The sequence below is a fragment of the Staurois parvus genome, unplaced genomic scaffold, assembly GCF_062004578.1.
Source record: "Staurois parvus isolate SC_StPar_1 unplaced genomic scaffold, SC_StPar_1.0 ptg000155l, whole genome shotgun sequence".
NCBI classification, from domain to species: domain Eukaryota; kingdom Metazoa; phylum Chordata; class Amphibia; order Anura; family Ranidae; genus Staurois; species Staurois parvus.
In genome coordinates this window covers 17,648,178-17,792,356 of record NW_028317951.1, presented here as the reverse complement: position 1 = coordinate 17,792,356, position 144,179 = coordinate 17,648,178, and the positions used below count along the sequence as shown (strand labels likewise).

Genomic DNA, 144,179 nt, shown 5'->3' with positions numbered 1-144,179 from the left:
ACATAAATGGTTTCCTTAACATGCAGCTAATCACTGCCCAGCAAATGTGCTGAAAAAAGAAAGAGCAAAATGATTGCACTGTTTTAGGCTGTTATGAATTATGGGAGGAGGAAGGTTTGCATTAATAATTAAACCACAAAAAGGATAGATGCAAAGGATTAAATAAAAGTGATGTGTCCATTAAAAAGTACACTGGGTAGTGATTGTTCATTCTTATAAAGCACTCCGGGATGTTCAGCTAATTGGATCGCTTGATTGGCTGAACATTGCAAAAATCTAGCGATGTGAAGAGAGCATTAGGCAAACCTTTTAACAACAGTTCTATTCATCTGCTGCTTGGCAGAAGGGTTTTCTGAATGATAACTTTGACAAAAAAGGATTAACAAACTACCTTGGGCTAAAACTGCTGGAAACAGTTTTGTGACAGTGCTGTGACCAAAAACTATGACCGTAGAGACTAGAGACAGCCATGAGCTCACTGAGGCAAGGATGAGTCATTTTATCTCAGCATGCCACATTTAGTCATCTGTAATTAGGTTAAAATAGCATTCTTCTTCATTTATCTCAGTTTTTAGAAGCACAGTATAGTTAAACATCTGATGACCACTTCTATTACATTTGATGTCATCAGCTCACTGCTTGGCATATAGATCCTTGGTGCCCAACAAGCAGCCTTTCAGCATTTTGCGTGCGGCCTGCTGTGTTCTAGACCTCTAATAATCAATATGGAGCACAGGAACCACTGGCTGTCACCAACAGCCACAGTCTACCACTAAACCTTGGAGCTGAACTAAGCAGTTCCTGGGCCTCTGCTCCCCAAGTATTCCATAGGAGTGCTGGTAACATGCAATGTAAAAACACAATACGGAACAATGCTTCTGCACTGATTTTACACCAGAAATTGCACCACAGTTCTTTCTGTTACAATGAGCTGAAGCAGCATTAGATCAGCAATCTATTGCAAAGTGATTACAGCCAACAGTAGATCACTATTAAAAGTAATCTGTTGTTGAAGAGCTGCTTGTTGGGCTGGATCAGGTCTCCAATTACCAGATTCAGCATCCGCATGAAGAAAAAATAAATATATATGGCAGAATCTATGTGTTCTCTACTGATGCACCATGCTGCACCTTGATCACAAGGCTGTTTGCTAGCAGGGACTATTAAATTAATCTCTTAGTGAATTACGAATCTCCCATTCACTGAGTAAGTGTCACTGTGAATGAAATAAAGGGGCCCCCGTGGGCAGGACTGAGAAATAAATATTTTTTCACTGGACAGAGACTATAGTTTTGGACCTTGGCAATGGGGCAAATATGTAGGCAGGTGATGGGCTGCAGTTGCTGACACTATTTAATTTCTACAGGCTGGAAGGAGAACATTGAGGATAAATTTGTCCCCTGCCATAGGTTGCGGTGAACAGAATATATTGAAACATCCCAACAAGGTACAACTAGGCCCAGTGAGTGAGCGCAGCCATCCAGTGCCACTTACGAGACTTGCAGTAATGATCTTGCAGCCTAAGCAATGCTGCCAGCATCTGCAGAGAGGAGTGGTAGTGTGGTAGTGTGGCCTGGCTGGTCCACAGCAATAGGGGAGCTACTTCAAGAAGAAGATGTAGTCCCTGAGCTTTCCCTATTCCTTTGGAAACCTTTCCCTAGCATTGATGTCACTCTCCCTGACAGATGGTGAACCTATCCCTATGCTAGCCACTTCTCAAGTGTGTACCATATCATGGGGCCAGGTGCTTAAATAAGCTCTGCCCTCACCCAAGATGGGTGTGGAGGTCACTAGGGGGTAGCATCCAAACAGCTTCTCCCAAGTGACCATAGGAAGTCATAGAGGAACGTCCTTCCCCTACTGTATTGCCGCTTTGGAAAAGTGCTACCTAGAGAAAGAGTAGAGACTGCACCTGTCTACAAGCTCTCTTAAAGCGATTCTAAAGGTTATTTTTTTTTTGAAATAACAAACATGTCTATACTTACCTGCTGTGTGTAGTGGTTTTGCACAGAGCAGCCCGAATCCTCCTCTTCTCGGGACCACAGCAGGCTCTCCTGGCTCCTCTGTCTGTTGGGAGTGAATCAGCTTGCTATGGGGGCACCCGCTACTCCATGTGTCCATTCACACACGGATCCATGGCTTGGTCCCACCCCCCCTCCTCCAATGGCTCCCACTTGCTGTCACAGCCAATGAGGAGGCAGAGACCTGGGAGAGCTGAGGCTGTTATTCACATCTCTAGATTGTGATGAGGTTCATGTAAGTATTGAGGGGGCTGGGGGAGCTGCTGCACACAGAAGGTTTTTTTACCTTCATGCATAGAATGCATGAAGGTAAAAAACGTTTAGCCTTTACAACCACTTTAAAAGAAACAGACTTAAACCACTGCAAACAGTAGGTCATGGTATTTAATAGGCTTCTCCCCACCCTTGCTAGGAGGAAAGTCCTTTCAGATGCAGTGTGATCTGTGAATGGTCGCACCCACACTCAAGATGGATGAAGTGCAAACTAGAACACAACTTCTGCAAAGCATCAGGGGAAAACTTGCCTGCTAGGCTTTGGTCCTACATCTCAAGCCTTCACTTCTTCATCTGGTAACTCAGATCCCTGCAGCAATCAATCAAAGCAGCACATGGACACTCTACCTCAACTCACATAGCTGAGCAACAGCCCAGTCTCTGGCTGGAAGGGATCTCCCATCATATGACGTCCTCCTCAAAACGCAGGCTCATCCCAACAGCTCTTTAAGTAGTAAGGTCCTGGTCAGCATTTGTTTTAAACAAGGCAGCGCAACTGCTTCCGGGTCCTGTTTGCATGTGTACCTATTCCTGACCTCTATCTCCTTGGGCTCACTGCACACCTTTGCCCCTGAGCCCTATACACAGGCTCCTGGGCTTACAGCGTCTCTCAAATGCACAGACAATGCACCCACCCTACAATTCAGAGAGCAGTGGACAAAGTTCTCCTGACTCTGTGGCAGCCAATAAAATTCATCCCCTCGCTTGTTTGCTAGGGGTGGCCATCATTTAGGCTGCAGTAGCAGCCAATGAAAGTCCTCTTCCTCCCTGTGCTGTTCATCAAAGCTCAAGAAGGGAAATGTCCTGCGGCTAGGTGAAACATTCTGATGGTTGCCTTAAAGGAGCTGTCTTCTCACTACTAATCCACTAGAGCCTCTTATTTCCTGCTGAACTAAAACCTCTAATGACAAGATACTAACCTGTTTTTCCCAAGGATTCATAGTATCCCAACATGTAAAAGTTATGCCATCAAAAGGTGTGTGTGCAATATTAAAGTTCACCTTTTAGAAAGAAATAATAAATGCAAATTTTTTTTGCCAGTAATGAAATGTGCATTTATTAATTTTGTCTGCAGGAGCCTGTAAACCATTGCACCAGCGATCGGCAGATCGCTGGAGCCATGCAGGTCTCTTGCAGATCTGTCAGTATACAGTATCTGCTTGCCATAAGGGAGGTACAAGCAAGCACATATACTGACAGGAAGAATGAATGAACTACCACGGCGCTTCACAGCGCCATGGTAGTTCATTGAGGACTACAAGCTGACGGAACTTGTAGTCTCTCATTCACAGATGACTGTGAATGAATGACGCGGCTGTGTGGGCGGAGCCATGTTTTTTTTTTAAATTTGACAGCTAGCGAGGGGGGAAAAGATCCCCTAGCTCCCCTAGCTGTCAAAGAGGGGATTGGGTGGGGGAGAGGGGGCCGGTCTGATCGTAACAGTTTACATGTTACACCCTAAATATAGATGTAACCTGTTACGAAAGGCGAACTTATCCTTTAAAAACATAGGTGCTATTTGGAATTACTATTTAAATACTTGTCAGTATTTACCCCCTCCTCCTTAATAAACTACTCTCCCTTGGCATCAGAGACACCGCTCTCTCCTGGTTCTCCTCGTACCTATCCCGACGCTCCTTCAGTGTCACCTACAATGGTGCCACCTCCCCCTCACTCCCCCTCTCTGTTGGGGTCCCCCAGGGCTCTGTCCTTGGACCCCTTCTCTTCTCCATCTACACCTCCTCCCTTGGCAAACTCATACACTCCCACGGCTTCAACTACCATCTCTATGCTGATGACACTCAAATTTACCTCTCCACCCCTCACCTCACCTCCACTTTCTCCGCCCGCATCACTCACCTCCTAAACGACATCTCTGACTGGATGTCGCTCCATTTCCTCAAACTCAACCTCTCCAAAACCGAGCTTCCCGTCTTCCCTCCTGCCCGCGCCCCCCCCCCCCCCATCCTATCCATCACTACTAACATCACCACCATCAATCCCGCCCCGCAAGCCAAAGTCCTTGGAGTCATTCTGGACTCTAACCTCTCCTTCCAACCTCATGTCAAATCACTCACAAACACATGCAGGCTCCACCTCCGCAATATCGCCAAAATACGCTCCTTCCTTACCCCAGACACCACTAAACTACTTGTGCACTCCCTGATTATCTCACGCCTTGACTACTGCAACTCCCTCCTCACCGGCCTACCCCAGTGCAGGCTCTCCCCACTCCAGACCATCCTGAACTCAGCGGCCAGACTCATCCACCTCACCACCCGCTCCACCTCTGCCACCCCCCTCTGCCTCTCCCTCCACTGGCTCCCTATCGCCCAACGCATCAAATTCAAACTACTCACTCTGACCTACAAAGCCATTCACAACACTGCCCCTAACTACCTCACCAACCTGATTCCCAAGTACCACCCTACCCGTACCCTTCGCTCTTCACAGGACCTCCTTCTATCTTGCTCCCTGGTCTCCTCCTCACACGCACGTCTGCAAGACTTCTCCAGGTCCTCCCCCCTCCTCTGGAACTCACTACCCCAATCCATCAGACTGTCACCTTCCCTCCTCACCTTCAGGCACTCCCTGAAAACCCACCTCTTCAGGGAAGCCTACCCCACCCTCACCTAACTGCTGCTCTCCTTCATTCCTCCTACCACTCCATCCCCCACAGCCACTTCCTCCTGTACCACTACCCCCTCCCTCCTAGATTGTAAGCTCGAAAGAGTAGGGCCCTATAACCCCTCGTGTGCTGTTTGTAGTTGCTGTAATGTTTCATGTATTGTCCCCCCCTCTATTGTACAGCGCTGAGCAAACCCTTTGGCGCTATATAAACTCAATGTAATGTAATGTAATGTAATGTCAGATATGGAAAGAAAACGTTTTGTTAAATATGTCACATGATCACATCTAACAAAAGAGTGACTGAGGTTTTTATCATACAAAGCTGCACACACAAACATATTGGATTGTGTCATATTTATAATGTTCCTGCGAAGTGGGTAAAATGTGTCTAAAAATCATTGCACTTCAATTTTGTTTCCTTTTAATTTTTATAGCTACAGAAGAAATGCTTCTCTTGTTCTTTCATGTCTGATTTGGTCCAGCATGAGAATTTCATGTACATGTTACACTAAAGCTTTCAAAACCATTTTCTCTTTGCAAATGATGGCTGAAGAAGTCTAAGCACGCTTTGGTATATCTAAAAGAAAATTCTCCCAAGTTGCGCTGGCTACTTTAGATTAATGACTTGAAGCCACCAATCAATAATAGCTGAAAAATAATGTAATTTTTAGAATTTTGACCTTGTTTTCTGCTCTGACTTGGGCTTTTCATCACTTGTCTATTTGAATCAGCTTGTTCCTCTAATGTAAGGCTTTTTAGGGAATAGAAAAAAAGTTTCAATGAATTATTCAGATGATATAATTCGTGAGACTTTCTTAGGGCCCCAGAAGGCATTGTGACAGTCTAAATAGGCTTTTTGACCTGGGCTTTAGGTGACCTTGTAATTGAGATCCTTTACATCCAGTAAATAATCAGTTTTAAAAAGTTGGATGGTATTTAGATATTCATTCATGTCTTACGAGTACAATTTAAAAATCAGGCACAAGAGGGTCTGACCTTGTAAGACCTCAAGCCATATAGTACTGTATACATTATCCTATAAATACATTCAGTGGTATTCCTCAAAACTAAAATATGGTGTGAGAAATGTGTTTCCGGTATCCTAGCAACTAACAGGAACATTTTCTGACAGTCTTCATAAATAAAGATGCATTCAATATTATTTTTCACTTTGGAGTTAGTGTTTTAACCACTTTGCCATTTCTTAGTAACACATATTTAAACAAATTTAGTAAACCTCAATATTTTACTTGCAATGAGTCCCAAAGCTTTGGATTTGAGCACAATGCAAGAACTCTGGAAGGCATCCGCCGACTGGTTAGATTTTGATTTTTTTTTTTTTAATTTAGACACTTCAGGGATAAAGTTCAAATAAAAAAACTGTTACAATTCCAGCAAATGCATGTCATGTTTCAGCAAGCATGCTCTAGCAGTGACATAGCAGGAGAGGTTTCACAGGTTGCAAAGGTGATTGCACTACATGGTAGCAGGAGTTCTGTGCTGTGAACCCTTTCTGTTGCTCATTCCCAATGTCACTTACCTAACTGACACCCATTTTGTACAGTTTCTTTTTGGCACTGTTAACTTCCCTAATCAATGTTATCATTCAGATATTCATAACACTAACATTGAGATTAAAAATAGGTGCACAATTTGTGCAAACCATGTAACTGCACAAGGGTCCTTGTGGCTTGTTTACATGTGAGGTGGTTAAGGTGAGTGCTGGAATCCACTTTTGCCATTATTTAGACCTTAATACTTGTTCACCCCACTCATACTCAAAATGTAATATGACAATAAATCAGTCCTCAGTCCTCAGTCCTCAAAAAAATCCATAAAGTGTGACTGTAATTTATATAACGCCCATATCCAGCGAAGAGAAGAAAAGAGGATTCTCCACCATCACCACTCATAGCCTCTTACCAAAGAATATGACCATAGGTCATGCGGTCAAAAGCATCAAGTATGGGGAATCAATGGGTATAATGGATCCTTAATGAATTTTCTCCACGAAAGACAAATCCACAGCTGGTAACTCGATGGTAAAGATCCAGTGTTATAGCTCAGAGATAATGGGATGTATGCAAAGAAAACAAAGACTCCTCACAGTGTGGTAGTTAAAATAATTCAGAATTTAATAAGAATATTGCACTTACAAACATAATCTTCTTATGTTTGTAAGTGCAATATTCTTATTAAATTCTGAATTTTTTTAGACAACGTCTTTTTATGATGAAACGCATAGGGTGGAGCTACAGCTTATGAAATCTTCACGCCACACATCATGGCCATTTTGTTGGTTGGAAACTCTACTGATTTTACATGCATTTTTTGAGGACTCTAATTTATTGCCATATTACATCTTGTGTATGAGTGGGGTGTATAAACGCTACATATTGGTTTTGTAATTATATCATATGCTGCCTGCATTTCCATGTTAGCTGCTTTTTCACCATACATGCCGCATTTAGCACAGGTTTATATCATTATTTAGACCTGGCCACTGCTCACTTTTAGAGCAGAAGCAAAGCAGAATACATTCATTAAGATTTCCTCTTTTTTCTTTGTAATATGTAGGTGGTGTTGGGCAAGGAGCATCTCCTATGATTTCTACTCATCAGGCAATAAAAATGAAGAATGCTTCTACTATTATCTCTTTAATGCTACTTTGAACAAGAAGTGAAGACAGTGTTCACTATCTTACTTACGTGAATAAGTTGGCACTGGCCAGACAGTTATATCTTGGTGTAGTTAATAATAGTTACGGTATATTCTGTTGGACTTGTTCTATAATGTTGAAGACATTTCACCACAAGAGGCCTGAGAACATGCCCCAGCATTTGCATCTACATGGGCAACTCACATCCAACCAAAATATTTTTTTTAAAAAACAAAAACATTATGCCACATACCTGAATCCAGCGCAATATAAACAAAAATAGTAGAATGGGACTTTTGAGGCACACCATTATGCAATAAAATTCATTTTTATGTTATCCATATATAAAAAGAGAAAATATTTGATCAAAATACATCATTAATTTCATCTAAAATTGTTGCAACAGCTTTACACAATAAAAGAACATTTCACTAAATATGATGCATCAAGTTCAAGAAATAATATGCAGAGAAATGGCCAAACGCATTTCTTGGACAAAGTTCACTACTTCAGGAGCCAATTCATACATCAATATTCTGTAACAATAACAATAATCAAAAGTACAATTAATATAAACTCACTAAACAATAATCAGCATGCCACCAAGAAAATAGTACTAATGAGGAGAAACCTAAGAGATACCCAAGGGGGAGAAAAAGCAGAAGGGGGTAAAGGGGCAGAGCAAAAACAGGGCACCTAGTGAAAGCCTACTGATCAGAGCACCCCCCCCCCTTTATTATGGGACCGATACGTTACAAATTAATGACTAGAAAAGCATCTTAAGCTACATAGTTGTAGCAATAGTTTCAACATATTCACATTGACAGGGAAGCTAATTAAAACTAAAATCACCTGAGAGAGAATCCATCAACCTGTCAGTGAAGTAGGAGCAGTGGCTATCATGAATATATATTCTCCAGAGGGATAAAAGGGGACAAATAGTAGAGTATCATCTTATCCTTATAAAAGTCTAAAATACAAAAAATACAATGAGCGTTATAATCTATTCTCCTCTTGGGTGTATTGAATTAAAATTTGTTTCAACCCAGCCTACCTTCAAGACTCAAGGAATCCACCTAAGGGTTCAGGACTTTATATACCATTATATCTTGATCCAAAACAGCTCATTTCAAAATAGAGTAATAATTCTCTCCTCGAAAGGGTCTATAATATAAACATATCAAAGTGGTTTCAGAGTATACCCATCTAATATAAACCAATAAGGAGTCATCACAATATAACCCACCTTTAATTATCCATGGTGCCCTATAATATAGGAATATGCAATGCACTTCTCTTTATTTTAATAGAAATATCCAATTTTACTAGGATGGATCTTCAGTAAAGACATTCCCATTGTCCTACAAACACACAAATCTAAAGAACTGTAGTCAATCTCAGAGCAAACACTCTTTCCTTCAGGCAGAGTATCTATCCCATAATCTAGTTTGTATGCTCGCCATGTATAAAATATAGCCAACAATCTGGGAATAAACCTGCCACCACCCTACCAACAAAGGGAGGAAGAGAAGAGAGTAGAGGGAGGGGGTCCCAAACTAAACAGGCACACTAATGAACAGCAGGTGACGCAGCTAATCACCCAGACCAAGGCAATGTCTGGGCAATTCCAAAATGGCCGCCGCTGCCTCAAGGGAAACCGCACATGCTCCTCTGCCTCTGCAGCAAGCAGGAATAAAGCCCGGAAGTTGGGCTGCCGTACCAGCCACCACGCATGCACGTACAGAACCCACACATGCCCAGAAGGCGGCACCAAACCAACAGGGAGATTGGAGCACCACAGCAACCCCTGGGTGCCAGAGGAGTGCATACTTCCGGCAAAACCGAGGCATACACTTAAACACCGCCTACTGAAGCCCCATAGGGGCATCTTGTGATGTCCCAACACCAGAAAAATTTGGACTGGCTCCAGCACTTGACATGCCCCAGCCAAAGCCACCCCTCACCAACTACCCCGCAAGCGTGTGCACCCAGCCTCCAGTGGGATGAAGATCTATATACCAACACAAAAAAAGACAAAAGAAAGAAAAATACTCCAATATACCTGCATGAATGCAAGGGGAAAAAAACTAAAAAAAACACAAAAAGCAAATTAATTTATTTATTGTGTAAAGTTGTTGCAACAATTTTAGATTAAATTAATGATGTATTTTGATAAAATATCTGATCTTTTTATGTATGGAATTAATAAAAATTAATTTTATTGTATAATGGTGTGCCTCAAAAGTCCCATTCTATTTTTTTTTTTTTATACTACATGGGCAACTCAGTTACCTGAATTCAGTCTCCAATCTCTTAATGAAATGTGTTGAAGCAGATATTGTTTGTCCAAGAACGTGATAGAAGAGGTGAAAGTTTGTGAAAACACCATGTTATATAGTCCAATTACCATGGTGGTGTAACACTGTGCATTATTACTATGATTGCAGATTTATATTTAACGACAAGATAGCAGTGTTTAGCATTACTGTTCATCACAGCCTTAACACAGATATTCAGAGACTGCAGGGAGTTGAATGCTGAAAGCAGAACTTTCTTCACTGTCAAGCTGCAAATAAACTACACAGTCCATGAACACTCACCAGAGGGTGGGAGCATAAAAAAGTAAAAGCCCAGGAAGACAGAGGACAGTCAGAGAGGGACTTTGTTGATGTATGAAAAATGTGTGTGAGCGCTATGTCGAGCTACATGGGCCTGGACTGGATCAGGATAGGCTGAGCAACCACAGAGAACACCATTTAAGCCAAGCATCAAGTGGAAGAAACAGACTTGTGGAGACCTGTCCGCTGCAGAAGGTCAAGAGTTGCCCCATCACAGCCACTTCTTCAAAAGAAAAAGGTGCCGCCCCCCCCATCACTGAATGCTTATCAATTTGCTTGTTACATAAGGACAAGGTGAGAGGGTCCCTGACCCATCTAATGTTATATATAGTTACAAACAGCTGCTGCCATTCAGGTTCTTGAAGTTCAAAGACATTCTTCAGCATAGGCCTCTACTAGTGATATATGTGCCAGTGCCCCTTACTGCTGCAGACTGCCATCCTTCAACTGCTATCACAGTCACTGCCTGCAGGATACTGAACTAAATTAATCCCTTGACTCCCTGCTAGGCAGAACCCTGTAGCTGCATCCACTTATGTTCAAGCTATCTAAGGAGGGAATTTTGCCAACTTCATTCTTCAGGGAAACACACCTGCCAATCCCCCCTTCTCTTAAAGTAACCACTACCCCCAATTCAACCACTAAAGAGACTCTTTTCTACAATTCAATATCTTAAAGTGACCCTCCCCACCAACTTCACATATATGAAAGAGAACTTTGTCTCTTAAAAGGAATCATCTTCTTCTTCACACCTAAAAGTGACTGCACCTTTTACCGTGCACCAACAAAGGGCCCCAACTAAGCCAACTGAAGAATAAACTTTTCAGTTTGACTGTGCTCAGGGACTATCTTTCTTGGAAATACCAGTGTGCAGGAAGTTTACCAGATTTCCTAGAGCCTAAACCTAGACTATCCTGACTGAGGGCCTACGAGTGAGCTAGCCCTAATTCCTTGTTAATAATACATGTCTCACTTGGGAATTAATCTCCCAGTCGGAGGGCTATAGTTTATATCCTCAGTCCTGCAGGACAGGTGGCCATGCTTTAAACGGTATTTGACTGTATTGTATTGTTCCTGTACGGATTCACCTCACTTACTGATAACCCTTTCTTAACTGTTGAATTGTCTGTCATCCTCTTTATTGTGATTAACACAACCTGATCATTTATTTTAAAACAGTTTGTGTATATTTTTCTTGTGTGGCTGCCAGGAGATTCCCAGGCCAAGGTAATTTGGTGGTGTCAGTAAGAGTAGGGCTTCATTTAGGGCAAGGTGAAGTACAGAGGACCCAAATATACCAGCAGCTCCTTCAGGGGTAGCGCTACAGTGGAACATGTGCTGATTGCTTGAATTACATGACTGAAAATATAAATTGTTAAATTGTAAATAATTAAAATTCTGACAGATGGTTGCTCCAGTTTAATTCAAATGGTCTCATAGCTCTTGCAAACGAGTTGTGAAATTCTGCACACACATATTTTAAGTGTGAACCCACATTAAATGTATGGACAGTGCAACAAAGGTATGTCATTAGCCTGTGCCTTATTGTACTGGCACTTTAAATTTCAGGCAGTGCTATATTATTTGTTTATCAGCTGGTCTGTAGTTTCATAGACATTGTTGTGCTAGTGTAGCCTTTTAAGTGTCTACAAATGTCACTTCCAGTGTCCCTTCAAGCCCTGACATATTCTGGTCTCCAGAGATCCTGCAAAGTCTTACTGTGTTGGTACAAACAGTCTTTCAGACAAGAAAATGGTATCAGACCACAAAAATGTAAAGTCTACTCAGTGGACCAGGATAGGGCCTATGTTGGCAGAGTCCACCTGTCCTTTGTAATTCTTTTGGGTTTTATCTGTAGAAAACATTTGTATTTTGATTCTCACCCCAGTCTGCTTTTTTTTGTTGTCTGTTTGATACATGAGAAAATGTTTGCCTGTTATTTATTTCTGGTTATTTGTCTTCACCTTCAACCTTTCAGTTCCTTGATTTTGCCTAAATGTTGCCTGCTCCATCGATTGCTATTTCTGTGGCCCTTGTTTAAGTCTGAAAATAAGGTACTTTGTTTCAGTCTGCTGCCTTCACATTAGCTGCCGACAATGAAGCAGGGTTAATAGCCATGATAGGTATGATCTGAAAGCATGCATGCCTGTGACATGAAAGCATAATAACTATGATCTGGAAGCATCATTCAGCAATGGTCAGTAAAAATGGCTCTAAATAGAGGGGAATGATTATTGACAGGACTGGATGAGAATGAGGAATAGAATCTCTGTAGGTGTCCTGAACACATTCCAATATTCCCTAGTAGAAAACTATATTGGCAGTGTTTTACTTTCCCAGCCAAAAAACAACAGTTCTCTCAAATTAACAATTGTCAATGGTGTGTGCTGAGTGCATACACATGTATACTCAGGAGATGTAAGCATGTCTGTTGTTCTAGCCATCTGAAAAAGAAACAAATCTTGTAGCATATCAGCATCTAGAAATGTAAAATTTCCATCTGGCCAGCCAGATAACCATTTGCAGTGCTGGGGCTTGTAACTCCTTTACTACCCAATTTCTATACAGTAGCTTTATAAAATTGAATTGGTTAATTGATAAGTAAAAAGGAAAGTGATCACCAAGGTGGAAATGATCTCCCAGGTGGCAAAAAACAATTTTCAGTCTGTTTACTGTGCAATGAAATCTGGGATTGATCCATTTGATTGCACCATGATATACACTATATTATTATTATTATTATACAGTATTTATATAGCGCCAAAGGGTATGCTCAGCACTGTACAGTAGCAAGGGGGACAGAACATGAGACAAGACAGTAACAATACAATACACGAGGGGTTCGAGGGCCCTGCTCTTTTGAGCTTACAATCTAGAAGGGAGGGGAAAGTGGTACAGGAGGAAATGGCTGTGGGGGATGGAGTGGTGGGTGGAGTGGAGGAGGTTAGTTGTTAGGTGAGGTCAGGTGTTGGGTGAGGTTGGGGTAGGCTTCACTGAAGAGGTGGGTTTTCAGGGTGCGCCTGAAGCTGAGGAGTGTAGGTGACAGTCTGATGGATTGGGGTAGGGAGTTCCAGAGGATGGGGGAAGTCCTAGGAAAGTCCTCCAATCGGGCGTAGGAGGAAGAGACCAGAGGGACTAGAGAGTAGGAGGTCCTGTGAGGAGCAGAGGGCACGGGTAGGGTAGTATTTGGGTATCAGGTCGGTTATGTAGTTTGGGGCAGCGTTGTGGATGGCTTTGTAGGTCAGAGTTAGCAGTTTGAATTTGATGCGTTGGGCAATCGGGAGCCAGTGAAGGGATTGGCAGAGGGGGGTGGCAAATGTGGAGCGGTTGGTGAGGTGGATGAGTCTAGCCGCTGAGTTCAGGATCGACTATATGATCAAACGTTTGTGGACACCTGACCATCACACCTACAATATACGAGTTTGTTAAATATGCCATTCAAAAATAAACCCAAAAATGTAAATATACAGATTAACAATCCATAAATGTTGCGGCTGCTTTAGATTTCTTTGTTTTAGGCATTTTTCCCTTATTATCAACCAAGTGATCTGGACAGCAACACACTTCTTGTCTTCAAGTGTCTCCTATATCTATAGAGGGACAACAGAGACACCCTTGGATATTAGCATTGTTTGGAGAAGGTGCTGAAAGATCAATGAGTAGATTTAGGGTGTATTCACACCTGCAAATGCACCCACATTCCAATTAGATGGGAGAACACCAGTGGGGGTTCCTGTGATTAGCTGCAGGAGGTATCCCCTCTGAAATCAGTGTGACACTGCCAGCTCCCACAGCTCATTACAGATAGTTGCATGTAATCTGTCATGCAGCGGCTGCATGCGATTGGCTGTGATTAGCTGCCGGAGCCAGCAGCCTACCAATGCTTTCACTGTTCACATATCAAATTGGGGTGTGGGTGAATTCACAGGTGAGTTTGTGATTTTCTTTCACTCTCAGTGATAATGGTCACTAGGAAAAATAGGGAGGTTTAAAATGGAAGTCCACTCAAAAAGCTAAGACATCTGGGTGTCCATTCTTATCAGCCATGGTCTGAGCCTCTCCAGGAGATCATCAAATGCAGGAATGTATGTGTGTGTAAAGTTGAACAATTTATCGGGATAACCGTGATTTTGCGTGTACATATTGGCATAGTATCCCGAAGAGAGATGCTGGGATATTAAGAGACGGGTCCAGAGGCAACAATGACTGCTTCTCTCCTCCTCCAGTTGTCCGTTACCTCAGCCTTCGCAACACAAGCAGCAGGATGACCTCATCAATTTTCAAGATGACGGGGTCCAAAATGGATGCTGGCAGTACCCAGATGCTCTCTCTCCTCTCAAAATGGTGCTGAAAAATGAAGATTATACTATTTGTTAATACATTGTGGTCAATTGGAAGTGAGAAATAGGCTAAATGTACATAAACGCATGTGCAAAATGCAGTTAAAAGCACAGTTTTTATGCCACGTTTTCCTAGCAGCAGCACTGGCATTAAAGCTGATTTTTTTTTTTAACATCCTGTGTGTATGAGGCTTAAACCTATCCCTACTCCCCACTCTACCATATTCTATCTAACCCCATAAAGAAAAGATCTTTATACTTACCTATTCTGAAGCCTCTCCAGCAGGGGCAGACTGATAACTCATGGGGCCCCCGGGCAATAGGGGATCATGGGGCCCCTGTGTCCTTGCCCAAACTCAAAAAAGCCTATGAAAAAGGTACCAGGGGCATCTCATGGGGCCCCCTACTGACCCCCAGGCCCTCGGGCAGTGCCCGGGTTTCCAAATGGTCAGTCCGCCCCTGCTCTTCAGTCCAGTCCCTGGATCATCTGTCAGCAGTGGCTTCAATGTAGAGGAGGGACAGCCGACAGCGGATGTCCCATAGTAAGCCTGTTGGTGATATAATCTCCCAGGCATTTGCAGCTGTTGTTGGCGATCTGTCCTGTACCCAGAAGCCACCACTGGAGAGATCATGTGATCGGACCAGAGGGGCTTCAGAATAGGTAGGTATATGGATATTTTCTTTACAGGGTAGAATAGGCTTAGCATGAGGGTGGGAGTACTTCCACTTTAATCTCCCAAACAATAACACAGGCTGCAATAAAAACCTTAACCCCTGGTTCACATCTGTGCGGCTGTGCGGGTCTCGATTTCTGTGGGCACGAGAGCCCATTCATTTGAATGGATTCCCGTGCCCCGGGACAGGCAGGGAAGAAGTCCCTGCACTACTTGGGAAATCGCAGCCGGCATGGGAACCGAGGTTCCGAGTATGATTGCGATTTCCAGTGCGGGTGGGCGTGCCATTAGAATTAATGGCACCAGCCTGCGGGTCCTGCATTCCTCTGTGTGGGTGGTGTGGCTGCAGGTATTTGTGCGGGTCCCACAGCGACACCACCCACACAAATGTCAACCGAGTGTAAGCTTCGGTTCACACTTTAGAAACGCAGTCCAGATGCGTTCCAAATGTGTTTGAGCATTCATGTTTTTTATGCGTTCCAGTACGTTTTTGATGTGTTCCGGTGTGTTTCTGATGCGTTTTAATGTGTTCCAGTACAATTCTGTGCAGGAAAAATGCAGCATGTTCTACTTTTTTTTCTGCATTCGGAATGCACTGGAAATGCAAGTACTGATGTGAACTATGACATTGGCAACCATATAACCTACGTTCTGTGCGGTTTGGATACAGAAAAAAAGCACACTGAAATGTATCTTGTGTGAACTGGCCCTAAAGGTTTTACCTTCCTAGCGGTAATCCTGAGTCTGGCTCGGAGTTAATTTACAGTACCAAAAGCAGTAACTCCGAGCCACACTCGGGATTACACTATAGTGCTTCTACTGCGATCGCCTGATCCTTACCTTATCCTGCAATCCCCCCGATGTCCTTCCGCTGTGTCCTCCAGCCATGTCCTCCGGCCAATGCTGGCATCCGTCTTCCGGGTTCCTTTCCCTGCGAGCATCGGTATGCAGGGGGGCGGAACCAGCGGGGGAAATTCAAAACAGTAAAAACATGACATTCACACAATACATTGTAATCTGTTAGGATTACATTACTGTAGCAAACCATTTCACCTAAATTTTATCCCTAGTGCTTTGTCCAGTGCCCTGCCTGCACTATTACCGTTCTTTCTGCCTGGAAACTTGAGAACGTTCATGGCATCCAAAAAGCGTCCCTTCAGGTCAAAAGAGGTTTTAGACCAGCTAGAAGACAACGATAGTGAATTAGAATCAGTTGCAAAATTGAGCAATAGTGATGGGAGGGGAAATTCGTCATCAGACACTGAAAGTGGCGACAGCGACGATTCTGAGACTGAGCTTAGTGATGTGCAAACTTAGTGCTCTACTTCAAATTCCTGTGTTTTTGGTTTGATTACATTATTAAATTAAATTTATTATTATTAGATTATTATTTTTATAATTATTTATTATATTATAATTTATGATTTCCTGTTTCAAACTTCATCATACCCGGGATATTTACTAGAATCTTGTTTGGACAGATTTAAGTGAGTTAAAGGTGTTTTAATCCCTCGCTACTCTACCTTAAAGCGGAATTCCACTCAAAAGTGGAGTTCCAGCTCAGTTCCCCATGGCAAAGGGAGTCGGACGTTCAGCCCCCTCCTCCCTCCTGCAGTCTCCTGGGAACATTCACAGGTCCCAGAAAACTGCTGGACCAAGCAGGAGGTGCAGCGCGACTCACGCATGCGCAGTGGGCACCAGGCTGTGAAGCCGCAAGCTGTCACAGCCTGGTGTCCACAGTTGAGATGCTGGAGCCATGGAGGAGAGAAGGGGAGAAGGGAAGGAGCGGGTGAGAACATTGCTGGACCCTGGAACAGGTAAGTGTGTGTTTAGTAACCATTGCCGACCTCAGATAGCCAAATGACGGCTACAGCCAGTTCTGGGAGGGTGTCATATGACGTCCTACCAGAACACGCTCTCCTGCGCGCCCCCTGGGGTGCACACCCGGCGATCTCCATGATCGCTGTGTTCTACGGACACAGCTGATCACGTGATGTGGTAAAGGCCAATCACAGCGGCTTTTTACCACGTGATCAGCCGTGTCCAATGACACACTGATCACAGGTAAATGCAATTACTGGTTCTCGGCTGCGCTTTCCTCACGCTGTCAGAACGTGGGGAAAATACTGCAGAGAACTGGCAGTTGTCAGAGCAGGGATCGGCACCAATCATCAGGGCACTGATGATCAATGCCCTGATGATCGGTGCCCAGCAGTGCTACCCACCAGTTCCACCCACCTGTGCCCAGCGGTGCTGCCCACCAGTGGCCAGCGGTGCCACCCACCAGTGCCCATCAGTGCCACCCACCTGTGCATATCAGTGCCACCCACCTGTATCACCCACCTGTGCCCATCAATTCCACCCACCTGTGTCACCCAACTCTGCCCATCAGTGCCACCCACCTGTGCCCATCAGTGCCACCCACCTCTGCCCATCAGTGCCACCCATCAGTGCAGCCCAGCAGTACTGCCAGTCAGTGCCCAGCAGTTGCGCTAGTCAGTGGCCAGCAGTGCCGCCAGTCAGTGCCGCCTATCAGTACCCATCATCAGTGCCGCCTATTAGTTCCACCTATCAGTGCCACCTCATTAGTGCTGCCTATCAGTGCCCTTCAGTGCTGCCTATCAGTGCCCATCAGTGCTGCCTCATCAACGCACATCAGTAAAGGAAAAAAAATACCCGTTTGCTAAATTTTATAATAGAAACAAATAAACCTTTTTTTTTCAAGTTTTTTGCTCTTTTTTTGTTTATAGTGCAAAAAATAAAACCCCCAGCGGCAAGTAAATACCACTAAAAGAAAGCTCAATTTGTGAGAAAAAAATAATAAAAATTTCATATGGGTACAATGTTGCATGACCACGCAATTGTCATTTAAAGTGCGACAGTGCTGAAAGCTGAAAATTGGCCTGGTAAGGAAGGGGGTAGAAGTGTCCGGTAGGCAAGTAGTTAAAAGTCAGCACATACAGTTTTTGTAGCTGCTGACTTTTAATAAACACATAAATGGCTGGAGCTCTGCTTTAAACTTAAAAAAAAAAAAAGCAGGCAACAGACTGTAAAGAATGAAGTTACAAATGCTATACAATATTTGCATCTATTGCATAAGGCATATCTTGGTACAAGACTGGGTAAGTTTGATTTCATTTGGTAAATATCAAAATGCAAATAAACACCAGTGAGTGTGAAATACAGCTTTAAACCAGTGTGTGAGAAATCTAGTTTTGTTTTCCCCACTCTCATGAATTAAATATACAGTTAATACTATGGTGTTTATACAACATATGTTTATACTGTTTATATATGCAATGCTGTACTCAGCTGAAACAAAAAATGAAGCCTGGGAAGGCTGGCTGGTGCACATGTTCATGAAGTCTATGAAAGCGATCATTTCCAGGAAGAATTGCATTAAATCAATCAGTAGTTTGGCTATAAAGCCTCAATCAGCAGATGACTCGAAAGTTTTCCTTGGACATTTTTATCGAAGTACTGATTAAAAGCAACACTAAATGTCATTGCCTGAAGTTAACCTTTTTCTGTGTAATGTTCGGAAGAAAAGAACGTGATGTCATAAATCTGTGTCAGAATAAATGCTTTACTACGTCTTATGTAAATTCCTGCTATACAGACTCCCTGCTACTGAAAACTGAGCAAAGTGACCAAACAAAAATCAGCTATGCTGAAACAGATCTTTGCGTGCCAGTTCACACGGATGCAGTGCGGAATTCGCACAGGTTTGTGTGCAACACACCGCATCAAAATCGTACTCTGTTAATGGGAACTGCTGTGGGTGTGTATGTTAACTTAACGACTTTGGATATGCATAATCGGATCACAGGAGTGTGAACCCATGTATGGCTCAAATTGCACCACACAGAAATTGCATGTGATTTGTACAGGAATGCGGTGCAATTCCTTTGCGAAACACATCCGATGTGCAGTGTGAACTGGCACTGATTGTTGCAACCAATTGTATGGAAAGTCCTTGCTGGCTGTACACATTGTACAGTCTCTTCTGGGTTTACCAAAACTATGTAATATGAACACCTACCTAATCATATTGATTCTCATCCAGTCAGGCAGGCCCTTGCACTGTATAGTTGTTGATAGTTTGCAGTTTGCGTTTGATCCGTTTCTGCAGTGCATTTTGCATTTTTGCACACACATTTTTGCTGTGTTTTTTTTACTTTTTTTTCTAGTTGTTAGGCAGATTTAAAATGCAAAAACATCAAAAATGCAGTACATGCTTTTCTGCAGCATTTCCCTTGATATCTATAGAACCAAAAATGCAATTATTTCCGTTTAAAAAAGTCCCTGACCCTTTCCAAAAAACACACTGGGTGAAAACGCAGAGATGTGAACGTGTCCCATAGGAAATCATGTTAAATGGATTGTAGTGTGTTTGTGCAAAAAGCAAAACACTGTGGAAAACACTTAGGTGCGAATCTGGGGTAAAGCAGATTGTGTAATCAGATAGCAACATTTATGTGTAGCACTTACCCCTGAAGGAGCCCCTGATGTATGGGTTCCCTGATTCCGGATGACAACAATCCTTCCAGTAATGCCACACCCTCTGACATAGCAAGGCTGGAAAAGGAGGATTTATTTGGGCTACACACGCTACAAAGTACCAATAACAAAAAAAACAGCAGCAGCAGTAAATAAAGAAATAAATCTGTACAATGCAACAAAAAATCAGAGGAGCAAGCATTTCTGTATCCCAAATCTCAGGGGGCCCTATAGCCAGCACAGGAAGCTAAAAGGTCCTTAAGTCTCTCCAAAACCCCACTTACTGGCCAGCATTGTATTACACGTCAGGGCCCAGAAACTATGTTCCAAGTTAGGGTGGCGCTGTCCCTTTAAGAGGAGTATAGGGAGGTTGTATCCAGTCTGTTAAGAAGCTTCCTTCTGCTATCTGATGAACAGAACCTGTGGCATCTGCAGCAACACTGGACTCTGTAACAGCAACTTCCCACCATGGGTGGACTGACCAATTGGAAACTCGGGCACTGCCAGAGGGCCCGGGGTCAGTAGGGGGCCCGATGAGATGCCCCTGGTACCTTTTTCATAGGCTTTTTTGATTTTGGGCAAGGACACAGGGGCCCCATGATCCCCTATTGCCCGGGGGCCCCATGAGTTGTCAGTCCGCCCCTGCCTCCCACAAAACCAGTAATGTCCCTCTCCTCCAGCTTGCTGGATCTCTGTGGCCTCTATGTGAATGCAGCAGCACAGTCTCCGATACCATGGAGAGAGCTCTGGCAACAGCAGTATCTGACTCAGCAGCACCCTCCAACAGTCGCCTCTCACTCCCCACTTGAGACTGCTCTAGCCCAGGCTTCTCCTTCCTTCTCTCCAGCACACCATCTCTCCTGGAACTTGTAGTCTCATACAGTACTTTGCCTAGTAGAGGCTGTCTTCTAAGGACTGGACATGTGCGTTCCAAATCGGAATTCGGACAAACTTTTTGTTATAGGGATGTATCCAAATTTCCTAACTACAATAGTAACGAATTTAAACGAATCCGAAATAGTGAAACCTAATTTTGTCCAAAATAATGAATTATTTGAATTCAAAACAAATTCAAAAACGAAATTAAGTTTGAAAACAAATTTGAAATGTAAACATGTTGCTGGCTATTGCTGTTTTCCTTCAAAGACTCTGGGGGAGATTTACTAAAGCTGGTGCAGCTGTGCATAGTATCCAATCCACTTCCATTTGTAATTGTCAAAGCTTAATTGAACAAGCTGAAGTTAGAAGATGATTGGTTACTATGTACAGCTCTACCAAATTCTGAGTGCTCCAGTTTTAGGAAATCTCCCCCTGTGTGTATTAGGATATAGCCGTCTTCTGAAACTGAAATTTCGAAAAGAATAGAATAGAAAATAAAAGCATAGAATAGAAAGTAAAGTAAAGAATAGAATAGAAAGTAAAAGAATAGAATAGAGAAGAACAGCATAGAAATAAATAGAATAGAATGCAATATAGCCGACTTCCAAAATTCCATTTTCAAAATTAAAATTTTGAATAGAATAGAATAAAATAGAAAGGATATAGCCATCTTTCAAAATTCAAATTTCAAAATTTGAAATTCAAATAAAATAGAAAAGAAAAGAATATAATGGAAAGAATATAGCCGTCTTCCGAAATTCAGATTGCAAAAATAGAATAGAGTAGGATAAAACAGAACAGAATTGAAAATAAAGGAATATAATACAATAGAACAGAATAAAATAGAAAAGAAAAGAATAGAAAAAAAATAGAATAGATTAGAATAGAATAGCATAAAATAGCATAAAATAGAAAGAATATAGCACTCTTTCAAAATTCAAATTTCGAATAGAATAGAACCAGCTATTCTTCACAATGAATTTGGATTGATTCAATATTTTCAATTCAAATACTTCTAATCCATTGGAAAAATTCAAACCTGGTCAAAAACGAATAAACAAAACAAAACTTTACAAACCCAATTTTGTTACGAATGCAACAAAACCACTGTGCACATACACCAGGGTACATATTGTTATCAATAGAAATACCTCCAAATGAATGTTGAAGTAAACATAATTATGTTGTGGCACTCGTCTTGGTGTCATAGACCTGAAGGTAAGATCTGCAGTGATGGGGAAACTGACCAGCCATTGTCCAACCAGCCTGGAACACAGATTTTTACCAGCAGATGTGGTGTGGCACTGGAACTCAGAGTCAGCCTATTTATTCTGTTTCTTAGTCCCCAGTAGCATTTAATCCAGGCGTGGGCACTCCAGCTGTTGTAGAACTACATTTCCCATGAGTCACTGCAAGGCTGACAGTTACAAGCATGACTCCCAGAGGCAGGGGCATGGTGGGACTTGTAGTTCTGAGACAGCTGGAAGACCACAGTTGCTCACCCCTGCTCTAATGTGTCATGTAACTGAACCTGTAACTATCAGAAGTGGATGTTGGATGCCTTACCTTGCTCTAACCTATGCTGGTTATTGAGCCCTGAGCTAAAGCTAGCTTTAGAATCACAGACTAGAAGCAGTTAACATTACAAATGGAGCTACATATAAACTCTATTACAATAAACAGGTTCCCCTACTAATATACTGGAAGGTGACCACTACACACATACAGTAGCACAGACCTAACTATCAGGCACTGTGCATGAGAGATGATAACAATAGAACATAGATAAGTCTGTCACAAGGGTTTAGAAACACACTCAAGAAGCTATGGCAGCTGTAGTTAAACTTTTAGAATATAGGAATACTTACCTAATAGTCTCTGCTTCTGCTCTGGGTGAAATACAGCATCTCCTGTGTGTGTAAGGTCATGTGGCTCAGTTCTCTGTCTCTTTCTCCACTTCCTCCTTCTGAGGTTCCTAACCCAGAAACACAGAGAAAGGAAGTGATATGCATAAAGAAATTTTGTGAGTATTAAGCAACAAAGCCACTTAGACAGTAGAGGGCAGCAGATCCCTACACATGCTACATACAGTACTTCTTCCAGGTCCTTGATTCAGAAAGTTCTGAAGCCAGAGTAATAGCCTGGCATCTACTGTTTACAGATAAAGGGTAATAAGATTCCTATCTTCAAAAGGAGACGTTTTTGTTGCTAAAAATCCAGTAAAAATGAGTCTAGGTGGGGAACTAATAAGGAATCATAAAAGCAAGAAAAGGTGAAAGAAAAAAATATATACTTTTTATGCAAGATATCTAGGTATGCCTGGCTTGATATGCTATCTTCATTAGCTAGAGAAATAAATTAGCATGAGCTGGAATCTGATAAGAAAACAATACTTTCCTATTCTGACTGCATATCTGGAGAAACATATCTATTGTCCTGTTAGACAGATTGCAAAGAAGCATTCCAATGTGCTACTGTTACAATTTTGAGCTACAAGAAGGCTGATATATGTTATTCTGATTTATATGTATTGCAATAACTACAGGCTGATTATGTTTAAGGCTTAAGTCAAAAAAATAGCATGTCCAAAAGGATAAAGGCGATATCAAATTACACAGATGCTATATGTTTACCACAAGCCATCTACAGCTGCTACTGTATAAACCAGCCTTAGGCTAATTTATGCAGGAAATGATTGATTGAGGGGGCATAAAAGGAACATAAACAATGAGTTTAAAGGAAGCCATTCAAAATATCAACAAAATATATCACGTGAATCTGTTAAGCTCCTCTAAAGATCCTTTAAAAATACTTGCAATGAAAAACAAAATATGGGGCTGCCATTACTGAATTCTCTTATAAAGGACTTGTTGCGAGTGTAGGCAGGTGCCGGCGTCTGTTAATATTGCTACTATTTCTTTAACTGCTGGCTGATGAGTGCAGGGGTTAATATGATTGCATGACACATCTTCCTCTGCTTTTTCAAGAGGCTTAATGGTAGGACCCAGATGTTGTAGAGTTCCCCTTTAAACTCTAACATTTCTATCAGTGTGTGTGTAGAAGCAAGGTTTTTGGCTCATTTTCCCCCCTCACTTATTTCCTGTGTATGGGTTTGCAGCTGGTATTTCTTATCTCTAGCTGCTGGCCAAGGTTATTCTGTAGAGTTTAGGAAGCCTTTTGAGTGCATAGAAAGTAGGAAAGGAATGTATGCCTTGTGACATAATCATTGGTATATACGCTTGTAAGAAGTTTTCTACAACTCACTTAGCAGATGAGAGCGTCTGCTGGGTCACTACAGCACTGTTTTTAATAAATTAGTTGCTTCCTTCAGAAGTCTGAGTCTGGAGTTTTATCTGATTTTGTGGAAATTGCTACTACAGCTTTATGTCACGTACCCGGTCTGAGGCCAACTTGATGAGAAGGCTTCCCTTGCAGCTGCACGCTAAGCATCCTTGGAGGTGAGAACAGGAAGTGCAAGGCTCCAAGAAGCATGAGTACCTTTTAAGTAGCTCTGCTGGAGGTCCACCAGATAGCTGTCAGTACTGATGGCAGGACCCCTGTTGCTGTTGGAGATGCAGCAGGACCAAGGCAGCGGCCACAAGCAATGGTGCAGTCCGGAGTGTTAGCAGTACCGTGAGGACCTGTTATACTCTATGGTCTGTTCTTTCAGCAGCAAGAGCCTTAAATGAGACCTGCTTTTGGGCAACCTTGTGGATGAACTTGTGTAAGGACTTTCTTAACTATCAGGTATGGACAGTACCACTAGGGAAACAGCACAGCCAAATCAAAGCACAGCAATTGCAATGTAATGTACAGTCATGTAAATCTAGAGAAATGTTCTAACTTCATTGTACTCCCTAAATAATTCAGTAAACTGAATTCTTGTTCAGTGGATAAGTTGCCTTGTGCTGTTTACTGTGATTGAAGTAATCAAGTGTATTACAGTGATGTGTATCCAAAAGAGCAGGGAACTAGTGAGGTATAGTTAAACCTCAGAGTTCCAGTGGTAGTTAACTTGAGTTTACTAAAAATAATCTTCTCCCTGAAAGGTAATGTCATATTGTGCTAGTATGCATTGGCTTAGACTCGCCTTAGAACAAAGCCCTCCACCGGCGTGCTGCCACCGCTGAAGGGGCTTCCATCTTCACTGTTCTTCCTTCTCGGTTTGTGGGCTCTGGCCACTTGATTAGATGAGCCGTGATGATGTCACATGCACGGGAGTCTCAGCCACATCACAGAGCTCTGAAGGAACGGCACGGGTATGTCGTTCCTTCAGAGTGCATGCGCCGGTGACATCACCGGCTGCAGGGACACTGAATATCTCCTAAACGGTGCTCCTAAACATGTTTAGAACATATTCCCTGTACCTACAGGTAAGCTTTTTTGTAAGCTCACCTGTAGGTACAAGTGCCCAGTGGGAGTTTACTCCCACTTTTGGAAGCTAAAATGCGGACACTACAGTTAATCTTTATGGTTGGGAAGAGTGTACAGAGAGAAGGAGAAGCAGCTGGCTGTAGAGGAAGCAGTCACAGTGGCAGATGATAGGGGTCCTGGTAGTGAGAGGTAGCTTAACACTTCCTACACTTTACTTAGTGGCAGGGTCTCCATGTGGGTGTGCACTATGGTACAGGCCTCTCCTAGGAACCAAGCCTGTCTGTCACAATGTACAAGGCCTTGCAAACTGAAGTATGGTGGCTTCCCTCTGTGCCTATGGGTGAAATACAATTAAAGAAACAATGTGCAGAGACAAGATGGTGGAATTAAACATGTGCTTAGTGCCACTTCCTCAAAATGATTAGCCTTGAAGATTTCAATAGAGCATGTTGCCAGCTGGGGAGAAGACGTGGTCCTTCTACAGATACACGGAGTTCTTAAGTGTAATATGGCCTCTGGCCTAAAAGTGTCATTAACCCTCACTGAAGCTAAATCAAAGGTAAACTACATGGCTTGTAATACTCCTAGAGGGTGATCTGTCTGAACCTCCCTTCACATGACTATCTTTAAGTTCAGTACTTTGTTTTGTTGACCAGGTAAAAAGCAAGCAGAGCAAAAAAGTGAGGTGAAGCCAAACCTATTTTCTTTGCATTCATACTGGTGCTGGGATCTTTGATACTTAGGTACATGTCTTCTGCAGTCCAACTATCTATTCTAGCTGCTAAATGTTTGAAAAGGAGGGAGTGGCAACTAACTTGACCCCCATGGTGGTGGGCAGGTTGCACATACACCCATGCAAAGCCAACATTCTCTGCTGGGCACCAGAGGTGCTGAGGAAACCAGTGCTTTTGGAAGGGTAACCTTTTTTTTTGGACCCATATTGAAGTAGCCCCTCCACTGGAGCTGAAGAGATATTTGGGCTGCGATCAACATGCTTGCTCCTTGCCCCATGAAAAGTATAAAAATGTAGAAAAAGTGCTGACTATGCAAAAATGGAATCAAGATTATGAGAATGTCTCAATAGACAATCATTGCTTTTTCATTTTAAAACACAATTAGTTGTTTCTTCAGGCTGCCATGATGTTTGCAGAAAATTATTTCCAGCAAATGTGCCATTTGCCAGGTTATAAATAGGGTGAATAGAACATTAAAGCAGAACTAAAGTATTTTTTATGCAAACGCTCTGAAATTAAAAGTTAGAGATTGCAAATCTTTGTTACTTTTTGCATTATCCATATTTCCCATTATCCATATGCTAGCTTGAGGGGGGAGATGGGCTTTAACTATTCAGACCAACAAACAAGAGAAAGGGGAGATAGTTTCATGTTTTGTGAATTACAGTGAGTCTCCTGGCTTTCCTCATTTTCCTTTCTCACAGTTTTGATTATTTGCTGAATATATGTTCAGAGATGACCAGAAAAAGGAAACCAAATTAGAACAAAAAATATATCACTTTTTGTATATTTTAAAGCTTAGTGCTGCCCCTCTTACCCTGCTGCCCTAGGCACAAGCCCACAGCTGCCTATATAGTAAATAAAGCCCAGGTCATGTATTAACTTAATATGAACAGTGTCATAAAAACTAGGGCAAATACACAAAATATACTTTTACTCATCTTTACATTGTGAATTGACAAAACCTCATTATGCTATTCTGTTTTAAATCATTTCTAGTACATTTCCAGTCTCTGTTCATTGAGTAATGGTAGAGATTAATTTCCTCATCACCAATTCCTTTTAAAGTATCTACTTTTCAATGCCATTTAGAAACAGTGGTGCACTACCCTTCAATTCCCACTTTCTAGACCTCAAAGCTCTGCAGTTTTTCTGTTCCATAAATGCAAAGTAATTGAATCCCAAAGGAGAAAGCTAGGAATATATATATATATATATATATATATATATATATATATATATATTTCTTCTTTACCAAAACAGTTTTGTAGTTCACTTCTTTCTGCAACACTGTTCTGTACAATTTCTTCATCCCTGCAGAATAGAATTGTTTGTTGTAAACGGTGAAGCATAACTCTCCATTTTTTCAGCAACTATGTTGTTTTGCTGTTTTGTTGTAGATTAACCAAAACTGAGGCCTTTTTGCACAAGTTAGAAGACAGCTGTTTAAAGGAGAGAAAAAAAATGCAGACGGTCAGAAGGGAGCAGTATAAAGGGAAGCGGCTTGGAATTGCAATGCTTAGTCAGTCTGCAGGGACAGCTGCATTCGCTGTAAGACCCCTAGAAGAAGGCAACAAGGACATTAACACCACAAAGGATGACAGCACTGAAAACAGGCCTATCTTCAAATTAATGAGGTTTACCATTGCTAGAACTATCCTTTAGTGCGGCATTTGTGTACGCCATTTGTCTTAGATGGCAGATGTCAACACTCCTTAGGATTGCAGTATGATTTGTAGCACTTTATGTAAATGTAAGTATGGAAAAAAACGTTTTTTTTCCTACATATCACAATGACACATTTAACAATAGACTCACTGAGAGGAATAACATTCCAGGAATCATCCATAAACTAAATTTTTTTTCCCTCTGCAACCCCTCCTATGTTACAATGAAACCCTTGATTAACCAACGAAATATCATACACTGTGCAATTTTCATAAATGATAGCAACTTAGTGGAAAATTTAAATAACATGACATTAAAAAGGAAGTTGGGAATGGCAGTCATGACATGATCTGCTTATCTTTGTCTTGGCAATAATTTTGATAACACCCCATTTTTTGATCTGATCAAGACGCTTATACCTGTTTCTTCTATATGCAGATGTTCAGAGTACTAGTCCTGGAAGCCTTCCATTCACATCTGCTCTGTAATATCTGGGAGTGACAGAAGATTCCCAATACATTGCTATGGGTCTAATAGCAGGTACAGTTAAACGTATGTCTTTGAGACTGATTATTTGTGGATCAGGAGCTTACATATAAGCCTTGACTCCCCCTAGGGCATTAGCTGTATTTTTTCTAGTGTTTTTGTGGGTGCTGTTTTAAAAAAATTGTGTTAGCAAATCTGTCTTGCATCACTAGGGTCCTTCATTTAAATCCCAGCCTCCACACTGCCTGCATAGAGTTTGCATGTTCTCCCTGTGTTTGCATGAGTTTCCTCCAACATTCTAAGATATACTGGTATATTACGTATCTTCTGTGTGAGGACTCAATTTTCTTTCCTTCCACCATGGGATATAGCCGCTGGCAGTAATTGTATGTAAAAAAACAGACAGGCTGGTTGTATCCAAGTCAATCGATGGATTGACTTCATTACAATCAGCCTACCCATACATTGTTATTATTATTTTTATACAGTATTTATATAGCGCCAAAGGGTTTGCTCAGCGCTGTACAGTAGCAAGGGGGACAGAACATGAGACATGACAGTAACAATACAATACACGAGGGGTTCGAGGGCCCTGCTCTTTCGAGCTTACAATCTAGGAGGGAGGGGAAAGTGGTACAGGAGGAAATGGCTGTGGGGGATGGAGTGGTGGGAGGAGTAGAGGAGGTTAGTTGTTAGGTGAGGTTGGGGTAGGCTTCCCTGAAGAGGAGGGTTTTCAGGGTGTGTCTGAAGGTGGAGGGTAGGTGACAGTCTGATGGATTGGGGTAGGGAGTTCCAGAGGATGGGGGAAGTCCTAGAGAAGTCCTGCAATCGGGCGTGAGAGGAGGAGACCAGGGAGCTAGAGAGTAGGAGGTCCTGTGAGGAGCGGAGGGCACAGGTAGGGTAGTAGTACATGGATCAAATCTAAGCCGGTCCCTATTGAACTGACTGAATTTCGATCCATGTATGGCCGGCTTAAATTGGCCCTCTTATGTGTGCACAAACTGGCTATGTACACACTATCACATTCTGTATGCTGGTCCCAAGTCCATGCAATTGGGGATGATTTATTTCTTTAATAAAGGTGCTTATATAGCACAATCAATTTATGCAGCGCTTTACATATATACATATATAGTACATTCACTTCAGTCCTTAACCCCCAAGGAGCTTACAATCTAAGGTCCCTTACTCACATTAGTGTATATACATACCAATTAGACAGGATCCAATTAACCTACCAGCATGTCTTCGGAGTGTGGGCGGAAACCGGAGTAGCCAGAGGAAACTCACGCAGGCACAGGGAAAACATACAAACTCCAGGCAGGTAGTGCCTTGGTTGGGATTCGAACCGACGACCCTAGTGCTGCTAGATGGAAGTGCTAATCACTTAACCACTGTGATTGAGGAAAGACATTGTGACCTACTGTATATCATAAAAAAATTACAAAGAAATTCTATGGAAAAGACTCTCAAGTGTATCTGACATGGTCCCCAGAGAGTCTGACCCAAAGAATCGCAGAGAGTTGGATAGGACTGAACAGATATCACAAACACACACATCCCAAGAGAATGCTACTCTACTCTAATGCTACATTGATGTGTTCAAAGCACCAAGGAAGTTTTATCTTAACTTAAAAGAACCACTTGCTAAATGAATAGTTAATGTGTGTACTAGGACATTGCAAGCTGAATGTTGTTGACTAGTTATCAAGCTCAGCATCTGCATCATATGGTAGCATCAAAGGTGTCCCAATAAGTGGAAAATGCAATATAAACAGTCTTCGAGGACACTTAAACTTGGCTAGCATTTGCTGATATAATTAGATCTCATGCAGAGCATACAATAATAAAATACAGATGTTGGCTGTAATAGAGCAAAGGAGAAGTGGCATGTATTGGTGAATGATGAGATGAATACTCAGTGTGCTTAAGGTGTTCACAGAATCTAGTTATGGACTTGAACTGTGCCTCCCACCATGCTGCTGAACATTTGCCAAAGTGCAGAATATTAGAACCCACAGCTCTCAGCTGGACCCAAGCACAGCACTACATTGGTTTTGACAGACTTTGTAAATAACAAAGAATTACTGAATGCAAGGGAAGGCAATAGCAAATAAAGCAACTTTTGTGAAGATAGGAAAAACTATAAGTTTAGGAGGAAACAAAGAGAACATTGTCATTAAGCAAAATATTCTGCTCAGGCTTTTTTTCCTGCTAAAGAGTGAAAACTAGTTTTGGAGAAAATGTTTTGTTCTAGTAAGTGTTATACCAAACGTTAACCATGTTTTCCCATGTGACAGTCTTCTATAACGTCATAAGATCATATTGTCCCTTACACCCTAATAAAACCATTGATATATCAGACCTCACCAGGGAATGTCAGCGTTTAATGCCCTTGCCACTCTCAGAATGTATCAAGAGTTACAAGGCCTCTCACAGTATTGGTTCATAAGAAACAAAAATGTCCATATTGCTTTCCTTAAGTTTAATGAATGCTTTTCATGTATATACTGTAAGCAGGTCATTTGTTTATATGGTTGTGTTAAGTGCTAGTCTCAAACTGGTTTCTTAACAGTTCCACAATTCTTCTTATTTATTGGAGAGCACTTTGATTTCTTGGTAATGTTGAATAAAATCCACATACTGTCACTCATCCCCTATCATCCCCTCTGCTTACCTGAACTTTTCAATGGTTTATATGGTGGTGTTGTATCATCAAACACAGGCTTTGCAGGAACAGAAGTCCATTTTATAATACTTCCTTTCCTTTCAGTCCTGCTTGGCGTCCCTATCTATCAGAATAACAGTTCAATGAGCATTGACTTTTGGCTACATTCACATGTGTGGTTGGTGCAGCAGACTGTTCAATACCTATGTTGTATTATCCTCCATCAGGCTTCAGTCCTGTCTCTCTGCCATACTAGCAGAAGCCAAAAAAAGCAAATGGCTATACATGTCCTGACTAGTGATGGGCTGAACACCTCCTTTTTGGTTTGCGGTCAAAAATTTGAACCTACTAACCGTGAACTTTGAACAGGGACAATTTACTGGGTGGTATCTTACCACATCTGAGTATGCAGTAAGATACCGCTCAATTACTAAAATACCACATGAGTTATATTATTAAGTCATGTGGTATTTTAGTAGTGAAACATTAATTCATGTTTCAGCTGTCAGTGGGATTCCCCACTGACAGCTGAATGTCAAAAGAATTATCTGCATTGCCACACAATTACATTTTTTTTTTAAATGGCAAGGGGTCCCCCCCTTCCATCCATACCAGACCCTTACGGTCTGGTATGGATTTTGAGGGGAAACCCACATGCCAATATTTTATTTTTAAAATCCGTACCAGACCCTTATCCGAGCTTGCAGCCCGGCAGGTCAGAAAAGGGGAGGCATGAGCAAGCGCCCCCTCCTAAACCATACCAGGCCACATGCCCTCAACATGGAGGAGTGATTTGGGGAAGGTGAGCTCCCCCCCAAAAGCACCTTGTCCTCTTCCCCACAGCCCTGGCCAGTGGTTGCGGGGGTCTGCAGGTGGGGGGATTATCGGAATCTGAAAGCCCCCTTTAGCAAGAGGGCCTCCAGATCCCGCCCCCCATGTGAATGAGTATATGGTACATGGTACAGCTACCCATTCACAAAAAAAAGTGTAGTGTACAAAAGACTGGAGACAGCCTTTGACAAGTCCTTTATTAAAAATTTAAAAATGTCCCCCAAAGTAGATCCAACGTCAATCATGATGCCCCTTACCTCCGCCGACCCAAAAAAGAAAAAAAATCCACTCTTTGCCCTTGATGCTGGCTCCCACCATCTAACAGATGACAGTACTTGTGATGTCATTATGCTCTGTGATTGGCCAAAGCATTGCACCTGACCTGTGGTCAGGTGCAATGCTTTGGTCAATCACAATGCACTATCAGGTCCTTCGAATGCCCGTATCGGTCGTGTACTATACTCGACTGGAACATGCAGCCATCATTAGTACTGACAATTTCATAAAACATTTGGGTCAGTACAGGGTGGCTGGCATACAGAAATATGTAGTGAGCTCACATCATGAGTTCCATCAGCGCTGTTTGAGCAACATTGGAAACAAAAAGAGCAGAGCAGGAACCACCACGAGGAAACCTCTGGAGCGCTGCGGAGTAACTGGAGAGTCATAGGGGAATCCTTGGGGCTGCCAGATTCAGGAGTGACAGGTACATGGGAGAGGCCAAGATCCACATTCGCTGTAGCAACCGGAAGTGTGTGAGGAGCACTGTGAGTATTGAAGGAATTCCATGAGCACTGTGATTACTGAGAAGTACTGATAGTACTGAGGGCACTGTGAATACCTGGGGCACTGTGAGTACTGAGGAGCACTGGAGACACTGTGTACAGTGAGTGTGAGTGTTGTGGGTCCTGGGGGCATTGAGTTCTGTGAGTATGGGAGCACTGTGAGTAATAAGCAGCACTGTGGGTACTGGGGGCAATGTGAGTACTGAGGGGCACAGGAGTATAGAGGACAATGTATTTATTGAGGTGTGCTGTGAGTACTGAGAGGCACTCCCTTCCACAGTTGGTGATGCCAGCAGGAGTTTGGATAATTCCAAAAATGTTTAGATGCGTTTCCTAGTGAACACAATGTACAGGGATATTGAGAATGGTAGTGACATAAGCACACACTCAGGTTAAACTAGATGGACTGGTGTCTTTATTCAGCCTTACCAACTACAGTATGTAACATCATGATCAGATTTTATAAATAGCTGCAAAGACACATGGTTGTGGCCAGTTTACACCATTTGTCATGTGTCCAGGCATGACTTGCACACCCCTCTAGATCAAGTCCTAACATTGTTTTTCTTTTAACTTGTTACTGTTGCAAGAAACCGTATTTATTACTTCTTGTGACATCATTACCAGAATAGTAAAATTTTTGATGTAGGCACACCTTCGGAACTACAGTATATGTCCTAAAAGCTTACTCTCTATACACAGCAGAAATCAATGTATGCATGTGGAGTGGGACAGAGGGGTGGGGGATAAGCAGGAGTCTGTAGTCCAGCAGTCATGGTTGACAATGCTAGTAAGGATTTCAGTACAGCAGAGGCACTGTGCTGTCAACCCAAACAGAAACAAACTGGATTTCTGGCAGATTAACAGGTATTTGCACTGTTTTTAAAAAATAAAATATTAGGGAACTGTGTATTTATTGGGGAATTGCAGTGAACATGTATTTTTTTCTGACATTTAAAGAAGTGAAGCAGAAGTGTATAGACACAGGAGCTAGGATATTAAGGACAAGTTTGTGGTTTGCCCTGTGTATGTGATACAATAAATCAGAGCAGTGAAGAAAACAACATCCTAAGATATTTACAAACGGTGAACATTCTAGTGCAGTTCTGTGTTCCTCACTCCTTGAGGACTGACAAAAACAGATCATGCTTTCGAGATCTCTGCATAGAATCACAGATGAGATAATTCAAGTACCAACCTGCTATCTGCCCCACACACCCCCTACCCATACAACCCTCTAATCGAGGCCATTAAAAATAAAAAAAAATCACTTAAAAGCTCTTTTTCCTCACACAAATTTGCAGTCATGTAATATTCTGGTCCAGGGTCTTCTCTCTAATCAGGCTATTAAAAATAAAGAAAATCCACCTAAAAGCTCTTTTTCCTCACATAAATTCACAGTCATGTAACATTCTTGTCCAGGATCTTCTCTCTTCTTCCATGTGAAGGAGCAGCACCCGCAGCCTTCAGGTGTCCATTTCACTGGCTGCATGACATCAACGCTTCCTTCTGGTTATCCTGGACTGGGGTCCACTCAAGAGCCAGAAGAGGAATCTCAGCCGTAATGTAAGCAGAAAGGAGACCAGCTAGTTTGGACACATCTACAGCTCTGTTCCAGATGTGTCCAAACCAGAACTAGGAAGCAATACCAAGAGGGACACGGATGGCAGATTTAGGTGAGTAAAGGTTTACTTCAATGGATATTTAAAAGGAAAAAAAATCGGAGGGGTGAAGAGAAGGATTTGAGTTTTGCCTGGAGATTTGCTTTAATTAACACAAGTGTAAATTTTGTTTTACTATATCCTTTATGTTCTTATACTTTGGTGTTTTCTATGTCTTTCCTTGTGTAGTCTGGACTGCAGCGCCACAAGGACTGCAGTTGCACAGACTGGGCCGTTGCAGACACAACTGCCAGGTTTGCAGCTTTTTTCCTTCCCAGCTGCAAGGGAAGACTAAGAATACATCTGACCTCAGGAATCAGTTCAAACATACTTAATAGAGGGAGAGGTTGTCTGAATTAATACAGAGCCTCAGCAAGATATTGCATCCACTATTGCTGAAGAAAGGCATAGACTTCAGAACCGTGGATGAAATTTAGCCACAACAGGTTTTAAAGGGAAAAATATGTGACAGACCTCCTGCGTTCCTAACTAGGTCCCTATATACTAATCACCGAGGTAAAGCTGGCAACATTCAGTCACACACTTAATGACAAACGTGAAATAACAAAGAAACATATCAAAGAAAAATAATGTGGCGCTACTACCCTATAACACCCCACCAAAAAATACCATAAATATTAAATAAACATATACATATGGAATATCAGAAATTATAACAAGTGTCTAAAGGTGTAAAAATGCACTTATACACATATAATAAATCAATATACAATATTGAACAAAAACAACATATATAAACAGTGATACACATAAGTGTCCTTTATCACTCATACAATAAACGTGTGACAAATTGCCACCTAGCAGGTCCAAATTGGGACCAACAAATAACAGTAGTGCCCCAAATGATCCTAACCGGATTTGATAGTGATAAACACAAAGCAAACAAGAAGTCCAAAATGGGACTATACCCAAAAGTTTGTGCTCCAACCTCCCCACGGAAAACAACAGAAGTGCTCCAGGCACACAAACCATAAATAACAATCACTGTGTCGCTAACAAACACAGTACATCCAACAGTGCATAAATATAGTGGTTAATTATAAACGTGTAAACAAAATATATTTTCAAAAAGTCCCGTGAGGTGAAAAACACCTAATTGTAATAAGCAGTACAGTCCTCCTAAAATTGCATACCAAAGGTGATGACAGGTATACGAAAAATATCCAAAAGTGGCTGCAATGCCCGCTCACCTCCCTGTTTTGACCCAAAATGGGCCAAAACGCTTTTTAGATCACTAAACCTGGATCCTTTGTGCTTGGGACTCCTCCTAAGCTCTCCACACTGATCTCCCCTCAAGTATAGGCTCATAAGGTAGCAGATCTCCTCTCCAGGCAATAAAGAAGTAAGTGTCCACTCATTTCCTCAGAAAATACAAGCGAATACTTCCATAATACCTCCATCCAGGGCTCTGATGAAATCACGTGTTAAGTGTGACGATACACGTCGGCAGTGACGCACTTCCGGTTGGACGCCATCTTGAGACACCCAGGACACCCATGCAACTACATCTGATCTGAGATATTTTCAAATGCAATGGGAAAGATGATGTAAAATGTGAGTGCATTATACACTAGTTTGGTGCTGTATTCATTAGTGAATAAACAGTATTACACTATGGAAGTATTCACTTGTATTAGCATAAGTTGTTTTAGCATCTCTTTAGATTAGATGTCCGCCATATCCCACAGAGGGTATGTGGATCATCTTAGAAAAAACTTTAAAACAACTTATGAAAAGGACCAGACTGCATCTGATGTCTGGGGTCTGTGGTACAAAAGAAACTTTCACCTGAGACCAGGACTTTCAGTCAGGAGATAGGGTGCTTCTGAGAAATGTAGGTGTCCCAAGGAGGCATAAATTGGCTTATACATAGTTTTCAAGCAAATGTTTGGTCTGCTGGTGTTACAGATCTGCTCTGAGAGGAGATCAGGGCTATTGACAGTCTGGCAGCAGAATCACCGCTTACCCTGTAGATGTCTCAGCAGGATGAACTATCCCCTACAGGGGCAATATCTTCAAGACAAGGTTTGTTAACCCATTCACAGGCTCCTCCACCTGTCAAAGAAGAGGATGACAGTGAAGAGGAAGAGGTTTGCACTGACTGACTGTTTGTGGCCAACAGTCAATGGATGCCACTCAATTTACCTTTACTACTGAGACTTATTTAGGTACTTTCAGATCTGAAGTCCCTTAACTCGTGCTTCAGATCCATGAAGTCTTCTGAGACAATGGTACAGATTCCAAAGGAACAGAGATAAAGAGACTTAGGCTTATGGTTGTAATAACCCCACAGTATACTCCAATCACAGATATAAATTTATCCAATAAAAGAGCAGTATAGTCATCCAATAAATCAGTAAATGGCCAATACGTGGCCATGATGGAATATCCGCTCACCTAGGCAGCGTAAGCCCTCGAGCAGGAGTGGATGGTAGAGAGCTCCCCTTATATAAGATCTCTGGTTGCCACTGGTATTCATGACTTGATAAAGCACATGTGTGTGAAACGCGTTGTCGTGGCAACCAGCTCAGTTTGCGGTTCAGCCTAATTCTCGGTGGCCGACTTCTGCTTCTTCCCGGGACCCGTGATATCAGTTCCAGTGAGCCATGGTCCCCGGTCTGGCCAGCTTGCTTCCAGTGATCACCTTTGCACTACCATCCACTCTGGCTCAGGGGCTTATGTTGCTTAGGTGAGCGGATATTCCATCACAGCCACATATTGGGCACTTACAGCTGATATTGGATGACTATACTGCTCTTTTATTGGAATAAATGTATATCTTTTATTGGAGTACATTGTGGAGTTATTACAACCATAAGCCTAAATTTCTTTAGCGCTGTTCCTTTGGAATCTATTCATCACTTTTTTGGTGTGGCATCAGCAGCTGAGGACTAATTGGCTTCCAACAATTTGGGATTTCAGTGCTTGGATCTTTTGGTGTTATTGAGACAATGGTACAGTCTACCCTGGCTATAGTAAACAGAGATCCTAATTTGCCTTCTGATATACCTTGGTAAGTCCCATGTCTTCCTCTTTTGCAATGCGATGTCATTAAATTAGCTAGACCTCCAGGGTCAAAGGTGGTTGGATGCAAAAGCAAAATTTTTAATGTTACTTTTATGTGAAGTTACTGTTATGTAATATCTGCTGTGTCCCTATTGCTTCTTTGAGGACCAAAGACTTTTGCTAGGAGGACTATGTAGCCCTGGTCTGCGATGCCACATAGGAGCACCTGTAAAGGGAGAGGAAAGAGAGAGCTTACAAGAGCATACAGGCACTTTGACAGGGCAGCCTCTTCAAACTGTGGGGGATGTAGTCCTGGAACAACCTTTGCAAAGTAGAGAACTGTATGGGACTACAAGTCTCAGGAGGGTGGTGTGCTACAGAAAGGAGAAAATGAAAGGAGAAGCCAGTGCTTGGGGCAGTCTTACGTGGGGAGTGAGAGGTGACTGTTAGGAGGGTTCTGCTGAGTCAGAGACGCTGCTGTTGCCAGAGGAATGGGACTGTGCTGCTGCATTTGCACTGAGGCCACAGTTGTTGGAGAGATCCAGAGAGCTGTAGGAGATGGGTGTCAATTGTTTTGTAAGAGATCTCTGCTACAGCATCCAGTGTCACCACTAATGCCACAGGTTCTAATCATCAGAATGGGAAGAAACTTCATAACATGCTGCATAGTGGTGAGAGGCTGTTAGCCATAACTTCCTTACCCTCCTACTATATGGACAGTGCTACCCTAACCAGGGATTTAGTTTGGGGATTTACACCTTTTACTGTGGCATGCAAATATACCTGAGCGTGAAGTAAGCTTCTGTGCCCAAGCCTTTTTTTTACAACACTGGCCAGTGACTTTCCCCTTAAATTTAGGATTCAGGTACAGAAATACTTGACTGGCTCACTGTTTTTGGTATTGTACAAATCTGTTTTACCTTGTAATTGTTCATTGCTATTGTTGCCTTGTTGAGTGTCTAGCCTACATAAATTCACCTTTTTCTGACTTGATGTGGCATTGCCGAAAGAGTTGTTGTCATCTGAAATATAGGGACCCATACACATCAGTGGCTCCTTCAGGGGTAAGTGCTATAATTGCTGCTTTTTTTTTTTTTAATCACAATTGTACATTTAAATAAACCTCAATAAGCACACAATGGGATAGATTTACTAAAAGCAAATAGGCTGTGCACTACAAGAACACTCCAAGAGCACTTGTTCTAAATCTGAGGGGAACATGCAAGTCAAATAAATATACAGAATTTTTGCTTGCACATGATTGGATGAAAGAAATCAGCAGAGCTTTGACTCATTTCAGAGTTTCCCCTCGGACATTGCAGTGCACAGACTATTTGCCTTTAGCAAATCAACCCCAATGTATTTTAGAGGAACAAAAATATGCAATTGCCTGGAGGTCTTTTAAACAAACAATTTATGATCCTGAAGATTGGGTTATGAAACACTGGTTCAGTTTACTGATATATAGAGATTATAGTGTTTTTTCCATAGGGTTTACACTCTTGAGTAGTGTGTAACACTTATGTACAGTATACAGAATAAATGAGTACACCCCTTTTAAAAAGTAAGGTTTTAATCAATATCTCAATGAACAATTTCTAAAATTGACAAAATTGAGTTTTATAGAACATTTGTTTAGCTCATTACATGAAACATCTTTTTCCATTCTTCAAGAACGACCTCTTTTAGAGCCTGGATGCTGGATGGAGAGTGATGATCAACTTGTCTCTTCAGAATTCCCCATAGGTGGTTGATTGGGTTCATATCAGGAGACATACTTGGCCACTGAATCACTTTCACCCTGTTATTCTTCAGAAAGGCAACAGTGGCCTTAGATGTGTGTTTTGGATCATTGTCATGTTGGAAAAGTGCACAACGACCAAGGACACAGAGTGATGGTAGCATCTTCTCTCTCAATATAGAGCAGTACATCTGTGAATTCATGATGCCATCAATGAAATGCAGTTCCCAGACACCAGCAGCACGCATGCTGCCCCACAGGAGGACACTGCCACCACCATGTTTCACTGTATGCACCATGCATTTTTCTTTGTACTCCTCACCTTTGCAATGCTATAAATTTTGAAGCCATCAGTTCCAAAAACATTTATCTTGGTCTCATCTCTCCAGAGTACAGATTCTCAGTAGTCTTTTTCTTTTTTGGCATGGGCCCTGGCTCATTCTAGGAAGGCTTTTTTGTGTACGGGCTTTAGGAGAGGCTTCCTTTGTGGACGACATCCATGCATGCCATTCCTCTGCAGTGTACACCATATTGTGTCATGGGAAACAATCACCCCAGTTGGGCTTTCTACTTCTTTAGCTAACTGCAGTGAACTTGCATGGTGATTTTCTTCAACCTTTCTCATCAGAAGACACTCCTGTCGAAGTGTTAAGTTCCATGGACAGCATGGACCTCTCTGTGAGATGGCTGCAGTTCCATCTTTTTTAAATTTTTGTATCAATTTTGCTACAGTATTCTGACTGATAAGTAAAGCTTTGCTGATCTTCTTGTAGCCTTCACCTATCTTGTATAATGAAATTATTTTCTTTCTCAGGCCTTGTGACATTTCTCTTCCATGTAGTGCCATTTCTGACAGCATGAAATGGGAAGGGGTTTCTCTTTGTTAAGCAATGCTCTTTTATAATCAACTGTCTGCTGGACACCTGTTTATTGAATAATTGGACTCACGTATAGTTGAATTCTTGTTGATTGGGATTTTGTCATCATAAAATTTAGTTTTGCTCTTAAGACTTTCATTGGGGTGTATTCATTTTTTGCAGCATGGTCTTGAATGAATTTCTTAGGAAAAATATATTTTTTGTGTGCAATTTAACACATCTTACTTGCAATCAAGGGCCTAATTTGTGGGAATATTGTGTACAATAGTGTCCCAAAGAAATGTTGATTTTGAAAGGAAAGCTTTTCTGACAATTCTGTTGGGATGTACTCATTTATGCTGAGCACTCTCTACAGTATTTTTAGCTGGTGCTGCCATTAAAGACTCAAAGATTAAACACCATTAGTCTACTATTAAAATAGGGATTGTTGCACATTGTATTCCAGAGTGTTTTAGACCTTGAATGCCTCATTAAAGAAAGCCTGTCACCAAAAACATCACATAGGGGACATTTTGTCCCCTATGACAGTGTTTCTAAACCTTCTTCAGTCAAGGCACCCTTTAACATTATGGACAGTCTCAAGACACCCCATTCTAAAATGTAAAAAACTATTCTAATAGTTTTACATAATGCGTCAATATCCACACACATAGGACACCCAACTTTAGAAGTGATTTATTCTTCCAAATCAAATACACTTTTGCACACTGGTATTGACTAGTATTCCAATGTTTCCCTTCTCTCTGTTTTCCTCCATCATTCACAGCTAATGTGATCCCAGCACTGACAAGTGGGACAGGGGAGGGTCAAACAAGGATGGTGTGCAAACAACCAACATTCTCCTTAGCAACTGATGATGTAATTGGTTGTTGGGATACCGGCAGCTAAAAGGTCGTAATGATGCACAATGAAAATCCATGGCTTTGTGAAACTAAAAGGCAGGCTTGATCCACCTCTGGCTTGTACTATATTTTTGGGCAATTTTTAGGCATTTTGCCAAGACACCTCTGAAAAAATCTGAAGGCACCCTGGTTGAAAAAGACTGCCCTATGAGATGAAAAATAAAAGGTTAAAGTAATTATGAAGGCAAGTTTTTTAAATAATAATGAACATGTCATAGTTACCTGCTCTGTGCAATGGTTTTGCACAGAGCAGCCCTAATCCTCCTATTCTCAAGTCCCCATTGGTGCTTTTGCCCCTCGCTCCTGCCAAGTACCCCCAGAGGAAGCAACTTGCTATGGGGGCTCCTGAGCACCTGCTCTGCGTGAGCATTCACACACAGCCACAGCTTGCCCTCCCCACTCTTCCCGCATTGGCTCACTGGCTGTGATTGACATTGGCTCCCACTGCTGTCTCAGCCAATGAGGAGAGACTTGAGGCTTGTATGAGCATCACTAGCTCAAAAGGGGGGCTCATGTAAGTGTTAGGAGGGCAGGGAGAGCTGCTGCACACAGAAGTTTTTTTTGCCATCATGCATAGAATGCATGAAGGTAAAAAGCCTTCAGCCTTTACAACCACTTTAGGTAAAAAATAAATAAATAAATAAATTGTAAAAAGTTTTTACAAAAAAAAAAAGTTACACCCAAGCACATACAATCCCCCACATATGTGCACATACGAACATAAATGCACACATTGGGGTACCTGCACATGAAAAGGTCAAATTGTGAAAAACATTACATAACACCAGAAACGCTAATGTGAGAGCAATATTTCTAGCACCGGACCACCTCCATATTGCTAAACTGATGACCTATAGGGGGCTTTTAAAGTTTCACCTATGGAAAATATAGGCTACTGAAGTTTGTTACCATTTCACAGCTGCACGCAAATTTAAGGTTTGACATGTTGGGTATCTATTTGCTCACTGAAAGCTTGTCTTTTATATTTTACCAGAAAGATTGGTAATTTATTGCATTTGTGTGCCCTACAATTAACTCAAGTGTATCAGTAAAATATTTTACTGAAATTTTGCATTTCCTAGGACTAGTGGTAATCTACTGTGACATACAAAAATTGGAACTACCACTTTATGCTCTAGGAGGGTCTGTTTTCAGAAAATATATAATGTTTTGGAGGTTTTATGTAATCTTCAGCTTTAAAAGTAAAAAAATGTAATCCTGAAGATTACAGAAAACCTCCAATACATTATATATGTGCAGGACAGCAGCAGCTCTCTGGGGACTCTTACGCCTCATTGGCTGAGCCAGCAGCAGGAGCCATTGGTTCCCGCTACAGTCAATCACAGCCAGTGAGTCAATGAGGAAGCGAGGCCAAGCTCAGTGTGTGAATGGAAGAGAGCCTGTTCACATGCCCCCATATGCTCTGAGGGGACCCAAGAAGGAGCAGCACTGTGGGGGACCCAAGAAAAGGACAATCGGGGTTGTTCTGTACAAAAGCATTGCACAAAGCAGGTAAGCATGACGTTTCTTATTTAAAGAATTACTAAACCCATGCATCTGCATTCACTTTATCTTGTCTCTCACAGTACACAGAACATGGAAATGCAATTATTTCAATAAATATAAACTGCTAAATACCTTTTCTCATCAGCAGATAGAGCAGTCTTGTGAATTCTATCAGTGTTCAGCCAAGCACTAGCTAAAGCATGTTTGAGTTATATTTCTGCTCTAGGAGGATGCACAACTCCTGACCTTTGTCTGGACAGTGCTGATTGGCCCTGTGCTGATCACATGCACTCTCCCAAAAAAAAAAACTTCTCTAGCAATACACACCAATCTCAGCATGTGCAGAGCGTCTCCACACAATATGTCTTATCAGGAGATAATAGGGGGGCAATAGAAGAGGAGGATCAGAGAAGACAGGATCAACCAGCATTTTTACACAATGCCGATTAACTCCTTAAGTTCCACAGTGAGTATATCAAGCATGCTTTACTGCATATACAGACTGATATTACTGTTGTGGGTTTAGTAACACTTTAACAAAAAAAAAATCTGCATTAATATCACTTTAAGCTGCTAACACCTGCATAAAAGATATTGATAACACTTCTAGCATAGCATGGGCTGATTCTAAAGGGTGAGGCAGTTCCTGCGTACACCTTTTTACGGACCTCCTGCTTTTGCTAGACTGTGCAAGTTATGTGATAGTTCACAAGCTTGTGAAACATGAAAGTGGATAAGTGCAATAATCAGTATTTGCGTACAGCTACATTGGTGGCACTCCTGAACTTTGAATAACCAGACTGATAATCTGAGATTGAGTGATACTTCACGGTGACATTTACACTTTACTTCAGAATGTATGATATGGGTGGTCCAGACATTGTCAGAAATACAAAGTCAAAAACAAAAATATTATCAGATGCCAATAAATTATAGTACATCTCTATAATGCATTAGGTCCCGTTATTCTTTGACCAATCTTTAGGTCATAGTAGTTTTTTTTTTTTTGTAAGTGGTTTAGAGAAAACATTCTAACAGATGAGTCAATGAACTATTGACAAACTACCAGGTCACCTCCTCATTGCTGTTATATGTAGCATTTGGATATTAGAAACTAAATGATGCTTGCACAGCAGGAGATGCTGCAGGTGACAGTCACACCTTGTACATCCCCACTGAACCTGCTCCAGCTTTTCTCCTATGGAACAATGCTGGTTTAGGTGACAGCATTATTTAAACTTTCTCCATAAACTGAGAACCCAGAGTATTGTTTACCATTCCTTATATAATTAACATGGGTAGTAGAGCATGTACAATCACAGCGCTATATTTCTCTAAGCATGAAACACAGCAGGTATATATCAAGAGAAAATATGCCTGCCTCCATTAATCATTTCAACTATAAATTCAAACAAATTTTAAACCAGTCCCATGCACTGCTGCTCTTAGTCCCTAAGACACGTCCCTCTCTTTTTCTGATTCACGCTGTTCTAATTTTCATTTTATACAAATGTCATAAATGTCAATTATCATTCACTCCAGGGGTGATTTTATTAAATATCTCCTTTCCTTTTTTTTCAACACTGCTGAAAATAAAAATCCCTTAGTACAAACTTCTTGTGGAATGAGGTGCTTGGCCTGCGTTTCTGGTAGAAGAATGTCATACAAGTATACAGGATCAACAAGAAATCTCTTGTTTTCCCATTAGCATTTTCACACCATTTTGAATATGCAAGGATGACAATTATCTCTGCCTATCCCTTCTTTATATAGATAACATATACATATTTTGTGTCAACAATAATAGAATTTCATCACTAAGGAGTTTAATGTAAACATCTTCAATGTCTTTATACATAGAAAGGGTTTTACAAGTCAATAAAAAGAGCAATATTCTCAGTGTGTTATGTACTGGCAAGGGAGAATGGCTTTCATTAGATAAGCATGCAAACAGCATACATATAATAAACTATCTTAAGAAAATCTCTCATAAGAGATAAATGCTTAGCATGCCATTGCAGACTACCTTGTAACAAAAGCTAGTTGCCTAGCATTCATACTGATCCAGCTTTATTAGTAGAGGTTCAGCTCTATGTGTGATAATTCTTCATAAACTGGCATTTTATTTATTGATTTTGTATACGTATGTATGTACTCACTAGTTATCTGTCCACAAGCAAAAAACACCAATATAAATATAATCTGAACTTCTTCAGCCTTAGACACGGTGTATCAGGACTTTATGTCAAAGAACAGGTACAGACACACTAGTACACCCTTTAAGGCAGGGCTGCCAAACTATAAGTCCCATGAGGCATTGCAAGACTGACCGTTACAAGCATGACTCCCAAAGGCAGAGGCATGATGGGACGTGTAGTCTCACAACAGCTGGAGGGCCGCCAGTTTGACACCCCTGCTTTAAGGGGTGGTACCCAATGTAAACTGCCACCACCCCCCTTCCTCCCTGCCCAGTTAAAGTGATACTAACCACACACAGTTAAATTACATTATCCTTTCTCTTTATGTATGTGAATGATAGCACAGCAATTACTTTAATAAAAAAAAAACACAACACCACACATTTAAAGTATATTTTTCCTAATCGATATACAGCTGTCGCATGACCCAGCTCTTTCCCAGGCTATCTTCAGGGAAACAGTGGCAGGAGGAGATTATAGTCTTCTGCTGCTGGTCACATGTTCAAAATAAAAAAAATAAAGTCTTCAAGATACAGTGTCAAAATAAATATGTCATATCTATGAACGGTTTTAAATTGTTATACAAATATATGTTTGAAATCAAATCTATTTTTTTTTGGCAATAACATGGTGTAAGTGGCTGTCAGTCACAGCCTGTGTCTTAGAATAACAGGAAGGTGACACCTCCATCAATTAAGATGTGATATCCCAATCCTTTTGTGTTTAGCTGGTTAGTAGACATGGAGAAGGAGGGTGGAGTGAGCTGTCATTTACAAAACCTGGATTTGCGTATTCCCCAGGGGAGTTTGATTTGCACGGAGCTGTTTATGCTTTTATACATGTAATTAGCATGGTTCTTAATAAATATTGGATGCCATTGATTTTATACTATGTGGAGAGGTCCTATTTTTCCATGCACTTTTCCCTAAGTGGCTGCAAATATGAAATATATGGTGAAGTGGCAATATCATATTTCCAGGTTTTCAGCCAATCACCTTCAAGCATTATATAACTTCGCACGTTGAGGATCATACATTCCGATAAGCCTCTGATCTGGGCACTGGTGTGGGAGCATGGAGTGAGGCATTTTTTTTTCACCTGGAGGATTTTTTTATATTATATTAAGATTATTTCATTTACATTTCATGGTGGATTTTGTTTGCATGGACATTCTACTATAGCCACAAACTGAACTCATATGAGTTTTGTTTTGTCTTAGGAACACTACACTTGAGTTTGGGTTTATTTGATGGTTGGTAGGTGGGTGGGTGGCACAACCACCTCCCCTACCAGCATTGGTGGTCAGCAGCTGACTGGAACAATAGTCTCCCCTAGTAGCATTGATGGTCAGGATATAACAATAAGCTCCCCTCCTTCCCCAGCATTTGTGTTCGGTAGCAGGCATAACCAAGGCCACCAGCACTTCTCTTCCAGACATCAGAGAGACACAGAGACAGCAGCTCCAATAGGCCACCTCCCTTTGCCAGCATTCAAATATCAATTAGAGGCAGACACACCGGAGCACCCTCTGTGTGGCAGTACCTGATGTGGACTGCCCTCTGGCCCTTTCCCCAGGTAAGCCACTGCAGCACAGAACCAGAGCTGGGATTTGCCTTACAGTCACAGCACAAATAAAGCCTGCATAGCACAAAGAGCAATAGATAACATACAAGTGCACAGATATTTGATTTGTGAAAATTATCAAATCCAATTCATTGATTGCACCTATGTAGAGACCTGAGAACAGTGACGATAATTTTTTCTAATAAGCATGGGTTGTAACCTCAGGGTGGTTATGCGGCAACGAAAAAAAGCATCAAACAAATGATCCATTCAATTCATTATAGAGCATCTCTTTGCTGATCATTGACAGGAGCGGTGAGTTCAGACAACAGGTAAGATGACAGCAACCCTACCCATCCAGAAGGCTCTGCATAGTGGTGGACCAAATTGCTTTACTAGGTACTTATTTAGCATGTATAAAAGGAGTCTATCAGCGAGAGCTAGCTATTCATGAACTGTTGAAAAAGGAAACGGCAATTAATTATACAGTTTGTTAGGCTTAGAGGAAATTTAGAAAGTTTGTATTAAGTGTGAAAAGGGAAGTGGTGTGAAATTCTTTAACATATTCCATTTCCTAATTAGCAATCTCTGCTGATGTTACTGACATACCAACTGTAATACACAAGTTCAGAAAAAAAAGACAGTTTAGGAATCAGCTACTCCTCTATTTATATTCACTTGCAAATAAATTAAAAGCAGCAGCAAAATAGGCCAGGAAAAATGTTTCTACAGTTCAATTGACCATTTAAGTCAGGGGAATGCAATAAGGCAGTAATGCTGCAACCAAACACCTTTTCTATTTTAAGAAAGAAACCTGCCAGGCTGAAAATAAAATATGTCATTGCTTGAAATGTGTGTTACAGTGTGAGCCTTCTCATCCTGGCTCCTTGGTCAAGTTCCTTACATGGAATAGGTATATCCAAAACAGATATCCCAGCATTTCCTTGGCTGTATGCTTGATCATGGTCATTCACAAGCTAAGAAGCAAAAGAAAGGGAAGCTTGGAGCAAGAGCCTTTTCCTAAAGCTACAGCCAGAGATTTCTGCAGAGGCTTTGTTAGGTAGATTGTGATTTAAACTGAAAGATTTGCTCTGCAAAACACATAGGGAGCTGATCTACAGTCAAACCAGCCTCTGTGGGTCTGGGATGGTGTGGAGAGGGATTGTGCTTACAACATCAGAGAGGAACTGTAAGAATGTATTTGGTTTAGTCTCTTGGCATTCAGTCCATTTTGTGTATAAGTTTTAAATTTGTGATGCAAATCATTTTATGTACAAGCGTGTTTGGTTTCTCTGATAGACGACATAATGGGACAGCCATTTACTGAAGTTTAGCCACTAAGTCTGGAGCCATTTTTTTTTTTTTTTCATTTTTGGTTTACATATTTCAAATATCAAATTAGGCCTGAAGAACCCCCAAACATTTTTTGAAAGAAGACACTTCAGAGAATTAAAATAGTAGTTGGTCCAATTTTATAAAAAATAAACAAAGCAGCACTAGAAACCACTATAAAAAATATTAAAGAATATCAATAACAAACCAAATATTCAATATTATCCAATACTACAGGTTAACGTATAGCTATATAAGTGAATAAAGCACTATAATAGGTGCTAAACATAAATGTGATCGTGTGAACAGTCTATTAATCATACAAGTGTTCATAGATATTGTGAGGGCTTGACGCAATTAGGTCAGCATACTAGGTTCCATATACATAAATTGCTCTAGTGACTTCCAACATATCCAAGTGACTTCATCTGTGCGAAAGACTAAGAAATGCACACTCAGATGCGCATAATAAATGCGCATTGAGATAAGAATCTGTAGAGAGCCCCTTTAAGTAGATCTACCAGACAGCATGGAACCAGGATCCCTCCTCTGGACACACGCTTCCTCTGCAGCCACGCTTCCACTGGGGTCCTCTGTGATCCTTAGCTCACTTCAGAGCCAATAACAAAAATGCCTCATAGTGTAGTATTAAAAGTTAATTTATTGCTATAAATTTAAATCCAGATGATCATCCAAGGAATATCCACCAAAATACTTACAAAAAAAAAAAAAAAACAAACAACTTTGTGTAAGCTAAGGCAAAATACATGTGGCTGCTCAGTGTGATGTCACGGCGTATGGGTCCTCCTTGACGTGATTCCTGTGCACGCACGTTTTCAAAAGGGAGATATATAGATATATATATATATATATATATATCTATATCTCCCTTTTGAAAACGTGCGTGCACAGGAATCACGTCAAGGAGGACCCATACGCCGTGACATCACACTGAGCAGCCACATGTATTTTGCCTTAGCTTATACAAAGTTTTTTTATATATATATATATATATATATATATATATATATCTTTAAATTTTTTTTTTTTTACACAATTTTTATTGCTATTACACAGGTGACCAATAGCCCCTAAGTGATAGCGTATAGGGGACAGTTCTCTTTATGAAACATCAGGGGTCTATTAGACCCCAGACTTCTCCTCTGTACTCCATTGCAGCCGAGAGTACATGTTTCATCAGTTGCTGCACAAAGCACTGATTCCAGTGATTGACAGCACCGAACCAGGGTAAGATTAATAAGTATCTGGCTGTATTTCTCAGCACCATTAATCTTGACCAAATGCAGCCACAAACTTGCCAGGAACCTCCACCATGCTTCACGGTTGCCTGCAGACACTCATTGTACCACTCTAGCCCTTAACGAATAACTGCCTTTGCTACAGCCAAATATTTCAAAATTTGACTCATCAATCCAGAGCACCTGCTGCCATTTTTCTGCACCCTGTTCCTATCTTTTCATGCATTGGATGTGGAAACCAGGCTGAACGACTCAACTTAACATAGGGATAGTTAGGAATAACTTATGTTTACACATTTATATAGACGCAGAAATATGCCAGCTCTAAGCAAATGCTCAATGTTTTCAATGTCTCAGGCATCTTTATATTCAGTTAGTCAGGCCATACAGACATTTCTTTCATTCAACCAGCGGGTTGCAGCTTTAGTACAGTTCTATCAGGGCACTTGGTATTCACTAGCCATTTATAAAACCCTTTCTATTCCTTTCACAGAGGTGGAGAGCATATAATTGTACTATAGATGAAACTAAAATTTCAGCACCAGAAGTTTGGTTTTTACAAGTGGTGTATGGGATTCAGTTCAGTTTTACTTAATGCAGCCAGATATGAGCCAACCATTAGTATATTTGTGAAAATAAATACCTCTATCAAAATATTAAGCTGTAGGGGCCGTTATACCAAGCGTGTTTCCTCCACTCAGACAACCCAGATCCAGCATACAGCTTGTCATTAAGATGAATGGTTGTGCACCACTGTACTCATGTATATGATGGCAACTGGAAACAAGTGGAGCATACAGGCATATCCATTTTTGGATATGCCTGTAGGAGCAAGAGTAACTCCACTTTTGTTGAGAAAAAAAATAAATAAATTCTCTGTGATCAATGTACACAGTAAGGAGTTTACCAAGCTTTTCTGAAGAGTACTACTTGTTTCTGCACTGAAGAAAAAGCTAATCATTTAGAAAAGACTAAACCTTTGGGAGCATCTCACCAAAAATGAATTTTTTGTTGCAGGGTGATACCCAACATCTGACTTGTATCTTAGTGCAGAATTCTGAGAAAAGTGGTGAGCCAGTCACACAAGCAGGAAATGACTTTGCTTGGGAAGTTCTGTAAACCAACTGTATACAGAAGGCCTCCCACCTGGTTGCCATATTGCATTGAATTTTACAGACAATTACAGCGGCTGCAGATTGATAAAGAAAGGTCATTTTTAATAACATCAAATTACAACGTGGCTTCTGTAGGAATTGTATATGCCAGGGCTTAACAAATTTGCTTTGAATCTAGGAGCCAGCTTTAAAAGTTAGGAGCCAGGGGTTGTCAGCACACGGGACTTCACCCGATTTGTCACACTCCCATCACAGCAAAACCACACCATGTTTTAAGCGATTCTGCTGCAATCCCAGATGTGAATGGAGCTGCCCTGGTTCACACAGATTCTGGATTTGTTTTGAAACTCAGATTTACATAACAGGCTAGATATTTTGTGTTCCTATTGAGGTGGTTGACACAGATGCGTTTCACACGCATTGTGTTTTGAGTGGCATTATGAAAAGGGTCCTGTGCAAGTTTGCAACTGTGCGTTCCAGACTCAGAAATGATGGCATGCGGAGATAAGTGTTCACATAGGATTTCCATTGACAGGCGTTTTCCCATTGAAATCTATGGAGGGGGGGAGGGGCGCAATTTCCCATTGAAGTCTATGGGGGGGGGGCAATGTCCCATTGAAGTCTATGGGGGGGGGGCAATGTCCCATTGAAGTCTATGGGGGGAGGGGCAGCAATGTCCCATTGAAGTCTATGGGGGGAGGGGCAGCAATGTCCCATTGAAGTCTATGGGGGGGGGGCGGCAATGTCCCATTGAAGTCTATGGGGGGGGGGGGCGGCAATGTCCCATTGAAGTCTATGGGGGGGGGGGGGGCGGCAATGTCCCATTGAAGTCTATGGGGGGGGGGGGGCGGCAATGTCCCATTGAAGTCTATGGGGGGGGGGGCGGCAATGTCCCATTGAAGTCTATGGGGGGGGGGGGCGGCAATGTCCCATTGAAGTCTATGGGGGGGGGGGCGGCAATGTCCCATTGAAGTCTATGGGGGGGGGGCGGCAATGTCCCATTGAAGTCTATGGGGGGGGCAATGTCCCATTGAAGTCTACGGGGGGAGCGGGCAATGTCCCATTGAAGTCTACGGGGGGAGCGGGCAATGTCCCATTGAAGTCTACGGGGGGAGCGGGCAATGTCCCATTGAAGTCTACGGGGGGAGCGGGCAATGTCCCATTGAAGTCTACGGGGGGAGCGGGCAATGTCCCATTGAAGTCTACGGGGGGAGCGGGCAATGTCCCATTGAAGTCTACGGGGGGAGCGGGCAATGTCCCATTGAAGTCTACGGGGGGAGCGCAATGTCCCATTGAAGTCTACGGGGGGAGCGCAATGTCCCATTGAAGTCTACGGGGGGAGCGCAATGTCCCATTGAAGTCTACGGGGGGAGCGCAATGTCCCATTGAAGTCTACGGGGGGAGCGCAATGTCCCATTGAAGTCTACGGGGGGAGCGCAATGTCCCATTGAAGTCTACGGGGGGAGCGCAATGTCCCATTGAAGTCTACGGGGGGAGCGCAATGTCCCATTGAAGTCTACGGGGGGAGCACAATGTCCCATTGAAGTCTACGGGGGGAGCACAATGTCCCATTGAAGTCTGGAGGGGGGGTGCCATTTCCCATTGAAGCCTGTGGAGGGGGGGGGTGCCATTTCCCATTGAAGTCTGTGGAGGGGGGTGCAACTTCCCACTGAAGTCTTTGGAAGGGGGGGGGGGGATTTCCCATTGAAGTCTGTGGAGGGGGGTGCAACTTCCCATTGAAGTCTATGGGGGGGGGGCGCGATTTCCCATAGAAGTCTATGGGGGCGCGATTTCCCATAGAAGTCTATGGGGGGAGGGGACGCAATTTCCCATAGAAGTCTATGGGGGGCCAATTTCCCATTGAAGTCTATGTGAACCCAGGCACCAGGACGCAATTTCTAGTCGCCACGGCGACCTGGCGCTTGAAAGCGGAGTGACCCTTTAAGCTGAATGGGCTTAGCCAGCCTGTGTGTACAAAAACTGCACAAAATCTAAACGCTATTAAATCAACATAGCTAACATTAATTATATTGCATCACATACCACTTTTAACATCTGTTTAGAATAATTATGGCTAAACAGCAGGTCTCCTTAAACCTGCAATAAAAGACAACAGGCAAATACATCTTTACAAGTTTATTTATATACAAGATACAGTACCTATGAATACAAACCGTTTTTAAAATATAGCCAGTAGATTTTTTTTTCCTTTTTTTGGGCTGCATTAAAGTTTTAATAGAGGTTGATTAGCAGCTAATATACTGACATTTTCCATTACAAAAAAAAAAAAAAAACACAAAAAAACAAACACAAAACAAAACAGAAACAGGAATGTAGTGTTAACAGAATCAGATCACAATTGTCTTGTATAAATGGCAATCTAATATAAATAAATATGTGTATTGTTAAAACAGAAAAGAAAAAGCTTTGGTGGTTAACCACCTTTTTCCTCATATCATGATCAGATATACATAAGAAAAACATTCCACAAATTCAGATAGAATGTAAAAAAGTATTCCTTTCTCACATTTTTGGAACAAACTGTCAGCATTTCAAAACTTATTCTCTAGCTTTAGAGATGATTTATGTAAAAATTATAAAAAGATTAACAAGATGGCTGACAAGAGCAGTGACAAAAGATGCCACATTTCATTGAAGAAATCAGAGCTACGTAGTGCTTGAAACAAATCTTGTCCAGTACAGCAGCAGAGCTTTAAGGAATTTTCTGGGACACCTGAAAATCTGGATTGGTCTTTGGCTGCCTGTGTGCAATAACAAACAAGGTTCTCTTGTTCCCATGTCTGCATGTAAGCCAACAGTCAGGTTCTTGATTAAGACTAACATTCAGTTATCATTATGGGCCGTCATATTCACACAGCAGTCACTCTAGGAGTCCAGAAACCATTTTAAAGAAAAAGGCAAGATGTGCTTCAATGAATATTAACAGATGACCAAGCAAAATATTGGCCAGCTAGACACCAGTCTCTAACATGATTATGGTCACAGAGGTCTGAATAGTTCAAGGGCAATAGAAGGCTTCTTTTGTTGTATGTATGTCCGAGACCATAAGCCTCCCTTCCCCTACTGAGAGTGGGGCAGACAATACTGCAAAGAGAAGTCAGAAGTAAGGATGAAAAGCACAGAAAATTCCAGAAGTATTTTCTGAGTATTAACCTGAACACATTGTTAGCATGTCTAATGTGCGGCCTAGGCACATTAACCAGGACCCAGTAGCTTATTACCCATTACTTCATGCACAAAACAGCTGCACTAGTTCTTAATGAAGTGGAAGCCATAGTATTTTATATGCCACATAAGTAATGAATATTAGCTTTCATAGTCTGCTGCATTTATGAGTTAATTAATAACCATCATGTGCTGCCCCACAGCTACCAGTCAGATTCACACCTGCACTGGAAAGTGACATTTGCAAGATTTAACTACAAATTTAATTGGAGAGTGGGCAACCAAGAACAGATCTTAAAGTCGAATCTGCAAGGTACACTATTAAACAGATACATATTAACTGTTAAACATTCCAATGGATGTGGAATTCTGTTTAGCCAGTCTTATGATTCACACATTTCTGTCCTGCCAGGAAGGTCATTTTCCTATTTCCTACTTCACCTACACAACCTCTGGGCAGATACAATGTAACACTGCAAGCTAAAATTCTGAATCAATAAATAGTGTAGCTGTAGTCTGGCTGTATGGCAGAAGTTTGTAAATCACTAAACTGGTTGCACAGAAATCTAAACCCTTTGTCATGTAAAATTGTTAACCTATATGAATTTAAACTGTATATTTTTCTGGCTGGAGTTCCAATTTAAGATAAATGTTAAAAAATTCCAATATGTTGCCGCTGATCTCAGACTGCAAAGCATCATCTTATGTTGATGCTGTAAGTAAAACCTATACAAAATGGTTGTCTCAGATTGGATGAGTTGTGTTACATTACTATAATGAGAAGACAGCTTTCCCTGTGCACACATGCTCACAAAACCTCTGACTGACACGTCAAGAGCACTATACAACATTTTACTTTATACAAACAACATTTTTACAAAATCCAATGTCTCATTTGCAAGCTGCTGGGAAGTGCTACCAGGAAGAAGTACCATATTGGATCAGAAAGTCAACAGCCAGCAGCTTTTGTCAGTCATTGCAGGAGAAGGCATTATCAGCTTTCAGATAAGATGGGTCGTTGACCGACTGAATGTATGGTATTTTCGTTCAAATAAGTTTACCAAAGAAGGTGATTGGACATTCTGAAAGAAAAGAAAAAAAAAAGGGGGTTAAAAGTGGAAAATTTTGTAAAGAAGTTTAAAGCACATACAAGGGGCTCATTTAAGGGAAAACTCCAGACCATCTAAATAAGTTGCACAGATTTAGGCAGACTACTACAGAGCCTTAACTGCTTTTGTATATATTGAGAAAGGTTATGTTTTTACAGCTTTGATTAGAATATGGAGAGATTATACAAGTTCACGTATGGGACATTCACCTCGCTTTCTGCCATCACAGACAGGAAGCGCAGGCAAATCTCACCAAAGAGCAAACCAACCAGAAAACCTGTATTAACCCTATGGAACAACCTCTAGGAGTAAAAGTACTGCCAGTGGTTACATTCTGCCAAAACCAAACCATCATGCAATTACAAAGAAGCTTTAAGACTTCATTCACACCTGAGCACATAGATTATCAGGCGTTTTGCAAGCATACACCTGCATATTAAAAGTGTAATACAAGTGTTTTACATGTGTATTCAAGCTTCAGGTGTTTTTTGTTTTAGCCAATGGAAAGCTCTAGGGGGAGGAGAGCTGCAATTTGGCTGGGAAACACATTACAAAATGCTCATGTTGTGCTTTTCAGGCATTCCCATTGAAGTCTATTGGGCCAGAAACAATCCAATCTGCCTAAAAATCTCATGTATGTCTTCGAGCAACAAGTATTTTGCTACAGGGCGACAAAACGCTCAAATTTGAACAGGGACCATTGAAAATTGAAAATTTAGTTTGAGGAGCATCTTGAAGCTTCAAGCTACAAAACGCTCAGGTGTGAATGGGACTTAAACCGTTTATTGTAGTTCTGCAAATGTGGGCTTCAAAACAGCAAAATAGACATTCTAGGAAAGAATCCCTAGAAGATGAAGGAAAGCCCCACTATAGTGCAACTAGTGAATATAACAAATGCTCTTTCTTTCCAAGTCTTATTTTTGTCAACAACTCTGATTTAGTCCAACATTGCACCTAAATATGAATGGTTAAGAGTCGCTAAATGTTAAAAACCATTTGCTTGATTAATATAAATTAGAATTTTGCTAGAATATATTTTACTTAAACAATTATATTAAAAGGGAGAATAATATAGATTTCCAGCATGGTTTGTTTAATAGACCTTCTTCACCTTCTTCTCTGTAATACAACAGAAGAGACTATGAGCAGCATTATGTTAGCCCTTTAACACAATGGCCAAAATTATAGAAACAGAAGCTGCAGTTATAGTAAACTAAAATTGTGTGGACATCATCAAATATTTAAATTCATTCGTAGATCAAGGAGTAACTTTAAAAAAATGCTAAATAGGTATTAAGAGTCATCTTTCAGAAATAAAGATTTGTTTCAGGTTTAACAGCTCTAAAAAAAACAAAAACAGTACTGGTATCAATCACAACTGTGGGGCAATAGCCATGTTGCTGGGAAAAGATGATGGGTCCTTAAATCTTTTAGAACAATCATTTAGCATTAGAACAATCATTTAACATTTTAGCAAGCTCACAGTTTAAACATAAATCAAATCCCTTGGAAAGAAAGACAAGTATTGATGTTATCACCCTTTAAACGACAGTGTGAAAAAACATCTTGTGCCAGGCAGTGTGACCATTGGTGGAAGTGGCAGTTTATATAATTATATATATAGAAAAAAATCCACAAAGTTAAGAGAGCTCACAGAGGATTGTGGTTCACCTCGATGGCTCCTTTCAGATGAAAATAGATGTCTTGTCACAGGGAGTGTTAAGAACCTGCTCGCTCTGTCCTGTACATTCAGACGTAACAATATGTGGTATAGTATGTGTTTCACCCAACTGGCCAGCACAGAATAGCTGTGGGGTAGACTGACTCGTTTCTCCTTTTAAAGAACGAGGCATAGGACTGTTTGGGGAACCCGGGCAAAGAACTGAAAGGGATCTGGGACTTTGTGAGATCCCATCAAGGGAATTAGATCGTTGCACACTACTGTGTTTGGCAGGTCCATTTAGGTTGAAGGTAGAGGACGAACGGGTAATCTATAGATAAGAATGATTCGTAGAAAAAAAATAAAATAAATATGAAACAACTGTAGTAAGGAAATTAAAATTTTACTTATACAAATTAAAAAATATATATAAATTGCAGCTAGAATAATAGTATATAGTCTAAATAAATGATGAATATGTTGGTTCTGGTAAAATTTCAGGACTGCACCTTTTCATTAAACATTTTTGTTTGCCCACATCTGAATTCCTGTCCATTACCTGTCCCTGTTTAGGAAAGAGTAATCTCCATGCCACAAAAGGTTATTTCTCAAAAAAAAAAAAAACTAATAAAAAAGGCATGAAACGAGACTGGGATTTCAGTGCATTGCCAGAAAGTCAAAATCTTAAACTCCGATTTGAGCATCCCTGCCCCATGCCAAATGTTCCTCCTCCAGCAATTCTACACCTACACAATAACACAGAACAGTTAACATCAAGAGAATGGCTTCTTTGCAAAATCTTTGGGTCATGTATTTGTATGATCCCACAAAAATAGATCACCAAAAAAGTGAATGATTTTGTATTTTACTGCATGTCTGCACAATCTGAAAGGTGGAGTTTGCAGTTTCCCAAGATACAAAGAAAATGCTCTGGAAGATCAACCAAGTCCCAAAGCCAGAGGCACACAAAAAAAACAAAAACGTTCATATAGGAAAACCAAAACACAAGATATTGGCACAGAAAAAAAAATGCAGTACTTCAATTGCTGTATATGCAACTTGCTATTAACTTATATGTATATGATATGCATATACAGTATATTCTAGTTTAAAGATCACGGTTAGATGACTAAGCTATGAACATTCACACGAGATCAGTTGTGAACTGTGAAAAATTGAGGTGCGCTTACTGCTAGAGAAGTGGTACTTGGCATGCGACTACTTGCAAATCCCTCAGTGCTTGGACCAGGACTCCTGCTATCCGGCGTATTATGAACCATCAGCGCCCTCTGCAGGGCTCTCTTTGGAGTCTTAGAGAATGAAAATGCTCTTGTGACCTATAAAAAAGGCAATAAATAACACACAGTCATTTGATATAGTTATCTGAGCTAGCAAAAACATAATGAGCATACATCAAAAGGTCTATTAATCACAAAAATATATTCATTGGTATCAGTGTACACAGTACATTAGATGGAAAACAAATGCTGGTAAACAAGTAACATAGCATATGAACTTACTTTCTTGGAAGTTTTCTTTATAGCTCTCGACGCTCGACTTAATGTACTATCCACATCTTTTGTGTTCACTTCTAATGAATCAGGATCAGTAGTATAAATCAAATTTTCCTATAAAAAAAAAAAAAAAAAAAAGGACATGCAAATACAGAATTTTGTTCTTTTTTTAAATTGGAAAAAGAAATTGCAGAAACAAGTCAATGTTGAAAACCCCAATCCTAAAATAAAAGTTCCTGAACAAAAATACCTGTAAAATAAAAGTGCATAAACCTATGCTGCCATCTAGTGAGAAACTACAGAAATTCCTGATCAAGGGAAAGCATAAAGAAAAGCGAGCAGTAAAATGCCTGAAAAGAGTGAGTGTGAGAGAGAGAGAGAGAGAGAGAGAGAGAGAGAGAGAGAGAGAGAGAGAGAGAGAGAGAGAGAGAGAGAGAGAGAGAGAGTGTGAGTGAGAGAGAGAGAGAGTGTGAGTGAGAGAGAGAGAGAGAGTGTGAGTGTGAGTGAGAGAGAGAGTGTGAGTGTGAGTGTGAGTGTGAGAGAGTGAGTGTGAGAGAGTGAGTGTGAGAGTGAGTGTGAGAGAGTGAGTGTGAGAGAGTGAGTGTGAGAGAGTGAGTGTGAGAGTGAGTGTGAGAGTGAGTGTGAGAGTGAGTGTGAGTGTGAGAGTGAGTGTGAGAGTGAGTGTGAGAGTGAGTGTGAGTGTGAGAGTGAGTGTGAGTGTGAGAGTGAGTGTGAGTGTGAGAGTGAGAGTGAGAGTGAGAGAGTGTGTGTGTGAGTGTGAGTGAGTGTGTGTGTGTGTGTGTGTGTGTGTGTGTGTGTGTGTGTGTGTGTCAATGTTGTCAGTATTTGGTTGTGTTATTCAGTACTCGTGCCAAACAGGCTCAATGCAACAAGTTAAAACATGATTATATAGGTAGTTCTTTTCACCCACATCACTTATCTAGTTTTGCTTTTATCGCTGTCACTGCCCACAATGATAATCGTAGCAAATTGTTATAGATGAGTAAACTGAATATTCAGTGTGCGGACTTTGAAAGACGCTTTGTTGTCGTGAACAAAATAATAAGTTTTTACAGAGTATTTACAATCACATGGCACCAACCCTGATCCACTCCCCAACTCCAACAAACTAAATCTAATGACAACCCCCCCCCCAACAGGCATACAGACACGTGGGGTGTATTTAGAAAACACATGCAGAACTACTCATCGGTGAAAATGTATGTACACTCAACCTGTGCAAATGTTCAATGTGTATTTGGATATACGCACACATAATAAACTAGATTCACCATTACTTTTATAGATAGAGCAGACTTTATATTTTGCTTTTTCACGTGTCCCATGATGCATTCAGAAGTGTTCCATAAAGAAATAAACAACTGTCAAAGGCAACTTCTGTTTCAATTTGAAATGTATATTAAATGTAATAAGTCACTTTATAGTGCAATAAAGGGATAACAGTGGTAAAAACTGCTCTCAAAGCTCAAGAGCAGCTGCTAAATGGCTTACTTCTTAAAAGCAGATAGCGAACAAGGAGGTAAGCAATACAGATACATATTTGGATTTGGGGAAAAAAGTTATTCTTCATAAACCAAACCCATAGGCACCATCCTTTACACACATTTCTTTAAAACCATTTCATTCCAAAGCTACAAAATTTCTGGGTAGGGATTCATTTCTTAATAGGATTTAGTATATTTATATTCAAGAACTCCAATTGTAACACTACATATGCAGCACAGAAATGTCCACAGTCTCCACGGAAACACTGCTCGGCAAATTATTAATTTCATTTTCTAGGAGGCGGCGAGGGGGCACAAAAACAAACACACGGGGGTGGACAAAGCTGCATATTTATAACAGTCTGGAGCTAGTTGGAAGCACTTTAAACACAGTCACATTGATAAATCAGTAGGAGAAAACTTACAGCATCTGCTTTACAAATGGTGTTGGCTATGTGCCGGCACAACATCTTTAGCCAATCTACCTTCAGAGGTTCTTCTGCTGTCAGCTGAAAACTAAATAACTGGTTTGTCTGTTCTGTTGGAGGTCGCACAACCAATGCAAATGCATTATGACAGTCTGAAAATTAGAAAGAAAACTTGTTTATTATAGCAGTATTTATAAAAGTATTACCCATATTGGCACTTATAGAATTAAAGATCCAGTTTGTGATAAAGTAAGCAGCAATACAGCCAGTCAGAATCATCAAAACTGACACCACACTAGTGAGAATAGGGTCAATAGAACAGTATACAAGCATGACTACCTGAGCATGGCCTGCAAATTAATACATTAAATTCAGAAGTCTTTTAGCTGCGTTACCATGGCATGTAATTACATAGTTACAATGCTAGCTTTACTTTGAACCTATATTGCAATCCTATTACTGTAAAGGCACATAGGCAGACTACACTACCCTACTGTGTCAATAGCCAGTCTATTTCATAATCATGACATTTTAGACACCAGAAGTCACACATAATGTTATTTATTTTACTGCAAGTAGAGAAACCACATGAATTTGACTTGGTGTTTGCCTTCTAGTCATTGTACAAAGTTCAGACTGGAGGAAGGGGGACGCAGCACAAGCAGCAGAATGACATGTTGGCTTGTCCGTGTACTGCTTCTCTTTTCACTGTTCAGTAACAGGCTGGGACAAGACTTGTAGTTTTGCCCTGCTACATTTCAATAATACATCTTCTGTCCTGCCATGTGGGACAGAGCTGTAAAAATTCTAAGACTAGGGACAGAAATACATACCTTCAAGTTTCTAGTTACTTACCCTTTAATGTACAACTCACAGATGTGAGTAATCTGTTGCGGTGCTCTGCATTGTCAAAAAGTGACAGGGGGGGAGAGATTTTTCCATATACTGAGACACGTTAGACATTCACTCCAAAGGAATGGGTTTGCCTTAAGCTGCTCAGCAGGGACCGACTGAATTTTGATCCATGCATGGGGCAATCCTATTGGATTTTTGCCGCTCGATCAGATTCTGATGTTGGGGAAGTCTCCCTCATTGTCAGAATTTAATAGCACTGCTGAGAGGAATCTTATTTTTCAGAGCTTTGAGTTCCCAGAGGACAGTAGTGAATTTCATAAACAACTTAAAAGACTTTGGAAACCTAATAGGGCAAGACTAGATAAGCCCATCCCCACTTGAGAGCTTTTCAAGGCCATATGAGTGAGTTTTAGCAGCAACTGGGGTGAACTAAGGATGTTTACATTTGTGTTGACCTCGATCAGCTGAATATCGCACTTCAGAGGGCGCTTTGCAGGCAGTGGGGAGGTGTTGTACAGTTACACAGGTTTAAAAAAAAAAAAAAATTACAAGTCCATCGAATTCAACCAAAAGAAAAGAAAGGAAAACCATATAGAAAACCTCCATATACACAATTCTACACCCACAGTTGATCCAGAAAAATGCAAAAAACTCCAATAAAGCATGATCCAATTTGCTCCAGAAGGAGAAAAAAAAATAACTTTCTGATCCCCGAAAAAGGAATTTGGATATTCCCTGAATCAACCATCTCTGGTCTTATTACTATATTAGTATCCAGTTTTATTTTGTGCACAGTAAAACAACCTAATGAGCTGGCCAGAAACATCTTGAGAAGCCTATTCCACATTTTCAGTTATTACTGAAAATAAGCATTTCAGAATGTGAAGGCTAAATCTCTTTTCCTCCAGAAGTAAAGAGTGTCTCCCTGTCCTCTGTAATGACCTGAAAGTGAATAACTACACCAAGTTAACTATAAGGACCACCAATGTAATTATACATATGATCATATCCCTCTTAAATCACCTTTTCAAAAGAGAATACAATCAGTTCAGCCAATCCTTCTCAAGTTTTCCAATATAATTTTTGTGAAGTGCTGCCCAAAACCGAAATCCATATGAGGGCTTACTGTTTTGTACAGGGGCAAAATTATGTTTGCCTCTGGAGCCTATACAAGAAAGTATTTTGCTAGCTTTAGAAACTGCAGCTTGGCATTGCATGCTATCACTGAAACTATGATCTACCAGAATACCAGGATCCTTCTCAACCATTGACCCTCCAGCTGTTCTCCAAGAACGTATGAAGTATGCATGTTTTTATCCCCAAAATACATAACTTAACATTTACCAATAAACCTCATTTCCACATAGTTGCCCAAATAAATAGTGCATTGGGGTCAGCTTGTAAGTTGGAGACATCCTGTAAAGAAGATATTCCACTGCATTACTGTCATCTGCAAACACTGAAACAATTGTTTGGATACTAAACGCTATCATTTATAAATCGGTTAAAACAGTAAGGGTCCCAACAATAAACCTCAGGGTACACCAACAACCTTTGACATTTGCTCTGTGAGTTGGTGTATCCCCTCCCTCCAATCAGCTCTCAAAACTCTCCTCACCGAGCTCTGTAGAGTGTAACCTCAGACAAGCTTTATAAATTCTGTACTTTTAATGGATGAAGAGATAAGACGACTGCAGATATACAGGTACAGCTTATGCAGGAGGAATTGTTTCATCTCTATTACCTAAGGATAGACCCTTCACAGGGTATATGTAAGTTTTTACAACCACTTTAACCACTTGCCTACAGGGCACTTATACCCCCTTCCTGCCCAGGCCAATTTCCAGCTTTCAGCGCTGTTGCACTTTGAATGACAATTGCACGGTCATGCAACACTGTACCCATATGAAATTTTTATCATTTTTTTGTGACAGATAGAGCTTTATTTTGGTGGTATTTAATCACCTCTGGGTTTATTTTTTCTTAAACAAACCAAAAACCACTGTAAATTTTGAAAAAAAAAGTTCTTAGTTTTTGTTATAAAAATTTGTAAACAAGTGATTTTTCTCCTTCACTGATCTGCGCTAATGCGGCTGCACTGATGGGCACTGATAGGCTGCACTGACGAGCATTGACAGGCATCACTGATGGGCACTGAAAGGCGGCACTGATGCACACTGAGGCACCGATTGGCAGCACTGATAGGTGGCACTGAAAGGCAGCTCAGATTTGCACAGATGTGGCATTGATGTGGTACTGATGGGCACTGAAATGTGGCATCGATGACCACTGAGAGCTGGCACTGATGGACACTGACAGGTGGCGCTGCTGTGGCTACACAGATCATCAGGGCACACTGATCATCAGTGCTCTGATGATCAGTGTACATGTCCCCTCCGAGGAATGCCGATTACCGGCTCTCCTCTCCTTTCGAGCTGTCAGCGTGACAGCTCGTGGGGAGAGAAATGCAGATAACTGGCATTTACCTGTTTACATGGTGATCAGCTGTGATTGGACACAGCTGATCACACGACCGAGCCGACATCTTCGGCTCTTTCCATTGATCGGTGATCCGCTGTGTCCGAGGGACACAGCGCACTGCTGATCACCGCGCTGCGCGCTCGCGGAGCCACGCATGCGCAGTTAGAATGGGAGGACGTCATATGACGTCCTCCCAGAACAAGAGAACTGCATTGCGTCCGTCATTTTACTATATGGCGGGTGGGAGGCGGTTAAAAATGTGAGTTATTGCAGTTTTTTTACGAATTAAAAAAAAATAAATAAAAAAAAATTTACTGCAGTTAGGTGCACCCCCTCTGCTGTTTTTCTTTAGGAGATCCTTCAAGGGCAACTTCACGTTTCCAGGCAAAATGTCACTTTACATAATAATTAGAAGCCTTTTCTAATATCTTTTCAGCCCAAACCATCCCAATGTGCTTATATCTCACTTGCCTAGTCCAGAGCAGCCTTCAATCTGAATCCTCTGTTCAAACTTTCAAAAAAAGTATTCTGAGCCCTAACTTCCTGTAGTATCAAGCGACCACCCAGATAATGTCATATCCCATCATGCACTGTCTTACTGCATCATAGAACAGTGATATTCCTATCTCTGGACCATACCTCTTTCATCACTATACCATTTTATTTCTATTTCTACCCACTTTCCCACTTTGTACTTTACTTATTTAGCATGTTTTTCCTGTAACACACACAGGACAACCCACTGGATTTTAACAGGCTGTACTATGAGTGACAAATGCAGCAGAGCAACACATGCAGCATTTGGGTGCTGCGGTTTGCATGTTTTTACTGAGCATTTTTGCATGTGGCAAAAAGCATGTTTGCTTCCACATTTGGGGTACCGTTAATTAATGGCACCGAAAGCTGGACTAGTTCACATTAGGTGAATAAATGTATCCATACACTATACAATTTCAAATCTTGTTTAGATATACCCAAACTATAGAATGAGTGGACCCACCTATCTAATCACAGTATCTAATCAAGCAGGCCCATGCACTAAAGAGTTGAATGTAGAACTAAAGGACATTGTACAATCAGATTGTATAGTGTATGGTGAGCTTTTCAGACTTCCAGGGACACACCTATTTTCAGTACTACAGCTCTGCTCCACATAATGTGATTACTCAGCTCCTGCACATGCTGCCAAATGAACGATCTATGCAAGGTGGTAAAGTACAAAACTATTAATCAGTACAAAACACTAGCTATGTATTCAGGGAGAACAGTGCTCACTGACATTACCTGCATTGGAGAAGCATTAAAACTATAAAATGATCGGCAGGCGCAATCTCTTGAAGGTGGAGGGCAGGTGCAGGGGGTGTTTTAATGAGGGGAGATGCTAAACCCCTGAAAAGCAACTCCACATCATAATCCCCCCTCCACCAAACTTTAAACTTGTCAGGCAAGTACCTTTCTCTTGGCAACCGCCAAACCCAGACACATCCATTGGATTGCCAGACAGACCAGCATGATTGGTCACTCAAGAGAACACGTCTCCACTGCTCTATAGTCCAGTGGCAGCGTGTTTTACACCACTTCATCCAACACTTTTGATTGCACTTGGTGATGTAAGGCTTGAATGCAGCAGCTCAGCCATGGAAACCCATTCCATGAAGCTCTCTACACACTGTTGTGCTAATCTGAAGGCCACATGAAGTTTGGAGGTCTATAGCTATTGACACTGCAGATAGTTGGTGACTTCTGTACACTGTGTGCTTCAGCATATGCTGACCCCACTCTGTCATTTTTTACGTGGCCTACCACTTCGCGGCTGAGTTTCTGTTTCCAGTTATTCCACTTTGTTATATTACCACTAACAGCTGACCGTGAAATATCTAGTAGCAAGGAAATTTCATGGATGGACGTATTGCACAGGTAGCAACCTATCACAGTACCACATTTGAATTTACTGAGCTCCCGAGAGCAACCCATTCTTTCACAAATATTTGTAGAAGCAGTCTGCATGCCTAGGTGCTTGATTTTATTCATCTGTGGCCATAGAAGTGATTGCAACACCTGAATCTAATGATTTGGAGGGGTATCCCAATACTTTTGGCAATATAGTGTACATTGGTACTTAGCCTTTTAGTCTCCTAAGGAGCTGGACCGCGTGCACTCTACCAAGTTAACTATGCAGTGGCAAATATGGACTTAATGAACTCTGTGCGGAGCATCCATTTTAGAGGTATTTTTGTCTGACTGCTTGCACCACACTATAGCATGTATACTTCTATCCACTTACAAACTGAATTTTTGTAAGCCTGAAGACTAACAAAAGCATTTGCCACAAGGGTAATGTGTAAGTTAAAGTATTCAATATCCACAGCCCTGTTTTTTGGATCTGTTTAATGTTGCAAAGGGGGAGGTGTCTGTTGTACTGCAGGGAAAGCACCAAAAAAGCAAGTATATGCGTTTCCCATGTGTTTGACGGCTCCATTGACGTCTATTACTAGCAAAAAACAATCTGCGGTGGGAAAAAAAAAAAAAAAAAAAGTCTATAACCCTTTCAAAAATCTGCACCAGCTGAAATGTGAACTAGATTCATAGAAAACCCGCGTTAAATGCACTGTAATGCATTTCTACAAACAAAAACGCACTGAAACTTGCATAAGTATGAACCTAAGGATAAAATATTGTTTTCTAACAAACACACTTCTATGTGGTCTTTTATTAAACTCTCAAGTATCCGCCAGACTAGAAATTAAACTAACCAGTCTGTAGTTACTAGCTAAAGACTTTGATCCTTTTTAACTAGTAGCCGACCGCAGATAGCCGAATGGCGGCTGCACTGCGGCCGGCCAGTTCTGGGTGGACGTCATATGACGTCCTCCCAGAACGCGCTCTCCTGCGCGCCCCAGGGGGCGCGCGGCGATCTCCATGATTGCTGTGTCCTACGGACACAGCTGATCACGTGATGTGGTAAAAGGCCAATCACAGTGGCCTTTTACCACGTGATCAGCGGTGTCCAATGACACGCTGATCAGAGGGAAATGCAAGTGCCGGTTCTCGGCTGCACTTTTCTCACGCTGTCAGATCGTGAGGAAAGTACTGCCGAGAACCGGCAGTTGTCAGAGCGGGGATTGGCACCGATCATCAGGGCGCTGATGATCAGTGCCCTGATGATCGGTGCCCAGCAGTGCCGCCCGCAAGTTCCGCCCACCTGTGCCCAGCAGTGCGCCCACTAGCTCCGCCCACCTGTGCCCAGCAGTGCACCCACCTGTGCCACTCTGCAGTGCCACCTACCTGTGCCCAGAAATGTCACCTACCTGTGCCCAGCAGTGCCACCCACCTGTGCCCACCCACCTGTGCCCACCAGTGCCACCCACCTGTGCCGCCCACCAGTGCCGCCAGTCAGTGCCCAGGGGTTGTGCCAGTCAGTGCCCAGCAGTGATGCCAGTCAGTGCCGTCTATCAGTACCCATCATCAGTGTCACCTATCAGTGCCGCCTATCAGTGCTGCATGTTAGTGCCGCCTATTCGTGCCACCTCATTAGTACTGCCTATCAGTGCCCTTTAGTGCTGCCTATCAGTGCCCATCAGTGCCCATCAGTGCTGCCTCATCAACGCACATCAGTGAAGGAGAAAAAATACCTGTTTGAAAAATTTTATAATAGAAACAAAGAAACTTTTTTTCAAATTTTTTACACTTTTATTTTTTAGCGCAAAAAGTAAAGCGCCCAGTGGCTATTAAATACCACCAAAAGAAAGCTCTATTTGTGAGAAAAAAATGATCAAAATTTCATATGGGTACAATGTTGCATGACTGCGCAATTGTCAATCAAAGTGCGGCAGCGCTGAAAGCTGAAAATTGACCTGGTAAATAAGGGGGTATAAGTGCCTGGTAGGCAAGTGGTTAAATATAGGCACCACATTGGCCTGTCTACCAATCCAGTTGTACTTTTATTTTAAAAGCAAAAGAGGGCAGCATAAAACTAGTGCGATATTTGATACTAGTTTTGATAAACACATCAATATCTGATTCGCTGGATTTTATTTCTAATTTTGCCCTTCATGTTCTTCATCCTTGAAAACAGAAGCTCACATCCAAGCCATCTGGTCCAGGTGCTTTACTTTATTTTTGCCATATGAATCATTTGGAGCTATGTCAATACTTTCCCTACAAATACTTGAGCTCCTCTGTTTACCTTTGTATGCACAGAGTACAAGAAGGTATTTAATAAAATTTTGCCTTCTTTGACCCCAGTTGGCAACTCAAAACTATCTTGTGCAGACCTGACCTTTTTACTATTAATAGGGCCTACATGTTCAGACCTGACCTTTTTACTATTAATACATTTGAAGAAAGTTTGAGGGTTCATTCCACTCTTTTACAACCTGTCATTTGTTTTGACTCTTGAGGGCCTCGATCATATTGTTTTTAAAATACTCTTCTCTTTTTATAGCTTAACTTTGGACGTAAGCCACATAAGTTTTATTTTCATCCTTTTACATTTATTGACCATGGGAATATATTTTGCAGTGTGTTTACATACAGTCAATTTGAAACATTCTCATTTCTGTTCTGTGTTCAATGGCAACATTCTCTCCCAGTCTAAAACCTCGAAAGCAGCCCTCAGCATTAGAAAATATGTTCTGTTAAAATCAAGTGATTATCCTTTCAGTATTGCAAGTGCTTGCTTACAGGTAATATTAAATGAAACCATGTTATGGTCACTGCTACTCACTGCCATCTCCTCACAGTCTGCGTTAATCACTAAAAACCTGCAGTTGACCCAGTCGGTGGCGTGCTGCTGCCTGTGGGGATAATGTTTTCTGAACCTTTGCAACTTAAGCTCTTTTGCTGCCAGAGCCATTTTTGCACACGTTTGAAAAATCATTTTAGGCCTCAAGATAACAATCCCCAGACATTATATGTTTTCTGAAAGCAGATACCCTAGAGAATAAAATAGTGGTAGTTACAATTTTTTCATGTCGCACTATATTATTGCAAAGGTCTAAGAAATGCAAAATTTCAGTAAAAACACACTAAAGTGAATTTTAGGACAAACGAACGCAATACATTACCCAAATTTTGGGTAAAATATAAAAAACACGAGGTTACACCGGGTAAATACATACCCAAAATGTCCAACCTTAAATGTGATATGTGCTTGGGTGTAACTTTTTTTGCAATAAAAAATATTGTGTCCCCTATGTGATGAAAATAATGTCCTCTATGCAATGCTTTTTAGGCGACAGGTTCTCTTTAATGAGACATACAGGGTCTAAAAAACCCTGTATGTCTCCTGTGGGATCCACTGAATGCAGTGCAGTATGCAGTAACAGGGTGACCTGGAGGTGACATCATACACGCAGCTTTCTGGGTCACAAAAAGAAAGGGAGGAGAGCGGACATGAGTTCGGGGTGTGTGGAAGCAATTAGGCGCCAGCGCAGCCGCCCGACTGCTTCCATCTAACAGGCAGGAATCCGTTTTATACACAATACTGGTGGCTGCAGCCACCAGATTGTGTGTAAAACCCCCTGCTGTCAGGATCTGGCAGTGAAAGGGTTAAAGCAGACCTTCACAGCTTTTCTGCCTCCCCCAACACCTTCAGACATAATTTTTTTGGAGAGGGGGAGGGTGGAGTGGGTACCTAGTATTGACATGTACCCACTTCCAAGTGAAGTTTGCCCCCTGCACGTCACAGGTCCCAGAAAGCTGTGGGACCATTAATGCGCAGCACAGCTAGGACTCACAGCCGATTTCCCACAGTAAAGATCAGCCAAGAACCGATCCAGGTGAAGACAAGGCTGGATCTCTGGACAGGTAAGTATCCATATATTAAAAGTCAGCGGCTTTCAGTTTGTCCAGGGGAGTACATGAACTTGATGTCCAGATAGTTTTGAGAATTTACACTAGTTGCATTAACAAATGTATTTAATACAAAACAACACATTTTTTGTTTATTATGCTAGAAGTTTGCTAAAAGGGACACAAATCTTTTAAATAAAAATATTTTGTTTGGTATGTTTTCTCTTTCCTCCAAATTCCTTTTTGCTGCTGTGAGCCAACTTCCTGTTAGAGGGTGGCTATGCCGATTCTCCATGATCCTACCATATGTGGAAACAAAGCCACTCTCATCTGCTTGCTCCGGAGATAAAATTGTGGACTGTGAGACTTGTAGAATGCATAGAGCAGTGCACATTACTGTACAGCTATGGCCAAAAGTTTTGCGAATGGCACAAATAATTTTCACAAAATCTGCTGCTTCAGTGTTTTTAGATCTTTAGTATAATGTCAAGCATTTCATAAGTGTCAAAGGCTTTTATTGGCAATTACATTAAAGTGGAATTTCACTCTCTCAATCAACATGAACTATTTTTAATCCTTATGCTGCTAGCATTAGTAAATAGATAGGAAATTATATCATATTTACTTGCTTTAAACTTCTTTACATTTCTTCAGTTACTTCCTGGTTTCAATGCCTAGGCAAATGATGTGTAGGGATTTTGTAGGGATTTTTTTTTGTTCACCCAGCTCTTGAAGATAGACCACAAGTTCTCAATGGGATTAAGGTCTGGGGCGTGTCCTGGACCCAAAATTTCAATGTTTTGTTCCCCAAGCCACTTAGTTTTCACTTTTGCCTTATGGCAAGGTGCTCCATCATGCTGGAAAAGGCATTGTTCATCTCCAAACTGTTCTTGGATGGTTGAAAGAAGTTGCTCTCGGAGGATATTTTTGTATCATTCTTTATTCAAGGCTGTGTTCTTAGGCAAAATTGTTGGTGAGCCCACTCCCTTGGCTGAGAAGCAACCCCACACATGAATGGTCTCAGGATGCTTTACTGTTGGCATGAAACTGGACCGATGGTAGAACTCACCTATTCTTCTCTGGACAAGGTTTTTTCCACATGCCCCAAACGATCGGAAAGGGGAATCAGAGAAAATGACTTTGCCCCAGTCCTCAGCAATCCAATCCCTGTACCTTTTGCAGAATATCAGTCTGTCCCTAATGTTTTTCCTGGAAGGAACTGGCTTCTTTGCTGCCCTTCTTGACACCAGGCCTTCCTCCAAAAATTTTCTCCTTACTGTGCATGTAGACGCACTCACACCTGCCTGCTGCCATTCTTGAGCAAGCTCTACACTGGTGGTGCTCGGATCCCGCAGCTGAATCAGCTTTAGGATAAGGTCCTGGCACTTGCTGGACTTTCTTGGGCGCCCTGAAGCCTTCTTCACAACAACTGAACCCTCTCTCCTTGAAGTTCTTGATGATCCGATAGTTGATTTAGGTGCAATCTTAGTAGCAGCAACATCCTTGCCTGTGAATCATTTTTGGGCAAAGCAATAATGACTGCACGTGTTTCGTTGCAGATAAATTAATGTTTGTTTCATTCTCAAAACGTTTGGCCAGGGCTGTAACTATCTTGCACTGTTCATCCCAAAATAACAGAAATGATATGGGAAAGGAGAGGTTTATGGGCTCACAAAAAATGCCACAAGGAGGCAGAAAAACAGTAAGAAATCACTTCCTGAAATATACTGTAGATTACAGGGTCATTAAGTAATGGATGTGTATGGATTATTTTTTGGAGAAAAAAAAAGACACTATAGCATATCCTTAAAGATTTAAAGAGACTATATTATTTTGTATATGCAAGGCAAAGTGACAGCCTTTTACAAGACCGAAATTTATATATGGATTTCAGAGATGCCTATCTGCATCTATAAATCACATTTGCCCTAAAGGTAGTTTCTGATTATGTATGTTAATATTCACATAAGCCTCCGTTTAAGTTGCCCAAGTTTGAAACCGTTTGGCTAGGTTTACATTAAAAGCAGCAGTCCATGCAGTCTCTGACCAGTAGCATTAGGCAAAGAAAATGCTTCACTAACCATCAGTTTCCCGAATATCAAGGACTTTCTTTATCTGTGATAGCGGCATCAAGATAATATGCTTAAGAGATGCAGGAGGTCTTGTATGGCCATGAGGACTCTTAAATGTACCAATGACTTTATGCCTTTTCCTTGCAATCTGAAAACAAAGAACATGTTACATGACGCATAGGTTAACAAAGTTAAAGAATATAAAATTACTGCAGAATATATACTGAGAAGACGTTCCATGCTTTTAAAGGAGACCAGTTTTATTGCGGACCTCAGCATCTGAAAATCTTAGCTGCCTGGCTGTAATACTGACCCAATGGCTTGAGTTCTTTCCAAATAATGTGGTTACCCACTGAAAAAAAATTTTGAAGCTATGAAGTCTGTTATCCCATTCATCATATGTATTAAAAAAAAAAAAAAAAAAAACACACACACCACACACACCTTTTAGACCCACCAGCTGACTCCTAGCCTGAGGCAGCTGATGGTTGAGGGGTCTTTTACTAACTCAAAGCAAAGGGGTCTTTTACAAACTCTGTAAGCTGTAAAGAAAAATAAAAAGGCAATAAAAAAAAAAAAAACTGAAAAAAATGGTCTGACCACCTGACGTTAAAAGTCAAGTGCAGGGCCTGGCAGCGAAAAGGGTTAATGCGAATTTTAAAAAAATAGTGAAAATGAATTAAAAACAGAATTGTTTGCATTTGTAAGATAATCTTTTAAGCCCATACAATTAAAAAAAAATATTTTATGTATGCAAGTTAGGGAAAGAATTGTTAAAGCAGAACAATACAGTGATGCGCTGTCCCGGAGCTCCCCCGCCTGGCCACTGACATCTTCCGGTGACCGGCTTCTGGGTCCCGAACTCCAGCTGTGGTCATTGCCCGGGCGGCAATGACCACACATGCGTGGGAGTTCCATCAAATTTGTCATTGCCGAATTTGAACGGTGAGCTGCGCGGCTCAATGTACAAGGGTGGACAGGTAGATAAGTAGCTTTGATGCAGAAGAGACAAAGCATGTCTCTTCTGCATTAAAAATCCTGCCTATCCACCCACTTTTAATTTTTATCTAAAGTTCCACATTAAGTTAAAGCCGTATTAAACCCAAAAGCAAGCATATTGCACCTTATCAATACCGAGATGTGATGACTGCATTTGTTATATTTTTTTAGGCTTTATTTCTTCTATTTCATCTGGTGATCAAGTCAGTAAATCAGTTCATAAAGATGAGACAAACCATTCAATACTGTCAGGGGTGCTTACAATGATCTATTTAAAAATGTATGTAAAACCTTTATCTCCAAAAAGGAAAAAAAAAACTGTTGTAACCGATTATTGTTAGTTGGAGTTTGGCTTCAATTTGTTGTATTGTAAAACTTTGGTAAATTTAACACTATCCTCCCCCTAGACTAACAAAGCACTCTAATGCAGGAGGTGTTGGCCAGATGACCACAACAATACCGCATTAACCAGGGCTTGACAATTTCTAGGTGCCAGGTCCCCTGCTTTCCCACACTGCCCCATGCTCCCCCTATCCCATATCCGTGGACAGCTCCACTCTCCTGCCACACAGAGTGGAGCCCAGTCCAGGGTTCTGGGACAGAGTCCAGGTGAAGCACAGAGTGCTGGACAGCCCCACAAAAGCTGCCCGCCCCCCCCCCCCCCCCCCACCCCTGCCGGAGAGTCCATGGAGCAGACGACGTGGCCTCCCACACCAACACCACTGGACGAGTGCTGTTAGGATGGCCAGGTGCACATTAGAGCCTCTCAATGCTGCCTTTAACTGCGGCGGCGCTCCCCACTGGAGGACCAGAGTGAATCATTTGGGAGTGGACAACCTTAAAGCAAAATTAAACTCCACTGCCCAGGATGTTTGCCATAATGTGAGGATATGCACAACTGACTCATCTGCCAAAGTGTTCTATTCATTCTATTTAGGTTTGTTTTTAAAAAAATAGGAATAACAGGGCCAGTTTAACAATGAATCTGAAAACCTGCCTTCATTATTTATCTGCCAATCTGCACATCTCTGACCTTTTATCCTTGTTACACATACAGATAATCAATTTATAATACTGTGCAGCAATTATTTTTGCCACTTGCAATCCCTAGAGCTTAGAACAATTTCAGAGGATTTTGAGCATGCAATGTTGACAGTTCCTCCACATTTCTCTGAGTGTAACAGTATATGTTCTGAATTTTCAGAACAGTCTTCCCTCCATTTAAATTTTCCTAGCAGACCGCCCCACATTTCCTCAGATGTTAGTATTTAATATAGTCTCACCTCAAGGCAATCATTAAATAGAAAGAGTGTGACTTGTTCTCCTCTGTCACACAGATCTTCCCCAAGAGCAATCGTTTCTACTCTCTGTACCAGCATCCTATGCGAGGATAATAGATTTGCCTATAACAAAAGTGGGAATAATGAAAAGGTTACACTACATATTGCAGACCACAACCACAATCTATACGGTAAAAGGAGAAAATGACTTACACCGAGTATCATAACAGACTAGCAAATTGACTTAATGGGGACTAACTGAGCGAGTTTCATTAATTACCAGCATCATGCATTTGAATTATACTGAACATGTACATCTGAAGTGAATACTTACAGGACATCCATCCACTTCATAAACCACATCAAAGATCTGTCTCTGCCCTTCAGTTTTCCTTTTATCTTCGTTAATATGACTGTCAATTTAGAAAAAAAAAAAAGATTTCTATGCAGTAAATGATCACATCTCTCCCAGTTTAAAGACGTAATACTAGTTTGTAGGAATACAAAAGAAGGCTGGTTAGATTAAAAAAAAAAAAAAAAAAAAACACCACAGGATTTAACCACTTGCCCTCCTGAGGATTTACCCCCCTTAATGACCAGGCCTCTTTTTGCTACTTGGCACTGCACTAATTCAACTGATAATTGCACGGTCATGCAATGTTGCACCCAAACAAAAATTACGTACTTTTTTTCACACAAACAGAGCTTTTTTTCGGTGGTATTTGATCACCTGTGCGCTTTTTATTTTTCACGCTATAAACAAAAAAAGACCAAAAATTTTGAAGAAAAACAATATTTTTTACTTTCAGCTATAAAAAATATATAGTAAACTCAAAGTTAGTTATAAAATTTAGTCCAAAATGTATTCTGCTACATGTTTTTGGTAAAAAAAAAATCCCAATAAGTGTATATTGATTGCTTTGTGTAAAAGTTATAGCGCCTACAAACTATGGTATAGATACTGCAATTTACGCCATTTTTTGCTATACAGCGCTGTGCTAGTTTAACAGACAATTGCGCGGTCATGCAAAACGGTACATAAATGAAATTTGTCATTTTTTTCACACAAATAGAGCTTTCTTTTGGTGGTATTTGATCACCTGTGTGCTGTTTATTTTTTGCGCAAAAAAAAAAAAAAAAAAAGGCAGACAATTTTGAGAAAAAAAAAAACAATATTTTGGACTTTTTGCTATAAAACGTCCAGTAAAAAAAAAATGTAAAAATCAAATTTCGTCATAAATGTCAGCCAAAATGCATTCTGCGACATGTCTTTGCTAAAAACAAAAACCCAATACGTGTAAATTAATTGGTTTACGTGAAAGTTATAGCGTTTACAAATGGCGGGAAAGATACTGGGATTTTTAATTTTTTTTTATACTAATAATGGCGGCGATCAGTGACTTATGGCCATGATCAGTGACTTATGGCGGGGCTGCGGTGGACATTCTGACACTGGGGGGGAACTGGCTTGGGGTCACTGACATCCTCAGTGACACCAATACAGTGATCAGTGCAAAAAAAACAAAACAAAAACCACTGACACTGTACTAATGGCACTGGGGAGGAAGGGGTTAACTTTATTTACTGAAAGGGTTAACTGTGTGAGGGGAGTGTTTTACTAGGGGGTGGGGGTGTGTACTGCACGGGAGACACACTGATCGGGAGAGAAACTCTTCTCTCCGGCTCAGCATGTCAGGAGCTGACAGGGAACTGACAGAAAGCAGACGTACTGCAGCCCTGCTCTCTGTCAGTGATTGCCGCTAATCGGCGGGACACAGCCAGTAACGAACGGCTGTGACCCGGCGACTGATATCCACGGCCGTGATCGGCGGGAGAGATAGGGCCGTGGCGCGCCCCCTACCTGTTTTGCAAACACACATTTTAAAAACGTGGTTTTGCCCAGCCTTGCCGCCATATTTCTACAGTGGCTGGGCGGCATGTGGTTAAAAGCTCTGGCTGTCTGAAACGAAATATTAGTGATTACATATCAATGTGATGTTGTTTACTCATGTACCTCTTAGCATATAGAGGGTAAAAAGAAATAGCAAGAAAAATAAAATATTTAGATAAGAGGATGTCTATGCCATGTGTATATACACATTTTAAATTGCAACATTAAAAGTCAAATTTAAATTATTTTACCAGACTGAAGGTTGTTTGAAGGTTACAAACCTACTTGTAGATAATTAAATGTAATTAGCAAATCACTATCAATATACAGGTACGCTGTACTGAGCTAGCAAGGTAAAACAGTTCAGCTAGAGTTCATATCATAAAAAATTACCCATAAGAGATAAGAAACCACAGTAACAATTTAGTATGTACAACTGGTTACTTACGTCATCACCTCTTTTAGAGATTCTATAGCCTTTTCGAGCTTAACTTTATCCGGGTTGTCATCTGCAGTGTGCTTCTTAAGGTCTACAATAATAAAATAACATAGGGTTAAAAGGTTTTATGAATACACACATAGCATGCACATGTATAAAATATTCAAGGGTGTCACCCAATTGAGAACATCCCATAAAATGGCAAAAGTATCTTTGCTGTGCTCCTCAGAAACCTTCCATCACATCAGCGATTAGTTTTTCTGACCAAATGTTGTAATGATTACATAATTTGATATACAGAGTTCTGGCTGCAGTGCAATCCAAGTTGCCCGTTATGTACATGAGCAGCTCCTGGTCTGGTGCAGTTTTGTTGAAGATCAGAAGAAAACATTGAAAGAGTCCAGCCAACTTAAGATCTGAGCTCATTACTCACACATCTACTGACAAAACGCAAGATGCAAGGAAAACTCTGTAAAAAAGGTACAGATATTGTATCTATCTGTATGCCGTGTACATACTGCAAGTATGTGAGCTGAACGAAAAAAAAAAAAACCATGACAGATCGCTGTACTAACACAAGCAGTGTTAGTATAGTGATCGCTCTCACTGTGCTATTGTGTTCTGGTGTCAGTGCTCTCAGCCATTGGCTGAGAGTGTTGATTGGTAGCCAAACATCCGCCTTCTTTCGTACTGGCTGCCGTACACACGGGCTGAATGTCAGACTGGCCAATACCGCCCAATATACGGTCTGTGTGTATTTAGTTTTACTAGTGAGCAAAGCTAAAAAGCTAAACTAAAAAGAAAAAAAATGTTCATCACATAAATTAAAGCATTCTGTCAATATTGAATGACAATCTATTTGTAGATCAGTACTGATGATCAGTGCTCAGCAGGGCTGCTTGCCAGCGTCCAGCAGGGCCACCTACCAGTGCTGCCCCATCAGTGCCCACCAGTGCTGCCCATCAGTGCAGCTTCATCAACGCACAACAGTGAAGGAGAAACATTTTATAAAGGAAAGAAAACTTTTCAAATTTGTTGCTCTCTTTTTTGTTAACAGTGAAAAAAAAAATCCAGTGGAGATTAAATACCACCAAAAGAAGCTCTGTGTGTGAAAAAAAAGCAAAAATTTCATATGGGTACAGTGTTGCATGACCACACAATTGTCATTCAAAGGGCGACAGCTCTGAAAATTGGGATACTTTTTTTTTTGCATAATCTGAATCCTTGTGAGCTGCTACTATGAAAAACGATTTTTTGCCCTCTGAAACGTACACCCTTTCTTCTGAAATTAAAGAACATACCTCTGGGAGGGGCTGAGGTCTCTCATGCAGTGTCATCCCGACATTAAAGTCGGTATCCACCCCCCTCTTATGACTGAGATCAGCTCTTGACAGTCTGCACGCTTCCGAGATGCCAGCAGAGCTTCAGCAATGTTCACACTCCCCCCTTCTCACCCCCTCTCATCCAGGCTGTTGAGTTTCTGAACACAGCGGCAACTTTCTCTCCCTACTCTCCCCCACCATCAAGGTCGTTCTGAGTCCGAGTTTCATTTACAGACATATAGCTGCTTTCTCCCTCCTCCTTCCTTCCCCCTCTCATCCAGGCTGAGCTCTCACTGCCAAACTTTATCAGTTTTCTCTCAGCAGAGAGAAGCAGAGAAGAAGCTGAATAACATTTAGTCATTCTTTTCCTGTACAGTACTGTCTCCTGGAGTTGCAAACCCACAGCATACTGTTATGTGCCTCTGTTTCTTGCCGACAGTGAAGTTATGGAAATAGAGGCACTTAACAGGCAGGCACGTTCCAGCTTGTGTCTCTGTGAGGAAAGCACGGTCACAGCTGAGATCTGGAGAAGAGAATGTGGGTGGCAGCTTAACCCAGATGTAACCACCCACTCCAAACTTTCAAACCTGACTAGGACCGTTACTCAGCCCTAACCAGGGTTTGGAATGTGGACACCGGAAAAATGGAACATAGGAAAGTTAGAAAAGCTGTTCTGTGGTAAGGGTAGTTAATGCTATTTATATGATCATACTACTTCTTTAACCAATTGCCCTCCTGAGGATTCCCCCCCTTCCGCTCCTGACCAGGCCATTTTTGCATTACGGCACTGCGCTACTTTAACTGTGTGTTTATTTTGAGAAAAAATTTTTTGGGACTTTTTGCTATTAAACATGTCCAGTAAAAAAACTTAAATCAAATTGTCATAAATTTAGGCCAAAATGTATTCTGCTACATGTCTTTGCTAAAAATATAAAACTCCCATAACATGTAAATTAATAGGTTTAACTGAAAGTTATAGCGTTCACAAATGGCACCAACACTGTACTAATGGCACTGGGCAGGAAGGGGTTAACATGAGGGGCGATCAAAGGGTTAACTGTGCACTGTTTTAACTTTGGACTGTGTGTCTGTGCTTCACTGTAAGCACACTGCTTTGCATGGCTACATTTATGCACAAATCAAGCGCAGTCCAATTTGACAAACAACAACACTGCCAGGATGTTTTCCAGTTAGCTTTTTTCCCCCACTTTTTTTTTTTTTTTTAAATTCTCAACTGCTCTAAAATCCCTGGCAGCAACAAATGTGAAATAGGAAAACCCCATACTCCTATAGTACAGAAGCTAGGAGTATGATGCCATTCACTTCTAGGAGCAGTTAACATGCAGGCCCAGCCAGTACCAGAGACGATTTCTGCATCAAGGATATACCCATCACCATGGCATGCATCCAAAATTTTGGGGCCCTTACACCGCTTTAGACCTGACTACCAAAATTTCCCAGGGTCCTCCCACTGACCGTCCCACCGAATCTGCCCACAGGTGTAGCGCCTGCCAAGCGTGACGCATTCAAGTGAATGGAGTCACTCTGCAAATGCCCTGCAACTGTGTAAAATGCATGCAGTTGCAGTGTGCTAGTGTGAGATCCAGAAGGTTAAAGCAGGTGGTGAGGAGGTGAGAAAATATCTCCTCATAAACCCCTTGGTTGCTGTACTTACAAGGCTCCAGGGAGCTTGCAGAGGGGCCTCGTTCACTTGAATGGGTCATGCTTGGCAGGCGCTACACCTGTTAAGTGTGATAGGGTGTATAATTCCTGCTGCGGCATGTGTACATCCCTGGTCACTGCATTTAAAGGGGGTGCATTTGAGGAGGTGGCAAAAACAGGGCTTAACTTTGGAGATTTACCACTCCCCCAAACTACAAATGTAAGTCCTCAAGCTATGGGATGGAGGACCGCGAGGGGCACCATGGGATGAGGACAGGGAGTTAAGCTTAGGGAGGGGACTTGTGCTGGAAGGTGGGATGGGGGACATTTAAAATCCCCCCATCCCCACACTGGCACAAGTTCTCTCCCCTCTCAAAAGCATCCCCCCCCCCCCTCTCCTTCCCCAGCACATATCCTCTTATTCCCCGCCTCATCACTCTTCCATGTGTGCATCCTTGTTACCTGTCCCCCTTCCCTGTTATTGTGTCACCCTCCTCTGTATATATCCATAAGGTATACACAGAACTCAACAGCGTGACTCTCTCTGGCAGTTCAAGGTCCCTCCTACTCCTGTCTGTATAGACAAGAAGATCGGAGCCGAGGAGGGGAGAGGAGGATTCTCCGTAAGCATTGAGCTTGGTGGTGTGTGCAGTGGGGGAGAGATGCAGGCTGCAACAAAGGGGCGATCACCGCGTGTGAGACCTCGAGCAACCCGCAACTTGTTCTGGCATTGGGCTCCAGGACTCAGCAAAAGATTAGTCAGGACAAAGTTACTGCGTACTGCAAGATTCTCATAGGGCGCAGGCACCCAACATCTATATGGGCTGTACCCCCCCCCCATAGCAGCCCTGACCAGCACAGGGCGACACGAATGCCACAAAAATATGTATTAGGCTGTGAGGGATTCTATGCTAGATTAGCTAAAAGGGAGTAGGAGATTTTTGTAGCAAAGGTAAAATTGCACCTTAGCTACTAAATCCCCCATCCTCCTAGAGCTAAGCTGCTAGAGGAGTTTGTGACCCCTTAGTGTATCACAGATGGTGGCAAAGTCTCTGTATCTAACTTACAAGCCAACATCGCTGTGATTAAAGTAGCTTGTTCAATACACAGAACAGTATATAAAAATGTTCATATTTTATCTCTTGTACTTGCAATGTGAAATCCAGGTAATTTTAAATAAGACTTATGAAATAATTTCTAAAAGTGAATTTTGAGTCAAAGCATTCTATTTTACAGCTGGTTGGTCTAAAAGCAGCATGAGACAACTCACCATTTAGAAGAAGGGCAACACTAGGTAGCCTTTGAACAGGACGAATTAATAATTCAACTAACGTTTGTCTCCCACATTCCGGCTTTGCTTGGTTAATCTAAAAACGACATCTTACATTTTACACAAAAATCACACTAAGCATCAACTGTATCTCATGAAAACTATTTTTGGTCAAGCCTTGTACAATACTCAGGTCCTGTTCTCAAAAATATAAACTGACTTAATAAACTGATAGGTAGTAGATCTCTACAGGTTACAGATCAAGTCCTAAACTTTTTAAATACGTAATAGGTTTAAGCCCAAACCACAATGCTGGGGCTGAAATCACGTGACTCAAAACTTAGCAGTGAATTCCCGTAATTACCATAATTCAGTTGCCAGGATTTGCTGAAGAAGTTGACAATTGGCTATGGGGAAGGGTTTTGGGCTTTCCCTAAGTTTGCGAACACGCAACAAGGCCAGGGGGAAGAAGTAGACATTAAAAGTTTTCAGGTGATTTGTTTAGTGACCTACAGAAAATTTCTGCATACCGGTTTACTGTAGCCAGACCTGTAAATGAGATCATGTCTGACCAGTCACTACTGATATATGACTTGGGGAAAAAAAAAAAATTATATAAAATAGAATGTGATTGGCTGATTTTTTTAAATTACTATGTTGTACCCAGCATCATTGTGGCACCTTAACAAAACATCTAAACAGACTACTGTACAACATCTAGTTGTATTACTTCAATTGATCCTTGCAATTAGTGGTTCTTCATCCACTTGTATAGAGGAGAGTAAAAAATAATTCTTACCTTGAGAAAAGCGTGGAATCTTGGCTTTTGCTTTTCGCATTTTAGAATGGTTTCTTTGCTCATTTCAAAGAAATTTACAAATGGTGGATAGGTTTTTACCAAATCCCTTGACTAGAAAGAAAGCATGAACTGTCAGTAATTATTCTCTATAAATAAACCTAAAATTAACAGGGTTTAGACTTGCTAATAAAATACTTACATATGAAAGAATGACATCACCAATACTTTTGGTTTCTGCCCAGTCTATCATAAGAGTTTCTAGATCCCCCTAATAAAGAAAAATAGCAAGTTTGTAGGATAAGGAAAAAAAACAAAAAAAAAAAAGAACTCCCAGTAACAAGATCTGTATAGTGCAACAACCACCACTAAAGATCACAGGTCCACTTTCAGCATTATCCCCATTGTGTTACCTAGAAGATGATGGACATTTGACAACAGTAAGATCCTGTTCAGATGCGCGAGACGCATAAACGCACATTTATTCCTGCACTTATTTTTTTTTAACATTTTCAAATTATATACATAGGGCAGCCCATTTATTTGAATGGGCTGCCCTACATGCGACAAACGGATCAAAAGAAGTTCCCGCACCTTTTCAGGCATTGAACACTGCACGGTTTACAACTAGGGCACTTTATTCACTCAGTCCTGCCCCACCACTCATCCTCATAATTACTGACAGAGTTCAAATGGAAATGTAATTTAGCTTTTGCTAAACGGATGCCTGTTCGACGATACCAAACTCAATGGAGTCAGAACTGAATTAACCACTGGAACCTGAGGATTGGCAAACGATATGGCAGACAGACTGTCTCTAAAAGCTCCAAGCAAGTCCTAATCCTGGAAAATTCCTATAAATGTACTATACAAGTGGTGCTACACCCCAGTACGGCTGGCTAGATTTTTGCCTAAATATCATTCCACCTGCTTTCATGGCTGTCACCTTGAAGGTACCCATGATACACATCTGGTGGCCATGTCTAGTAGCAAACAGACAGTGGATCTAGGTTCACAATCTACTTTGTTCTTTGATCCATTCAGATATCCATAAAAACCCTTATAAGACCCTTTTGAATAAGCCCATTCTGGACATACATTTGCTAGGCCATGGAAAACCCCTAGTTTTGAGGCAGTAAAAAACAGGGTGACGTATATTATGATTAATGGGAAATTGACTGCTATTTTAAATGGACACTTAATCTAAGTTTTCCAAACTTGGGTAATTTTGGATTTCCTATTCACAGCCTTTGACCTTTAATCAGTCACTTCTAACATTAGTGAGATGCTATACCCCCTGGGAACTCTTTACTTTAAAGTGGTTCTAAAGGCATTCTATGCAATAAGGTAAAAAAACCTTCTGGGTGCAGCTCCCCCGCCTCATACTTACCCGAGTCCCATCTCGCTCGATGTGCAGGACAGCCACACTCTCCTGGGTCTCTCTCTCTCCTCACTGGCTCACACAGCAGCAAAAGCCATTTGCTCCCGCCTGTGTCAATCACAACCAGTGAGCCAATGAGGGGAGAGCAGCGGGTGGAGGGTCGAGCCACACTTTGTGTGAATGGACAATCTCCATTGTTATTACAACCTTTAGAGTCACTTTCATCTTTATCTTTTCTTCTTTCACTTTTTTCATTCAATGCACTTACCATCTCTTCCTCACTTCAGATATTCTCTGTCCTCTTTTCTTTATTCTGCAGTCGTGATGAGGTAGTCACACTCCACAACTGCACCCACAGGGAATGTTTTGTTCTCTTTCTGCTTGTACAATATTATCACTTACTGACTGTACTCCATCGAGTCTAAGTATGTACCTTGATGTTCACCCTCTTGTATATTGACTAGCACATGTGATGTGCTCTATTAATATGTGCAGACACTTGTACTTGATCACCTTCTTTTCAATTAAAACAAAATGTGTAAAGAACGTCACACAATTTGGCAAGTTTGTTGCATGCTCCTAAAACGGAGGATCCAACCTCCTCCATTTAGGTGGATCGGATGGTAGCCGCCCATAGAGAAAAGTGGGCTCTGTCCGTATTCACTCTGCAGGAACTGAGCAGAGGACACGGATGTGTCATCTGCCCTATTTCATTTAGCAGGGGATCTGTGAGCGGGACAGAGTCTGCCCAATCTAGAAGGGGCCTTATGGGAAAAGATAAGCTGAAGGAAGACCACCAGCAAAACTGGTGACTAGTCCTTTGCTCTCTGCCTGTGTTTTTTGGGCACAGATTCCAAAGTATCTAAACCCAAGAACAAACATGTAGTATATTGCAGCTTAACAATGCATATATAAAAGGTGGATGCATTTTTTAAGCCTTTTTTTTCACCTTGCAATCCACACTTCCTGCCCTAGGAAGACAACACTCAGTATATCTATGAAGAACCCACAACTGCACACTCCTGATTTGGACTACACAGCACACAGCTTCTCTCCATATGAATGGGAGGTGCTTTATAGTATACAAAGTTAAACTTGGAAAAGATCATAACATTGCTTGAGAATGCAGGGCAGCACAGAGAAAGCGCTGGAAATTACAAGCGCTCTGCATTTCTGGCAGGATTAACAGGTATTTTGCACTTATCGAACAGACATCAACTATATTAAACCAAAAGGGAGGAAATACATCATATCAAAACATCAACAACATACAATAGTTCTAGTTTACATACACTTTACAGTCAGGTCCATAAATATTGGGACATCATCACAATTCTAACATTTTTGGCTCTATACACCACCACAATGAATTTGAAATGAAAAACAAAATGTGCTTTAACTGCAGACTGTCAGCTTTAATTTGAGGGTATTTACATCCAAATCAGGTGAACGGTGTAGGAATTACAACAGTTTGCATATGTGCCTCCCACTTGTTAAGGGACCAAAAGTAATGGGACAATTGTCTTCTCAGCTGTTCCATGGCCAGGTGTGTGTTATTTCCTCATTATCCCAATTGCAATGAGCAGATAAAAGGTCCAAAAGTAATGGGACAGAATAAGAATCATAAATCAAACTTTCACTTTTTAATACTTGGTTGCAAATCCTATGCAGTCAATTGCAACCTGAAGTATGGAACGCATAGACATCAGACGCTGGGTTTCATCCCTGGTGATGCTCTGCCAGGCCTCTACTGCAACTGTCTTCAGTTCCTGCTTGTTCTTGGGGCATTTTCCCTTCAGTTTTCTCTTCAGCAAGTGAAATGCATGCTCAATCGGATTCAGGTCAGGTGATTGACTTGGCCATTGCATAACATTCCACTTCTTTCCCTTAAAAAACTCTTTGGTTGCTTTTGCAGTATGCTTTGGGTCATTGTCCATCTGCACTGTGAAGCGGTGTCCAATGAATTCCAAAGCATTTGGCTGAATATGAGCAGATAATATTGACCGAAACACTTCAGAATTCATCCTGCTGCTTTTGTCAGCAGTCACATCATCAATAAATACAAGAGAACCAGTTCCATTGGCAGCCATACATGCCCACGCCATGACACTACCACCACCATGCTTCACTGAGGTGGTATGCTTAGGATCATGAGCAGTTCCTTTCCTTCTCCATACTCTTCTCTTCCCATCACTCTGGTACAAGTTGATCTTGGTCTCATCTGTCCATAGGATGTTGTTCCAGAACTGTGAAGGCTTTTTTAGATGTCGTTTGGCAAACTCTAATCTGGCCTTCCTGTTTTTGAGGCTCACCAATGGTTTACATCTTGTGGTGAACCCTCTGTATTCACTCTGGTGAAGTCTTCTCTTGATTGTTGACTTTGACCACATACACCTACCTCCTGGAGAGTGTTCTTGATCTGGCCAACTGTTGTGAAGGGTGTTTTCTTCACCAGGGAAAGAATTCATCCACCACAGTTGTTTTCCATGGTCTTCCGGGTCTTTTGGTGTTGCTGAGCTCACCGGTGCATTCCTTCTTTTTAAGAATGTTCCAAACAGTTGTTTTGGCCACGCCTAATGTTTTTGCTCTCTGATGGGTTTGTTTTGTTTTTTTTCAGCCTAATGATGGCTTGCTTCACTGATAGTGACTAGAGATGAGCGAAGTATTCAAAAATTCGATTCGACTGATTCGGCGAATTCGTAGAAAAATTTCGATTCGAGTCGAATATATTCGCTGTGAATTTAACTTAAAAAAGGGTGTTTCTAGGCTTCAGAGAGACTTAATATTAGTGCTGAACACTGTACCTTTAATTTAAATGCCCTTGGAGTCTGCTGGGGAAGAGAAATATTACTGTCAGGCAGTATGACATGCAGATGAGTGCCGTCGATCTTAGAATCACCGCACACTTCACTCATTTGGGCAGTCACGGGGCCAAAACCAGAGTGTGGAGCCACAGTGTGGCGGTGGAGGCAGCAGCAATGGGAGGCCATACAGCACCCTATGACAAAAATGGAAACCACCAGCAGTGTGAGGAGACCTGAAAGTGGCACATGGCAGAGTGTGGCGATAGAGACAGCAGCAATGGGAGGCCGTACAGGGACCCATGACACACTCTGGACCTGGCAGCAGCATGAGGAGGCGGTACAGGGGCCCATGGCAGATTACGGGCCTGGCAGCAGCATGAGGAGTCGGTACGGGGGCCCATGGCAGATTACAGGCCTGGCAGCAGCAATGGGAGGCCGTACAGGGACCCATGACACAATCTGGACCTGGCAGCAGCATGGGGAGGCGGTACAGGGGCCCATGACAGATTACGGGCCTGGCAGCAGCATTTGGAGTCGGTACGGGGGCCCATGACACACTCTGGACCTGGCAGCAGCATGAGGAGGCGGTACAGGGGCGCATGACAGATTACGAGCCTGGCAGCAGCAACTTGGACAGGAGGACGTTCAGTTTCTGCACCGTCTGGTGCGTGCTCGCAAACTGTTGTCTCTTGGAAACGGATTCCAAGAAAGACTGCTGACGGAATCCGTGAAGAGGAGTAGCAGGAGAAGGAGCATCTGAACGAGCGGAATATGCCAACAAGCGACAACAGGGGCCCATGGCAGATTAGGGGCCTGGCAGCAGCTATGGGAGGCCCGTAATCTGCCAGCACCCTATGACAAAAAATGGAACCCACCAGCAGTGTGAGGAGACCTGAAAGTGGCACATGGCAGAGTGTGGCGATGGAGACAGCAGCAATGGGAGGCCGTACAGGGACCCATGACACACTCTGGACCTGGCAGCAGCATGAGGAGGCGGTATATAGGGGCCTATGGCAGATTAGGGGCCTGGCAGCAGCTATGGGAGGCCCGTAATCTGCCAGCACCCTATGTCAAAAAATTCTACACACCAGCAGTGTGTGAGACCTGAAAGTGGCACATGGCAGAGTGTGGCGATGGAGACAGCAGCAATGGGAGGCCGTACAGGGACCCATGAGAGACTCTGGACTTGGCAGCAGCATGAGGAGGCGGTATAGGGGCCCATGGCAGATTAGGGGCCTGGCAGCAGCTATGGGAGGCCCATAATCTGCCAGCACCCTATGACAAAAAATGGAACACACCAGCAGTGTGAGGAGACCTGAAAGTGGCACATGTTTGGGGCATGATTCATGGCGGATTTAGTCAGTTGTGTCAGGAACTGGTGGTTTGAAATCCAGACTAATCCACGCCTGATTCATTTTCACAAACGTGAGTCTCTCCACACTTTGGGTGGACAGTCGTGTCCTCCGCGGAGTTGCAATACCTCCTGCCGCACTAAACACGCGCTCCGATGCCACGCTACTGGCCGGGCATGACAGCCTTTCAAGGGCAAATTCAGCTAGTTGGGGCCAAAGGTCAAGTTTCGTTGCCCAGTAGTCAAGGGGATTGTCTACCTCGGTTGGCAGGGTGCTGTCCAAGTAGGCCTAAGCCTGTTGTTTGAGGTCCTGCTCCAGGTCCACCTGATGCTGCTGCTGCTGCTGCTGCTGCGGCTGGTTAGTAGTTTCCTCACTGCGCTGGTGAAGAAAGCTACTCATCATCGACTGCAGACTGAGGCAGCCGCTGCTGGTGGAGCTGCCACTGCTCCTACCACCCCACCCCTCCCCTGCTGCCATGGCAGCGGAACGCGAGCGCACAGGGCCCACAGTGTCTGAGGATGGACGTTGGCGCAGACAGGCAGAGACCAGCTGACTACATAGGTGGTTTTTATAGTACGTTATTTTGGCCTCCCTCTCAGCAGGTGTGAAAAAGGCCACCATTTTTGAACGGTAGCGAGGGTCCAACAAGGTGGACAGCCAAAAGTCATCCCTCTGTCTGATGGTTATTATTCGGCTGTCGCTACGCAAGCAAGCGAGCATGCTATGGGCCATTTGTGCCAAGGAATGCGAGGGACTCCCTGCCTCCATCTCCACAGCATACTGCCACGGTGCGTCTGGGTCCTCTGTCTCCTCCTCCTCCTCTACCAGATGCTCCTGCTCCTCCACTCCTGTCCGCTGAGTGGAAAAGCCACCCATTTCACTCAATAATTCCTGAGCACCAATGTCCTCCTCTACCTCCTCCTCTTCTTCCTGTCCTGCCCCCACAGGGGTCATGTGGCGTTGAGATCTGTGCGCCACGTCTACCGCACCCTGACCAGCCATTGTTAACAGCATTTGTTCCAGGACGTGCAACAGAGGAATGACGTCGTTCATCCCATAGTCCTGCCGACTCACGAATAGCGTGGCCTCCTCAAAGGGCCTGAGCAAGCGCAGGTGTCACGCATGAGCTGCCAATGGCTGACATCTAAGTTACACAGGGAGTACCTTTATCCGCTTTTAACATCAGGAAATCGGTGATGGCCTTTCGCTGTTCGTAAAGGCGGTCTAACATATGTAGGGTTGAATTCCACCTTGTTGCAACGTCACAGCATGAGGAGTCGGTACGGGGGCCCATGGCAGATTACGTGCCTGGCAGCAGCAATGGGAGGCCCGTAATCTGCCAGCACCCTATGTCAAAAAATTCAACACACCAGCAGTGTGAGGAGACCTGAAAGTGGCACATGGCAGAGTGTGGCGATGGAGACAGCAGCAATGGGAGGCCGTACAGGGACCCATGACAGACTCTGGACCTGGCAGCAGCATGAGGAGGCGGTATATAGGGGCCTATGGCAGATTAGGGGCCTGGCAGCAGCTATGGGAGGCCCGTAATCTGCCAGCACCCTATGTCAAAAAATTCTACACACCAGCAGTGTGTGAGGAGACCTGAAAGTGGCACATGGCAGAGTGTGGCGATGGAGACAGCAGCAATGGGAGGCCGTACAGGGACCCATGAGAGACTCTGGACCTGGCAGCAGCATGAGGAGGCGGTATATAGGGGCCTATGGCAGCTTAGGGGCCTGGCAGCAGCTATGGGAGGCCCGTAATCTGCCAGCACCCTATGTCAAAAAATTCTACACACCAGCAGTGTGTGAGGAGACCTGAAAGTGGCACATGGCAGAGTGTGGCGATGGAGACAGCAGCAATGGGAGGCCGTACAGGGACCCATGAGAGACTCTGGACCTGGCAGCAGCATGAGGAGGCGGTATATAGGGGCCTATGGCAGATTAGGGGCCTGGCAGCAGCTATGGGAGGCCCGTAATCTGCCAGCACCCTATGTCAAAAAATTCTACACACCAGCAGTGTGTGAGGAGACCTGAAAGTGGCACATGGCAGAGTGTGGCGATGGAGACAGCAGCAATGGGAGGCCGTACAGGGACCCATGAGAGACTCTGGACCTGGCAGCAGCATGAGGAAGCGGTATATAGGGGCCTATGGCAGATTAGGGGCCTGGCAGCAGCTATAGAAGGCCCATAATCTGCCAGCACCCTATGTCAAAAAATTCAACACACCAGCAGTGTGAGGAGACCTGAAAGTGGCACATGGCAGAGTGTGGCGATGGAGACAGCAGCAATGGGAGGCCGTACAGGGACCCATGAGAGACTCTGGACCTGGCAGCAGCATGAGGAGGCGGTATATAGGGGCCTATGGCAGATTAGGGGCCTGGCAGCAGCTATGGGAGGCCCGTAATCTGCCAGCACCCTATGTCAAAAAATTCTACACACCAGCAGTGTGTGAGGAGACCTGAAAGTGGCACATGGCAGAGTGTGGCGATGGAGACAGCAGCAATGGGAGGCCGTACAGGGACCCATGAGAGACTCTGGACCTGGCAGCAGCATGAGGAAGCGGTATATAGGGGCCTATGGCAGATTAGGGGCCTGGCAGCAGCTATAGGAGGCGCATAATCTGCCAGCACCCTATGTCAAAAAATTCAACACACCAGCAGTGTGAGGAGACCTGAAAGTGGCACATGGCAGAGTGTGGCGATGGAGACAGCAGCAATGGGAGGCCGTACAGGGACCCATGACAGACTCTGGACCTGGCAGCAGCATGAGGAGGCGGTATATAGGGGCCTATGGCAGATTAGGGGCCTGGCAGCAGCTATGGGAGGCCCGTAATCTGCCAGCACCCTATGTCAAAAAATTCTACACACCAGCAGTGTGTGAGGAGACCTGAAAGTGGCACATGGCAGAGTGTGGCGATGGAGACAGCAGCAATGGGAGGCCGTACAGGGACCCATGAGAGACTCTGGACCTGGCAGCAGCATGAGGAAGCGGTATATAGGGGCCTATGGCAGATTAGGGGCCTGGCAGCAGCTATAGGAGGCCCATAATCTGCCAGCACCCTATGTCAAAAAATTCAACACACCAGCAGTGTGAGGAGACCTGAAAGTGGCACATGGCAGAGTGTGGCGATGGAGACAGCAGCAATGGGAGGCCGTACAGGGACCCATGACAGACTCTGGACCTGGCAGCAGCATGAGGAGGCGGTATATAGGGGCCTATGGCAGATTAGGGGCCTGGCAGCAGCTATGGGAGGCCCGTAATCTGCCAGCACCCTATGTCAAAAAATTCTACACACCAGCAGTGTGTGAGGAGACCTGAAAGTGGCACATGGCAGAGTGTGGTGATGGAGACAGCAGCAATGGGAGGCCGTACAGGGACCCATGAGAGACTCTGGACCTGGCAGCAGCATGAGGAGGCAGTATATAGGGGCCTATGGCAGCTTAGGGGCCTGGCAGCAGCTATGGGAGGCCCGTAATCTGCCAGCACCCTATGTCAAAAAATTCTACACACCAGCAGTGTGTGAGGAGACCTGAAAGTGGCACATGGCAGAGTGTGGCGATGGAGACAGCAGCAATGGGAGGCCGTACAGGGACCCATGAGAGACTCTGGACCTGGCAGCAGCATGAGGAAGCGGTATATAGGGGCCTATGGCAGATTAGGGGCCTGGCAGCAGCTATAGGAGGCCCATAATCTGCCAGCACCCTATGTCAAAAAATTCAACACACCAGCAGTGTGAGGAGACCTGAAAGTGGCACATGGCATGAGACACTGTGGACCTGGCAGCAGCATGAGGAAGCGGTATATAGGGGCCTATGGCAGATTAGGGGCCTGGCAGCAGCTATAGGAGGCCCATAATCTGCCAGCACCCTATGTCAAAAAATTCTACACACCAGCAGTGTGTGAGGAGACCTCAAAGTGGCACATGTTTGAGGCATGATTCATGGCGGATTTAGTCAGTTGTGTCAGGAACTGGTGGTTTGAAATCCAGACTAATCCACGCCTGATTCATTTTCACAAACGTGAGTCTCTCCACACTTTGGGTGGACAGTCGTGTCCTCCGCGGAGTTACAATACCTCCTGCCGCACTAAACACGCGCTCCGATGCCACGCTACTGGCCGGGCATGACAGCCTTTCAAGGGCAAATTCAGCTAGTTGGGGCCAAAGGTCAAGTTTCGTTGCCCAGTAGTCAAGGGGATTGTCTACCTCGGTTGGCAGGGTGCTGTCCAAGTAGGCCCAAGCCTGTTGTTTGAGGTCCTGCTCCAGGTCCACCTGATGCTGCTGCTGCTGCTGCGGCTGGTTAGTAGTTTCCTCACTGCGCTGGTGAAGAAAGCTACTCATCATCGACTGCAGACTGAGGCAGCTGCTGCTGGTGGAGCTGCCACTGCTCCTACCACCCCACCCCTCCCCTGCTGCCATGGCAGCGGAACGCGAGCGCACAGGGCCCACAGTGTCTGAGGATGGACGTTGGCGCACAAAGGCAGAGACCAACTGACTACATAGGTGGTTTTTATAGTACGTTATTTTGGCCTCCCTCTCAGCAGGTGTGAAAAAGGCCACCATTTTGGAACGGTAGCGAGGGTCCAACAAGGTGGACAGCCAAAAGTCATCCCTCTGTCTGATGGTTATTATTCGGCTGTCGCTACGCAAGCAAGCGAGCATGCTATGGGCCATTTGTGCCAAGGAATGCGAGGGACTCCCTGCCTCCATCTCCACAGCATACTGCCACGGTGCGTCTGGGTCCTCTGTCTCCTCCTCCTCCTCCTCTACCAGATGCTCCTGCTCCTCCACTCCTGTCCGCTGAGTGGAAAAACCACCCATTTCACTCAATAATTCCTGAGCACAAATGTCCTCCTCTACCTCCTCCTCTTCTTCCTGTCCTGCCCCCACAGGGGTCATGTGGCGTTGAGATCTGTGCGCCACGTCTACCGCACCCTGACCAGCCATTGTTAACAGCATTTGTTCAAGGACGTGCAACAGAGGAATGACATCGTTCATCCCATAGTCCTGCCGACTCACGAATAGCGTGGCCTCCTCAAAGGGCCTGAGCAAGCGGCAGGTGTCACGCATGAGCTGCCAATGGCTGACATCGAAGTTACACAGGGGAGTACCTTTATCCGCTTGTAACATCAGGAAATCGGTGATGGCCTTTCGCTGTTCGTAAAGGCGGTCTAACATGTGTAGGGTTGAATTCCACCTTGTTGCAACGTCGCAGATCAGGCGATGCTGTGGAATTCCGTTCTGCCGCTGCAGCTCAAGGAGGGTGTGCTTTGCGGTGTAGGAATGGCTGAAATGCATGCAAAGTTTACGTGACATTTTAAGGATGTCTTGCAGTGGGATGGTGGATTTTAAGAACCGCTTGACAACCAGATTGAACACGTGAGCCATGCATGGCGCATGGCACAACCTTCCTTGACGCAGAGCAGACACCATGTTCTTTCCGTTGTCGGTCAACATGGTTCCGATTTTCAGTTTGCGCGGAGACAGCCATCTGTCGATTTCTCTGTTCATTACACTCAGAAGTTCCTCCCCTGTGTGACTACGTTCGCCAAGGCATACCAGGTGCAGAACAGCGTGACACCGTTGCGCCCTGCACATGTGATATGCCGGTCGGGTAATGGGACTTGGCACGGGGGTGGCGGCTGAGGACACGGCGGAAGAAGAGGTGGTAGAGGCGGACATCTTTGCCGGACCAAGGACGTGCAAACGTGGAGGCAAAAGCGGCGTGACCTGTCCAAGTTGCTGGTGCGGCTGTGACGGCACCACGTTCACCCAGTGGGCCGTAAATGACATGTACTGTCCCTGACCATAGTTACAGCTCCACACGTCGGCGCTGCCGTGCACTTTGGCAGAGACCGACATGCTCAAAGACTGGCCCACCATGTCTTCTACATGTGAATGCAGGGCTGGCACTGCCTTTTTGGCGAAGAAATGACGGCTTGGCACTCTCCACCGCGGCGCGGCACAAGCCATCATTTCTCTGAAAGGTGCTGAGTCCACCACTTGGAAAGGGAGGGACTGCAGCACCAGCAACTTGGACAGGAGGACGTTCAGCTTTTGCACCGTCGGGTGCGTGCTCGCAAACTGTTGTCTCTTGGAAACGGATTCCAAAAAAGACTGCTGACGGAATCCGTGAAGAGGAGTAGCAGGAGAAGGAGCATCTGAACGAGCGGAAGATGCCAACGAGCGACAACTCCCCTCAGCAGAGGTGTTGGAGCCTTGACTGGCTGATGGAGGGCGATTGACGTCGGGTGACGGAGCAAGTAACGGAGCGGGTGATGGAGCGGGGGCTGGGGCGGGCAGAACCGCCGTATCTTTATCACGGTTTTCCCAGGCCACCAAATGGCGACGCTGCATATGCTGCCGCAACGCTGTAGTCCCAACATGGGCCCCCTGGCCACGCTTGACTTTCTGGCCACATAGTCGACATACGGCTACGTTTACTTCCTCGGGCGGCTTGACGAAAAATTGCCACACCGCCGAGTAGGAAACTTTGCCCCCGATACTCCTCACTGGCTGACTGCTGCTTCCTCCGTGCACACCGGCACCACTACTGGCCGTGGTGGTAGGCTGCAGTGGAGCTGGTGCTCTACTCCGTGGACGTTTGGCTCCACTGACACTGCTGCGACCCTGCTGCTGTCTCCTGGGCAACCCACCGACTGTTTTGCTCGCTGCCAAGCTGCCACCCTCTTCTCCTGATGATGCGGAAGAAATTGCCTGATGACGACGAGGCTGCCAAGTGCGATCAACCTCCTCATCATCAAGTAGGGTCTCCGCCTCACTACTAGCCCCCTCGGCTGCGTCTGGGTCAGGAGACAGACCTGTCTCTAGACCGGCTACCGAGCCACTCTCCTCGCCACTACTTCTTCGCCTGGCTGCTGAAAAGGCGGATGTCTCCCCCCGTTCCTGACCGCCCTCTGTTAGCTCTTCCTCACTGTACAGTGGGGCTGAGCCCACAGCATGCGATACTTCGCTTGGTGAGGGAACACCAAAGGACAGGGGCAGGTAGAGGACACGTGATTTCAGTGGGCTTGGTCCCGGGCCATGCCAACTAACGGTTGTGTCTGACGTACCCACCGACCGTTGGCTGTAGGTGTCAGAGGTGACCTGGGAAGAGGAAGACGACCGAGCCAACCAATCGACGACGGCAGGGTTGTCGGTGGAGACACGACCGCTGGATGACACCGGCAGCACTGGCCTCTGGCTGCGAATAGTGCTGCCTCGACCCCTTCCTCTGCTGCCACGTCTGCTCGCTCCTAAAACATTGCCTCCTCTGCCACTCCTCTGCATGTTGTCTGACATACTCTTTAATTAAACGATTATGTGTCCCTGAGTAACAATTCTGTGTCCCTGAGTAACAATTCTGTGGCCCTAAGTAACAGTTCTGTGGCCCTCAGTAACAATTCTGTGTCCCTGATTAACGTTTCTGTGGCCCCAAGTAACAGTTCTGTGGCCCTCAGTAACAATTCTGTGTCTGTGCGAGTAACAATTCTGTGTCTGTGCGAGTAACAATTCTGTGGCCCTAAGTAAAGTTTCTGTGGCCCTAAGTAACAATTCTCTGGCACTCAGTAACAATTCTGTCTGTCCCTGAGTAACAATTCTCTGGCACTCAGTAACAATTCTGTCTGTCCCTGAGTAAAAATTCTGTGGCCCTAAGTAAAGTTTCTGGGGCCCTGAGTAACAATTATCTGGCACTCAGTAACAATTCTGTCTGTCCCTGAGTAACAATTCTCTGGCACTCAGTAACAATTCTGTCTGTCCCTGAGTAAAAATTCTCTGGCCCTAAGTAAAGTTTCTGTGGCCCTGAGTAACAATTCTCTGGCACTCCGTAACAATTCTGTCTGTCCCTGAGTAACAATTCTCTGGCACTCGGTAACAATTCTGTCTGTCCCTGAGTAACAATTCTCTGGCACTCGGTAACAATTCTGTCTGTCCCTGAGTAAAAATTCTGTGGCCCTAATTAAAGTTTCTGTGGCCCTAAGTAACAATTCTCTGGCACTCAGTAACAATTCTGTCTGTCCCTGAGTAACAATTCTCTGGCACTCCGTAACAATTCTGTCTGTCCCTGAGTAACAATTCTGTGGCCCTAAGTAAAGTTTCTGTGGCCCTAAGTAACAATTCTCTGGCACTCAGTAACAATTCTGTCTGTCCCTGAGTAACAATTCTCTGGCACTCAGTAACAATTCTGTCTGTCCCTGAGTAAAAATTCTGTGGCCCTAAGTAAAGTTTCTGGGGCCCTAAGTAACAATTCTCTGGCACTCAGTAACAATTCTGTCTGTCCCTGAGTAACAATTCTCTGGCACTCAGTAACAATTCTGTCTGTCCCTGAGTAACAATTCTGTGGCCCTAAGTAAAGTTTCTGTGGCCCTAAGTAACAATTCTCTGGCACTCAGTAACAATTCTGTCTGTCCCTGAGTAACAATTCTCTGGCACTCAGTAACAATTCTGTCTGTCCCTGAGTAAAAATTCTCTGGCCCTAAGTAAAGTTTCTGTGGCCCTGAGTAACAATTCTCTGGCACTCCGTAACAATTCTGTCTGTCCCTGAGTAACAATTCTCTGGCACTCAGTAACAATTCTGTCTGTCCCTGAGTAAAAATTCTGTGGCCCTAATTAAAGTTTCTGTGGCCCTAAGTAACAATTCTCTGGCACTCAGTAACAATTCTGTCTGTCCCTGAGTAACAATTCTCTGGCACTCGGTAACAATTCTGTCTGTCCCTGAGTAACAATTCTCTGGCACTCGGTAACAATTCTGTCTGTCCCTGAGTAACAATTCTCTGGCACTCGGTAACAATTCTGTCTGTCCCTGAGTATGAATTCTGTGGCCCTAACTAGCGTTTCTTTGTCCCTAAGTAACAGTTCTGTGGCCCTGAGTAACAATTCTGTGTCTGTGCGAGTAACAATTCTGTGGCCCTAAGTAACAGTTCTGTGGCCCTCAGTAACAGTTCTGTGTATGTGCGAGTAACAATTCTGTGTCTGTGCGAGTAACAATTCTGTGGCCCTAAGTAACAGTTCTGTGGCCTTCAGTAACAATTCTGTGTCTGTGCGAGTAACAATTCTGTGTCTGTGCGAGTAACAATTCTGTGGCCCTAAGTAAAGTTTCTGTGGCCCTAAGTAACAATTCTCTGGCACTCAGTAACAATTCTGTCTGTCCCTGAGTAACAATTCTCTGGCACTCAGTAACAATTCTGTCTGTCCCTGAGTAAAAATTCTGTGGCCCTAAGTAAAGTTTCTGTGGCCCTGAGTAACAATTCTCTGGCACTCCGTAACAATTCTGTCTGTCCCTGAGTAACAATTCTCTGGCACTCAGTAACAATTCTGTCTGTCCCTGAGTAAAAATTCTGTGGCCCTAAGTAAAGTTTCTGTGGCCCAGAGTAACAATTCTCTGGCACTCCGTAACAATTCTGTCTGTCCCTGAGTATGAATTCTGTGGCCCTAACTAGCGTTTCTTTGTCCCTAAGTAACAGTTCTGTGGCCCTGAGTAACAATTCTGTGTCTGTGCGAGTAACAATTCTGTGGCCCTAAGTAACAGTTCTGTGGCCTTCATTAACAATTCTGTGTCTGTGCGAGTAACAATTCTGTGTCTGTGCGAGTAACAATTCTGTGGCCCTAAGTAAAGTTTCTGTGGCCCTAAGTAACAATTCTCTGGCACTCAGTAACAATTCTGTCTGTCCCTGAGTAACAATTCTCTGGCACTCAGTAACAATTCTGTCTGTCCCCGAGTAAAAATTCTGTGGCCCTAATTAAAGTTTCTGTGGCCCTAAGTAACAATTCTCTGGCACTCAGTAACAATTCTGTCTGTCCCTGAGTAACAATTCTCTGGCACTCCGTAACAATTCTGTCTGTCCCTGAGTAAAAATTCTGTGGCCCTAATTAAAGTTTCTGTGGCCCTAAGTAACAATTCTCTGGCACTCAGTAACAATTCTGTCTGTCCCTGAGTAACAATTCTCTGGCACTCCGTAACAATTCTGTCTGTCCCTGAGTAACAATTCTGTGGCCCTAAGTAAAGTTTCTGTGGCCCTAAGTAACAATTCTCTGGCACTCAGTAACAATTCTGTCTGTCCCTGAGTAACAATTCTCTGGCACTCAGTAACAATTCTGTCTGTCCCTGAGTAAAAATTCTGTGGCCCTAAGTAAAGTTTCTGGGGCCCTAAGTAACAATTCTCTGGCACTCAGTAACAATTCTGTCTGTCCCTGAGTAACAATTCTCTGGCACTCAGTAACAATTCTGTCTGTCCCTGAGTAACAATTCTGTGGCCCTAAGTAAAGTTTCTGTGGCCCTAAGTAACAATTCTCTGGCACTCAGTAACAATTCTGTCTGTCCCTGAGTAACAATTCTCTGGCACTCAGTAACAATTCTGTCTGTCCCTGAGTAAAAATTCTCTGGCCCTAAGTAAAGTTTCTGTGGCCCTGAGTAACAATTCTCTGGCACTCCGTAACAATTCTGTCTGTCCCTGAGTAACAATTCTCTGGCACTCAGTAACAATTCTGTCTGTCCCTGAGTAAAAATTCTGTGGCCCTAATTAAAGTTTCTGTGGCCCTAAGTAACAATTCTCTGGCACTCAGTAACAATTCTGTCTGTCCCTGAGTAACAATTCTCTGGCACTCGGTAACAATTCTGTCTGTCCCTGAGTAACAATTCTCTGGCACTCGGTAACAATTCTGTCTGTCCCTGAGTAACAATTCTCTGGCACTCGGTAACAATTCTGTCTGTCCCTGAGTATGAATTCTGTGGCCCTAACTAGCGTTTCTTTGTCCCTAAGTAACAGTTCTGTGGCCCTGAGTAACAATTCTGTGTCTGTGCGAGTAACAATTCTGTGGCCCTAAGTAACAGTTCTGTGGCCCTCAGTAACAGTTCTGTGTATGTGCGAGTAACAATTCTGTGTCTGTGCGAGTAACAATTCTGTGGCCCTAAGTAACAGTTCTGTGGCCTTCAGTAACAATTCTGTGTCTGTGCGAGTAACAATTCTGTGTCTGTGCGAGTAACAATTCTGTGGCCCTAAGTAAAGTTTCTGTGGCCCTAAGTAACAATTCTCTGGCACTCAGTAACAATTCTGTCTGTCCCTGAGTAACAATTCTCTGGCACTCAGTAACAATTCTGTCTGTCCCTGAGTAAAAATTCTGTGGCCCTAAGTAAAGTTTCTGTGGCCCTGAGTAACAATTCTCTGGCACTCCGTAACAATTCTGTCTGTCCCTGAGTAACAATTCTCTGGCACTCAGTAACAATTCTGTCTGTCCCTGAGTAAAAATTCTGTGGCCCTAAGTAAAGTTTCTGTGGCCCAGAGTAACAATTCTCTGGCACTCCGTAACAATTCTGTCTGTCCCTGAGTATGAATTCTGTGGCCCTAACTAGCGTTTCTTTGTCCCTAAGTAACAGTTCTGTGGCCCTGAGTAACAATTCTGTGTCTGTGCGAGTAACAATTCTGTGGCCCTAAGTAACAGTTCTGTGGCCTTCATTAACAATTCTGTGTCTGTGCGAGTAACAATTCTGTGTCTGTGCGAGTAACAATTCTGTGGCCCTAAGTAAAGTTTCTGTGGCCCTAAGTAACAATTCTCTGGCACTCAGTAACAATTCTGTCTGTCCCTGAGTAACAATTCTCTGGCACTCAGTAACAATTCTGTCTGTCCCCGAGTAAAAATTCTGTGGCCCTAATTAAAGTTTCTGTGGCCCTAAGTAACAATTCTCTGGCACTCAGTAACAATTCTGTCTGTCCCTGAGTAACAATTCTCTGGCACTCAGTAACAATTCTGTCTGTCCCTGAGTAACAATTCTGTGGCCCTAATAACGTTTCTGTGGCCCTAAGTAACAATTCTCTGGCACTGAGTAACAATTCTGTCTGTCCCTGATTATGAATTCTGTGGCCCTAACTAGCGTTTCTTTGTCCCTAAATAACGATTCTGTGGCCCTCATTAACAAGTCTGTGTCCCTGAGTAATGGTTCTCTGTCCCTAAGTAACTTTTCTCTGTCCCCAATTATCGTTTCTGTGGCCCTAACTCTGTCCCTGTCCCTAGTACAGAGCGGTCTGCCTCTGTTCAATAACTGCAGGCAAATGAAGAATTCCAAAATGGCCGCTATTTATAGCTCGACCATTACACAGTGCTGGCTGGCTGGCTGCTGATAGGCTGATGCGATCACATGTAGTTGAGGAATGCATTATGGGTCAGCGCGCCTTGTCTGCGCGCCTTCCCAGACATCCCCGCTCCGTCGCCGCACATGTCAGCCGCCATTTTCTGAAAAATTTCGATTCGCGCGTCCGAATTAGGCTATTTTTCGGATTCGGCACGAATCGAAATTTTTCCGATATTCGACTCGAATTCCACTTCGGATACTTCGATTCGCTCATCTCTAATAGTGACAGCTCTTTGGATCTCATCTTGAGAGTTGACAGCAACAGATTCCAAATGCAAATAGCACAATTTAAATGAACTCTGGACCTTTTATCTGCTCATTGTAATTGGGATAATGAGGGAATAACACACACCTGGCCATGGAACAGCTGAGAAGCCAATTGTCTCTGCACTTTTGGTCCCTTAACATGTGGGAGGCACATATGCAAACTGTTGTAATTCCTACACTGTTCACCTGATTTGGATGTAAAAACCCTCAAATTAAAGCACATCTTGTTCATTTCATTTCAAATCCATTGTGGTGGTGTATAGAGCCAAAAATGTTAGAATTGTGTCGATGTCCCAATATTTATGGACCTGACTGTATATTCAATCAGTATTACAGAAAACTCAAAAACGTAATTAAATGTTTGCCTTTAACATTAACAGAAGCATGGGAAGAACAAGTTACCTTTATTTTTGTGTGAACATCCAGAATATCTGGTATACTGCCAAAAATGGTCTTTATTTCTTCTTGGGCAAGAATAGGCCCACCTACTTGACCCTCCTTTTCTAGTGGAACGTGAAACAGCTGTAAAAAAAAGATTAGGAATTTAACCAATTAGTCACCAATTAAATCAGTGTAGAAATCTTAACCAATAACACAGGAGAAGCCTGGGCAGCAGATTGTTCACAATGAATGTGTGGGGAGCAATGCCTCGTGGGATAGGTAGTCCTGAGCAGGAGAAGGAAGCGATTTAAAGTAATTCTAAAGGGACAACTGTATTTACCATGCTATAGGAACGCTCTATATTATATTTTGCAGCTTGCTGTAGGGGCATTCTGAAGGCAGGAGTTAAATGCTGGTGGGGAACTCCAGAAGAGGAGGATTGGAGCTGCTCTGTGCAAAGCCATTATAGAGAAGGTAAGACAAGTTTGTAGTTTAAAAAAAAAAAAAAAAAAAGGCTTACAAATCACTTTAAGGGCTCTGTGCAGGGAAGATCAGCAGCTGAACCCAGAAAACCCAGAAAAGTTTTATATATCATCCCCCCCCCCCTCCATATAGCTTCATGTCGGTCTCACAGTTAAAATACCCTGTATATCCTACCTGAGGACAGAGATATAATACACACACCCACCAGTATTAAGTACACCTTGCTAATGCCAAGAAAATATCTCCCACACCATTGCACCACCACCATGATTATAAAAATAACAAAATAAAACAAAAACTGCATTTTCAAGGTCATACAAAACACAAGATTAAATGCTTGCAGGGGCTCAAAGGAACACACAGCAGAAAATCAAATGACCATCCTGAAGGGATCATGAAAAGTCTCACTTAGATGACAAAGCTAAAAGACATCCAGTGTTGAAGGGTAAGACGGATTGCCATAAGCTTCAGGACATTAATCAGCAGCTGTGCATCCCCCAAGAAATTATTTCCCCCCAACTCCGGCCCAGGGCTCAATAGCCACCAGTCCAGGGCTAACAGTGTTGGTGCTCAGACACTTGGGGTAATCCGACAATCAGTAATCAGTCCTCCTACCCCTTCACCTCAGGATGTTGAGCCGCAGCATTCTTGAATGACGGTAGCCTGTTTTAATGCAGTCCCATATGCTTTGTTTCAAACGCAGCACCCTCATGCAAAGGCGAATAGGAAAATGTTACATGGAAGGCAAATCTCACACAATGAAACAGAGGGTCCAAAGTTTATCGTGGGGAAGTAAGGTGTGTGCTAGGTCTAGGATGAGGCCCAGATACTTTAGGGGGTGAGACGATTCCAGGGTCAACTAGGAAATTGAGGATCCAGCCACAGTTTTGTAGGACTTGCACACTGGCCTAGAGGCCATCCTCTGACTGCTTTCACAGAAGAAGATTGTTGAATGTCCCAGAATGAAAATCTCAAGGCCTGCAGAAGAGCTAGCACCGGGGCCAGCACTTTTGTGAATACTCATGGTGAGTTTGGGAAATGGTGGAGGCTGGGGTGTGGTCCTCAGAGGATTCTTCCATTTTAGAGGTGTCAGTTTCCCTCAAAGTATCTCCTGCAGGGACAGAGACCTAGACCACTGATGATAGCCATGCTGTAAATTCTTATAGAAATCTGCAAATTGTTCCAGGACAGTAGAAAAGGCAGCAGAAAAATCCTATATGGAGACAAAAAAGGTAACCCATGCCGCACATATTTGGGACCTGTCTTCACCCCCTCCATCACTACAGGTTTTTTAAAACCCATTTTAAAATCTAATTTGTCTAGATGACACCATTTTCCCATCTCTGGCCTTTTAACATTCTGTTCCTCCTTTTGGGAAGGTGTAATGGGTCATCACTGCCCTTTCCCACGGCGCACTGCTGCCCTTTAGGTGATGCATTTCCTGTGTGGCATCCTCTGAGTGTGACTGACATGGCGCGTGCGCCCTGCATCATTCCCAGAGGAGCTCACGCAGGTGCATTACCCGTTTCCAGAGCGACAGCCGGTGCCACTACAGCTTGAGCTCCATGCATCCCAGTATACACTCTGGTTGCCATGAGGCTGCACATTCACCTCTCCTTCACTTTGTGGAGAATACATCATTACACAGTAAGTCCTCCATTTTATCTATGCCTTTTGCTATACAGTTTGCTTGTATCCATGCATAAGCATCATAGATTTTTATATTCATGGAAGGGACACTTAAACAGCTCTAGGGCCCAGCAGTGGCTATAATACACTATCTGGCAAGGCAACAGACTTTGTATAGGTTTCCACAAGCTCTGTGTGGTAGAAAGGTGAAGGCGCAATGACAAGTTTAAAACACTTCCTCCACTCTACTTACAAACAAAATGCATATAAGAATTCAAGAAATACCTTTTCACATGACGTGGGGGAGCCAGAGCTGTGCAATCATGTGATAACGCTGAAGAGGATTTTAAAAATTTGGATTTTTAGTTTAATCGGTAAAATCTTTGTTCTTAGGAGTACATCACAGAACACAGGGCACCTTCATAATCATGGTCACTGAGTTTTGCTGTCACACGCAAGTGAATGAACACTAGCCAAAAAAAAACGTCAGGCTCTCCCACCCAGGACAGTCACTGGGATGTCCAATAGCACCGAACAGAGTGGTGGGCAACATAACCACCCAACAAGCCCAAATCCACCCAAAAAACAGAATTCGGAAAAATAACCCACTACACAGCAGCTTGCAAGACTTTCCACCGTAATTGGCATTCTCAGAGGCATGAACATCTACTGGGTAACACTTCGTAAACATGTTAACAGAAGACAAGGTAGCTGTCTTAAAAACGCGAACAAAAGATTTATGCTCAACCAACCAGGATGCACAGGCACTCCTGGTGGAATGGGCATTTACGGGGAAAGGAGAAATCTTACCCTTTAAGCCATAGGCCAAAGAATTTAATTATTACTAAACCCAGGACCCTGCATTGACTATTTGGTCTCCCACTGTACACAGAACATGGAAATGCAATCATTTTAGTAGATGTTAACAGCTAAATACCTTTTCTCATCAGCAGTTAGAGCAGTATTGTGACTTCTATCAGTGTTCAGCAGAGCACTGGTTAAAGCTTGCAGGAGAAGTTTTCTTTCTGCTCTAGGAGGATGCAGAACCCCTGACCTCTGTCTGGACAGTGCTGATTGGCCCTGTGCTGATAACATGCACTCTCCCAAGGAAAGAAAAAAAAAAAAACCTCTCTAGCAATACACACCAAACTGAACATGTGCAGAGTGTCTCCACACGATATGTCTTATCGAGAGATAAGAGGGGGGCACAGGAAGAAAGGGAGGATCAGAGAAGTCAGGATCAAACAGCATTTTTTCACAATGCACAGGATTAACCCCTTTGGTTCCACAGCGAGTACAACAAGCATGCTTTACTGCATATACAGACTTTCTGCTCTAGGAGGATGCAGAACCCCTGACCTCTGTCTGGACAGTGCTGATTGGCCCTGTGCTGATAACATGCACTCTCCCAAGGAAAGAAAAAAAAAAAAACCTCTCTAGCAATACACACCAAACTGAACATGTGCAGAGTGTCTCCACACGATATGTCTTATCGAGAGATAAGAGGGGGGCACAGGAAGAAAGGGAGGATCAGAGAAGTCAGGATCAAACAGCATTTTTTCACAATGCACAGGATTAACCCCTTTGGTTCCACAGCGAGTACAACAAGCATGCTTTACTGCATATACAGACTGATTTTACTGTTGTAGGTTTAGTACCACTTTAAGTATCTTCTCCTTAGGGTTCTTAGGATTAGGACAGAAAGTGAGTAACACAATGTCCTGGTTCAGGTGGAACAAGGTAACCACCTTGAGCAAAACGGATAAGAGGCCTCCACACAAGCAGCTTCAAGAAAGAACAAGGAAAGATTCCCTGCAATTGAGTTCAGCTAGCTCTAAGACCCTATGAGCAGAAGACATATAATAAAAAAAAAAAAAAAAAAAAAAAAAAAAAAAAAACACACAACCAACCAAGAAAACAACTTTTTGCAATGGCCAAGGCAAAATCTGCCCTTGATCATACTGAAGGCTAAAGACATCTTCATACCAGATATGAGAAAAGGCAAAATACTCCCTACAACACATGGTCAAGGATGCAACTTCAGAGCTTCACACCAGGCAAAATAAGCCTTCCATGTATGTACACTTTTTGGGAGGTGGAGTTTCATACTATAAGAAAGGTAGGAATAACCAAGTCAAACTCCTGTCCCACAGGACCTGGGCTTCAACAGCCATGCCAACAAAGTCAGCAATCATAAGGAGGTTGGGAGATCGGGTCTTACGACAGCACCTCTGACCAATCTGGCAAAGCGAAGGGTTCAACTATCACAAGATTAAAAACGTCCGAGGTACCTTGTTCAAAGGCCAACAGAATCACCAGAATGCCCTCCCATTACCACTGGACAACAAACATTTTGCTTTCTGAAGACGTTATTGTGTATCTTATATATTTTTAGCTGCCAATCATGAAAACCTGAAAATTAAAGCGGAACTCCACCTAAAAGGGGAAGTTCTGCTTTGAGGACTCGACTTTTGGGGAGCAGGCATGACAGGCTGACATGACCGGTTCCAGAAGACTGCAGTGTGCACCCAGCTGTGAAGACAAGCTTTCACAGCTAGATGCCCACAGTTAAAATGGCAGCGCCAGGGAAAGAAGACGGCAGGTGAACCCAGCTGGGGTGAACACACAAGTAGATCATAGGAAAGGTGAGTGGCTGTTTTTTTTTTTTGTAATAGGAGACTGGAGAACCACTTTAACCTATCACATACCGTTAAATCTTCGGTTTTTGCAATTTTGAACGTATATTTTAAGCTTACGTTTCGGTTGTGTTGTAAGATGCTTTGTGTAGATCATGCATATTCATACATGCACTCATTACATAACATTTGTGGAACTAGTACAGTTTCGGTATGCTTAGGCTGAATGGATGCTGCCTGGAAAAGCTTTAAAAAAGTAGCTTGCATGCACAGATGCTACTCATTTCATTGATAAACTAGTGCCATGTATTCTGATATAATTTTAAGACATAACATTGTCTATTTATATTACAAAAAAAGTAAGCCAGTTATAGAGACTTTCCATAGGACAATTGGTGACAGCAGAAATGTCTTGCCAATGTTGGAACAGCCATGATATTTTCTGCTATACTTGTGACAAGTACACACAAATTATAACTAAGGCAAAACTTTTTTTAGTTTTGGACAAAGGGGAGATAGATTAAAACACCTGTCAGTTTTTGACGTATCACCTTCTTTAAGGGTAAGAGCAGGCTTTCCCCCACAGTTACCTATGAATGAAGGCATCCAAGGATGGTACGAATAAGCAATTATTCTTCAAAGGGGCAGCCTCCCTGTTTCACCGACCAACACTTAAGCCATACAATCCTTCTGTTGACAGACATGATGTGAACTCAAGAAAGCAGCCTTTTGGAGACTTCCAAAAAATACACCAAGAAACTCAATGCTCTCAGAAAATTGTCCAGGAAAATTGCAGATGGCAGAATCCCCTGGGTCTGATTCTTTGGAATCAAACATACACTTTACTAAACTGGGCGTTTAGCACTCGACCACCACAGGCTGCAGAGACACTCCTACCACAGAAAATGATGGCCTAAAAAGAGGGCCTCTAAGCTCTCATACGTAAAGCCTTTAAGGACCAGGAACTCAACCACCAGATCATGTAGTGATCTGATAGAAAATGTCCAGGTAAACAGCCAGAGAACCCCAATTCTCTGAGCGAATCTCTTTGCATGTGAAAACATTCTTTAGATAAGCCAAATTGTCATACATCATTTTCTGTAAGTGAAGGTGCAGCTGAAAGGTTTCGGGACTATTTTGGTGGCAGCCAGGACCCAAACCTAGTGACTTTTGGAAAAGACTACTCTGGAAATTTTAACTTTCTAAATTTCAAATACCCCCCCCAGGGCAATATCTAAATTATGGACAACAACGGTCCCTCACAAAGTTTGAAAGCTACTATCCTGGACACCATGTATAACCTCCTCAAATCTCCATATTCACTATATACTATCCCTAAATAATATCAGTATTTTCTGACTGCAGAACTAGTATGCTGCAAAATCAGCACAAGACTTCCCCATGGAATGAATTGCTTACAAAAGACTAGACTTATCACATAATACACAAAAGGTTACGATTGAGTCTTGGAGGGGCTCAATTTTACATTGAAAGTGACCCAACACACATTCTGATGCCCAAAGAAGTCAAGGAGAAATGAGTGCCTCTCAATCTCATTATTTATGGTCTATAACTTCCGGAACAAAGTAGCCACACATTGTGGGTGTCCTGAGTATTTCTTTCTGTAAGGCTGGGTCTTTTGTTAATGTTATTTATGTATTGGGATTATAACTGAGCCGATATCCTATGATTCATAGCAGGTCTATTTAAGCTTAATATGTGCATTGTATCATTAAACCCTTATGCATCTCTAATGTGTAGGTTCCTATTATGTCCACTGATATTGTACCTTTCTGAATTGTACTGTATATTTTATGCTGGAAATTCAAATGTTTGAGAAAAAAAAAAGTTAGCAGGCAGCTAGCCTATACTAAAATCTGAATGGTACAAATTAACTAGTTCATTTCCTTTAAATATTGTCAGTCGCAAACGATTTTGACATTACCTGCACAATTGTAGAGAGAATGTCAACATAATTGCTTTCAGTTTGGTACAGTTCCATTGCAACTTGCCACCTTGCAGACTGTTTTTGAGGTACTGGCGTAGAGATTTTGGAAGGCTTCCCAGAAAATTTTGGTGTGTCTACAAAAAAAAAAAAAAAAAAAAAAAGTTTTGTTTGCATCTACACTCTGAAGCCACATCAGTCCATATACATAAGCAAATATAGGGTCATTACTTTCTTCTTTACATGATTAAACTATAATAGTGATGTAGCGCTGTATTAACTTAAAGAGCCTTAAGTTAGGTAAAACATTGCTGCACAGGGTATCACTGTTTCACGATAAGGATATTATGATCACTTAGATATATTTGAATTATACTACATGTATCATCTACAAATATCATAAGTTTATTTCTGATTAACAGCATATTGATTTTTTCATATTGAAGAAGCAATGTTTTACCTAACTTAAGGCTCTTTAAGTTAATACAGCGCTACATCACTATTATAATAGTTTATCCATTTCCATCTAAAAGTGAGGGTTGGATGTAAGCTGCTTTTTTCACTAGTAGGCATAGCAGCGCAGGAGGATTAACCACAATTCTTCTTTACACGGCTGCCAAAATTCTCCTGTGTACTAGTTTTATGAAAATAGAAAATGTTGCATTGTTTCAGAGACTTTAAAGGAAAAAAAAAAACCCCACAATATTGGCTAACAAATTGAGTGACCCAAATAACCTTTACCTGACAGTGACTTTCCAGACTCTGGTGTGTTTGAGATGTCAAGCAGTGATCCCATAGACAAGGAATGCTCAGCTGATGGGCGTTTTCGAGGTGGAAATGGGGAGATATCAGTTTCTCTTGTTATGTGGGCAAGCGTATCCTTTAATCTGCGTTTTTTACGATTACTGCTTGGAGTATTCAGTGAAAGTAGTGACACAGATTTTTTGAGTGCTGGACTGTCATGCTACAAAAAAAAAAAAAAGGAAAAAAAAAAAAAAAAAAAAAAACACATAACCTACTTTTTAACACATACATTTTGCCAACTGATAAAATTATCCATCCTGTACTTCAGTAACTATACAAGTGCTACAGCAGCTAGAACATCTGCCTTGCTACACTGAGATCCTCAGTTTGAACGCCTGACCAGGACAATCCTATGCGGAATTTGCATATTCTTCCTGTGTTTCTATGGGTTTCCTCTGGGTACTCCCGTTTTCCTGCACACTCCAAAGATGATGGTAGGTTAATTGGATCCAGTCTAAAGTGGCCCTAATATATATGTGTGCATGTGAGATAGGGACCTTCGATTGTAGAGCGTAGACTGATGTGAATGAGTAGTATGTAAAGAACTGTGTATTTTGATGGAGCTATGTTATAAATAAGAAAATTGACAGGGTGCTTAAAAAGGTCGCCTGTCATTGTTATGGGGGTTTTTTTTGCAAAATAAAAAAAGAACCCTGCTGTTGCGGTAACTGCTTAGGGTTTTAAATTTGTCAGTTACATAAAGTCCATCTATGACTATCCTGCTCCTTACAGGGAGACACACTGCAGTGATTTCACTGCAGAATAAACAGCACTGTTATCCAGTTATCCCCTTTTCATTGAAATGGATCTAAAGCTGGCCATAGAGGAATCTCTAGGTCAGGCAGCAGGCTAAAAGAAAAAAAAAAAAAAGGGAACAGATTCCTACATTCACACAAGCGAGGTAAACAGAGGAACCCTCCTTGCTGGGACATTGTATTCTGACAGCAAGACTCTTTGCTGTCAGAATGCATCAGTGGCTGCTGATCGTCACGTTTTCCAAAATTCCCGTTTGACTGAAGTCGATCCAAGAATCGACTTCTGTCAAAAGGGAATGGCCATACATGGACTGAAATTTGGCCAATCCCTGCTGAACCAGATAATTTTCGATCCACCTACTGTATGGTGAGTCTTAGGCATACAGCAGAAAAGAACCACTTGAAGCTGGGCAGCATATTATACCTTACATCAGCTACATTCCTTTCTAATATAAGTTCATGGTCGTTTAAGCAACCATAGACTTTTAGAAGAATATGGTCCCCTAGGCTGTACTGCTTGAATGAATAGTCCCCAAACTCTAGCCGCCTGCACTGTGCCCTCCTCTTCCCTATGCTCTCTGCTGTGTGTATGCTCGTTCAGGACAACTGATCTTGTGTCCTCCTGAATTGCTGGATTCCTCCCAACCCTTGTGTGCCTTCCTTCGGCTATTTGTCTTAAGTATCATGCTTTAGATTTAGTAGGACATTAAGTTATAAATTAACTTATAAAGCTTGTGTGTAATCATAATTTTAGTGTCCTTTTAATCGAAGATATTTTCCACAAATATCATCGGACTCACAAATTGAGTAGCAACCTTGTGCTTTCAGAAAATTTGTTATTTTCAAACTTTTCAAAACATAAATGAAAAAGTAAAACAAATTTAAAAATTGCAATTGCAAATTCATGAAGAGCTCTTCCCTATTCTCTCTCTAAAGATTTCAGTTAAGCAGGATACATCACTACCCAGAAACAAACATGCAGACAATCATAAAAGACATAGGAAGACTGTTACCTTTTCAAACAGGTACATTGTTTCCCCGGCTCTGGCATCCATCTGTATACTTCCCCAAAACCACTGAGGAGATGCAATTGGGGGGGAGAAAAAAAAAAAAGTTAAAAAAAGTAAACATCCAAAATGTGAGTGGCTTTTCCCACAGGCTACAACTCACCTCTTGCTTCACAACATACAGTTTCTTTGGAGGCTCAAAGGGCAACTCTTTCACAGAGTTTTCTTCAACCACCAGATGGGTGCACTTCTCATTTCCAACAGGTAAGAATTGCCCACCTAAAAGAAGAAAAAAATACATACTAAAAGCAAAAGTAGAATCAAACAACCTCTATACATAGCAGGAGATCACCAGTCCATAGTAAGCATATCAAAATACAGTTTTGAAGTAAAACAATCAATATTAGAATGCAAAAACTATTGTACTCCTGGCTATAACAGCTGACAAGAACAAATAGCTTGACTGAAATGTTAACATCTTCCCACTCTTATTTAGAGGTTTACAACCAACTTTGTTTAAAGGAGCTGTAAAAAAACTGGTAAACATTCATGCATTGCTCAACTTTACTCTAATGTTGGCTCTGCCACTTCAATACCCTCCAATGCAAAGCAGAAAAATATTTAATTACATTTTATACCTTATATTTACAGTATTTGATTTTCACTGACTCCAAAGTAAGGTTCTTTAACAGTGTATTAGGCATTTACACATTGTTAGCTTTGTGTCTGTACCTTGCATTACTGTCATCTCCTCCATGCTGACTCGGTCTTCTTCTGAAAACCCAAGAAAACTTAGTATGCAGTCCTGAAATGGTGGGACCTTAAATTCATTTTTAAATTCCTCATCTATTGCACTGAATTCACTGCAAAGAAAATATTAAATATACATATAACATATGTTGTAGTGTTTTCAAGTAAAACAAAATGTTCTGCAAACTGGACTTTCATAAATTCTCAGTAAAGCCAAATACCACTGAGAGGATTTGCAAAAATAAAAGTTCTTCGCTCTTCACATAATTCAGAAACTAGAAACTGGGTTTTAGTCATAAAAATGATGCAATATTAAAAAAATGTACAGAAAACTCACCACAGGAAGAGAACCTGGATGGGCAGCTGCCTCAAAAGCAGATGTCCCCTAATAAAGCCAACACAGAAAACTTTTCTTTACCTTTACACAGGGTTCACACTAATGCAGTGTGGGACTAATGTGGTGCGATTCCTGTGTGAATTACATGCGATGTCGGCGTGGTGCTATGTGAGCCATACATTTTGGATGGCTCAAATCGCATGCGCACCAAAAAGGTGGAGGACCCTTTTTTTTTTTCCCCGCACCTGATTCGTATCGCATGGGTGTTCATTTAACATTGACACCCCCACCAGATCGCATGGACGCCGTAAGATTGCAATGCGGTGCAGGAAACACACAGGATTCGCTGCGTTTCCGGCACTGCATTAGTGTGACCCAGATCTTAGCAAACTTTACCCCTGTGAAAACTCCCAATAGATAGAAAGTAAAAGAAAACAAAAAAGCCAAAAAATAAAATATTATACACACAAAATAAAACAATGTATGCGTCCAAATATTTTTATGAAGTCCGCTGAAAAAAAAAAAAAAAAAAAAAGAAATCTTAAATCCACTGCGTGGTCACTTTTCTTCCTTCATACAATTTTGTGCAAATCAGAGCCCCTTCTGCCACGTGCATCTCCGCCAATCCGTATTTCTCCTTTATATATCCTCACCTCAAACATAGACCTACAACTCATAGGAGGCCTATACACACTTGATAACAAGCTGGCAGGTTCATTTTCGGTGTATTTTCATAATCACTTGACCCACATACAAAGAAAGAACTACTCTCTGATTTTCATAAGATGCATTGCATCATTTAACACAACTGTTGCTGTTTGTTAATTGATGTTTCTGGCATAGTATCCCAGCAGGTATCAGCCATAGCCGTACATGCAAATATAAAAACACATGATGCACCATTTACTGTACCTACCAAATGTATGAAATCAGAAGAAATTGATTCAAATTAATCAATGAAAAAAAACATGATATCTACCGTATATACTCGAGTATAAGCCGAGTTTTTCAGCACATTTTTTGTGCTGAAAAACAGCCCCCTCGGCTTATACTCGAGTCAACGTCTGCAGAGGGGCGCTGCTTCTAAAGCCAGTGCTTCTCAAATAGTGGGGCGCGCCCCCCCTTCGTCAAGGGGGGCGCGTACAGGGGTGGGCAGAGGGCTGCTGTCTCTTACCTGGCTCCCACAATGATCTATCCAGGAAGCGCTGCTCCTTCCGTCACTCCGGCCACTCCCTCACTCCTGCCACTCGGCTCCGCCTCCTCACCGGTGATTGGCCGCCAGAACTGTAGCTCAGGAAAGGTACACAGGCGGCCAATCACGGGCGAGGAGGCGAAGCCGAGCGGACCCGCGAAAATCGAGTGAGGGAAAAGCCGGTAAGTGTGCAGTGCAGAGGTGCTGCTGCAACCACATATGCTGGCTGCAGCAGCACCATACTGCAACAGGGGTCAGCAAGTGTCATTGGTGTCAGTGGGAGGAATAGTGCCACATCATTGGTGTCACTGATACTAATGATGGGGCATTATTCCTCCCACTGACACCAACGATGGGGCACTATTCCTACCACTGACACCAATGATGGGGCACTATTCCTCCCACTGATACTAATGATGGGGCATTATTCCTCCCACTGACACCAACGATGGGGCACTATTCCTCCCAGTGATACCAATGATGGGGCACTATTCCTCCCACTGACAACAATGATGGGGCACTATTCCTCCCACTGACACCAATGATGGGGCACTATTCCTCCCATTGATACCAATGATGGGGCACTATTCCTCCCACTGATACCAATGATGGGGCACTATTCCTCCCACTGACACCAATGATGGGACACTATTCCTACTTATAACAATTTTATAGACAAATGATACTATTTACAGTCGCGCGGGGGGGGGGGCGCAAAATGTTTTCTTCTTCCTAGGGGGGGCATGACAGAAAATAATTGAGAAGCACTGTTCTAAAGCTAAGGTTTCCATAACTGCGGCTGCAGATATGGAAACCTTTGCAGTGATGTGCTGGGCATTCCTACAGTGTGTGCTGTGCCTGTGCGAGCGGCGGGTGCTAAGTTGTCACCTGCCGCCCGCAGAAGTAGTTGTAGTAAGCACGGACCCTCCCCCCCCCTCCCCGACTTCCCCCGCAGAGGTACCTGTAGTTGAGCAGAGTTGGCCCCCCCTTGAGTCCGCAGCAGCACATCCTGGACAGTGTGACAGGCTCGGGCTGTCACAGGCAGCGTTAAGGAGGCTGGCACATCACACATTGACTAGTAGGTGCCTCATTTCCCACTCTCGGCTTATACTCGAGTCAATAGTTTTTCCCCGTTTTTTGTGGTAAAATTAGGTACCTCGGCTTATATTCGGGTCGGCTTATACTCGAGTATATACGGTATATCTCCCCGTTTGTTTGGACCCTTTGGGACAGATATACTCACAGTTCATTCCTTTTTTCCCAGGCTTTTAAAATCCAGTTAGCCTTCATGATAGGAGTGCCCAGACTGACAGCAACCTATGGAAGAGAAACACTCTGTAGTAAAAGATTGTACTTTACACGGAGAGACCATCTACTAGTGAATAATACCAACATTTTACCTAACCGGCATTAAAGGCAACACAAATCATGCACTTATATGGTGCCTCTACAACACGTATTATAGTTACATAATTAGTCTGGCTCAAAAAAGTCCATCCAGTTCAACCATAAAAAAAAAAAAAAAATTATAATCCTATACCCACAATTGATCCAGAAGGCAAAAAAACCCCCAGAAAAGCATGACTGAATTTGCACCTGCAGGAGAAAAAAAATTCCTTCCTGATCCCCCAAGAGGCAATTGGATATTCCCTGGATCAACTTTACCTATAAATGTTAGTAACCTGTTATATTCTCTGTATCTAAGAAAGAATGCAGGTCTTTTTTTAAAGCAATTCACTAAGCTGGCCAGAACCAACTCTTGAGGGAGTCTATTCCACATTTTCACAGCGCTCACTGTGAAGAAACCTTTCCATGTTTGGAGATTAAATTTCTTTTCCTCCAGATGTAAAGAGTGCCCCCTTGTCCTCTGTGATAACCTCAGGGTGAATAGCTCTACACCGAGTTCACTATATGAACCACTGATGTATTTATACATGTTGATCATATCCCCCCTTAATCTCCTCTTCTCAAGAGAGAATAAATTCAGTTCCTCTAACCTTTCCTCATAGCTGAGCTCCTCCATGCCTCTTATCAGTTTGGTTGCCCTTCTCTGTACTTTCTCCAGTTAACCAATGTTTTTTTTTTGTGAATTGGTGCCCAAAACTGAACTGCATATTCCAGATGAGGTATTACTAATGATTTGTACAGGGGTAATATGATATCTCTCTCTCTGGAGTCTATACCTCTTAATACAAGAGAGGATTTTGCTCGCTTTAGAAACCGCAGCTTGGCATTGCAAGCCATTATTAAGCTTGTGATCTACCAGTAACCCACATATCCTTCTCCACCATTGATTCCCCTAGTTGTACCCCCCCTAGTATGGATGATGCATGCATATTCTTAGCTTACTGAAATGGTATTCTTAATCTTAGACCCTGTATCTTTTATAAATATATTAAAAAGTAAGGGTCCCAACACTGAACCCTGGGTACACCACTGACAACCCTAGACCATTCAGAGTATGAATCATTAACCACTACTCTTTGAATACGATCTTTTAGCCAGTTTTCTATCCAATTACATACAGATTTTTCCAAGCCCGTAGACTTCACCTTACACATTATCCGTGTGTGGGGAACTGTGTCAAACGCTTTTGCAAAATCCAAGTATACCACGTCCACCGCCACCCCTCTGTCCAAGGTTTTGCTCACCTCCCCATAAAAAGAAATCAGATTTGTTTGACAACTTCTGTCTTTCATGAATCCATGTTGTCTGTTGCTTAAAATATTTTTTTCCCAGCAAGAACTCATCTATGTGGTCTTTTATTAAACACTCCAGTATCTTCCGAACTACAGAAGTTAAACTAACAGGTCTATAATAACTTGGTAAAGATTTTGACCCCATTTTAAATATTGGCACACATTGGCCTTACGCCAATCCAGTGGTAATATGCCAGTCATTAAAGAGTCCCTAGAAATTAGAAACAATGACTTTGAAATAACAGAGCTCAATTCTTTAAGGACCCGTGGGTGTATGCCATCCAGTCCAGGTGCTTTATTCACCTTTATTCTGTCTAAGTAGTTTTGGATCATATCAATTGTGAACCAATGTGGATCAGCTGGAGCTGTGCCAATAATTAGCAAACATGGTTTTATGTTTTTTTTTTCCTCTGTGGACTACAAAACATCATACTCTGATGTGCAGCTGAGTAGAGGGAAGGTTTTCTGCTGTCTTTACACTTCCTGTCAGAGTGACAATGCAGCTCCTTCATACATGTAGTACTGTGGGCACAGTCACCCTAGTACAGAAAGTGTGTTTATAGCAGGATCACCAGGTAAAGATAAAGGAAAAAACTAATGCATATAAAAAGATAATTCTGGAAGGATTCTAAAAAAAAAAAAAAAAAGAAACCCTCAACTTAAACAGAACAGTAGGACATACCCGAAATTTATCTCCGTGAGTAGAGTTGGCAATAAGGTGAGTCACTTTTGAGCTAAAGTCTTTTCGTATAGTACCTCCCATATGATGCACTAAAGTTACAAGTTTTACCTGAAAGGAAAAAAAAAATAATAATTACACACACACAAAAATGTAAGAGGAACACTTTTTAATCAGAGTATAGCATCAAACCAATTAAACTCCTTGGATATTAATCTGGTCAGTTAAGTAGCAGAGGGGTTTGTTAATCGGTTTCAGCTGCTTTGCTGTTTATGAAATTAACAGGTGCACTAGATGGGCAACAATTAGACAACCCCAAAAACAGGAATGGTTTTACAGGTGGAGGCCACTGACTTATCCCTATTCATCAGGGTCAATGTCACTACTGGTAGCATGAGGCGATACCTGGACCCTACAGAGGTTGCACAGGCAGTTCAACTCCTCCAGTATGGCACATCAATAAGCACCATTGCCAGAAGATTTTCTGCGTCTCCCAGCACAGTCTCGAGCATAGAGGAGATTCCAAGGACAGGCAGTTACTCTAGGAGAGCTGGAGAGGGCCGTAGAAGGTCCTTAACTCATCAGCAGGACCAGTATCTGCTCCTTTGTGCAAGGAGGAACAGGATGAGCACTGCCAGAGCCCTACATAATAACCTCCAGTAGGCCACTGGTGTGAATGTCCAACGTCCTCTAGTTGGCCCTGTGCTCATTGCCCGGCACCATAGAGCTCGATTGGCATTTGCCATTGAACACCAGAATTGGCAGGTCCACCACTGGCACCAAATGCTTTTCCCAGATAAGAGCAGGTTTCCCCTGAGTACGTGTCAGATGTTAGACAGGCTAGACAATGCACCCTGACTGCCATTAGGTATCGGAATGAAATCCTTGAACCTATTGTCAAATCCTACGCTGGTGCAGTGGGTCCTGGGTTCCTCCTGCTGCACGACAATGCCCGACCTCATGCGGCGAGAGTATGCAGGCAGTTCCTGGAGGATGAAGGAATTGATACCACTGAATGGCCCCCACACGTGCCTGATCTAAATCGAATAGAACACACCTCTGTGATTTGTTTCGGTCCATCTGACACCACCAGGTTGCACCTCAGACTGTCCAGGAGCACAGTGATGCCCTGGTCTAGATCTGGGAGGAAATACCCCAGGACACCATCCGTCGTCTCATTAGGAGCATGCCCCGACATTGTCAGGAATGCATACAAGCGCATTGGGGCCATACAAACTACTGAGTACCATTTTGAGTTGCTGCAATGAAATTTTAGCAAAATGGACTACACTGCTGCATCATTTTTTCACTTTGATTTTTAGGGTTCTTTGAATTCAGTCCTCTGTAGGTTGATCATTTTCATTTCCATCAAATGATGGGGCATCCTTATGTTCCTAACACATTACCCAGTCAATGTCAGTACAGATATCCAACATATTTTTCCCCATTGAGATCTGATGTGTTTGCAAAGTGTTCCTTTAATTTTTTTTGAGCTTTATAAATAATGGGGCAATGTATTAGGAAGACCTGCATTCACATCTACATTATTCACACACACACACACACACAGTATTTTCTCTACACGAGAATACCAAGACATAAAATGACCTTTTTATGGATGCAGTAGTTCCAAGGTAACTATTTTTAATTGCGAACAGGAAGCAAACCTTTTTGTTTGAGTTTTGGGTGGAAGTGTTGGGGTTTTTAGTCCCCTGCCATGTTCTACTTCTATGTTTTAACCTGGCAGTGAGTTTTACCCAACATCCAGCCCTGAAAAGCTTTAAAAAAAATATGTATACAATACAGAAAATATGAAGAAAGCAAGTGTTTCCCCTTTCATTTTGTGGATTTAAAAACACATGCCAAATTAATATGAGGAAATCATGTTAAATTATCCACTCTACAAAAAAAAAAAAAAAAAAAAAAAAAAAAAGGTCAAATCATGTTATCCACTCTTGAGCATCTCAAGTTCCTCTAAATTTATTTGGATGGCCCTACACCTGTATGACCAGGCCCATGAGATGTACCATATTCCACATTATATGGCAAGTCAAACCAGCTGGAACTGGCATAATGAGTGTGGCTATGGGGCCTTGCCATTAAACACCAAGACGAAGTAAAGAAATGGTGGAACACAAGCCAAGATAGAAAGAAAATAACAGCAAAAAGGGAGAACAGAAAGGGAGAGGATAAAATAGTTGGTTGACATTTGGGATAAAGGAAGAAGAAAATAGGGACAGATGGAAGGAAAAAGGGGGAGGGGTAGGAATAGGGGGAAACCACTTGACCCACACCAGATGATCACTAAAAGATTGAGTTATGTATTGCCAAGCAAGGTGCAGTATTCTGATGAGGTTTACAAATCTAGACCAGTAAAAGCAGATTTTATAGAATAGTTAATCTGTACAATTTGATTTTTCCATCAGCTTTTTGAGGTTTCAATTTCATTTACTTTGTGTATTCATAGACTCGTGGAAGGAGTGAATTGGTTACAGTAATGTAGCATGCAATTGTTTGTGTTTTTAAGTGGATAAGGAGCTATTTCCTATAAGTAATGTGAGGTGGACAACGAAGGCAGCCAGATTATTTCCCCACTGAGTGTCAACTCAAGCAGATTATGCTCATGTTAAGAAGGGGTTGGAAACTGTTGCCTTGTATGTCCCAGAGAAATTTACGATTACAGGAAAAAAAAATTTAATTTTTAGAATTCCAGATCTCCCAAATAAAGGAGAAATAATAAATAAATAAATAAAAAAAAAAGAAGAAGTGTGTGGATTTTTTTAAATGGGCTAAGTGAATGACGTTTAGCAGTTGAATCATTTTCACATCCCTATTGGGGATGAAACCTGGTCTTTAAAGACATTGGATCAGGAGTAGTAATAGGTTGACAAGATTTTTTGAAAACAAGATTAAATCTACATTTAAACAAAGATATTGGACAGTAACTGGAACATTGGGTCAGGTCTTTGCCATCTTTAAAGACATCAATAGCAGTCAGCAGAACCACCAAGGACAAGATATGTTTTGACAAAGACGTGAGATTGAACGGAGGACAGTAGGACCACATCCCCTCTCAGTTCAGTGGGAGCGTTTTTGTTTTTTTTTTAAAACATAGTGCAGATCTGGGTCCAAAGGGGTCTGGTCTTGGGTGCTTTTCTGTCTTTTAGGCATGAGGTATTAGGTAAATACTAAGCACATTAAACTTCATAATTCGCCCTTGAACACAGCTGTCTCATGGTGTGTCCTTACAGCTCCATGGCTTGGCTAGGCCACAGTCAATGTAATTTTTAAAATGCATTGTAGTATATTTGCAACTGCGTTTTAGTATCAAGCACTATTTTGGTTTTACTTTATACCTTAGACCTACATGTATAAATCGGGGGTCAATTATTGCTTGAGGGTACTTTCCATGCAGGCCTTAGCACTCAGTGGTCAATGTTTTCCTTGTCTCGTAGCTTACGGAGACCTCCTAATCAATGCTTAGCCAGGCACACTATGTGGAAAAGCATTCTTAGACTTCTCTGTGGCCCCCACTACTCTGCACTTGGCCCCATGGTAACAAGGTCAGTCAAAAAATGCTCTCTCTAGTGCCACACACTTAATGCCAGAACTGCCACACCATTTCACAATGCACACTCTGGAGTTTCCATTACAGCGAGAAATAGTCTGAAAGCAAACCGCTTTTGCTACTTTTTAGAAAAACTAGAAGGCTCTGAATTGGAGCACTTCGTAGCTGTAAAATACTTTATATTAAAAGATAAGCTATAAAACATCCGTTTAAAAAAATTAAAAAAAAAAAAAAAAAAAAAACTTAGGTTGGCCACAAAACCACCATCTTTCCCTTTAAAATGCTTGTCAGTAATATTTTTAACCAATAATCTCAAAATAAACAAACTTTCCACTGTACTAGCTTATAAACCATACCAACACCATCATTACATTTCTGTGTATGAGTAGCTTTAGAACAGAAATGCTTCAGGCTTTAGCATTATATCTGAACTGACGTCTACAGCAATCTGAATATTCATCACATCTTTCTCTTGAAACAGCAACTCCTTGTTCACAAATGCACAGAAAGAAAAAAAACTCAAACTCACCAGTTCTTCCTTTTTTCTGAATCCAGTAAAGCACAGGACAAGATTAAGCATGCTGGCACAGTACAGAGGTCTAGATGTAAATGGCAAAGACTAGAAAAAGAGGTAGGGGAAACAAATCACTTTCTTTAAGATGAGCAGAGACATTAAGCTAGAATCTGTCAGGTTAGAGGTATAGAAGCTGCCATTTATGACTCGATTTTAAAATTGTAGGGCCATAATCCTCATCTTTGTTTCCTGACCAAGTAAATCTCCAACATAGAAAAAATACTGTATATAATTAGGTGTGTCTATATTTCATTGGTTACATTCTTGTTCCATGTTATCACTAGTAAAGCCAAGATAACAGTCCTGAAGCTTACACTTTTAAAAATGAGAGGTCGAGAAAGGCAGCTTCCATATTTCTAGCCTAACAGGTTTTGTTTCAAAATTACAACAAAAAAAATAAAAATGTACATGTAGCAAAAAACAGATTACATTTTATTTTCAAAATTTAGTCTGACACATGGGTCAAAATAGAAAAACCTGAAGGAAAGCCTGATTTTGCACAAAGCATTTACAATTCCAAAATTCCTTTAGCCAAATAAAAGCCAAAATCTGATGGGCACCTCTGCTGCATACACATGTATGACTCAATATCCCATTGGCACCTCTTCCTTACAGAACTCCCATTTAAAAAAAAAAAAAAAAAAAAAAAAAAAAAAAAACACAAAATATTTGCCTTAGCCAAACGTATCTGCTTACAGCTTTGAAATTAGAGTGGTGGAAGCATGAATGTGGCTTGTTGGTTCAATTCACAAACGAGTATTTTCCTCTTTAAATTTAGAGGTAAAATAGCACATAATGATTTTCAAATTTTTTTTGCAATTCACAAAAAAACCCCCACCCAAAAAAATAAGGCATGCAGTAGCTCATCGGAACGTGCAGTATTTATCACATGAAACCATTTGTTATGTTATCTCATGCCGTGATACCGAAGGGGATGGCAGGGGGAAGGAGACTATAATAAAAGTCAAAAGGGAAGGGGCTTTCACGGGACAGGCGTGGCATTTCAAAAACTAGGTTAAATCAAATACAAAATATCTTTATTAATGTAAAATCTTGAATGAAAAAATCGTATCAGAAATCACATACAGTTAGAAACCTTGTCAAGTGTTTTTTTTTTGTTTGTTTTTTTAATTACAGTCTTCCCCTGTTATGTTGAGTCACTTTCTAAATTTGTTTTGGTGACCAATTCAACATTTTAGAGTTGTCACAAGAACATGTGAGGGGAATCTCCCAAAAGCAATTCCAGTGTTCCAGTTAACAAAGTGAGAAATTCCCCTCACTTTGTAGTTATTTCCCCTTCTTGTTGCGCCTCAAGGACAAAAATAAAGTGGAACTCCAAGAAAATAGAAATTTTAAGCTACCAGTAAATTCAATATTTTGGCATACAGTACAGTCCGCAGGCATAGCATTCATAGACCCTGGGTTTTAGGCTTGTATCTTCAGGTGATTGGACACTGGCAAAGCTTTTGAGGACATGCACCTCCAGGGTGCCTCCCATAAAACCCTGCCCAACTCCATGATTCCAAGCAAGGCAGAGTAACCAAGGAACAGAAGGGAGGTTGGCCTGTGTTGTGTAACATTCACAATCCCTGCCTGGGACATCCAGTCTGGTTCTCCTAATTGTACATTACAAGGGGAAGGGGGAAGGGGGAAGGGGGAAGGGTTTCTCTCCCCCCCCCCCGACTTTAAAAGAAGTTGGGCAACAGCCAAACCATTAAAAGCTAGCAAGCGAGGAGGATGTTGAACTGACCCCGTGACAGAAGATCTATAGAAGACTTGGTCAATCTGGTAGGGCCCAAAGAGTGAACCAGGAGTTCGATGAGCTCCAAGTACCACATCATCCTGTGCCAGTGAAGTATTACTTGAAACAGATGAAGGAGCTTTAGCAAGGTTAAAGAGCAGATCAAGTTAAACAGATTCCACAGGCTCACCAGGGTATCCGTTGGAAGGCCCAAGGATCCCTGGCTCTGGCAACAAACCTATTCAGCTCGTTAAACCTGGACACAAGGAGTTACACATTTGGTGTCTTCCCCAACTGATGACAGAGGTTTTGGAACACCTCTGGGCGAAGAAACCATTCCCTGGATCCAGACTCGACGACTGTAGAAAAGACTATCTGCCAATTTTCTACACATGGAATGTGCACTACAGACAAGACCAGAAAGTGGAGTTCCACCACATTTAGCACTTTTGAGTTGTGCAATTTCTTGTGCCCCCTTGAGGGATGATGTAAGCCACTCCTTTGGCACTGTGACTGGATTCTGGTCAGGTGGCCTTGCAAGTGAGAGGTCTAGCTTTCAGGGACAACCAAATTGCTCTGAGTTCTGGGATGTTTATCAAGTGCCAGGTTTACGCTGGCAACCAAGTCCATTGTACCAAAAGTGTCTCCACGACTCCACCCCAGCTCGACAAATTAACATCCATTGTGGAAAACCTTCAAAGGCATTGGGAGAAAGGACTTCCAATTCCAGCAGTGAACTGGAAATCCACCACACTAAGTCAAGGAAGTTCTGCTGTGAGGTGTAGGAAACGATCGGGAGACTGAGTCTGCTTGTCCCACAAAGCAAAATTGTTGACACCCTGAAACTGAACACACTGTACTGCCTCGAAGGAGACAATCAAACCCAAGACCCTCATGCAAAAGAAAATGTGTGAACATCCCCTGGACATTAAGGTCTGAACAGGGAGTGGAGGAAGAGGGAGGAAAACCCTGGACTGGACCGTGTCCAGAATCAAGCCCATATACTCAAAGCAGTAATTCGGTTCCAGCGCTGACTTTTGGAGAGGGATGATCCATCCAAACCTCTGCAGATTCTGCCCTGTCTGATGGAAACTGGCTTCCAAGGCCTTGTCCAATTGTTCTTGCAAGGGGAGGTCATCCAGATATCCCATTATAGGCGATATCCTGAGAGTGCAGCAAAGCTAGGATGGGGACTAACACCTTGCTGAAGAGACAAAGTGCTGTGGGTAGGCAGATGGGCAAAAAGAAAAAAGAAATGTGTGCCTATAGCAAAAGCCAAGTGCTGATTCAGAGTAAGAAATGGGGAAGTGCAGGTACAGTAGACATTCTTGATAACCACAGAGGCCAATGGGTCCCCCAGCTAAAGGAAAGCAATGACCTGGCAGAATATATATGGAATTTTTTAACCCAAAATAACTTGGAGACTGTTTAGCTTCAGAATGGGGCAAGCATCTCCTTTTGTTTTAGGGACAGCAAACAGGGTCTGGAGTAGAACCCCTAAAACCTTGCCATCTTTGAAACTAGGGAAATTACCCCTTGTGAGAGGAGCGGTTGGTGAACAACGTGAAGATCTGCTGTCTTCTGTGGGGATGATGGCAAACAGGGTGGAAGGACGGACCTGTGTCAAGATTGTTGAGAAGGCCGACAAACTTGCCTCCCTTCCTCCCCCACTGTCAAGGCCTGTTCCTGGACTTGGCGGGCCTAGACATCCAGATCTTGTTGTGGAGCTGTGACATAAGCCAGATGCACAAAATGAAAAGAGCTCCTCTTCACCACAGAAACTGAAGGCTTTCCCATGGGGATATTACCCTCTACTTCTCAGGTAAACGAACACTCCTTTCCCCCATGACATTCTTGATTTAAGAGTCCAAGCAGTCAACAAATAGGCATGGTCCCTCAAAGGGCTCTTCTTGTAGGGAAGCTCTGCAGACAAATGCCTACTTACAACCAGAAGGATCCTTTGCATTTGTACCGAGATTCACCCTGGAAATTTGACAATGTGTCTGCTATAGCCTGTCTATGACAGAGACTTTACATTTATCCCTCTTCAGTAGGGTATTGCTGAGCAAAGAGGAGGCCAGTCACTGCACAAGACAGGCTGTAAGAGTACAGTGAGGTAGGAGCTAAGACTGTTGTACACCAAGTGTTCCCTGTTCATTCAAATAACCTTCTTGACCCCTTAGAGTCTGGCTTTCGCTCACAGCACTCCACTGAAACTGCCCAACTAAAATGGACAATACTGCTAAAGCTAATGGTTACTACTAGACCTCTCTGGAGCCTTTGATACAGTTGACCACCCACTCCTCAATAAGCTCCATTGCCTTGGCTTCCAAGACTCTGCTCTATCCTGGTTCTCCTCCTTCAGTGTTGCACATAACTCTGTCTCTTCCTCTCCACTTCCTCTCTTTCTATAGGGGTCCCCCAAGGCTGTTCTTGGCCCCTTCTCTTCTCTATCTACACCTCCTCTCTTGGTCACCTGATAACCTCCCATGGCTTCCAATACCATGTCTATGCCGATGACACCCAATACTCCTCACCTCACTCCTTCAGTCTCCTCTCACATTATTAACCGACATATCAGCATGGATGTAGAACCACTTCCTTAAACTAAATCTCTATAAAACAGAGCTAATATTCCCCCCTGCTCGTACCCTCCTCCGTGACTTTTCCATGAAGATCAACAATGCAACTATCAGTCCCTCCCTTCAAGCCAGGGTACTAAGTGCAATCCTGGACTCTGACCTATCTTTTCAGCCCCAAATGCAATCGCTGTTAAAAGTTTGTAGACTTCACCTCTGGAACATCTCTAAAATTTGTTCCTGCTTAACCAATGAAACCACCAAGCTACTCATTCACTCCATTCTTATCCCTCACCTTGACTATTGCAACTCCCTTCTTGTAGGCCTACCTCTCCGTATGCTATCCCCTCTTCAGTCTATCGAGAATGCTGCTGCCAGACTTATCTTACCAACCGCTCAGTGTCCGTTGCCCCTCTGCCAAGTCCTCCACTGGCTTCCGATTGTCCAGCAAATTAAATTCAAAATGCTAACATATGTTTTTCAGAACTCTGTCCCAAGCTACATCACCAATCTTGTCTCCAAATATCGCCCAAACCATCCTCTCTGCTCCTCCCATGATCTCAAGCTCCCTTGTCTCTTCCTCCCATGCTCATCTCCAGAACTTCGCCAGAGCCTTTCCCATCCTCTAGAACCATCTACCTCAATCTGTCCAGCCATCCCCTATTCTGGCAGCCTTTAGGCAATCCTTGAGAACTCTTCTCTTCAGGGAAACCTGTCATTCTCCAAATAAACATTTATCACTTACATCAGCTCATCCCCCACAGTTACAACCTTTTGTACCATTTGCCCCACCCTATTAGATTGTAGGCTCTTATAAGCAAGGCCCTATTAATGCTCTTGTTTTTTATTGTATTGTAACTGTACTGCCTTCCTTTTATATTGTAAAGCTTTGCAAATGGTTGGCTCTATATAAATTCTGTATAATATACATAATATAATGTCAATAAGGAGAAAGATGGTACCCTATAACTGAGGTGACATTTGTGGACTGGATATCCCCCTGAGCGGAGCCCCTTCTCTTCAGGGAGAATAGAGGCCTCAAAAAGGGGGAATTAGAGATGGCGCCTACAGATCTGAGACTCTAACAGGGCAGATAAACTTCCTATAAAATCAGACAGTGGTTGGGAATTCATCTCTAAATTGACTAGAGGAAGATGGAATGCCAGAAGATATTAAGGAAGCCCCAGAGGATGGCAGGGACTCATGGGGGCAGTGATAAGGACAATTAAACCAGATTTAGAGCCATTGAGGGAACTACTTCAGACATACCCTGAGCAATTAGCCAAGTGCAAGCTGGCAAGGTCTGCTGACCAGTACCTCCTATGCCAAAAAAAACACTGAAGTGAGGAAAAACACTTCCTTAAAAAGGGACTTCCAACCTATACTGTGGAGCATGAAGAGCTTATGCCTTCTGTGACTGGTCACTGTAGCCAGAGGGAGCCCAGAACATCCAAAGATTGCTGTGCCCTGTAACTGGAATGAGAGAGTGGAAGAGCACCTTCCTGTGACAACTGACTGTATACCAAGAGACTAAAATAGCACACAATCATGCAGCAAGTCTCGGTGGTATTGAGGTGCATAGCAGCAAAAGGGTCTGCCAGACCAGCATAGAAGATTACTTTCAAAAGGAGAGGTTATGTTTGGCTGTCCTTACAGTTTCTTTGCCAGTGTCAAATCACCTCAATGTAGCTGGATATGCCATTAGTCTAAAACCAAGTTCCCCCTTCCCCTGTAATGTACGATTAGGGACAAAAAAAAAATGCCAAGAAATCAAAGTCTAGGTCACTCACAGCATATCACTTTGTCATAAATTATAAAATGCTAAAATTGAAAAACACATCCAGCTGATGGATGTTTGTGTAAAGCACACAGTTTAAGGCATGATTGGATAAGGGTTCGGAATGGATTTTGGGGGGATTTTTGCCTTAAGGCATGACAAATTAATTGATACAAGTTTAACCCTTTTCTGTGTTTCCCACAAGTGGTATGTTACATGACTGATGCAAAGGCTTCAAATCATTTAGCCTCTCCTGAAAAGGGGTTCACAGCAAGCTATTCAGTAAGTCCCTCTCTTTAGGCACTGAACATATGATCAATGCCACAGCAATAGCCATATGACATGCCACAAAAGAGAAACAGAAGTGTTGGTCCCAGCAACACAGATGAGCAATTTACAAGTACAGGTGTACCTCGGTTTACAATCGCCTCAGTTAACGTAATTTTTCATTTAGGAATGAAAATCCATTGAAAATAATGCCTTGGTTTACGATTTGTTTACAAATTTTTCTCGCAATATGAAGTGTATGTCGGCGCTGATTTTTAAATGCAATTGCCAGCTTTTTTTTTCCTTCACTATAGCTCACAGAGCGGTCACTTTCCCCGGAGTTAAAGGAAGCTTTGTTTCTTTTAAGAAGCTAAAAGGAAACATTGTTTCTTTTAAACTTGGGGAAATAAACTAGAAAGAAACTTTCTCTTTTAGCTGAGGGGGAAGTGAGCGCGGAATCTCTGAGCTATAGTGGGAAAAAAAAAAAAAAAAAGCGGTAATTACATTTAAAAAGCGGCACCATAATAAATTAATGGCGTGGGATCCCCCTCCCACCCATACCAAACCCTACAAGTCTGGTATGGATCTTGAGTGGAGCTCCCACACCAAAATTAAAAAAAAAAAAAAAAAAAAACCGTGGGGGTCCCCCCCAAATCCATACCAGACCCTTATCCAAGCATGCAGCCCAGCAGGTGAGGAAAGAGGGGGGGGGGGGGGGGGAAGAGCACCCACCCCCTCCTGAACCATACCAGGCCACATGCCCTCATCGTGGGGGGGTGCTTTGGGGCATGTGACCCCATCAATGACGACACATGGGGCGGGGTCACTCGGATGATGTTCCCAGGTGGCCCTGCCCCTTACCTATTTAAGAACTGTCAAACCACTGGAGCAGGCAGACGGCTGGAAGCCATCGTCGAAAGTGGAGCCTTTTTTTAATTATTTTTTTCGGGTCGTCGGCTGGCATCGTGATTGACGTTGGATCTGCTGCGGGGAACATACATTCTTTTAGTTTTTTTCTTTTAATAAAGGACTTGTCAAAGACCGTGTCCTGTCTTTTTTCACACTACACTTTTTGTGAATGACTATCGGGACCATGTACCCATACTCATTCACATATGGGGGGGGGGGGGGGGAGGGCAGGATCTTGTCAAAGGGGGCTTCCAGATTACGACAAGCCCCCTGCCCGCAAACCCCCACAACCACCAGCCAGGGTTGTGGGGAAGAGGTCCTTATCCCCATCAACATGGGGACAAGGTGCTTTGGGGGGGAGGGGGGGGGGGATGGCCTGGTATGGTTCAGGAGGGGGGCGCTCGCTAGTCTCTCCTCTCCTCCCCCCTCTTTGCTGACCTGCATGCTCGGATAAGGGTCTGGTATAAATTGTGGGAAGGGGGGGGGGGGGGGCCCCCACGCCATTTGTTTTTTAATTTTTTCAAAATCCATACCAGACCCGAAGGGCTTGGTGTGGATGGTGAGGGGGGACCCCACGCTGTTTTTTTAATTTTTTTTAATTGCCGGCAATTCATTTACATTCAGCTGTCAGTGGGGAACCCTGACAGCTGAAACATTAACACATGGCTGTCACTACTAAAATACCGCATGACTTGATAAAATAAAATAACTCATGCGGTATTTTAGTAACGTTTACTTTTTTCTGACCTCAGGAACAGATTAATCGGTTTTCAATGTATTCCTATGGGAAACGGCGTTTCGGTTTACAAATTTTTCGCTATATGAAAAGTCCCACAGAAAGAATTAAATCCGTAAACTGAGGTATGCCTGTACTGAAAATACATTTTAGCAGAGGGGGGGTAAAAATAGGTTAAAGTAACAACTGTTTTAAAGCACATCTGTTACTGCAAATAACGGCTATGGATAAGCATAGAAATGTACCAAGAAGGTATTCCAAAAAAAACAAAAAAACACAACAAAGCAGGGTCTGCAGTGCAACAGATTGACAGAATGCTGGTATTCTGCAATCAGATGCGTGAGATTTGCAAATTACACACTGAAGTGCCCTCTAGGCATTGCAGAATAGGTTTTAGGCCAAGTGATGCCAACTAGAATCTGCCAATCACTTCACCTTTATTTCTAAGCTTGACAGAAAGTTACACCATCAAGTGCCATGTAAACTTTATATAGTAGCTATATAGTTTATAAACAAGTTGTACCTCTCCTTTCTGTGCACAATACAAGATGATGGGTGGACCAACCACTCTGCAGTCAGCTTTATACAGATAATGGAATGAAGGATGCTGAAAATCTGAGATGACAAACACATTCTCGAACTCTGGGGCATCAGCTTCCACATACTCTTCCACTGCTTCAGTTATGACATGCTGGAGTTTTATTTCCTGCATTTCCATAAGGAAAAATAAACTTGTTAGTACACTGGGACTTGAAGTACTTGTTATAATATATTAAAACTATTAGACATTTGAACTCAACCTTTGTGGATGTCCACACTGCTTATAAAATACCAATTACAACTAACAAAAATACTCCCCAAGGTAGTCTATTCCTCTGCAATAATAGATTATACATTGTTAAAGATTTGAAAGCATAAACTACTTATATATGGTTTAGGTGATAACTTTGGTTCTACATATCTCACTGTCACAGACTAAAACAACCCACCACAAAGTAGATGGCATTTATCATACTTTAAATAGCTACGTTCAAAAAAGGCTCCTAAATGGTTGGTGTAAAAAGGAAGGAATAGGGCAGATTTCACTGGTGAATATATTTTTTTGAAGACTCACTTACTGTAGATACATGACTATACCACCTAAAAATGCTAGTGCCTCTGTTTATCAGGCTTCTGTTAAATGCTACCAAATGCATGCCCTTGTATGCCAATACATTTACACACAGCCTTGCTGCCAATTGTACCAAATTTGTCCCAATAGGTTACAACAGAGAACTTACAGATATTAACTTCAATACTATGTATACTCTGGTTTGTAGAGAGTAATTATGCAGCACTTATGTATCAGAGGTAAGGGGTCCTTTTTTGCCGGTGTAAATATATGCATTAATGTTTAATAAACTATCACTTTAACGATTTAATAATCAATTTGGTTTCATTGTTTTAAGAGGTCTAGTGGCTCAGTCAGCTGCATGTTGTCCCCAGCTCTTAAACCATACCGTCAAATATGGACCTCTGTAGTTTTAGAGAACTACAGATTGATATGTGACAGTTACACACACTCAGGTGACAATAGGGGTTAATTCACCAAGAGATAAATACCACATGAATTTTTGAGTTAAAGTGGTTGTAAAACCTTACATATACCTAGTGAGGTGAATGGCCTCAGGTGATACACAGATGAAACAAATCCTCCTACATAAGTTGAACCTGTTTATCTGCAGAATCTGCTACATCTGTTCAAAGTGTAGAATGTACACAGTATTTCTCAGCTATGAAAAGCAGGGGGCAGAGAGCTGGTTACACTCCTTGAGGAGAGCTCTGAGAGCTGATTGGAGGGGAGGGACTTTAAGGATTTATCTCATATTGCTCATATGTTTAACAAATGTGCTGTATTTACCTCACATTTGATATGTTACTTTGATGTATTGATTTATTTTTGTCATGTGATATTTCTGAAAAATGGGTCACATGACATTCATAACACATGCAAAATCCTTTAGTGAATTGACCCCAGTATGTTGTGAGATCAGGCAGCTGGCAGGACAGAACTTAAACTTTGGGTGGCCTCACACCCAATTTCCGAAGCTGAGAATCTTCCTCAGACAAAACGCTTAATTGACTAAGCTCACAAAAACAGTTATTAGTTGTACTATTTTTTTTTTTTTTTATCAGCAAGGGGATCTGAAAACAGCAAAATGATAAAATATTGAAAAAACATATGTGCATAAGCTCACCCACACTGTTTTCTCTTTATAGGACTGTGGCTTTCTTGGTATGAATTTCTGATCCTACCATATGTTTTTATTTTGTTTGGTTTTTTTTAAATACCTGAGTGACATTACTACTGTCTTGCTATCATGCTTCTACACAAATGTGACTGGCTAAAATTTACTCACCTGCTAATATACAGAAAAAAAAAAAAAGGGAAAGAGTGTAACCTACTGAAAACCTAAATCCTGCAGGCAAGTAACACTTTTATGCCACTATTAAGAGGTTCAAGGCAGCACTTGAAAACATAGGTAAAAAAAAAAAATAATAATCAGGATATGAGAAGTAAAACTCGTGAAAAGGATAAAAAAAAAAAAAAAAAAAAAAGAAGAGCTTCTGCACACTGTATGACCCAACCTACCAGCAAACCAGCACTTGAACAATGCTTCCCATCAAATCTGAAATAAGGGAAGAAGTGTAGAACTACAAAATTAAAAAATTGTTTGTATTCGTTTAAGAAAAACACTACAAAAAGGAGTTTCAGTAGATAGACTCAATGCAAAACTCGGCATACATTATAATGTACAAACCACATTCCCTCATCCTTCTCTGCGTCAACAATCAGTGTTCTCCAACCACATAATTTACAGTTCAAATAAATACTCGAAAGTCCATCAAACACCACTCATAATATGCATTATTAGTGCTCCTCCCCATTAAGAATAGATCTGAATGTGCAATCACACAATTCTGTTGCCAAACACCACCTCAATATCCTCCGTAATAGTGGGTGTCTGCTCACCTGGAGAGAAGGACCCCCTTAATTACAGAAGGTCATCAAGCACAAGGGAGACTCAAATGGTTAATATTCCTTCACTGCTTCTCCCTTTGGATAATAGGCTCTTATACAGTATGTTCCAGAAAGTGATGCAGCTGTGGGAACTGGAAGGGTTAACTCTCCTCCTTCCACTTCTCTACCAACCATACTCCGAGAACCAGGAAAAGACTCAAAAGGGGGTTATTAGGCCAGCCATACACTATACAATTTTCTTGAGATTTTTGGTTTAGATTTACCAAAAACCATATAATAGGAAGTCAAACCTAACAACACTTTCAATTGTATCCAATTAGGCAGGCTCTTGCACTACATAGTTGAAAGCAGGGTGGATAAAAATCAATGATTTTTTTAAAAAAATAAATTTAAAATCGGTTTTATTTAAATCGGATTTTTTTTTAAATAAAATGCTTTTTGAGGAAAATATATTACCATTAAAAGGTTATTCCATCATGAAAGATTAGTTTTTTTATCTATGTAGAATAAGGCTGTATATGTTTAATTTTTTTGGTAAATAACTTCCATTAATCCATTCACGTCATGCTCTTCCAGAGGTTTTTGTAAGATTATTGGGCAGTTTCTCTGCCTACAAGATATCACAGATGCTTGGTTTACTTTTGCAGTTCTTAAAACTGAATTTGACTCAGCGGATATCACATGCCTCTTCTTCACAGCAAAAATGTTATAACATGAACAGAGTTAAGAAAAAGACCTTAATCCTAACTTCTACAAACCTATGAATACAGAATCAACCCCTTCAGTGCTAAGTTTCAAGAAGTTCAGTGAATAGAATAGAAACAATATTTTTCTGATTGTTTGGAGTGGAATAGATCTGCACAAGAAGAAAGTGAAACTAAGTGTGAGGAGGAAGGGGCTGACAGTCTAAGTTTCTTAAAATATATTTTGTTTAGCCAAATTAGTTAACAAACATGGATGTTTGTTTAAGCAAATAACATAATGTAATGTTATTGTTTTCATTAAGGTAATGATTATTTTTCTCCTTCCTAAGTACAATAGAAAAGTTGTCCAAATATGAATGATTAACCTATTAAACTGGGGATTAAAAAAACTAATATGAAAAGTTGTTATTCTAAAAATCTTCATCTACTTGCATATTAAAGTTATACCAGCAAGAATTAGTCTTTATGTAGAAAACTATGATTTAAATCAAGCCGGACTAGTGATTTAAATCGGTTTGATTTAAATCAAATCCACCCTGGTTGAAAGTAAATCTAAAGGAAATTGGGCAGAAATTGGACAGAAAAATATATAGTGTATGGCCAGCCTAAAACTGGAGAAAGCAATATCCGGTGCAGCTCTGCACAGAAACCAGTCAGCTTCCAGGTTGTATTGCCAAAGCTCAATTGAACAAGCTAAAGATACAAGCGGATTGGCTACCATGCACAGCTGCACCAAATTCTGACTGCACCAATTTCAGTGAATCTCCCCCATAGTGCTCACTGTAACTATTGTTTATTGCAGGATAAACACAATTGTACTTACATGGTACAACAGAGTGGATCGCAGAATTGCGCACAATGAATAACATATGCATGGAGGCAATGCACACCACCCATGTTGTTGCAGAAAGCTAACTGGGACAGTAAATCTCTGTTGAGCGTGATATCAGCAGAGACTCCACCTTACTGTACATGTTACATCTGTAAAAACTTCAGAAATGGAGTCTCGGTGGTGAGGTTAAAACCCTTGATGGAGGTTTGCTGTCCTGGTCAGCTGTCTGCAGCAGCGTGGGCTGTGTGCATTGCCTCCATGCATACGAGATTCATTGTGTGCATTTTTCGGATCTGCTCTGCTGTACCATGTAAGTACTATTTTTTGTATCCTATATTAAACAGAAGTTACAGTGAGCACTGGGTCTTTCCTTGTTTCTCCAAGTATGGCTGGTGAAGTGGAAGGAGAAGAGTTAACCTTTAAGATTCCCAGAGCTGCATAACTTGCTGGAACATAACAGCCTATAATCCAGAGGGGGAAGTAGAGGAGGAATATTAAACATTTGGGTGTCCTATGTACTAGGATGACCTCCTGTACATAAGGGGATCTTCTCTCCAGGTGAGCAGTTGCCCACTATCACAAAGGATATCTAGGTGGTGTTTGGCAAGAGAAAAGTGTGATTGCACATGAAGATACATTTTTAATGGGGTGGAGCACTGGAACACAACTCTGAAGGACCAGACGCATATTAGAAATGTTTTTCTTTGATGGACTTTTGTTCAGTATTTATTTGCAGTGCAACAAATAAAATATATATACATATTTTATTTATTTGGAGAGCACGGATTGTCTGACACTGAAAAGGGGGAGGGTGTGTGGTTTGTACGTTTCAATGTATGTTTTGCACTATTGAATCTATATACTGAAACTTTTGTAGCGATTTTCGTAAATGGATACACACAATTTTTAGTTTTTTAGCACTGCACTTATTGACTTATTAGTAGCAATAACCACAACAGCAGCAATGAAAACAATTTAAGTTTTTCTTTCATGACACATTAAAATAAATGACTGCCATTTTAGCCAGAACTATTAACTGTTCAGTATAGTGCATAGAAGAGAGTCCTGATGGGACAAGGGGAATAAAATATCAGTGTATTTACAACTCATGTTCAATGAATAATATTTTTAATCAGTAAAATCCTTTTTTATAATAGCACCATTATGGGCTAGTCTACATGTGTGAACAAATTCACTGAGGACAGGCTTGTATGCCCAGGAGGAGAAAGATGAGTTCAACATCAAATACTGAAACCCATGAGCAAGGGTGTCAGCCTGCTGGCAAACATTGCTAGCAGAGAACATTCATTCAAGGACAAAAGAAGATAGCCATATTTCATGGGTTGGCCCTATATGGGCCAAGTGACAAGGTCGTAACACAAGACAATTTCAATCATTCAGCCCAACTACTGCTGTAGTGTAGTGGCAGCATATTTTTATTCTATATAGGGAAAACATCCTCTCCATGAGCAGATATAAGTACACAGACAAAAAAAAAATCAAAAAACAGCCAGACTAAATACATACAGTGACTGGTGCTAAACCAAAGATATCACAGAAAAATCCTTCACCAAAAATAAGAAGCAAGAGTTCCTCATTACAATTATTGGATAAGCCCCAGTGGATAAGTGGTCAAGCAGCACATGTGTTAAAAAAATCAAAATGTTCCACAGAAGGTTAGTGGTGTGATTTGCAGTGCCAGTTGTAAAGTGGTGCATGCAAGATAAGTTGGTATGAATAGAACACCATACCATAATTACAATACTTTTTATAAATGAGTCTCTGGATTTCTCTCGACAATTTTCCCTTATCTTTACAATGGGAACTTCCATTAGCTTAACTGTCTGTGGAAAGGAAGAGTCAGGCAAAAAATTAAAAACAATGCATTTGTAAATATACAAGAACATGAATAAGTGCATTTTAATGCATACCTCAAGAGCTTTTAATAATGCTTCATTTTTTCCAGCATCTTGTACCAGAATCACTCTTGTTTCTATTTGGGGCATGTCTTCTGCATTAAAAGAATTTACCACATTAAATACAAGTTACAGAGTAAAATGCTTAAATCAGTGGTGTCCTTCCAGCTCCTCCCCTTAACAATGGGATACTTGTGTTTGCTCCAAGTTAGTAGAGTGCACATGGTGAAAGCAACTTGTACTCCATTTTAAACTTTTAAAAGAAGTACAGCCAAAGCTCGTCACAGACCTGGTCCAGCCTGGGGAAAGATTGCAACCATATGGTAAGGATCAATTTAGGTGCCTGGGCCAGCACCTGAGAGGCGCTGAGAGCCTGAGTCATCTGCTCCCACCCCCTGCCAGTCCCAGATCTCTGCTCAGAGCGGCAAGGAGAAATGAGCAATCAGCGGTGTTTGATCGCTCAGTTCTCAGCCTGCATCGATGCTGCATCCACCTAAGCAAGTATGATTAAAAAAAAAAAAAAATCCCAACACTCCTCTTAAGGCTGAACTTGAGGCTAGTCAGAGTGACACCCATACCTTCTTCACCTATACACAATACATACATACATACATACTGACTTCTCTCGCTGACATCCATATGCGATGTGGAGCCTTCATGATCGAAGGAACTAAAATCCAATAAATGAAAGGTGCAGACCTGAGGAAGTAAGGATGCGGAGGAAAGGATACTAAATGCTAGACATCATCCAGCAAGGAAATATGGTGGACTACATATGACTTGCTGCAGCCTCTAATGCACACCATACGAAGTTCAGTGGGCAGTGAAATCATCTTCAGCAATTTCAGTACAGGAGAGAAGCCATTACTAATGAGCAAAGACTTAAAGTGGTTGAAACGACTAAAGGTTTTTTACCTTCATGCATTCTAAGCACAAAAGTAAAAATCCTCAGTGCGCAGCTCCACCCGCAGCCCCCCTCCCCTAATACTTACCGGAGCCTGATCTCGATCCAGTGATGTGCACAAGAGCAGCAGCTCTCCTGGGTCTCTGTCCCCTTAATGGCTGACAGTCAGTGAGGAGGAAGTGGCGCATGGGATTGAGTCATGCAGTGTTTCCCATAGACCTAGGAGGTGGCTCGGGAGAAAGCACGTTCAAGTGCCCCCAGAGCAAGCAACCTGCTCTTGGGTTACTCAGCAAGGGGGAGGAGGCAGAAGACCCAGTGGGGAACCCAAGAATAGGAGGATCAGAGCTGCTCTGTGCAAAACCATTGCACAAAGCAGGAAATTATGTGTGTGTTTTTTTTTTCCTTTTTCAATAGTCTTTAGAACCACTTGAAGCTAAGGCAGGAGTTCAAGTTCACTCACTAGCAATTTTAATGGCATGACAGATACTAAAAATAATCCCCACATTAGAAAGTTAAGGTTAAAACAAATTAAAGCTTAAATAGGGAGCAAGACTAAATATCCAAATTCTTACATAGACAAAAAAAAAAAAAAAAAAACACCACACACATTCTAACTGTACAATTACTGTTCACCTAGCTATGTAAAGAAAAATAAATGTGTACAAAGACAGCCAGTGTTATGTTTTGGCATAAAACCGCCTGGCTTAACCCTCTCTCCACCAGGTCTGTATGTGGTACAGACCTGACAGCAGGGGTTTTATACACAATACAGCGTTGGAGCCACCAGGATTGTGTATAAAACGGACATGAAGACTCCTGCCTGTGAGGTGGAAGCAGTCGAGCAGCTGCACTGCCGCCCGCTCACTTTCACAGCTTTACAGCGTTTGGCCACCTTTATACACCTAAAATTAACTAGTTACACTTTCAGTGGCATTAATTGTTAAAAGCACACCAAACTGAAGCCAACACATTTGTGCCACATGAAAAAAAGGACACATGCAGCAAAACGAACAGTTGGGGGGAAAAAAAAAAAAAACCTGCAACATGCCAAAAATGTCCTACTTTGCCACATGTAGAGCAGCCCATTGAAATCAACAAATAAAATGGAATAAAGCGAGCGCTCATAAAATGAAATGGGTGGTAGCAGCTAAAGCACTTGAAGAAATCACAATAACCTCACGTCCTGTAAATGGTAAAATATAAAGTGCAGCACTAAAATGAGTAATCAATAAATAAGTGAAATTAAATAAAAGTTTGTTTAAAAGTTCGTGCAATCAATAAACTCATAAGGCACTAATAGAACACTTCCATAGTTGTCGATATCTCATAAAGGCTTGTGACAGAGGAAATTACAGAAATGCGCACTCACCGACTGCGCACAGAAAATGCGCATGTAAATATCCATCAACCCAGGTGTGAAACAGCAGGCAGGTGATGAGGCATCTCTCAGGGAAAAGTTGTCATCAAGCAATGGTCAGCTGAACTTAGAGGACTCCTTTAAGGATATGAGTGAACTGTCTGGATACAGGGCTCCCTCCTCTGGATGTTGAATGTAGTAAAGCTGTGCTTAGGATTTAATAGCCCCTCTTCAGGTCCTCCACATCAAACAGGTCATTGAGCACGGCCTCCATACCGTCAGGAAGCGGACCAACAGGCGCACTCTCCCGCACTCTCTCTCTCTCTCTTGAAGGAGTACTTCAAGTTCAGCTGACCATTGCTTGATGACAACTTTTCCCTGAGAGATGCCTCATCACCTACCTGCTGTTTCACACCTGGGTTGATGGATGTTTACGTGCGCATTTTCTATGTGCGGTCGGTGAGTGCGCATTTCTGTCACAAGCCTTTATGAGATATCGACAACTATGGAAGTGTTCTATTAGTGCCTTATAGGAGTTTATTGATTGCAAGAACCTTTAAACAAACTTTTATTTCATTTTACTTATTTATTGATTACTCATTTTAGCGCTGCACTTTATATTTTACCATTGAAATCAACAGTCTGCCCTAGGCATGTCACAGGAAAAACAAGCCAAAAAACCTGTGCTCCCACAAGGCTAGGTGTGAATAGGGCCTGAAAGTGAAATTGGTGTGTTTACACATGAACAATGAAGCTCCATTTGTATTTGGAGGTTTCCAAACACATGGCAAACCACACAGAAAATGTATTGTTTTGCTGTGCATTTCAGAAACACACTGAAAAACACAAAAAGCATGGTAAAAAACTACCACGCTTCTTTGAGACGATTGTCATGCATGGGCTCCCCTGTGCACAACAAGCAGAAAAGCCCCAAAACGCCCAGGAAAAAAAAAAAATGTACGGGAACATGAGTTCCCGCTATGTGAACAGGGCCTGACAGCTGAGTGTCTCCATCCACTCCCTCTTATGTACTTGTATAAAGATGGCCAGACACTATGCAATCCAATTGTATAATCTCTGCACAATTTCCTTTAGATTAGGTGAAAAAAAAAAAAAAAAAAAAAAAAAAATGGAACTTTCCCTCGCAAATCAACTATTGCACTAACAGAAAGAAAAAGTTCTATACATTACCATCAACATCTGTTGGAATAGAAAAAATATTTTCTTTTGACGTCTCTGTGATTTTGGAGTCAAAAACAGAAGAATCGGCCAAGAGACTCCTGCCCCCGGCAGGTGCCAACATACTGTTCTCATTCATGATTTCATATGACCTGCCTGTATAAACAAAATTTGATTTTCTTTAGAACAAAGATTGAAGGCAAACCTCAACAATTCTTGCTAGGCATATAAGGGAAGATCTTTCAATAGACAATATGATAATCTTTAATCATATTCCCCAATCTAGTCTTGTTTTTTCTGAATGCTGGATCAACACTAACAAAAAAAAATGCTAGAAAAGATAGCTGGGAGCCTTGGTTTCACAAACTTTCCAAGTACTAGGAATCATGAGAAGGGGGTGGGACTGGGGTGTCAGCAGGAGGCAGAGAAACAGGAGTACACTGATCTTCCCAATGAAGAGCTGCGCAGGGGGCTGTGTCAGAATAAATCTGACCACTGACATATAGGCAGGCAGTGCTCCCAAGTAGAATGCAAAACTGACCGCACTGGGATGCATGTGCTTCCATGACAGTATGACAGTTTAAAATAAAGCAGGGGACTGGTAGGATCACCAGGTATTTCAGATTAAGGAAGCAATGCAAAGAAGACAGAATCATTTTCAATACAACTACATGGTAGCACAGACATCAGAAATATGAGATGTTGGGGTAACATACACTTTAGGCTTCGCTCACATGGATCGTTTTAATCTGTGCCTCATGCATGGCATGGACAGGACCACTGCTCCCAATGTAACATCCATGCATGTGCAGCCACACAATGTCACATTGGGAGCAGCGGCTGTGTCCGTGCAGCAGACAGCAATGGGACTGCTGGCACAGAGATGCATGCAACACCTGTGCATCCGCATGACGACAAACATGGTCCTGTAAGGGGCACAAATTTAAACACTGTGAATGAGCATACAGAACACACCTTCATAAAAATATTTTTCCATAATTATTTATGCAAAGTAGCATCTTTATATATTAAAGTTAACACATTATAGACACAGATTAATTAAGAAAACTAAATGCATAGCTATTTGTCCAGCAAACCTGCATGTACATTCGTCCTGTTTGAGAGTGAGACAAAAATCATATGTTCTTAAAGTGGAGTTCCACTCACTCTGTAAAAAAGATAAAAATCAGCAGCTACAAAAACTGATGCTGCTGACTTTTAAAAAACAGCCACTCACCTGTCCCACAATCCCATGGTGCCTCAGCCACAGCCCGTTTCACCGGCCCATCCTGTATTCCAGGCGCCGGCATATTCAGTGAGCATCCGGCTGTGAGCGCTGTGCTTCCTAAATGGCCACGTTGTCTTCTGGGACCTGTTACGTGTCCCAGAAGACTACGGGGAGGGAGGGTAGGAGGACAACTTCCGCTTCCAATCGCCTGGGGCGATCGCAGTGGAAGTGGGAGCATGTACCTGTCAATTTCAGGTACCCGTTCCCAAAGGTGCCAATCCTTAATGGGGATCAGTAGACCAATCTTTAAAACGGAACTTCCCCTTTAGGGTGGAACTCCACTGTAAGACAACTTTCTCTTCTGGTGGAATGTCCTTAAAATACTATGGACAGTAGTAAAGATAGGTTATTTTATAAACACAGCCAATTGTGAAAATGCTGCATTATGACAGATGGAGCGGAGGATCATAGGAAATTAATACATGTTGGTAAGAAGAGATACAATGTGGCAATTTTAGGGAATCAGGGCTTGTTCGCATCTATGCAGATGCAACAGCAAGCATGTGTTTTTGCGTACTTAGGGCAGCCAATTCATTTGAGCACACAATTACACAAAAAAAAAAAAAAAAAAAAAAAAAAGGGCAAGCACCTTTAAATCGCATTACAATGCATGGTACACATGGATTGGCTGGTACATTTACAGTGGCAATAAAGTGGTTCTAAAGGCACAGCATTCCCTGCATTACTGTAAAAAAAAAATCCAGTTTTTCTATCACCCACTCCCCCTGTTATACTTACCTTAGCCCTTTCTCGATTCATCACTCTGCCCACCTGCAGCAGGTGCTGGTCTCTCTCCTCACAGAGACACAGAGGCAGCAGTGATAGACATTGGCTCCTGCTGCTGTCAATCAAATCCTGTAAGGAGGGAGAAGGGTCAAACCGTGCTGTGCGCAGAGGTGTGGAAATTTTGTTTAAAAATACTTGTCCAGGACTAAATTGAGGCCCCAATCTGCTTGTACCTCATGACAATCTACTTGTCCAGATAAAAAAAAAAAAAAAAAAAAAATAAAAATACATTTAACCAAAACCGTATTTAAATCAAAGGTTTTTAGGAATGTCTGGGGCTTTTAAAAAGAAAAAAGGTGTTTTATGGCGACTTAAACGTTTAATATTTTTAACATTGTGCTGTTTATCTTCTCCTCCCCTCCCTGCCTCTCTCCAGCACAGCACTCGGGGACTGGCAGGGAGGGGAGAGACCTTGCCGTGTAATCAGCACCAATTGGCTGCTCATCAGGAAAGGGTGGGTCAGGGCTTATACTTTATCCCTTTTACTGCCAGAGCTGTTTTTGAGCTATTTTAGGCCTGAGGATTACATAAAACCCCCAAACATTGTATATTTTCTGAAAGCAGAGACCCTAGAGCATAAAATAGTGGTAGTTCCAATTTTTTTATGTCACATGACATTACCACAAAATTTCAGTAAAAAATACAAGTACCGTAAGTTAATTTTAGGGCACAAAAAAAATAAATAAATAGCCTTATTTTTTTGTATAATATAAAAGATGAGTTTGTATCGAGTAAATAGCTATCCAACTTGTCAAACCTTAAATTTGTGCGCGCTCGTTAAATGGCGACGAACTTCTGTACCCTATATTTTCTATAGGTGACACTTTTAAAGCTCTTAAGTCATCCGTTTAGCATTACGGAGGAGGTCCGGTGCTAGAATTACTACTCTCATTCTGGCGTGCGCGGCAAAATGTAACATGTATCGCAATCGACGATTCCATGCGTAGGCGCCCCAGCGTGTGCTTTTATGTTTGTACATGCGTATATGTGGGGACCTCAATATTTTTTGGGGGAGATGATGTGCTTGGGTGTAACTTTAATTTTTTACAATTAAAAAAAAAATTTTTTTTTTTTTTTACATCACATAGGGAACAAAGTCCCCTATGTGATGATTTTTGGTGACAAGTTCTCTTTGAGACATCCAAGGTCTAAAAGACCCTGCATGTCTCCCCTCTGCTCCACTGAATGTAATGTGGTGCACATCGCACCATATTACAGTCTTTCTCGGGGATTGCATTACAAATCTCTCAGTGGGGACCCGGAAGTGACATCGTAATGTCACTTCCAGGTCAGCACAAGAAGGGGAGGGGAGAGGACTTGTCCACTCTTCTCCCTCCCCTCTAGACGACGGCGAGCCGGGCCCGCAGATGGGCAAGCGGAGCCCGGGAGACCTCACGCCGGGAGTGTGGAGAGGCTGGTAGTGTGAAGCAATTGGCGGCAGCGCTGCCGCCAACTGCTTCACCTGACAGGTGACCCCTGCTGCTTGCCCGCAGCAGGGCTAAAGGTAGAAAGAAACAACCTGCCCAGCTCCCGGAACTACATGTCCCAGGAGTCGGGCGATAGGAATCAGACATCCCTGTGTGCGTGTCTATGGACGCACACAGCCCGGCTCAGGAGTAAGCCCACAGGTGTACCCCTGTAGGAAGCAGCTTCCTATGAAGGCACACAAAGAAGAGGAGCCTAGAGCCCTGGCAGGAGACCCCCAGAAGAGGAGGTTTGGGGCCACTCTGTGCAAAATACCATTGCACAGAGCAGGTAAGAATAACATGTTTATTATTTTAAAAAAAAAAACCCACACAAGCTTTCACAACTATGAAAATGAACATGGCATGACAGCACACCTGTCAGAAAACTGCATTTTTTTCATGCACAATATCACACAGATTTCCACACCACAAACATGTGAATGGGACCTTAGCATATATACAGGAATCCCATTGTAGCAATGGTTACATTTCTTTGTCGATTCCCTCTAGCATCCTAGAATGGTTACATTGCATCTCTTTCTACCAAGATGTACAGTATTTCCTATGATCCGCAGCTGCAATGGCCGCAATGCAGTATTTTTCAGATTCACTATATTAAATTATGAATGAACTTATCTTTTCTACTGCCCATAACTTATGACCAGAAGAGAATATAGCCTAAGAACATTCAATTTTGAACCATTGTCACAACAACTGGTTAGGTTGCACAGAAATTATGAAGTTTCTCTGGACCAAGGGTAGACAACCTTTGAAAGGGTGGAGATCTACCTGAACAACTTGAAAAGGTCAAAAGATCGCCAGGGTTTTTTTTTTTTATTTAAAGATATTAACTAGCAATGTCTAACTGAATAGTAAGGAAAACGTAGAAAACAATTAGAATGTCACTATAAAAAATATAAACTTAGCCTACTTTAGCAGCAAACAGTGTCGGTGGTTTATTTGTATGATTTTATTATTTTCTTAAATTTTTTACAAGCCCTGTTGGGGGAGGGGGGGTGAAATATCAGACCCCTGATGCCTTACTTCAGAGACAGAGATAGTGACTGAACATAGGGATTCTGCAGTCCCCTTCTCTGCATCCTCAACTGCACTGGATAGTAAATGAATGGGAAGAGCTCTGTGCTGAGCAGCTTCCTGGTTTTTTTTTTTCACAAACTGAAGCATAGCAAACACAGTTTACTATGCTTCAGTTATGCATCGACACAGTCAGTGATCAGTATATACACTCCAAAGTTTTTGTGCAAAAAGAGAAAACTAACCACCAGAATACTTACCACAAAAAAATAAGTTATCTGCCAATCAACACTGTGCAAACTTCAAAACTTCTCCACACACATCTTCACTCCATATGGCTAAAAATAAAAGGCAGAGACATTAAAACATCAGATTCTCAAAATGGTACAAAACAGACTCATTTCTGAATGGTAAGTAATCAGTTGATGAATATCAGGTGGCAACCAATAAAACTACACAGCCCAACTACCTGACAAGGAAAAGAAAAAAAAATCATATTTCAGCTTATCAATTCTTAGATGTGGTGGCTGCACTGGTTTTCTCTCTTAGGTTGTTTTTGTCCTTTATTTTCTCCTTCAGATTCTGCCAATAAGTGTTCTTTTTCAACATCATTTAACAGACCAAGCTGTCCAGACAACATAGTAGTAAGAGAGTTGAGACAAAATTTAAAGTGATTCTAAAGGCTTAAATTGAAAAACAAAAAAACACACAACATCTATACTATTGTGTGCAGTGGTTTGCAGAGCAGCCTGGATGCTCCTCTTCTCGGGTCCCCCAACGGCGCTCATGGCTTCTCCCTCCTATAGGGTGCCCCCACCGCAAGCATCTTGCTATGGGGGCACCCCAGCATGCACACTCCCCAGCGGCTGCTCCCTGTGTCCAATCACACATGGAGCCACAGCTCGGCCCCATCCCCTCTCTCTTCTCATTGGCTGTGATTGACAGCAGTCGAAGAAAATGGCTCCCGCTGCTGTCTCATCCAATGAGGAGAGGGAGTCTCGGGTTAGCCGAGACTCCAATGCACATCGCTGGATCGAGAGTGAGCAGGTGAGTATTAGGGGGGCTGAGGGGGATGCTGCACAGAGGTTTTTTTCCTTCATGCATAGAAGGTGGTTGTATGTGCAGGAACAGGTATGATTTACGCACGTTTACCTAGCCTGGTTCAGCTTTGTTAGTCAAGTTCATCTTAATCAGTTAGTATATCTAAGGCCTACTTCACACGAATGTTGTCTGATCAGGTCTGTGTCAGTTTTTCAGCCGCACCTGATCAGACCCTCCATTCACCCTTATAGACCAGTGTGTATAAATGGACTTGTCTCTGTTTTTCTCCAATCTGATCCACAGAAAAAAAACTGAAGGGGATATGTCCCCCTCTGTCTAGGCATATTGAAGCACAATCGGGTGTAAACAGACAGCGGAGTCCATTTACACCCTGCAGCCCATACAGCAGAGCAGGCTGTGTCCATGTCCGCTCTGCAGAGTGAACACGAACCTGTCATCTGCCCGCTCTGCTCTGATCAGCAGGGGATCAATGGAGAAATCCCCTGCTGATCAAATCAGAATCTGCCCCGTGTGAAAAAGGCCTAACACCACCCTCCCCCAGAGTGACAACACTGCTATCCAAAGGTCTTTCTGTTGCCCCTCTATCCATAGCGCAGACACCCCTAAGACAGGAAGTGTGTTACTGACCAGATCACCAGATGATAATAAAAAGGGAAAAAAGCCTGGATAAGTGGCAGAACTTTTTGTTCCTGAATCTAATGTTTCTGTGCTGACGACAATGGCCATCATTAGAAAACTAATTAAAATTATATTAAGGGTCCATTCACACTTGTGCAGCTTCAAAATCATGCGATTTTCATTGCAACTTTACAGTGCGACTTTGGCTTTGATTGAGGACAACTGTTTGTGCTGTACAAAGTCGCATGTACAACAGTCAGGTGCGACGTTCATGTGACTTTGGAGAGTTTAAATTGAAGTCTATGGGCCTCAAGTTGCATGAAAGTCAGACCAAAGTAGGGCAGGACCTACCTTGAAGTCACAGAGATATGAATGGTACCCATTGGGAAACATAGGGTGCGACTTGTCACATGACTTTGGACCCCAAAGTCGTATGACAAGTGGCACAAGTGTGCATGGGCTCAAACCTGAAAACCAAAAAATTAATATTTCAGCTTACCACCACCACATCTAAAGTGTAACTAAAGTAGAACACCTGTCAGTTTTATTGTAGTCTGTGCCCCCGTTAGTGAGATACACCCTCTTTATTTGTCCCGTTTCCTGTAAAAGAAACTCCCAACTGCTGACAACCAGCGATTTCCTCTCACATCCTGTTTTGGCTAACAGGAAGTAAAGGTAAATCTCCAAAAGGGGACACACAGTAAAGGAAATCAGTATCTGATCCCCTACTGATTTTGCCCACTCACAAAGAAATGATCAGCCTTGTGTAGGTCTACAATCTTGTCCCTGACATCCTAGGACAGCTCTTTGCTGTGGTGGAGAGTTTGGAATCTGATTGATTGCTCCCGTGGACAGGTGTCTTTTAAAAAGGTAACAAAATGAGATTAGCAGCACTCCCTTTAAGAGACTGCTTCTGATCTCAGCTTGTTACCTGTATGAAAGACAGCTGGCAGCCAGAAATCCTGCTGAATATAGGGGATCAAATACTTATTTCCCTCATGAACATGCAAATCAGTGCATAATTTGTTAGACATGCATTTCTTTTGAATGTTTTGTTGCTATTCTGACTCAGTGTTACAATACACCTACCATTCGATTTTAGACTGATCATTTCTTTGTGAGTGGGCAAACATTCAAAACCAGCAGGGGATCAAATACTTATTTCCTTCACTGTAGATGGTAAAAGAAAAAATGACGGGGTTATAACTCTCTCTTACTCTATCCAAACTGAATTTTTTTTCAGCCTTTAGTTCTACTTTAACCCCTGGTTCACATCTGTGTGGGTGGTGCCGCTGTGGGACCCGCACAAATACCTGCAGCCACACCACCCACACAGAGGAATGCGGGACCTGCAGTTGGTGCCTTTAACTCTAATGGCGTGCCGCCCACACTAGAAATCTCAACCGTAATAGGAACCTCGGGTCCCGTGCGGGCTGCGATTTCCAAAGTAGTGCAGGGACTTCTTCCCTGTGTGTCCTGGGGCATAGGAGTCCAAATGAATGAGCTCTCATTCATGCCTGTGCAAATCGCAGCCTACATGACCGCACAGATGTGAACCGGGGGGGGGGGGGTAAGGGCTCGTTCACACCACACGTGCAGAAAACCTGATGGAAAGTTTTCATGCGCTCTTCAATGTGTTTTATATACGTGGCAGATTCCTGCGCAGAACAAAATCTGCATGTGATACTAGTGTTGTGGTGTGAACAGGGCACATAGGGAACAATTGATTTTGTTGTGCGCTTGCAGAATTCCTACAGAAAAATAGACATCCCTACAATGTGATGTGAATGAAGCCTAAGAATTTGTACACTGCAATACATCGCATGATCACTTTGAGCTTGCCCTTACAGTGCCCCTGTGACAATAGTTTCCTGTGTCCTAGTAACGAGCCTGATCTGTGCAGGGATAGGTGAGGGGAAGGAATCATTCTGCCTATGCTCTACTCTCCTCCCAGTTACTAACATACAGCAGACAGGTGATGACATGGGAGCACCAAGCATTCCTATGGCCAGGCTCAGTGGAATCCAGCCACCTGTCTGACATCCCATCCCCCCCCAGACAGGTGTGCCCTCACGTGGAATAGTACAGTCAGGTCACACTCTCCTGGGACTGCCAATAATACAATGCCCGCGGGCGCCGGGTGCACCTCCCCCACGTCTGACACCACAGAGAGCAGAATTACCGTGTGGACGGTCCGCAGCAGCAGCACAGGGCAGGCGGCTGTTCCAGGACTACAGCACCCCCCCAAGAACACAGGACGGCCAGACAATACAAGTCTACACACAGCACTTTCCTCCCACAGCGGCCATCAACCGTATTCGAAATCTCCAGCCAAACCTTAAGGACGGCTGTGATTGGACAAAACCAGGGCACATGACAAGGTCTCTGTAATTGGCCGAGTCTTTCCTTGATTATTCTTATCTTCCCGAGGATTGGTTAGAATGCTGTGCCGAGATAACGTCATTCGGCTGCTGATTGGCGGACTAACATTTAAACGATTGGATGATATGAAAGAGTATGAAATATAGAGTAGGCTGGAGATTTAGGGTGACGTAGAGATGAAAGTAGTTAGTGATTGGCCAGCGGTGTTATTGCCTTCTGTCTGCTGTGTGGGTGACTAGCAGGTGAGGTGCAGCTAGTGTGCACCGTGCTCACCGTCTAGTCCAGTCAGTGACAGTACATGTACACCCCTCGTACCACAGGAACAGTCCTGGGAGGATAGCCTATTAAACCTCCTGGCAGTAAACGGCTTCTTGTAGGGTGCCAGTACCTCAGTGTAGTGGCCTGTGGTGTATTTAGGTTTTGTGCTGCCCTAGGCAACGCACAGATCATCTGCCCCCACTGACAGGAACAACACCACCCCCCCTTCCACCTCCTGTGGAGAGAGCCTGATATTGACCAACAACACCCCTGCCCCCACCTGGGAGAGCCTTCCACTAACCCCCCAGCGATAGAGAAATACATCTTCACAGCTTCGGCCATCCCCGGGAACGAGAGTCAGGCTCTACATACACCATCAAGCAGCCCACAGCTTCTCTCGGATCCC

The 144,179-nt window shown here is 42.4% G+C and overlaps 1 protein-coding gene across 2 annotated transcripts; it reads right to left on the bottom strand.

The window, feature by feature from the left end:
* Positions 1–51,444: 51,444 nt before the first annotated feature.
* ECT2 (epithelial cell transforming 2) lies at positions 51,445–143,452 on the bottom strand. Of its 2 annotated transcripts, XM_089675524.1 has the most exons (26): positions 143,316–143,452; positions 139,714–139,791; positions 134,891–135,034; positions 131,454–131,533; positions 131,274–131,366; positions 125,488–125,670; positions 116,911–117,000; positions 112,817–112,924; positions 110,679–110,752; positions 107,889–108,019; positions 107,320–107,435; positions 107,163–107,225; positions 105,332–105,554; positions 104,591–104,727; positions 97,919–98,038; positions 79,788–79,856; positions 79,589–79,699; positions 78,790–78,886; positions 74,545–74,626; positions 72,540–72,618; positions 72,209–72,328; positions 69,936–70,074; positions 58,723–58,877; positions 56,799–56,906; positions 56,469–56,615; positions 51,445–53,591 (listed from the first exon to the last, which is right to left on the bottom strand). In XM_089675524.1, the coding sequence occupies exons 3-26, from the start codon at positions 135,015–135,017 to the stop codon at positions 53,511–53,513; spliced, it is 2,733 nt and encodes a 910-aa protein (XP_089531650.1). In that variant the 5' UTR covers positions 135,018–135,034; positions 139,714–139,791; positions 143,316–143,452; the 3' UTR covers positions 51,445–53,510. The 2 variants fall into 2 exon arrangements, with proteins under 2 accessions (XP_089531650.1, XP_089531651.1); XM_089675525.1 differs by lacking the exon at positions 131,274–131,366.
* Between the last annotated feature and the right edge of the window lie 727 nt (positions 143,453–144,179).

Excerpts from the sequence above, each read along its gene's own strand:
- ECT2 (XM_089675524.1), bottom strand. The coding sequence starts at position 135,017 with ATGAATGAGAACAGTATGTTGGCACCTGCCGGGGGCAGGAGTCTCTTG. Across the intron at positions 131,367-131,453 it reads CATTATTAAAAGCTCTTGAG|ACAGTTAAGCTAATGGAAGT; the intron begins GTATGCATTAAA and ends TCCTTTCCACAG. Across the intron at positions 108,020-110,678 it reads TGGGAAAAAAGGAATGAACT|TGAATTCAGTGCAATAGATG; the intron begins GTGAGTATATCT and ends TTTTCTTTGCAG.